The sequence below is a fragment of the Nerophis lumbriciformis genome, linkage group LG34 (assembly GCF_033978685.3).
Source record: "Nerophis lumbriciformis linkage group LG34, RoL_Nlum_v2.1, whole genome shotgun sequence".
NCBI classification, from domain to species: domain Eukaryota; kingdom Metazoa; phylum Chordata; class Actinopteri; order Syngnathiformes; family Syngnathidae; genus Nerophis; species Nerophis lumbriciformis.
Window position 1 is genome coordinate 1,255,211 of NC_084581.2, and position 144,179 is coordinate 1,399,389.

General features: G+C 40.2%; 8 protein-coding genes across 17 annotated transcripts in view; 4 read left to right on the top strand and 4 right to left on the bottom strand.

The window, feature by feature from the left end:
- The first annotated feature begins 2,465 nt into the window (after positions 1–2,465).
- ccn2a (cellular communication network factor 2a) lies at positions 2,466–5,336 on the top strand. The gene is made up of 5 exons (XM_061929494.1): positions 2,466–2,708; positions 2,785–3,001; positions 3,078–3,332; positions 3,428–3,639; positions 4,305–5,336. The coding sequence occupies exons 1-5, from the start codon at positions 2,646–2,648 to the stop codon at positions 4,599–4,601; spliced, it is 1,044 nt and encodes a 347-aa protein (XP_061785478.1). The 5' UTR covers positions 2,466–2,645; the 3' UTR covers positions 4,602–5,336.
- Positions 5,337–17,290: 11,954 nt separating this feature from the next.
- Positions 17,291–49,631, bottom strand: dpf3 (double PHD fingers 3). 2 transcript variants are annotated; one of them, XM_061929121.2, is made up of 12 exons: positions 49,527–49,631; positions 36,402–36,562; positions 31,888–31,995; positions 28,169–28,302; positions 25,618–25,713; positions 25,172–25,244; positions 24,792–24,833; positions 22,398–22,538; positions 22,187–22,315; positions 18,863–18,975; positions 18,643–18,724; positions 17,291–18,558 (listed from the first exon to the last, which is right to left on the bottom strand). In XM_061929121.2, exons 1-12 carry the CDS (start codon positions 49,556–49,558, stop codon positions 18,491–18,493), a joined length of 1,179 nt encoding a protein of 392 aa, XP_061785105.1. In that variant the 5' UTR covers positions 49,559–49,631; the 3' UTR covers positions 17,291–18,490. The 2 variants fall into 2 exon arrangements, with proteins under 2 accessions (XP_061785105.1, XP_061785106.1); XM_061929122.2 differs by lacking the exon at positions 24,792–24,833.
- A 387-nt stretch (positions 49,632–50,018) lies between these two features.
- wdr21 (WD repeat domain 21) lies at positions 50,019–60,516 on the top strand. Of its 3 annotated transcripts, none has more exons than XM_061929817.1 (13): positions 50,019–50,410; positions 51,128–51,228; positions 52,932–53,089; positions 54,780–54,862; positions 54,966–55,047; positions 55,137–55,280; positions 55,389–55,438; positions 55,540–55,619; positions 57,920–58,015; positions 59,381–59,478; positions 59,553–59,735; positions 59,802–59,916; positions 60,136–60,516. In XM_061929817.1, the coding sequence occupies exons 1-13, from the start codon at positions 50,292–50,294 to the stop codon at positions 60,363–60,365; spliced, it is 1,539 nt and encodes a 512-aa protein (XP_061785801.1). In that variant the 5' UTR covers positions 50,019–50,291; the 3' UTR covers positions 60,366–60,516. The 3 variants fall into 3 exon arrangements, with proteins under 3 accessions (XP_061785801.1, XP_061785802.1, XP_061785803.1); XM_061929818.1 differs by having other exon boundaries at positions 57,923–58,015; XM_061929819.1 differs by having other exon boundaries at positions 54,822–54,862.
- Positions 60,517–60,653: 137 nt separating this feature from the next.
- zfyve1 (zinc finger, FYVE domain containing 1) lies at positions 60,654–72,214 on the bottom strand. The gene is made up of 12 exons (XM_061929816.2): positions 70,776–72,214; positions 70,455–70,698; positions 70,006–70,266; positions 69,730–69,944; positions 69,529–69,635; positions 66,850–66,958; positions 66,680–66,777; positions 64,427–64,544; positions 64,166–64,336; positions 62,640–62,820; positions 62,441–62,554; positions 60,654–62,374 (listed from the first exon to the last, which is right to left on the bottom strand). Exons 1-12 carry the CDS (start codon positions 71,265–71,267, stop codon positions 62,139–62,141), a joined length of 2,346 nt encoding a protein of 781 aa, XP_061785800.1. The 5' UTR covers positions 71,268–72,214; the 3' UTR covers positions 60,654–62,138.
- Positions 72,154–73,697, top strand: pigh (phosphatidylinositol glycan anchor biosynthesis, class H). Its single transcript, XM_061929820.1, has 4 exons — positions 72,154–72,851; positions 73,046–73,255; positions 73,331–73,414; positions 73,504–73,697. The coding sequence occupies exons 1-4, from the start codon at positions 72,675–72,677 to the stop codon at positions 73,564–73,566; spliced, it is 534 nt and encodes a 177-aa protein (XP_061785804.1). The 5' UTR covers positions 72,154–72,674; the 3' UTR covers positions 73,567–73,697.
- A 53,023-nt stretch (positions 73,698–126,720) lies between these two features.
- On the bottom strand, positions 126,721–129,816 carry rhov (ras homolog family member V). Its single transcript, XM_061929815.2, has 3 exons — positions 129,441–129,816; positions 129,263–129,321; positions 126,721–128,304 (listed from the first exon to the last, which is right to left on the bottom strand). The coding sequence occupies exons 1-3, from the start codon at positions 129,643–129,645 to the stop codon at positions 127,858–127,860; spliced, it is 711 nt and encodes a 236-aa protein (XP_061785799.1). The 5' UTR covers positions 129,646–129,816; the 3' UTR covers positions 126,721–127,857.
- Positions 129,817–129,843: 27 nt separating this feature from the next.
- Positions 129,844–144,179, top strand: part of vps18 (VPS18 core subunit of CORVET and HOPS complexes) — a 27,700-nt gene continuing 13,364 nt past the window's right edge. The window contains exons 1-3 of the mRNA XM_061929810.1: positions 129,844–130,264; positions 130,338–130,479; positions 130,694–130,785. Of these exons, the coding sequence (XP_061785794.1) occupies positions 130,162–130,264; positions 130,338–130,479; positions 130,694–130,785 (337 nt within the window). The 5' untranslated portion in view covers positions 129,844–130,161. The remainder of the gene's footprint in view (positions 130,265–130,337; positions 130,480–130,693; positions 130,786–144,179) is intronic.
- Positions 137,912–144,179, bottom strand: part of LOC133576519 (uncharacterized) — a 19,018-nt gene continuing 12,750 nt past the window's right edge. Inside the window, exons 1-11 of one of the 7 annotated variants that reach the window (XR_009811646.1) lie at positions 143,312–143,931; positions 143,084–143,224; positions 142,679–142,999; positions 142,379–142,581; positions 142,121–142,280; positions 141,891–141,997; positions 141,708–141,794; positions 141,120–141,185; positions 140,965–141,030; positions 140,736–140,810; positions 137,912–138,025 (exon numbers count right to left, since the gene is read on the bottom strand). Coding sequence is in view for 4 of the 7 variants with exons in the window: in XM_061929811.2 (XP_061785795.1) it covers positions 141,777–141,794; positions 141,891–141,997; positions 142,121–142,280; positions 142,379–142,581; positions 142,679–142,999; positions 143,084–143,224; positions 143,312–143,804 (1,443 nt within the window). In the remaining 3 variants the exon portion in view is untranslated. Of the gene's footprint in view, positions 138,026–140,527; positions 140,876–140,964; positions 141,031–141,119; positions 141,186–141,494; positions 141,795–141,890; positions 141,998–142,120; positions 142,281–142,378; positions 142,582–142,678; positions 143,000–143,083; positions 143,225–143,311; positions 143,935–144,179 lie in introns of those variants that run through there. The other 6 variants (XR_009811645.1, XR_009811647.1, XM_072912237.1 and 3 more) reach the window with 6 other exon arrangements.

The following is a 144,179-nucleotide window of genomic DNA, read 5'->3' on the forward strand; positions in this document are numbered from 1 at the left end:
AAGTGGCGCAGACCGCATTATTTAAATGAGGATTTTTGTGTACATTTGTGTGGCCATCACCATAAAGAGACTGTCATTTATTGCACATTCTAGTTATGCTCCTACCTGCAGCATTGTGTTATGTTTTCAAACATGTAGGAGACATGTACCACTTTTTATGGGCATTTTAGAAGCAGTCATGCAGAGCATCGACATAGACACCACTTTTTTTTTTACCGCTAAAGGTGCATGGGAGGGAGGCTGCACTACCGTACTCAAGACGGAAAAAAATGCATACTTCAAAAAGTTGTTATCATATAGGCTATATAGTAATACTGTATGTGAAAAAAACAATGTCATTAAAAAATATAAAATTACACCAAAACGCATCAATTTAATTTGTTTTAATCAGCCCCTTAAGTACTCTAGCAGCTATGAAATTACAAAAGGATGTTGCTGAATAGACGATACGTCTAGTATATATTTTATTCCAGACTTCCAAAAATGTTGACACACACACATATGTCCATCGTGTGTCTGTGCAGCACAAGCACTCTCTCACAGCCGTGTGCGGAACTGTCAGTTTGCACGTCCTTCTGACATGTGCTAAATAAAACGCAAAATGGTGCTTCCAACGCGGTGATGAATGTAGATCAATTACATTGCGTGTGCCAAATAATTAAATTAGCATTTTGTCCTCCCAATATTGTGGACGTTTTGAGAATAAGCATATAATTTGCATACTAATGAGGACAGAGACGCCAAATGGATTGCACACCTTATTCTGCTCACATAAAAGACGCAATCCACTTTGCACATGTTTAGTAGATCAGATTTGCGTGTGCTATCGGGTTTGCATGTGTTTTAGTACACGCAAACCTTTAGCAAATCAGGACCTAAGTGTGCAGACAAATTTGCATTAACATTTTATTATTTTTATTTGTGATCCAAGTGGGCTGCAGCTTGTTTTTGGCCCATAGCACATTTTAAAAAATCAAATAGAAGAAAAAAAAGAAAAAAAAGAAGTGGTAATGTAACAAATATTATCTAACTAATAATAGGGGTCTACCGATGCAACTTTTTCCACTTCTAATTCAATACCAATATTGAAGCCTTGAGTATTGGCCGATGCTGATATTAATCCGATACGATAGGAGCAGGAATCATGCATGCATTTATTACTTTGTATTGTAAAATGTTAGAAAAGGTTTGATCAAGTAAAATTTGTCAAAAAGAGAACAGTGGTAGGTATACAAAACACTAACCTATTTATTATTAGGCGTCTGGAATGACTTATGCTGTCTTTAAATTGAAGTGGAGTGGTAATTGGGTTTTTTTAAGCAACACCCAGTGGTCACAATAATTCATGAAGTTAAGATCATAACCCATTATGTTGAATGATGCGGACATGTTTGTTGTTGGATATTTTTGATATGTTTCCGCCTTGGAGACTTTGTATGTGTAAGTAATATGCAACTTTAATTATTTGATTCTTGTTTATATTGATGAATGTGATGTTTTAGACTGCAGTATTGTTCAATTAAGGACACTTACTACGTATGTCTGGCTTGTGTGCTATTGTGTGCTTAGCTGTTGTGTATCTGCTAGCTCCTAGTAGCCTATAGCCTACCATGTTTACCTTTTGTAAATGACTTGACTAACATACAAGAAAAGCCTTTTGGAGGACATTTAGATGTTAACTGACTGTCCAGCTTTGCACAAGTAAACACGCTGCAGGACTGCTTGTAATGGATATTATATCACACATTTTATATGCAAGCACATATAATCCGATACTTGTTTGTTGTTGTTGTTGTTGTTATTGTTGATGTCGGGTCGATATCCAGTACCCGAATTGGACTAGGACACCATTAAGTAATGTTTGTATGCTCTGTTGCCTACAATAAAGTTGATAAGTTTTGTCTTTTAATATTTGAATAACAATACAATAGATTTAAATCTAAATTGAAAAGTAATTTAAGTTAGCTTTAAGTAACTTATTAGCTTTAAGTCCTTCCATCCTTTGATTTTTCATTAAGTGGCCCTCATTGGAGGACCTTAAAACCACCAAAAACATTTGTTTTTCTCCTGAAAATATCATACCTTCCTTTTCTTCCCGCTGCTTGTTCATTTAAAAAATGGACGTTTGTATATATATATACTGTATATATATATAGTGTGGTTGTTTGTGAAGTCAGGTTTGAGGAATTTCCCAGTGGGGGGTCTCCAAGCCGACTTCACCTTTCCAGATGAAAGCTGAGAGGGGGGGGTGAGCTTCAGACAGCAGGAATGTGGGCTGTCTGGAGGAGGGGGAGAGGGGTGTCAGGAAGCCAGGAAAGAATGCCAAGCATGTCCATGTTTGTCCAGGGTTGGCTCTCCATTCAGGCCCCCCCACACACACCCTTCTCCTCCCCCTTGATGACGCGTTACCACGAGGGCCGAGGGCCATAAAAGCGGCGCTCCACTGCGAACAGAACTCAGACCGAACCCTCGGACCAACCGAAGCTAAACTTTAGCTTTCACCTAGGAGTCCAGCACCTTAGACGCCAGATCGACTCGATCGCGGACGCTTTCTACTCGCTCTGAGGACAGGAAAACTAATCGCCTCCCAGACGAATTTCAGGAAGAATCTTTCTTTGAAAAAGTTCAAGAAAAAGAAAAATAAGATGTCTGCCGGAATGAAGAAAGTGATTTTGCTGCCTTTTGTGTGCATTGTCTTTGCCTGCATGGTAAGTCTGCGCCTTCTTGGTCGTCTCTGGTCCGCTTGTGTCTGCCCTGCGTCTAAAAGCGTGTTTGTGCGTCCAGGCTGCAGGTCAGGAGTGCAGCGGTCAGTGCTCGTGCCCCGCCGCCCCCCCTCAATGCGCCCCCGGCGTGAGCCTGGTGCCGGACGGCTGCGGCTGCTGCAGAGTGTGCGCCAAGCAGATGGGGGAGCTCTGTACCGAGAGGGACGCCTGTGACCCCCACAAGGGTCTCTACTGCGACTTTGGCTCTCCCATCAACAGACGCATCGGAGTCTGCACAGGTAAGAACATCCAACACACCCCCTTCTTTCAAAGTGGGCTTCATGAGCCGGATGCTGACCTTGTCTTTTGTTCCAGCGAGGGAGGGCGCCACCTGTGTTTTTGGAGGAATGGTGTACAAAAGCGGCGAAAGCTTCCAGAGCAGCTGCAAGTATCAGTGCACTTGCCTGGATGGAGCTGTGGGCTGCGTTCCCCTCTGCTCCATGGACGTGCGCCTGCCCAGTCCTGACTGCCCCATGCCCAGACGGGTCAAGGTGCCTGGGAAGTGCTGCGAGGAGTGGGTGTGCGACGCCACGCAGCACACAAACAGCTTCATGGGCTCCCTTTTGCCTGGTGAGTGACACTCACACACACACACAAACTCACATACACACACACTTACCATGAAATGATCTCCTCTCATCCTCATGTTGTTGTTGTCCTCACAGCTTACCGCCAAGAGGAGACCTATGGCCCAGATCCCTCCATGATGAGGGAGAACTGCCTGGTTCAGACCACCGAATGGAGCGCCTGCTCCAAGACCTGCGGCCTGGGGGTCTCCACCCGGGTCACAAACGATAACCGCGAATGTCGCCTGGAGAAGCAGACCCGCCTGTGCATGGTGCGGCCCTGCGAGTCCCAGCTGGAGCAGAGCATCAGGGTGAGTCCCAAAATTACGACTTTCATTTAATTAAAAAAAATCTATCATTTATATAGAATTTTATAAAAATAAATTACAATTAAATGCTATAAAATTATTGTTCTTTATTTGCTATCACTGCTGAGCCAAATCAAAATAAGTTAAATGAAAAAAAAAAAAAAAGTCATAAAACAAAATGTATATATTCACTCCAAAAATTGCAGTTATTAGAATAGAATTAAATAAACATACTTTTGGTAAAGAAGGAAAACATGCACTAATAAGCAAAATAGTATTATTTTATTTATTTATTTGTTTATTTATAGGGATGTACACATTTGTAAACATTTCTGTAAATGTGCCAGTTATGTTGAAGACCGTTTAAGGAAATGTGATTTGATTGATTGGATTAAATGACTGCCTTTTTTTATAAATGTACTATGGGGAAAAATAAAATTCAATAATATAAAGTAAAATAAGATCATATGAAATATGATAAAAAATATTAAAATTGATGATTAAATAAATTATGATTAAATCAAATTAAAATATCAATAAATTAAATCAAATACATAGGCATCATTAAATGAGATGTTATAGAATAAAAATAAAACCAAATTAAGATAAAATATGGATAACTCAAATATGATATCATTAAATTAAATGATCATCCTTTATTTCAACAGAAAGGGAAAAAGTGTATTCGCACTCCAAGGCTCTCCAAGCCCATGAAGTTCGAGATCTCCGGCTGTACCACCACCAAGTCCTACCGCCCCAAGTTCTGCGGTGTGTGCCTGGACGGCCGCTGCTGCACCCCCCACCGGACCACCACCCTGCCCATGGAGTTCAAGTGCCCCGACGGGCAGGTGATGAAGAAGCACATGATGTTCATCAAGTCGTGCGCCTGCCACTACAACTGCCCCGGCGAGAACGACATCTTCGAGTCTATGTACTACAAGAAGATGATGGGAGACATGGCGTGAGGGCCACCAGGTGGTAGCAACGCGGCACCTTTGTGACTTGAAAACATCTCATCCGTAGCTCGGTATATGAAGCCTGCAACTTTTTGGTGTTCTTTTGACTTTCTTTGTTGGAAAAGTAGTCGGACACGTGTCGTCGTGTGCGGCCGTGCACTTTGAGAGCTCAGACGGAAGCTTGCCTTGCAGCTCAGAGAGATTCCTGCACTATAATGTCCATTTTGCTTTGATTAGCTTTCCAACCGTCCATTTTTTACTTTTAAATTTGACCGCCTCTCGAAATGAGGTGTGTAATACTTCCCCCGCCCATAGAGGGTGTCTGCAGACCACAGCAGGCCACTGTTCCTCCTCTTTGCAAACATGGTTGAATGTGTGTGTGTGTGTCTATCTGACAATGTGTGTCTGTGTGTGTGTGTGTGTGTGTGTATATGAGTTTCCGTCCCAAGGAGGGAAAAACAAGTTAGGACGCACTGAGAAAAAGAAGGAAAAAGAGCCTATTTTGTACATGAATAGAAAGAAAAAGACTGGAAGAAATATTTCATTCCTTTTTTTGTGTAAATGATGTAAATATTTGTACATTGTAAGTTAATTTAAAGCCAAATGTGTTCTGTGCTTTGGAAAATGTATCATTAGTTATTTTTGGACGACAGTATTTTGTACTATTTTATTGAGAAGTGTGACACATTGTTACATGTTTGACTTTGTAGCTGGAAATAAAAATGTTATATTTTTTGATACAAACATGACAGCTCCCTTTATTTGTCTGTTTTGAATCAGTTTAAACACACACAAACTTACACTTTTAGCTGTTCTGTGACATTAAATCATACACCACTGCAAACTGCAATAAAATGAATATAATATTCACAGAATAAACCAGAGCTCTTAAACGATCATGTAGAAAGCTGGCACGCAAACGGCATGCGACGAAACTTGGAGTGATAGTTTAATAACTTATAAACACGCTCTTACCATAGCTAAACTAATTATTTCTTCAATCTCATCCGCCTCAATAAAAACGATCCTAAATATATTTTTTAATATAGTAGCATTGCTGACACAACAAATGACTTCTCCCAGTAGCTCCACCCACTCGACTGGCAAAAATAATCTCTCTATTTAAAAAAAAAAAAACATTAGAGGAACTCGTGTGACTCGTAAATAGGACAAAACAAACATGTTTACTTGACCCACTTCCTGGGAAACTTATAAAAGAGCTGTTTGTAATATTAGGACCATCATTGCTAAATATTATTAACTTATCACTTTCCTTTGGTACTGTTCCCCGAGCATTCAAAACAGTGGTTTGTTCATTTTCTGCCCAAAAGACCTAAACTTGATTCTGACCTCCTGCAAAACTACCAGCCGGTGTCGCACCTCCCCTTTATCTCTAAAATCCTGCCTTTTGCTAAATGAACACTTACCGTCTAACAATCTCGGTGAACCCTTTCAGTTCGGTTTCAGGGCAAATCACTCTACGGAGAGAGCCTTCGCAAAAATGACTAATGATCTATTGCTAACTATGGATTCTGATGCGTCATCCATGTCGCTGCTTCTTGATCTTAGCGCTGCTTTCGATACCGTTGATCATAACATTCTATTAGAACGTATCAAAACACGTATTGGTATGTCAGACTTAGCCTTTTCTTGGTTTAACTCCTATCTTACTGATAGGATGCAGTGCATCTCCCATAACAATCTGACCTCGGAGTATGTTAAGGTAATGTGAGGAGTTCCACAGGGTTCGGTTCTTGGCCCTGCACTCTTCAGCATCTACATGCTGCTAGGTGACATCATACACAAATACGGTGTTAGCTTTCACTTTTATGCTGATGACACCCACTACATGCCCCTAAAGCTGACCAACACGCCATATTGTAGTCATCTGTAGGCGTGTCTAAATGAAATTAAACAATGGATGTCCAGCAACTTTTTGCATCTTAACGCTAAGAAAACGAAAATATTGTTTATCACTTCTGCTAGACACGACACTTATTTAATAATACCACCTTAACATTTGACAACCAAACAATTACACAAAGCGACTCGGTAAAGAATCTGGGTATTATCTTCGACCCAACTCTCTCATTTGAGTCACACATTAAGAGTGTTACTAAAACAGCCTTCTTACATCTCCGTACTAACGCTAAAATTCGTCCCATTTTGTCCACCACCAACGCTGAGGTCATTATTCATGCGTTTGTCTATGCGCTCCATCCTATTTAAGAACTCCTGCCTTTTAGTGATTCCCATAGCCCAGAGTGTTTTCTATTCGGGCTCCAGCTGTACTCTGGAATGCCCTACCGGTAACATTTAGCAGAGGTGTGGACTCGAGTCACATGACTTGGACTCGAGTCAGACTCGAGTCATGAATTTGATGACTTTAGACTCGACTTGACAAAATGTAAAAAGACTTGCAACTTGACTTAGACTTTAACATCAATGACTTGTGACTTCACTTGGACTTGAGCCTTTTGAATTGACATGACTTGACATGACTTGCTACTTTCCCCAAAACCCAAAGATGAAAAAGTTATTCGGGAGCGCTCCGTATTTTTCATTGTGTACTTGTCTATCAGCGTTGCGTGTGTCAGCTGGTGTGCGCTCAGTACAACAGCCAATCAAATTAGATCTACTTTGTTTTCATCACACAGCATTCATCCAATCAAATTGCAGGACAACCAACGAAGAAGACATGTCCAAACCACACGCCAGTGAACAAAAAATGATACCTAAAATAATTTTGTTTGGGTATAAAAATTACGAGGTGGTCAACACAAAACGGTTTGCAGTATGCAACACATGTGGTTCGAAAATGACTGATGGAGAGGCAACAACTTCCAACTTCGTCCGGCATTTGAAGTTGCACAAAGAACGGTAAGTTTTGAAAGTAAGATAACGTTTATTGGCTAAGTAACGTGACTTTTATTTGCTGTGTAGTTAAATCAGTGAGGCTGTAAACTCACTGCTAACGTTATAATGTTATTGCAAACACGGGAATCTGTTGCAGTTCACTACCTTATTCATACTTTTTGTTCAGTGATTTTTTTTAAGCAGGGTTACGTTAGTCAAAATATCACACGTAACGTTAGACGGCGGTCAGCAGCACCGCGTATTTTAGCCACCTAAAAAAAGACAAAAATAGTAAAATAAAGGTCAGTTAAAATGTATACTATATTATGAATATGTGTACCGTTTTAGCTAGCTTTCTGACATACTGTTGGTTGTTTACCTCAGTGGTCCCCAACCACCGGGCCGCGGCCCGGTACTGGTCCGTGGATCGATTGGTATCGGGCCGCACAAGAAATAATTTTTTTTTTTTTTCTTTTTTTAATTAAATCAACATAAAAAACACAAGATACACTTACAAGTAGTGCACCAACCCAAAACAACTCTCTCCCCCCTTTTGTTCTGGGCATTGAACATGAAGACTCTTCCTACACTGTTCCGAGTGGCCATGAGAGTCTTGGCAGTGCCTGCCTCCAGTGCTCCAGTGGAGCGAGTTTTCAGCCATGGTGGCATCATACTACGCCCCCATCGTGCACAAATGACTGACAGACTCTTGGCTAATTTGGTCTTTTGCAAATGCAATGCAGCATAGGGCCCTGACATATAAAAAGTACAACTTTTTTGTTATGTTCACGTATATGTCATGTTTTTTCAATGTTAACACTTTTGTACAAATAAGTACATTTGCACTTTATTTTTCAATGTGTTTGTTCTGTAAAGGAATGAGTTCATGTTTAAAATGACTGGTTAATAGTGCTATTATAAAGTGCAATGTCAGCACAATTTTCTTTCCTGCAATTTAAAATGCACTTGTTTTAATAAATAAATACAGCGTTTGAAAAGCATACACAATCTGTGTTAATATATTAGTCTGTGGTTAAAAGGACTTGAAAGGACTCGAAACTCAAAATCCAGGACTTAGGACTTGACTTGAGACTTTCCAGTCTTGACTTTGGACTTGACTCGGGGCTTGCCTGTCTTGACTCGGGACTTGACTCGGACTTGAGGGCAAAGACTTGAGACTTACTTGTGACTTGCAAAACAATGACTTGGTCCCACCTCTGACATTTAGAGATACTACCTCAGTAGAAGCATTTAAACCCAATTTTAAAACTCATTTATACATACATACACAAATACAGTAGTGCATATCACACTCACATTCACTGTACAAACATACATATACACATACTGTACATATACAAGTACATATGCATAAATACACTTATGCATATAATCACGTTTCATCAAACATATATTAACATTGTTCCCCTAGGGGAAATTGTGTAACACATGGCACACTGACAAAGCTTAACCTATTTTTACTATAACAATCTACAAGGTTCATACATTTCGCATCTCTTTCTTCCCCTCCATTTATCTGCTTTCTTTTGTAATTCAAGTTATCATTACATATATGTATTGTTGCATTAAAAACAATGATATTGTTGATAATAGAGGTAATTATTGTTATTATTCATTATCAATAGGACTATTTCTATTGTTATTTTTATTGCTCCATTTGTAGTGTAATAATGTTCATTGTCATTTCTGTGTTATTAATATTTACTTCACTAACTGCTTCGTTGCTATCACTTTTTGTATCATATTTGTACATATCCTATTTGCTGATGCTGTTCTGCTGTTGTTGTTGTTGTTGTTGTCTCTCTGTCTTATCCTCCTCTTCTCCCCGCAATTTCGCCCGGTGTCTTCCTTTTTCTCTCTTTCTATCCCCTTCTGCTGCGGTCTGGCTGCGCCAAACATTAATATAGAGCCATTAAATAAAGTTAGATACAAATAAGGCAACAAGAGAAGTATCCCATACTTCTCTTTTGTAAAGTAAATCTGTACAGCAAATATGAGCATCTACACGTTTGTACATCAACAATATGATTTGCCTGAGAAGCTGGACAGGACAAAAAAAAAACAACTCATTTATATAATTTAGCCTTTAAATAGACTCCTTTTTAGAACTTTTGACCTGCCGCTTCTCTTTTCTGCTCAGCTCCCCTCTCCTGCATAGAGAGGTTATCAGGTGGCCACAGATCAGTTTCCACGGAGTCGGCGGTACCTGGTCCAAGTCGGGACCCGGGGTGGACTGCTCTTTTATACATCAGTTGGACCATTGCACCTGTCCCCACATCTGCAGTCCCTCCCAAGTTTCTCATTGTTGCCATTGGATTTAGTTTTTTCTTGCCCGGATGTGGGTTCTGATTCGAGGATGTTGTTGTGATTTGTGAAGCCTTTTTAGGCATTTGTGGTTATAAACGTTGATTGATTGATTGATGACATACATCTTTGTAAAAACAGGAGTTTACAGTTTGTACTTAAAGAAGTGTTCAGTCAGTGTATAATTGTGTATTATATATTATATGTAGAAATTGGGAGCCTTAAACAAGTATAGGATGTTATAAAAATACAGGTGTCGCCCTCTGGTCTACTTTTTATTGTATTGTCATAAACGGAAGATATCTTTATGTATTATTACATGTGTAGTGTACATTACGTTTCTGTACACAAATTGGACTGGATCCTAATTTCAGGAATACTGAATAATGTGTATAATGGAATTATTGTCCTTGTGATCCATTTTGTACTCACTTAAATGTAGTTGCACTATGAAAACACTTAGTTTGCTGTTGAATGTCCGGGTACTCCAGCTTCCTCCCATCTCCAAAGACATGCACCTGGGGATAGGTTGATTGGCGACACTAAATTGGCCCTAGTGTGTGAATGTGAGTGCGAATGTTGTCTGTCTATCTGTGTTGGCCCTGTGATGAGATGGCGACTTGTCCAGGGTGTACGCCGCCTTCCGCCCGAATGCAGCGGAGATAGGCTCCAGCACCCCCACGACAAGCGGTAGAAAATGGATGGATGGATGAACCACAAAAGAACAATGCACTCGTCCTTTCTTTATGTTCAGTTCTGCTCTCAAACACTACTAATATGGTAGATAATAAACTTGTTTGCATCACAGAAAGTTTCTCAAACAAATCAAATGTTCAAAAAAACATTTTACAAAGTGATCACTGCAGACACGCATGGCCCGATTGTCCATCCATCCATCCGAGGGGTGCTGGAGCCTATCTCAGCTGCACTCGGGCGGAAGGGTGTATTCCACAAAATGATGATGTTGATATTTTTAATAGCCATTTCCTTTGACACACTTTAACCACTTATTTCGGGACTCTATATAAGCTCTTTCCTATCTCTCTATTTGAATGAGTGGAACACCCAAGAACAATACAGCAATACGGCATTTTCTGCTCAAACTCTACACTCACTCTCACTTGATTTTATGCTATGCTCAAGCTGCTTGACCATCGTGTGAATTAAGCCGCGAAGAAGAAAACAGGTGTGACGTCATATGCAACTCAGCAATTTGTGTTACGACCTTTGTTTCTAGTTTTATGCTTTTATGTAGTACCTTCCGCGGGTTTCTGCTTGATGCTTAATGATATCACTTTACTTCTGTCAGATGGAACTGCAGGGCGCACGCGCAGTTGTCTTTTGTAATTGCCGCTTTAACAAATAGTCGCAGACTCACGAGGACGATGCTGGTGATTTTATTTTATTTTTTATTTTTTTTGGACGTTCTTGGACATTTGCTGAATTTTCTGTGAGTGGTTTTGAACCTCTTTGTACAAGTCCTGCTCCCTAAATTTCTCCTCACTACTACGACTAACACAATATCTCCCGTAAAGGCGCTTCTAGCTTCACTGGCGCCCTGGGCGATACCCTCTGGCCTCTTTCATTTGTTATTCCACCTGGGCGATACCCTCTGGCCTCTTTCATTTGTTATTCCACCTTGCATCTTCGCAATTTGTTATTTTTTCATCCCCTTTGGTATTTTGTACTCTGTGTTTTACCACCTGGCATTGATCACACCTGTTGCCTGCTTAAGAAAATTATAGTGATGTCCTAACATAAACTAATACAATCCTTTGTCATCTTTAATCATAGTAGGAACATATAATAGTAAATACATCAAATTGGTTTAGATGGATGGATGGTTTACTTCTCAGAAAAGCACACATTTGTGAAAGATTACTAAAATAGTTTAGTTGTTTGAGGGGATCCAACACATTGATTCTGAAACTGTACTACTAGTATAGCACCGATGGTACACTGGCGCCATCTAGTGGATACAAGTAAACTACAATGATATAAGAAATAATATACATCAGAATCAGGTATGTTTAACACACAAGGAATTTGACTTGGTAGTCTGTGCTCTCTTTGTTCAATGCAAGAAACAAGAACATATACATACATGTATGAAATAAACGTACTAATGTACATTTATTTACGAAATATTAGCTGGAACGGAATGCAAATCAATTTTTTTTTACTGAAATACAGATTCTGAACATCATAAATAGTGTAATATTTGTGTTGAATACTATATATATATATATATATATATATATATATATATTATTTTTTTTTTTTTTTTTTTTTTTTTTTTAATATTAGTATATTTGAATTAGGGTTGCATCTATGGATTATTTTAGTAATCTATCTATAATTTTGTTTGATTGATCGAATAATTGGATGAAACCTACTTTACAGCCTCAATGTGTATTTTAGGGAAAATAGTTTAAATACATTTTTAAAAAGTCTGCTTGCCCCTAACCTTGATTCTTTTTATCTAATATATGAACATCATTTCAATTAAAACCACACTTTTAACATGTGTGCATTGATATTTTTTATTTTTTAATCTCTGCTGTTTCACTGGCATACAGATCTCATGTGCACTCTATTAGAACTCATGCGGTCCGGAATTTATACATTTTTATTAGTTACACTCATCAAAGAATTTATCAAAGCTACAACATTTAAATCAAAGCTTGTTTTCTTAATTTAATTAAACAATTAATAGTTGCAGCCCTACTGTCAAACAATACATTTTTTAAATCAGATTAATCATTTGACCACTGTCCATTACTTACTTGCATAATTTAAAGGTGTCATATTATGACTTTTTTTCCTACATTTTAAACATTTCCTTGTGTGTTTAAATAACATGTAATTGTGTTTTTGGTCAAAATGTTGCATGGATTATGTTTTCTAAAACTCTTTTTTAACGTCTCTTCAACATGCGCCATTTTGTGGGCGGTCTTATTTACGTGCTTCCACTTTGACTGTGTCTTCTCTGTCAAGTTTTTAGTGCTTCCATATGCAGTCTACTGACAGATATAATTTGGAACTACACGCTACTTAGTATTAGAAATGGCAACATTAAAGGATGCATGTGCATGTACGAGCCAGTCTGCCCCACAACAAGAGGATAGAGAGGAAAAATAACTTATTGACTTCAACATTGGACTACATTGTTGGACTCGCGCAAAGCTCTTCGGGTAAAACTTTACCATATACGGAGATATCCGCTGACATCACATGTTGAAAAACGTCACAAACTGTGCAAAATTCCAAACGGCTCGTTTGGAGGAAATATGAAGAAGCCAATGGAAGGATTGTTTTATAAATTTCAGGTTGGATTTAAAATTTTCAAGACTCAGGCTGATCCCAAATACACACAAACAGCTACCAATCGGTAGGAAAAGTTGTTTTTGCATAATAAGACCCCTTCAAATTGACTTTAAACGACAACTCAATATTTTGTTTATCGTCCACTGCTCTTTGTTATTGTACAAACAGTGTTCTTGCTGGCACCTGCTTAAAAAACGTGTTGTGCTTCTAGATTTTACATTTGTGCTTTCATGATAAGATAATTAATCACTGCAATAAATGCAAATGACCTTGATTGTATCTTAAGTCCCATCTGGGTTTATTTTAAAGCTAAATTTACCCACAAACACAGCAGTCGGAGTCTATATACGTATGCACTGACCTGATTAATGCAATAATGTGTTGTGATTAACCGCTTGTATTAATTGATGCGTTAATTTTGACATTCCTAAATTGAACTGAAACTATACAATACTTAGTTTTTGTTTGCAAAAATCTTTATTAAAACAAAACGAACAAACAGTTGTGTAACAAATAGTACATGCTGCTAGCATCAAATGACACTTTAGTTGCCATGGAGATATGATATAGACACACACACGCGCACACACACACACACACGCACACAAAGCACGATTGTCTGCAGAAAAACAAATGAAGCTGAAATAAGTAACTGCAAGGACACGTGATCAGAAGTATCCAACAGTCTGAAGGAGGAAGGAAGGAAAAAAATGTTGGTTTTACTGACACAAGCAAAAAATGTCACAGATAACTCTGGAATAATTCTGGAGTTTGTCACAGTGAAGTGTAAACATGAGAGGACACATTTTTTTAAACACACACAGCCATTAGACTGTCGATAGAACGTCAACACAACCTTGTTCATATTGCAGGCTTTTATTAATAAAACATCAAAACACACTTCCCACGTCTGAAGCTGACTGATGGATAGTCAGCAGAGCTCTAAGAGTTTATTTTAGGATGTGTAGCGAAGCTTGTGGAAGGAAGGTTTCCCTTCATTAAGTCATGGACTACGTTTACTCTGCAGGCCAAAGTGAACCAAATCAGTTTTTTTCGAAGTCTAATTTTTTTTACATCTGACTGTTTAGTTTGCAAGTAAACTGTGATCCTTGTCAGACTCCAGTATAAACGCGCATAGGCCCCAATGTGGCCCCAATGTGGCCTCAACGTCACTTGCATGTGCATTTAAAGTGAAAACGAAGAAAGTCGACCGGATTATGTAATTGAACAATGAGGTTGCTACGACACAAGAAAAAATGGACGCCACAGATCTGCGTGCTAGTGGGTTTGTGGTGTGGCAGTTGTGCAGTGGAACTAGGCAGATGGTGGAAAACAAGATGAAGAAAGAAGAGAATTGCAAATTCCATTCCCGCACACACAAATGACGTAGCTCGACCAAGGATGACATAAAAGTCGCAAACAGGTCGCATTGCCGTTCAGCTCGCAGTCACAATTGAAAAGATCAGATTCCAAATGGATTCTAACTACCTTCCAATGTAGCCCAAGTCTGATGCGAAAATATCAGCTTTGAAGCACTTTGGATCGTTTAGACTGGCACAAATAATCCTATCTGTGTCACTTGAGGGCAAAAAAATCTGATTTGGTGTCCAGTGTAAACGGAGACATGGATTCATTCATTAATCAGTCCCTCCAGGATTTTGCGATGGCGCCAATTATTAAAAGTTGCGCGGCCAATGCCCGCAAATTCCCTGCACATTTTGGCCAATTAGCGCCATTTTCACCAATCAAATTTGTCTCTGAGCCACGCTCAAACGCACACGTCAACTGTCTAATCAACACTTATGTTTGCTTCTTGTGTGGACAAAACTTGTAACAATATATCAACGATAAAACGACACAATTCTGGTCCTCCCGCCGAGCTCTGACTGACTTCATGTTCCTGTCTACAGTGCTAAGCCTTCTGGGTAATGCAGTACATAAACATTTGCTTCCTAGTTTACATGTATTTGTATATGTAAACGTTTATTTATCCAGGGTAAGACAATTAAGAACAAGTGAGTTTTGACCTAGCAAAGAGGCAGCATTTACATTTTTGAGATGTTGAAGTCTGATAATAATCTCTCTTTGTCTCTAATTTACCAACAACAATTTGTGCTATCGCTCTGAACACAAATTATCTTAATATCCGGGGGTAAATGTGTTGGGACTTCAATGAATGTTTGAGATGCACACTTTTCAAGCGTAAAACATACACAGAGAATGTCTGCAACTTGTGGCCGACAGAGCAGAGTGCGGGCAATAAGGAAGCCTTTGGTGGTATTTCTTCCTGTAATTATAATTATTACTATTATTAGTTATACTGATTTAAAACAGTGCTGTAATTTGACAAAGAGCTCTGACTATGGGCTTTCACTGTCATTTAGTGTCCACTTTTTAGTCTGTCTGGTATATGAGGAAAACATCAATACAGTATTTGTTTCCACATTTTTGTTGAAATCCGGTGCTTTTTGAGGTTAAGTTTACAGGAACACTTAAAACATTGATACCAAATGTATAAAATCCAAAGTTTAAAAAAAAACAAAAAACTTTTGCCATAGCTTTTTCAGAAAGAATTCAGACATTTTAGGCAAACAATCACAAATAAAGCCTGTGAATTCCCGGAGGAACTGATTACTGTTAAAACAATAAAAAGTCACGTTTGCCTAATAGGATTTTTGTTTTAAACAATACCACAACCAGCTTTTTGTCAAGGCTGTGTTGACTTTTGCATTTAGCACAATTTCTCCTAAATGCAAAGTATTTGATGTCTGCTCTGAGTGGTGAGGTAGAAAGATGGCGGGTAGAAACAGAACCCTGAACCCTGAATGGTCTCTTGTCTAAAGTATCCAGACTACAAACTACAACAGAATGTATGTAGGAATGTACTGTAAATGCTCCAATTAACGGCTCTATTAGATTCACTACTAAAGTCGTCATGCGTGTCGTCCACAAAAGCAAATAACCGCCAAGCATCTCTAATTAAGGCAAAAACATTAACAGCTGTGGCTGTAGACAACCTCTTTGTGGTAACTATTTTACAAAGTCCACACGATCCATGCAGCTTTATCTAGTGCTGCAAGTGCTGTCAAATTAGTGTTGTTGAGTGCTACACTTCTGGCTATTATTGTTTACAATCCACTCATCAGCACTATTCATGCTGACTCAGCAGTTTGCTCCTAAGCGCTATTACCGGTACAACATTGGTTGTGTTGCTGTCGTGTCGTACATTACACTTGTTCATACATGAGCATGTGGTCAAAAAGAAATGCAAGTTTCCCCTCTGCTTTCTCACGCACTCCAAATCAATACATTAAAGTTACATACATATCATATAGTTTTTAGGGGTGTCCCAATACAACTTTTTCATTTCCGATACAATACTGATTTTGGAGCCTTGAGTTTTGGCCGATACGATATTAAGTTGATATGACATCCGTACAAATCATAAATAAATGTATTAAAAAGTAAAAGGAAAGGCTTGATCAAGTGAAATTACTCAGAGAATAAAGTTCGGTATGAAAAGCACTAACACTATGACAGACTTATGCTGTCTTTAAATTGAGGCTGAGTGGTAATTTCCTTTTTTTTTGGCGACACCTACTGGCCGTAGTACATAAAGTTAAGCTTATGACGCAGTAAGTTGAAGGGTGCGGACACGTTTGTTACTGGGTACTTTCTAATAGGCTTTTGCCTTGGAGACTTTGTATGTGTAAGCAATATGCAACTATAATGATGTATTACTTGTTTATATTGACAAATGTGCTGGTTTAGACTGCAAATTGTTCAATTAAGGACACGTATTACATATGTCGAGCTAGTGTGCTATTTTGTGCTCAGCTGTTGTGTAGCTGTTAGCTCCGCATAGTCTATAGTAGGGAAGTTCCGATCAGGGTTTTCTGATACCGATCATCCATTACTGATAACAATACTAATGAAATGTATTAACTGTGAATTTGAAAACTATTAGCAGTTTAACAAGATCAACACAATATTAAAACTACTTCCTTATTCTCTTGTACTAGATACAATTGTTTGAGCAAGACAAAGTCAATCATACACAATAAATAGACAAAATCAATACCCATTATCTGTTAATCTTAAAAAATTGTTATAGGAAAATAAAAATATCGATCTAATAATACTAGTATCAATCTAATATTGATATAATGGATCAATTCGCCCTCCTCTTCTATGTGTACTTCAAACTGTGACAATGCTGTTGTTATATTATCCTCTCTCTGTACTCGTATTAATCTACTTACTTTCTGCTGTAACATTGTTCCATTTACAATTCTTCAACTTTACTAAGCAATTATTTATTGGTGTTGTTTAAAGGTAGGTTAGCTGTTAGCTTAGTTATAGCATGCCTGATCCTGGCTTGCTATAGGTGTGTAACATGTTTAGCCTTATCCTAATACTTGAGTATGACACTTAAAGAGGACCTATTATGCAAAACCAACTTTTCTTACCTATTGGTACCTGTTTTTTTGTATTTGGGATCTGCATAAGTACCGAAAATATGAAATCAAACCCTGGCGGCGATATTTATATAACAATCTTGCCTTCCTTCATTCTTCCTCCAAACAAACCGTTTGGAATTTGGCCAATTTGTGACGTTTTACAATTGGTGATGTCAACGGAAAGCTCCATATAAGGTAAAGTTTTACTCAAAGTGCTTTGCGCGAGTCCGCCATTGTAGTCTGACATTTCAGTCAATAAGTTCCTTCTTTTTCTCTATCCTCTTGCGGTGGGGCAGATTGGCTCGTATGTGCACATGTATCCTCCGCTGTTGCCATTTCTAATACAAAGTAGCATATACTTCTCGGCTCCACACTGTGTATGGAGATACACAATTAGCTGTTGGCTTTTCAGCATTTGTGATCGGCATTGAAAAGTATGGCGATCACTTACTTTTTCAAGGAAAGCAGCCGATACTGGTTGGCGACATCCCTAGCCTATAGCCTACCATGTTTACCTTTTGTAAATGACTTGACTAAAATACAAGAAAACACCAACTTTGTGTGCTTATTGGAGGACATTTAGATGTTAACTGGCTGTCCAGCTTTGCACAAGTAAACACACTGCAGGACTGCTTGTATCGGACATTATATCACAAATTTTACATGCAAGAATATGCAGTATCTTCCAAATCTTGTTTTTCTTTTTGTTTCAGACCAATATCCAATACAAATATTGGATCGGGACACCCCTAATTTTTATAATAATATAATATAATGACTTTTCACATTCCTTTCTCTAATTATGATGATTATGATGATGATCCTTTTTTTGTGGTTTAGGTAAATAAACGTCCCGGCTATAATCAGAGCATTTACAGTAACTAGCAGAAATGCGTGAGTGTAGACGACCACAATGTAAGCCCCCGGTTGTTATGCTTCTCCAAAGGATGAGGCCTTGTCCTTCAGCAAGTCCAGACACACGTGGCAACTCCAGCTTCCTGTAGAAGGACACAGAGATGTTCTATTTTCATATAAAGTGTTGAATACTCGGATAAAAAACAAAACAAAAGTGAGTGTCCTACCATCAGGGGGCTGTGTCATGGGCGGCTTCAGGCAGTACATGTGGTAGCCTCTGTCGCAGTCATCACAGAACAGAAGCTGATCCTGCAAAAACACCACACTTAAAACACCTCAATGCGGAAACACAAAAAGGCTTCTTCTTTTTTTTTCTTCTTAAATTTGAATTTACGGCGAGAGCCTAAAGGATCCTTTCAGTCCTAAGTGATAGAGAAAAGTGCATACGTCGTTTTCTGAGGTGCCGCAGAGGCTGCACGACTTGCACTCAATGCACTGCCACTGGTACGTCCTCACGGCGTGCATCATGTTGTCTGTGAACTGCAGACATGTCGGGTGACCTGTAATGTAGAAATGAGGTGACGTGGTAATGATGTGCTATCAGTAACATGCGAACAGTGACATGTGTTCCTACAGCCTGTTTATGAGCACCAAACATGATGTGTTTACTCCACTTTCGAGAGAAGCGGCATTCAAACGCTCGCTTTTCATGAAATATATATATATATATATATATGTATATATATATATATATATATATATATATACATATATATATATATATATATATATACACACACATATATATATATATATATATATATATATATATATATATATATATATATATATATATATATATATATATATATATATATATATATATATATATATATATACACATATATATATATATATATATATATATATATATATATACACATATATATATATATATATATATATATATATATATATATATATATATATATATATATATATATATATATATATATACACACACATATATATATATATATATGTGTATATATATATATATATATATATATGTGTATATATATATATATACACACCGGTATATATATATGTATATATATATATATATATATATATATATATACATATATATATATATATATATATATATATATATATATATATATATATATATATACTCACAAGTTATTACTTGCTTGCATAAATAAAATTTGCTTAAAAAAAAACCCCAATATCCCAATATTTGGATACAAATGCAATTTGGTAGTTAGAATGTCAAAGAGGAATGTTTTTAAATGTTTTTACTGAACTGCAAGTCATTGATTTTCTCAAAACCTGGTGACAGTAAGTATAGTAAGAATTAAGTGCACGTTTTGAAAGTCTCTGCAATAATATATCAAACTAGGTACAGATGTACAGTATATTAATAGACAGACACTGTTCCCCCAACTTTGTCTACCAGGCAACCTAGTGATATTAAATGAACTACTGCTGACATTATGTACATTTCTTCTATGACTAAAGAAGCCAGTCAGCCTCAGCCTCCTAGGCGCAAGCTCCGGCCACCTCACCTTCCCAGTTTGTCAAGCTCCTGCACTCCCTGGCTCTCCAACAATGTCAGCTCCCAGGCTTCCCAAAGTCCATCCATCGTCTGCTTCCGCTGAGGTCACAGAACAGCTTCACCCACTCCCTCGAGATAGCATCTTGAATCCGCTTCATAACGGGGGGCTGGTGTTGGTAGCTGTGCAGCTGCTGACACACAGCTTCTCCAGTACCAGTTCTTTGTCCTGCAAGGTGACCACTTCTTTCAGGGGCGCTACCCACCTCTTTACCAGCGGGGGCGCCGCCAGTTCTTCCTCCTGCCAAGCCGCAACATCTTGAAAGTCTGCCGCAATCTCCAGAGAAGTACAGTGCGGCGTGGATGGACGAGCGGTACCGCAAGGTGTTGATCAAGCTAGAAATGGAAGATCCGCTTCTTGCGATGACACCGCATGAGGCCAAGCTCGCTCCAACCTCAAAGCCCACTCAAGCTAAGGTCGCTCCTGCTTCAATGCCCGATCAAACCAAGCTTGCGTCAGCTTCAAAGTCTGCTCAAGCCAAGCTCACTCCAGCTACAAAGTCTGTCCAAGCCAAACTCACTCCAGCTTCGACGCTCACTCAAGTCAACTTTGCTCCAGCCGAGTTCTCCAAAGCAGCCATGCAAGCTCCAGCCGAGCTCACCCAAGCAGTCCTACGTCAAGCTAAGCTGCCACCTCCTGCACAGCCTACGCCGCCAGTCCTCCGTCCAGCCAGGCTGCTATCTTCTGCACGGACTCCGCCATCATCCTTTTAAGTGGGTCAGATGCCACCATCCTTGTCTCCAGCGGGTCTTCCTACGACGCCCCCATCCTGTTCTCTAATGGGTCTTCCGACGATGCCACCATCCTCGTCTCCAGCGGGTCTTCCGAAGACACCACCATTCTCGTCTCGAGCAGGTGTGCCGACGACACCACTATCCTCGTCTCCAGCGGTTCTTCACCAGCTCCGCTTCCAGCCCAGCAGCCTGCTCGCTTGGCTTGGAAGCGTCCATCAGGTGCTCGCGGCCTGCCTCCTCGTCAGCCAGTCCATTCCCAGCACTTGGACATGGACCACAATGGCTGCTGAGGAAGTATTCTCACCCACGTCTGCCTCCTCGTCGGCCACATATGTGGCCAGTTCATGGACGGCCTTTGCGCCGTCAGCGGCAATGCCATTACACAGCTGCGGAAGTTCTGTTTTGGCCCTCGTTCACCTCTTTGTCGGCCACAAGTGTGGTGGCTTGTTCGCGGATACCCGCCTCGCCAGCTGCAGCGGCATCAACTGACTCGTCTCCGGTGCCTTCGGGGACACTTGGCCTGGCGACCCACTGCCAAGTCCTCCCTTGGAATGTCTGGAATCCGTCCATTAGTGAGCGGGAAGGGGGTCCTCTCATGACCTGATTTCCTTGGTCATGTCTTGTTTTGTGTTCTGTTTTGTCCTCAGCGCCCCTCCCTTTGTTGACTTTTCTTGTTGCAATGGACACTAAATGCACACACCTGTCTTCAGTTTATGATTAGTAGTCCCACCTGCCTCCTTAGTTAATCACTCGCGAGGCGAATTTGGTAGAGTGGCCGTGCCAGCAATCGGAGTGTTGCTGGTTACTGGGGTTCAATCCCCACCTTCTACCATCCTAGTCACGTCCGTTGTGTCCTTGGGCAAGACACTTCACCCCTTGCGCCTGATGGCTGCTGGTTAGCGCCTTGTATGGCAGCTCCCGCCATCAGTGTGTGAATGTGTGTGTGAATGGGTGAATACTGTCAAAGCGCTTTGAGTACCTTAAAGGTAGAAAAGCGCTATACAAGTATAACCCATTTATCATTATTTATTTATATTCCTCAGAGACCCAGCATTAGTTGCTGGATCAATGTTCGCGACACACTCTATCTCAAGGGGCTATCTTGAATAAATGAATTGCTTTAGATACAACTTGTATACACTATATTTCTATAATATTTTGTCTACCCCGCCTCCCGCCCCAATGCAGATGGGATAGGCTCCAGCCCCCCTGCGACCCTGAGAGGGAGAGGCAGTAGACAATGTATGGATGGATGGATGTAAAGTGTTTGATTCGTGAAAGATTTACCATTAGCTAAGATTTCCTGCCTGAATACAGTAGAGGAAGATAGTAGAGGCTCAGTGCTGCCCTCTCGTGACTTGGAGTTTATTATCAGTTAGTGCAGCACTGTGGGGACTCACCAGAACGTCCACAGTCCGAGCAAGACACCAACTCTTCTGCTTGGCCCGTTTTCCTGTTGGAGTCCTGGTCTCCAAGGCAGAAGTCACAGTAGTCGTTGGGAATGATGACACCGTCTGGACCCTTCTGAGCTACACCCATAACACACACACACACACATACCTGTTAGCAGCAATTGTAGTATTTGTTAAGTATTGGAGCGTTGTAGCGTACGTTTGTGGTTCTCAGAAATGCGTGGTGGAGGAGATGGTGCAGGATCACTAACTCTCTCCTCCTCGCCCTCCTCCTCGGCCAGGTGGGTGTGAGTGTAGTGGTAGCTCAAGCCAGGACGATTCTTGTAGCGCTTTCCACAGACTGTACACGTAAAAAACACATATTCAGACTGGGTACAACTTACCTCAAGCAAATATTGGCAGTAGTACTGTAGCACTGCATGAATGGACAACATTGTTACTTGATTTTATGTTTTAAAACTACAAAGAAGTATGAAGACCACATCAAACAGGAAGAAAAATAAGACATGACAAAGTCATACAATTAAAAGAATAAAGTCGTAATTTCATTAGAATAAATGTAATTGTATATTTTTAGTATAAAGTCATAACACAAAACAAAAGAAAAAAGCTGAATTTTATGGAGCTTTAGAAATATGAGAATGACATGAAAACATCCATTACTAAAAAGTAAAAAAGTAATCGTAACAAAAGAAAAACACATAATTACAATTAAACATACAAGTTCTTTTTTGCAGTAATCTCAGAATATAACTTTTTCTTTTACATCTTTTTTTAACATTAACTTCATTGTTGTAAAATGTTCGAAGTCCTCACAAGTTGACTTTTTTTCCTCACAATACAAGTTTATAAACTTTATTCTGGTAATGTAATGACTTCAATGTCATAAATAAATAAAAATGTTTCTCAAAAACGTACTTTAACTTTGTAATATCACGACTTTCAAAACTTTTTACGTGTTTCTAAAATATTTTCTGGAAAAAAACACATTACTTTTTTCTTATAAAACATGTTTTTTTATCAATACAACTTTATTCTGGTATACATTGTATCTGGACAGTATTCACAACGTTTCACTTTTTCCACATTTTGTTATGCTACAGCCTTTTTTCAAAATGGAAAAAATGTATTTTGTCCTAAAACTTCCACACACAATACCCCATAATGTAAAAACTTTTTTTGTTTCCCCCCCCCCCCGCAAATTTATAAAAAATGTAAAACACATGTGCATAAGTATCAAGACCCTCCACTCAATATTTTGTTGATGCATATTTGGCAGGCCAGGCGTCATGTTTGGAGGAAACCAGGCAATGGTCATCACCAAGCCAAATACTATCCCTACAGTGAAGCATGGTGGTGGCAGCATCATGCTGTGGGGATGTTTTTCAGCGGCAGGAACTAGAAGACTAGTCAGGATAGAGGGAAAGGCGAATGCAGCAATGTACAGAGACATCTTGCATAAAAAGCTGCTCCAGACCGTTCTTGAACTCAGACTGGGGAGACGGTTCATCTTTCAGCTGGACATGAACCTTAAGCCCACAGCTAACATTTCAAAGGAATGGCTTCAGGACAACTCTGTAAGTTTCCTTAAGTGGCCCAGCCAGAGCCCACACTTGAATGTGATTGAACATCTCTGGAAAGATTTGAAAATGGCAGTGCACCGACGCTTCCCACCTAACCTGATGGAGCTTGAGAGGTGATGCAAAGATGAATGGGCAGAACTGCCCAAAATTGGTGTGGCAAGCTTGTGGCATCGTATTCAAAAATACTTTAGGCTGCAGTTGCTACCAAAGTTACATCAACAAAGTATTGAGTAAATGATGTGAATACTCATGTAAATGTGATTTTCAAAAAAAACTTTTCAAATTGTCATTACAGGGTATTGTGTGTAGAATTTTGAGGACAAACATGTTTCTATTCAATTTTGGAATAAGGCTGTAACATCACGAAATGTGGAAAAAATAAAGCGCTGTGAATAATTTCCGGATGTATTGTATCTTAACATTTTATTAACATTACAACTTATTTTTCTAAAACACAATTTATGTAACAATAATATTTTAGTCCAATAACTTTACGACTTTTTTCTCGTAAATGTGCTTTTATTTTCTGTTCAATGTGGCCTTATAATTATATGTATTCAAATAAAACAAATACAAACATGTACAGGATGACTGAGTGTCATATACTCATGGAAATAATCTGGAAAGAGGAGTACAATAAGACTCCATTTCAAAATAAAGTAACCCATTGGCTAATAATAATACAAAAGGTTAATAATTTTTAATTGGCGCTGAAGCCATTGTAGAATTTTACATAACACCTTTTATTTCTTCCAGCAGTTCTGCAGCAATGTATTGCCAATTCTTCCAAATGGTCTTTTAATATTTCTACAATGGCTACAAAAGTGTATGGGGAAACATGCACGCGTCAGAGCTATCTAGTTAGCCAGGTAGCACGTCTCAGCATCAAAAGCGCGTTGCTGACATGCGTTTCCATTCAGCGTGTTAACAAGCATGTTAAGTGTTAGAGATCTGCAAAAAGCACGCAGGTCGCTAGATAAAAACATTCACGGTGCCTCGGGTTCCGGTACCTTCTTCAGCCTTTTTTGAGTTATGCTTTTGTTTGTGTCTATCTGGAACAGAGGAGACAAACAGGCAGACAGAAAGAACGGACAAGACATAAAATGAGGATGAGATGTCATGTTTTGTTCATTCATCAGTTCACATCCTTGCTCTGCAGGAGAGTAGCATGCTAATCAGGCCTGAACCGCAAAGTCTTTCTTCATGCTGCTAAATGCTGCTTGTTGGAATGCGAGGGGAGGGGCTACGACTGACAGGTGACAGGAAGTGACTTGAAATGTTATCACAATCACACTCGCTTTTGGAGACTGTGGGCTTTAGGATAAACTAACATGTCCATCACACACACAGGTATTTATTAGATTAGACACGTCCATGTTTTGTCGCTTACTGTCGCAAACATAAGGTTTGTCCTGGTCGTCCGCGCTCGCCGCTTCTGTCTTCTTACGACTGGAACCTCTGTTCTGGAAAGAAAAAAAATGCATCAACTGGTTTCGAAATGGTACAAAAAATATTATGCTATAAAATTCAGTGTTTGCTGCTTATCATTACTATAGTGAGCCATTTATAGTGTTCTTCCGCTTCTAAAATATTGTAAAAACAAAAATATGCTTCTTTTTGACTTGAGCTAAGGTAGTTAGTTACAGTATGTGCTGTTTCTTTACAGAATATACTTTTAATACACCGCCCCCTGGTGGGCTGAAAGGTCAAATACCATAAATGCTTCAATCAAATTCTATAGGTGACAAAGGTAAATTACCGCAAGGTTATTGTTGTTTTAATGAACTCTGCAAGATGGCAGTAGGTGCATTTAAAGTAGCATGAGCAGTAACTCACTTTTCCTCTGTTTCTGTTCTTCCTCTTTGGAGTATCCACTTCAAAGTCTTCATCATTTTGACAGCTGTCGCCATTTTCCTCTGCCTCTAGAACCCGCTACATAGCAAACATGCAAACAAATTATACTTATTATTAGGGCTGCGAATCTTTGGGTGTCCCACGATTCGATTCAATATCGATTCTTGGGGTCACGATTCGATTCAAAATCGATTTTTTTCAATTAAACACGATTCTCGATTCAAAAACGATTTTTTTCCCGATTCAAAACAATTCTCTATTCATTCAATACATAGGATTTCAGCAGGATCTACCCCAGTCTGCTGACATGCAAGCAGAGTAGTAGATTTTTGTAAAAAGCTTTTATAATTGTAAAGGACAATGTTTTATCAACTGATTGCAATAATGTCAATTTCTTTTAACTATTAAATGAACCAAAAATATGACTTATTTTATCTTTGTGACACAGTGTGTTGTCAAGCTTATGAGATGCGATGCAAGTGTAAGCCACTGTGACACTATTGCTCATTTTTATTTTTATTTTTTTTATAAATGTCTAATGATAATGTCAATGAGGGATTTTTAATCACTGCTATGTTGAAATTGTAACTAATATTGATACTGTTGTTGATAATATTCATTTTTGTTTCACTACTTTTGGTTTGTTCTGTGTCGTGTTTGTGTCTCCTCTCAATTGCTCTGTTTATTGCAGTTCTGAGTGTTGCTGAGATAGGCTCCAGCGCCCCCCGCCACCCCAAAGGGAATAAGCGGTAGAAAATGGATGGATGGATGTTATGGTATTGCTTTCTTGGATTGATTAATTAAAAAAAAAAAAATAAATAAATGAACAAAAACAAAAAAATACGATTTTTTTAAAATGAGAATCGATTCTGAATCGCACAACGTGAGAATCGCGATTGGAATTCAAATCGATTTTTTCCCACACCCCTACTTATTATTATTATTATTATAACCACATTGTTACTGGTCGCACAAATCTACGGCCACAGACACATGTACTTCCAAACAAAAGGATCTAAACACCTGTAATACTTGCGTACAAATGTAACTAAAACGTACTAAGTAAACACATTTAGTTCTTTTGTATAAAATAACTAAAAAGTAGGTAAACACCTGTAGTACTTGTGTACAAAAATAACTAAAAGGTAAACACCTGTGGTTGTCGTGAACAAAAAGTAACTAAAAAGTAAGTCAACACCTGTAGTACTTGCATACAAAAGTAACTGAAAAGTAAATCAACACCTGCCGTACTTGCATACAAAAGTAACTACAAATTAAACACATGTAATTATTGCGTACAAAAGTAACTAAAAAGTAAATCAACACCTGTAGTCCTTACCTGCGAAGTAACTAAAAGTAAACACCTGAGTATCTGCGTACAAAAGAAAGTAAACATCTGTTTTACTTGCGTACAAAGTAACTAAAAGTAAACACCTGAGTACTTGCATACAAAAGTAAGTAAACATCTGTTGTACTTGCATACAAAAGTAACTAATAGTAAACACCTGTAGTTCTTGCGTACAAAAGTAACTAAAAAGTAAATCAACATGTACGACAGGTGTTGATTTACTAACTAAAAGTAACCACCTGAGTACTTGCATACACAAGTAAGTAAACATATGTTGTACAAACTGCACTTGCAAACAAAGTAACTAAAAGTAAACACCCTTAGTGGTTGCGTACAAAAGCAACTAAAAAGTACATCAACACCTGTACTACTTGCTTACAAAGGTAAGTAAAACATAAGTAAACCCCTGAAGTACTTGCATACAAATCTAACTAAAAGTAAACACCTGAGTACTTGCATACAAAAGTAAGTAAACATCTGTTGTACTAGAATACACAAATAACTAATAGTAAACACCTGTAGGTCTTGTGTGCAAAAGTAACTAAAAAGTAAATCAACACCTGTCATACTTGCATACAAAGTAACTAAAAGTAACCACCTGAGTACTTACGTACAAAAGTAAGTAAACATCTGTTGTACTTGCATACAAAGTAAGTAAAAGTAAACACCTGTAGTACTTGTGTACAAAAGTAACTCAAAGTAAACACATGTAATTCTTGCGTAAAAAGTAACTAAAAGTAAACACCCGAGTGCTTGTGTACAAAAGTAAGTAAACATATGTTGTACTTGCATACTAAAATACCTAAAAGTAAACACCTGTAGTTGTTGCGCACAAAAGTAACTAAAAAGTAAGTCAACACCTGTAATACTTGCTTACAAAGGTAAGTAAAAAATAAGTAAACCCCTGTAGCACTTAATTACAAAAGTAATTAAAAAGTAAGTAAACCCCTTTAGTACTTGCATACAAAAGTAACTAAAAGTAGACACCTGTAGTTTTTGCGTACAAAAGTAACTAAAAAAGTAAATCAACACCTGTAGTACTTGCATACAAAGTAACTAAAAGTCAACACCTGAGTGCTTGCGTACAAAAGTAAGTAAACATATTTTGTAATTGCATACTAAAATAACTAAAAGTAAACACATGTAGTTGTTGTGCACAAAAGTAACTAAAAAGTAAATCAACACCTGTATTTCCAGCATGGTCTCCTCTTCCTTTGCCAAATTGTTTTTTTTCTCCAGGAGGTTGTCCGCCCTCAGTAGGGCCTCCAAGGCAGTGGCCTCCCCAGGGGGGCCCTCACGCTTGGGGGCCATTTCAGCCTCTGAAGACATGAGATTAAAAATAAATACACATTTTTCTAAATGGCTCATATGTACAGTGCAACAAGTACACCACAAGGCGGCGCTGTTATAAGAAGGAGTGATTTTAAATTTCTCACCCAACAATGCAAAACACCCACTGTAACTCTAAGATGTTTATTTTGTATGACCACCCAAGTTGGTACACGCCTTTATGGTACGAACATGTGTGTGTAAAATTTCAAGAAGATTGTTAGAAAAAGATGGCCGCCATCAAACAAAACATATCTTCCACTTATCAACTAATTGTCCATAAGTCATTGATCATTTGTGTTTTGATTATAAAACAACACACAACACTAAGCATTTTTAACACAATCACACACACTAAATGTTTTTATGCATGTAATGGAGATTTCTGCTCATATTAAAACTATTTGAACCTTGTGCCTACATGCACACTAACCCAGCTCAGGAAGTATTAAATACACAATCCTGAGAGGGGAGCAGTCGCATTCCTCCACTGTGTTGTGATTGATATCTGGGCCACACTGCACAACTTTCTATTCTTCTTCATTGGCATGAAGAACGATATAGTGCAGATGACATGAAGTGTGAGTGTGGAGGGAAGTAAGGGGAATACAACGGCGGCGAAGCTGAAACAAAGACTTGTCTTGGTGGCTTATCAGGTTCCCAAGCCATTCCTTTGCGAGAAGCCTCTCCATAAGACACACACACACGCATACACAAACAGAGCACATGCACACACGCACATCGTATACACACAAGAGCATGCATGCAAAAAAAACAAGCACACACACATCCACTTCATAAGACTCACTTACAGTCTAATGCCTCATGGTCAAATGATTAGAGGCCCAGTTAAGGTGTTTCTGTGTCGTGTGTGTGTGTGTGTGTGTGTGTGTGTGTGTGTGTGTGTGTGTGTGTGTGTGTGTGTGTGTGTGTAATAGTGAGAGGGGGCATTGATTTGGAGGAGAAAATGAACCTGGAGACCTGGCTAACCAGAGCCAGATGGTCAGATAGTGAGCCTGAGCGCCACTCAAAGGGCAGGGTTTGGAATTACACGCACACACACACACACACACACACACACACACACACACACACACACACACACACACACACACACACACACACACACACACAACACCGGTACATATTACTTATTATGACAGGGGTCTCCAAAATTTCACCCAGAGACCATTTGCGACCTGCAGCCTGTTTTTTTTATTGGTTTACAGAATATAATGAAAAGGTTTTACATGCATCAGGGACCTCATATACTAAACGTGCGATCGCGCAAAAACCTTGCTTACGCACTTTTTCAGGGCAAAGTTGAGAAGTATCGAGCACTGCACGTGAACTTGACGTGGAAATGTGCGTAGCCTCACGCCAACTTCATGCTTCACGTACGCACATCTCTACAGGCCGTGGATACTTTGGCAACACACAAAGGCGGTCATTCGGGCTTTTCCAACATTTGATTTCAACAATGTAAAAAAGATCGAGGTAAGGACACAAAGTTAACTTTTTCGCCAATGCATTTAATGCTTCATATTCATATTAATATTTGTCTATTCATTTATATAGGTCAGTGGTTCTTAACCTGGGTTGATGGAACCCTAGGGGTTCGGTGAGTCGGGCTCAGGGGTTCGGTGGAGGTCAAAACACACCCGACTCATCGTGTAAATAAAAACTTCTCCCTATCGGCGTATTACGGATACGGCAACAGCAGAAGTCAGACTGATTTGCAGGTGTGTAATTTGTTGTGAGTTTATGCACTGTGTTGGTTTTGTTGTTTGAACAAGGTGATGTTCATGCACGGTTCATTTTGTGCACCAGTATAAAAACATGGTAACACTTTAGTATGGGGAACATATTCACCATTAATTAGTTGCTTATTAACATGCAAATTAGTAACATATTGACTCTTAACTAGTCATTATTAAGTACTTATTAATGCCTTATTCGGCATGGCCTTAATTATAACCCTAACCCTCTAACCCTGGCCCTAACCCTAACCCTAACCCTAACCAAATAACTCTAAATTAAGTCTTTGTTACTTAGAATATGTTCCCCATATTAAAGTGTTACCAAAAACATATAACTTTGTCTTTAATTTGAATTTTTTTACATTTATTTTTCACTAAAGAAAGGTTCGGTGAAGGCGCATATGAAACTGGTGGGGTTCGGTACCTCCAACAAAGTTAAGAACCACTGATATAGGTGATCATTTTGCCACCTATTGCGGTCACAATGTGTTCCTGTGACTTCAGCACAGCTTCATGGCCAGTCGGCCGGACAGCAGCAGCCGGTGGTTGCGGTACATTTAGGGCACCGGGGACGGTGGAGGAATGTCCCGACTTTGTGTCACAAGAAGTTCTCCGGTGTTATAATAATAAATTGAGTAATCAAACAAGAGTCAAAGTCTTTCATATGCTGGCATGTTTACATTTAAAAGATTACAAACCAAATATTGCATCATTTTCACATGAAACTCTAATCTGTCTGTGACCAGGCTACAGTATGAACACATTTTGTTCACCCTTCTCTTCTAAAGTTTGGTTTGCTTTGGTTTGGTTTGAATCTATTTCGAACATGTATGCAATTACAAGTGATACACCATATAGTTTACATATTTACATTTCTCTTTACAACTTGTTCAAAAAGAAGTAGGAAGAAGCAACGCTTATTTAATCATACACCTTTTCCATTTCATAGCAATTTAGTAGCACAAATTCACTTCTTGTCCTCATTTTGTAACACAATTTACATCAGGCTATAGGCTACTAGGAGCTAGCAGCTACCCAACAGCTAAGCACACAATAGCACACAAGCAAAACAGACAAAATAAGTGTCCTTCATTGAACAAAATAACAGTCTGAAATGATCAGTAACTACTATAAAATCTACTGACATAAATAAGTTAAAACTGTACGCTACTTCACAACAACAGCGGAGCATGCATGTGCCTGTATGAGCCAATCTGCCCCACAACAAGAGAGGATAGAGAAAAAGAAGGAACTTATTGACTACAATGGCGGAAACTTTACCACACGTGGATAATCCGCTGACATCACACTTGGGAAAAACGTCACATTTGGGGAAAGTTCCAAAAGGGCTCTTTTAGAGGAAGTATGAAGGAAGGCAAGATTGTTTTTATAATAATCCCGCCATGCCACCATGGTTTGATTTAAAATGTTCAGGACTTAGGCAGCCCCCAAATACACAAAAACAGGTACCAATAGGAAAGGAAAGTTGGTTTTGCGTAATCGGCATTCTTAAAAAATAAACCATTTACAAAAAGATAAAGAATATGAATACTGACTATCCTTTTGTTTTGGAAAAAGTCTGGATATCCCTGCTGTAAGAGTTCCTAATGACGTTACCATGACAAGAATTTTATGTCCCTACGCTGTGATGAAAACCAGAACACACACTTGACATTATTTAGAAGCAGTATACACAGGAAGTTACATTCTGTGTGATTATGGTCAGTGCAGCTAGCTTGTGTGTGCGTGTGTGTGTGTGTGTGTGTGTGTGTGTGTGTGTGTGTGTGTGTGTGTGTGTGTGTGCATGTTGCCTACCTAGTCTTAGCTCACAAAGGCGAAGCTGTGGGTCGAGGGGTGGGTGGAGTCTCCTCTTCTTTCTCCAGCAACGTGCAGGGTAGGCATACATCTGTCCCGCCGCCTTGCCTGTCCACACACACATAGGAGACAACACAGGCAAACAGGAAGAATTTTAACAACCAATGTCAAGCTTCAGCATTGGAACACACACACACACAAGTATGTGAGTGTTCAGGCTAATGTTGTACATATTTCAGGAAATCCTGCCCGTGCTTTGAGATGCAGTCCCTCCCATACATGAGGTAGACTGATAGCGATGTTTATTTGTGTTCCTGGAGCCAGCATGAATGTAACATAATGTGCGTCAGGTTTGCCACAAAGTGTAGGGTGCGGCCCCTGAACCATCTATTTGTATCTAGCTTTCTCCCGCTCTGTACAGAGAGCAGCCTTGCTGTGCTGTTAGTACGTGTGCAGGCGACACAGGTAGAATGTACATGTTTGAATATGGAGAAATATATACCGGTAAGTGAGTTGTGGAGGAAAATCAGACATTTCCTCTCAAAAACTTTCTAGAGTCTTATAGAACGTCATATAGGAGTGGAAGCTGTTATAGGCATGTGGGGGGTCCCCACATATGCGGTCCCCTCTAAGGTTTCTCATTGTAGCCCATTGGGTTGAGATTTCCTTGCCCTGATGTGGGATCTGAGCCGAGGATGTCGTTGTGGCTTGTGCAGCCCTTTGAGACACTCGTGATTTAGGGCTCTATAAATAAACTTTGATTGATTGATTGATTGATTATAGCTGGAAAAGAGGCGGGGCTAACATATGTTCACTTCCTGTATGTGGAATGACCAAGTGTCTCGAAAGTGTCTCACAATGGGTAACTTTTTTAGTACAGTTGAAGCTAGCAGGTTTAAAATATTTATTTTTTGCTAAAGTCATCTAAAAATCCACAGTCATGACTGGAAATGATATGTGTGACGCCCCCTATGGGTTGTGGTCAAAATGCATTGTAAGACATGCTGGCAGACGTGTTACAAATATTGAATTTTTATTATCATTAGACAAATGAACAATTGCTTATAAAGTTAAAGTTAAATGATTGTCATACACTAGGTGTGGCGAAATTATTCTCTGCATTTGACCCATCACCCATGATCACCCCCTGGGAGGTGAGGGGAGCAGTGAGCAGCAGGGAATCATTTTTGGTGATTTAACCCCCAATTCCAACCCTTGATGCTGAGTGCCAAGCAGGGAGGTAATGGCTCCCATTTTTTTGGAGAATCTTTGGTATGACTCGGCCGGGGTTTGAACTCACGACCTACCGATCTCAGGGCAGACACTCTAACCACTAGGCCACTGAGCAGATTACTAGGCCACTGAGTAGGTTATGGACAATTAGTTGAAAAGTCCACCCGCCCCCGTGTCTCTGCAAAAATGTTTAGCTTTAATGGCGGCCATGTTTTTGGACCAATCTTGCTTAAATTGTACACACACGTGCTTGTCAGTCCCCTAAAAGGTTGTACCTCATTTAGTGGTGACCACAAAGTTACAGTTAGAGCTGAGTGAGAAATTGAATCCCTATAGTGGGGTCAAGCTTTGGAGTTTGATAAATTATACTTTTATAGCGCTTTTCTACCTTCAAGGACAGCGCCAGGTTGTTGTGTTGATGGTGTATTCGTCTGAAAAAATAAGGGGGTCTTGAATGTTTTTCAAGCCAACAAACCCCACACTGATGTAGACGTATATATCTTGTATACAAATGTGTTTTAAATTGAACTGGTCCTAAAGGTACCTTGCTATTGTGCAATACTAAAACATTCAAATATAGTATAGTGCTGCTAATAGCTTTTTGATTGATTGATTGATTGAAACTTTTATTAGTAGATTGCACAGTTCAGTACTTATTCCGTACAATTGACCACTAAATGGTAACACCCAAATAAGTTTTTCAACTTGTTTAAGTTGGGGTCCACGAAAATCAATTCATGGTACAAATATATACTATCATCATAATACAGTCATCACACAAGTTAATCATCAGAGTATATACATTGAATTATTTACATTATTTACAATCCGGGGGGTGGGATGAGGAGGGTTTGGTTGATAACAGCACTTCAGTCATCAACAATTGCATCATCAGAGAAATGGGCATTGAAACAGTGTACAAACCCCGTTTCCATATGAGTTGGGAAATTGTGTTGGACGTAAATATAAACGGAATACAATGATTTGCAAATCATTTTCAACCCATATTCAGTTGAATTTGCTACAAAGACAACATATTTGATGTTCAAACTGATAAACATTTTTTTTTTTTGCAAATAATCATTAACTTTAGAATTTGACGCCAGCAACACGTGACAAAGAAGTTGGGAAATGTGGCAATAAATACTGATAAAGTTGAGGAATGCTCATCAAACACTTATTTGGAACATCCCACAGGTGTGCAGGCTAATTGGGAACAGGTGGGTGCCATGATTGGGTATAAAAACAGCTTCCCAAAAAATGCTCAGTCTTTCACAAGAAAGGATGGGGCGAGGTACACACCTTTGTCCACAACTGCGTGAGCAAATAGTGAAACAGTTTAAGAACAACGTTTCTCAAAGTGCAATTGCAAGAAATTTAGGGATTTCAACATCTACGGTCCATTATATCATCAAAAGGTTCAGAGAATCTGGAGAAATCACTCCACGTAAGCGGCATGGCCGGAAACCAACATTGAATGACCGTGACCTTCGATCCCTCAGACGACACTGTATCAAAAATCGACATCAATCTCTAAAGGATATCACCACATGGGCTCAGGAACACTTCAGAAAACCACTGTCACTAAATACAGTTCGTCGCTACATCTGTAAGTGCAAGTTAAAGCTCTACTATGCAAAGCGAAAGCCATTTATCAACAACATCCAGAAACGTCGCCGGCTTCTCTGGGCCCGAGATCATCTAAGATGGACTGATGCAAAGTGGAAAAGTGTTCTGTGGTCTGACGAGTCCACATTTCAAATTGTTTTTGGAAATATTCGACATCGTGTCATCCGGACCAAAGGGGAAGCGAACCATCCAGACTGTTATCGACGCAAAGTTCAAAAGCCAGCATCTGTGATGGTATGGGGGTGCATTAGTGCCCAAGGCATGGGTAACTTACACATCTGTGAAGGCACCATTAATGCTGAAAGGTACATACAGGTTTTGGAACAACATATGCTGCCATCTAAGGGCCGTCTTTTTCATAGACGCCCCTGCTTATTTCAGCAAGACAATGCCAAGCCACATTTAGCACGTGTTACAACAGCGTGGCTTTGTAAAAAAAGAGTGTGGGTACTTTCCTGGCCCCGCCTGCAGTCCAGACCTGTCACCCATCGAAAATGTGTGGCGCATTATGAAGCGTAAAATACGACAGCGGAGACCCCGGACTGTTGAACGACTGAAGTGCTACATAAAACAAGAATGGGAAAGAATTCCACTTTCAAAGCTTCAACAATTAGTTTCCTCAGTTCCCAATCGTTTATTGAGTGTTGTTAAAAGAAAAGGTGATATAACACAGTGGTGAACATGCCCTTTCCCAACTACTTTGGCACGTGTTGCAGCCATGAAATTCTAAGTGAATTATTATTTGCAAAAAAAAAAAAAAAAGTTTATGAGTTTGAACATCAAATATCCTGTCCTTGCAGTGCATTCAATTGAGTATGGGTTGAAAATGATTTGCAAATCATTGTATTCCGTTTATATTTACATCCAACACAATTTCCCATCTCATATGGAAACGGGGTTTGTAGGTCTGACTTGGTAGGATATGTACAGCGAGCAGAGAACATAGTGAGTTCAGATAGCATAAGAACAAGTATATACATTAGAAATACATTTGATTATTTACATTTGGTTATTTACAATCCGGGGAGGTGGGATGTGGTGGGGGGAGGATGTTAGTCAAGGGTTGACGTTGCCTGGAGGTGTTGTTTTAGTGCGGTTTTGAAGGAGGATAGAGATGCACTTTCTTTTACACCTGTTGGGAGTGCATTCCATATTGATGTGGCATAGAAGGAGAATGAGTTAAGACCTTTGTTAGATCGGAATCTGGGTTTAACGTGGTAGCTAGCTGGCAACGAGCACGTTAATCGCTAGCTGGCAGTTTGCGTTGCTAATCCCTAGTTAACAACTAAAGCGCTAATCACTAGCTATTTTAAAATGCTAACACGGATATAATAATATCAATATTTATTCATGTTTTTATTTTAAACCAGCAAAGTACAGGAAGTATAGTGTACATGTCAATGTCATTTATAAACTACACCACAGTGTGTTGGATCAATTTGAATGTGTAATTAAAGACATCTATATTTTGGGGAACATTTGGGGGAAAATAAATAAATATTTCCAAAAAGTCTAATCCACCAAAAATGTTACAACCCCCTTGATGTAACCCTATGGACCCCGTGCTGAAGACCTCTGGCTTCCACAAACAAAGACAGACATTTAACCACAGAACCAAGATGTGGTTTACAGGTTGGAGTGAGACCTCTCACCTGGCTGCCGCTGGCACTTTTCCATCCAGATGTAGCAGTTGTTCTGGGCCACGCCCGTTTGCGAGTCCAGGAAGGGCATGCGCACGCTGCGCTCGGCACACAGACGGGCGTTATAGCTGCGGCAGTGCTCGATGGCATCCCTGTAGAACTGGTCACCCAGCCTGGAGGGACAGAGGGTGGAAGACATTAGTTGGACACTTTATGTTAGGGTCTCACTTCAATTGGATAGTTGATTTCAACAAGAACAGGATTGGATCCATCGTTACCTGCCAGGTGTGAATTACATTGGTTAAAGTCTGACTTTTTAATGGTGTTCTAACAGTAACGTGTCCCTGGATAAATATTTTCTCAAAACCTCGCTGTTGAGGTTTTCATAACCTTGTGAAGGAAAACAATCTTTCCCCAGGCTTCGCTACACATTTTAAGATTCAGCCTGCTAAATGCCCATCAGCGAGCTACAAACATGGGATTTGTAAGTTTGATAATGTTTTTTTTCTGTATTGAATATGCTAAAACTAGCATAATGTTAAAGAGGAACTGCACTTTTGGGGAATTTTGCCTATTATTCACAATCCTAATGAGAGACTCATATGGGTTTTTTTGCATTCTAATTAGTACTACTTTTCTCGTTCTAGGTGGCTAGCTATGGTGCTAATGGGAGTAATCCATTTAGCCTCTAAATCAGTCTAAAAATGCTTAAAAAAAAGCACTAATTTACATCTTGTGACCCAAGAGCGTCACATCAGTGTGCCAAAAACAAACTAGCATTTCTCCAACAATATGTAACGTTTTCTATTGTTATTTATTTAAACCCGGTTGTATTTTTTTTTTAACTTCTCCGCCTTTTTTTGTAATGTATATTTTTTTCAATGCACTGTATTGTATTCTTGTATTTTAGTCAAGCAATTTACAAAGGGTAAAGGTATAGGATACTAGACGCTAGCAGCTACACAACAGCTAAGCACACAAGCTAGACATACGTAATATGTGTCCTTAATTGAACAATATTGCGGTCTAAAACAGCACATTTGTCACTATAAACAAGTATCAAATAATTGTAGTTGCATATTACTTACACATACAAAGTCTCTGAGTAAGAAGTGTATTGGAAACTAATCAGTAACAAATGTGTCCGCATTATACTGCGTCATGAATCATTGTATCCACAAGGTGTCGCCAAATAACAATTACCACTCCACTTGTGGTGCTACGCAGAGCCTTGCCTAGTCATGCATTTGCTTGTTTTATCCTCTAATACAAGGGCTCTTTTTACATGCACATTGCCTTTCTGTCTCTGCATCCTGGGGTCACATCCACTATGCTAAATCAGACATAACAATAAGTCCATTCCAGACAGGTTATAATAAATAGGTTAGTGTTTTTCATACCTACCAATGTTCTTTATGTTATTTAGTAGTGTACAATGTTAAAAAAAAGATTTGAACAAGAGAAATGAGTCAAACAGAGAACAACGGTAGGTATAAAAACAATACCTTATTTATTATTAACTGTCTGGAATGGACTTAAGCTGTCTTTAAGTTGAAGTGAAATGGTAATTGTTTTGGCGACACCAAGTGATCACAAATATGTACTAAGTTAAAGTCATGACACAGTCAGTTGAATGATGCAACACGTTTGTTACTGGATACTTTCTAATAAACTTCTGCCTTGGATACTTTGTATGTATAAGTAAGAAGCTACTAAAACTATTTGATACTTGTTTGTATTGACTGATGTTATGTTTTATTGTTTAACGATTATTACTTATGTCTAGCTTATGTGCTATTGTGTGCTTAGCTGTTCTGTAGTTGCAAACTCCTAGTAGCCTATAGTCCCGCATGTTTACCTTCTGTAGATGACTTTAGTAAAATAGAATCAATTGTCTGCTTATTGAAGGACATTTAGAACTTTGCCAAATTAAACACACTACAGGACTGATCGTAGTAAAACTAATATTGCAAAGTTTAGTTTAGCCGATACTTGTTTTTTTTATGGTGATATTTAACCGATATGTAATATTAATATCGAAAATGGGCACCCCTAGTGAGTTCAACAGGTCAGTGTTAATATGTGTTACATTTAGAAGATTTTGGACTGTAAATTATATTATGTAGGGGGATCTTATATATATATATATATATATATATATATATATATATATATATATATATATATATATATATATATACACACACATACATATACTATATATACATATAGTATATTTATTTTGTGTATGTGGATGTGTGTGTGTGTGTGTGTGTGTGTGTGTGTGTGTGTGTGTGGTGTGTGTGTGTCTTGTTACTTTACATTTACATCGTCTTCCGCCCCATAGCCTGATTTTTTTAGCCAATTTTTTTTGCCAAATGCGGCCCCCAAGTCAAAAAGTTTGGACACCCCTGCCCGAAGGCATCCAAACATGCCTTAATGGACTATGGTTTGTGTACTGGGAACGAAAATAGGTTTCCCCCAAAATGTTCCCCATCACTATAAAAGCATACAATTGACCAAAATGTCTTTCCCCGATCCACAATTAACATTCATGTGCAAAAAAAGAGGTCTGTCCCCTTTCTTTAGTCCATCGAGAAATGTTTTATACATTTAGCAAACACACGCACACAATGGCTGCAGAATCCATCAGTATGCTGGAAGCTGTGGACTAGAGAGGAATGTGTTTTCTGCCATAAATGTTACATAAGCATCAGAAGACTAAATATGAAGCAAACAAGAGATACATCGTGTAATCTGTGATGTCTAAGTCGTGCTCTTGGTTAGTAAAGCTGCTAGCTCGAGGGTGTTCTCAAGACACACATACGCATACACACACACACTAACTTTTTCCATTTTAATGGAGCCACATAAAGGAAATGCATGTGATGGCACGCACACACACACTTATGTAAGAAGCAGCCTAAGAATTCAATCATTTTTGTCAAGGTTGAATGAAGTATACCTAATGTTTTGTCCGAATGTTGTGTCTTTTTAATGCATCTTTTCCCCCCTTTTCACCTTTCACCTCTCTTTCCCTCCACCCAAAAGCTACACATCTTTGTGAGATCCTTACGTGCTGGTCTCTGTCCAACTTAGCATTCTTTGCATTTCTGTGAAAAACATCTTTTTTTCCCACCCGCTCAGAAATCAACATGTTTGCTCACCATAGAAGGCTTAAATGTAGATAACAGTTATTTTGGATAATGCTGTGGTAATCTGAAATTTCCTTGCTCAGTTCTGTTGTTGTCTGCACACCATGTTCACTCTCTCTCTCGTCCACAGTATGGAGTGCAGCTGGCGCAAGGCAGCAGCACACACCTGACGTAGATTAGAAGCAGCCTATTTAACCTGGCTGCTGACGGCCTGTGAGCGCCGGAACTTTGTCACTGCTTGCAAACCTGTTGATCTTGCCAGAGAACTCACTAGTTCATCGTGTACCATTCATCTAAGGTTTGCCTGTATTTTTCCTAGCCTTGTCTAGCGTTTTTAGTTTGTACTTTGTCCTTATATTAACTTCTTTCATGAAGTATATTTTTCCTAGCCTTGTCTAGCGTTTTTAGTTTGTACTTTGTCCTTATATTAACTTTTTTCATGAAGTATTTTTCCTAGCCTTGTCTAGCGCTTTTAGTTTTGTGTGTTATCTACCATTGGCCACCGACTCTAGGAAACTGGCTCCCAGGTTCATTGGACCATTCCCCATTGTCAAGATCATCAACCGTGTTGCAGTCAAGCTCCGTCTCCCAAGATCTCTCAAATGCCATCCTGTCTTTCACGTGTCTCGCATCAAGCCTGTCGCATCCAGCCCGCTCAGTCCTCCTGAGGTACCGCCTCCTCCACCCAGGCTGGTTGAGGGTCACCCAGCGTTTACAGTAAACACCATCTTGGATGTGAGAAGAAGGGGCAGGGGATTCCAATACCTGGTAGACTGGGAGGGGTACGGCCCGGAGGAGCGGTCATGGATTTCAAGATCGCTTATTATTGACAAAGACTTGATCAAGGAATTTTACATTCGATTCCCAGACAAGCCAGGTAGGCCGCCAGGAGGCGTCCGTTGAAGGGGGGGTACTGTGGTAATCTGAAATTTCCTTGCTCATTTCTGTTGTCTGCACACCATGTTCACTCTCTCTCTCGTCCACAGTATGGAGTGCAGCTGGCGCAAGGCAGCAGCACACACCTGACGTAGATTAGAAGCAGCCTATTTAACCTGGCTGCTGACGGCCTGTGAGCGCCGGAACTTTGTCACTGCTTGCAAACCTGTTGATCTTGCCAGAGAACTCACTAGTTCATCGTGTACCATTCATCTAAGGTTTGCCTGTATTTTTCCTAGCGTTTTTAGTTTGTACTTTGTCCTTATATTAACTTCTTTCATGAAGTATATTTTTCCTAGCGTTTTTAGTTTGTACTTTGTCCTTATATTAACTTTTTTCATGAAGTATTTTTCCTAGCCTTGTCTAGCGCTTTTAGTTTTGTGTGTTATCTACCATCACCTTTGTTTTGCTACTTTGTGCTTCCTCCTAAATAAAAGGAAGAACAATTGTACACAACACGTCTCTGCATCCTTGGGATCCACTCCACCAAATCCTAACAAATGCTGCTTGAAAATATGAAACATTTGTATGTAATAGGGGTGTCCCGAATCTCAATACAACTTTTCTCTTTTGATACAATACCGATATTGGAGCCTTGAGTATTGGCCGATACCGATATTGATCCGATACGATATCAGCAGGAAACACACAAACTTTTATTTTCTAGTGTGGAATATTAGAAAAGGTTTAATCAAGTGAAATTAGTCAAACAGAAAACAATGGTAGTTATGAAAAACACTAATCTATTTATTATTAGCCATCTGAAATTGACTTATGCTGTCTTTAATATGGAGTAGAGTGGTAATTGTTTTTTGGCGACACCGAGTTGTCACAATAATTCATGAAGTAAAGCTCATGACGCAGTAAGTTGAATGATGCGAACATATTTGTCACTGGATACTTTCTAATCGGCTTTTCCCTTGGGGACTTTGTATGTGTAAGTAATATCTACTAAAATGATTTGATACTTGTTTATATCGACAAATGTGATGTTTTAGACTGCAATATTGTTCAAAGGACACATCTATGACATATGTCAAGCTTGTGTGCTATTGTGTGCTTAGCTGTTGTGTAGCTGCTAGGTCCTAGTAGCCTATAGACTTGTAGTATTGATATTTTTAGATACATGAATAAATAAATAATAAATCCCAGCTATATATAACGGCTAGCCAGCCAGCGTGTGGTTGTACATTGTGTGAACATCACTCACTTGTGCCTTAGGAGCTGTGTTAGACATTGTCGAACACAACTCATTAGCAAGTGTTGCTCAACTTAACTCTCAATCAGTGAGGATTTGTGCTTGCCAGTTCGAGTGACGTGTGCACAGCTGGACTGCACAGACTGACCACTGTTACATACTGTATACTGAATGTATCTATAGAAAGTGTATGTACAACTCTTTAATAGATTTAATTTAAAACATTCCTGTCCGCCTGCCTAAAAGTGTTACAGCTGTATAAAATGGTAGTAGTTTTTAAGTAAAAAATGTTTGTAAATATTGCAAAGAACACATAGCATGAACAGGGACATGGAGAGGAAATGGAGTTGGGTTCCCATACAGGCAAAGTTAACACATTAGTAACAAAAAACACTTTGGAATTTTCTTAAATATTGAAACAAAAATCCATCCTATTTTGTTATTGTTGTCTTATGCATTCGAGTGTAAAGTTGTTTAGTTCTGAGCCTCAGGTTCTGACGCCTCCACTTTTTTCTTAAAACATTATGGTTGTGTTAGAAGATGATGACGGAGCCAGGAAAACCCGATGTGAGTAATTATTATGTTTTTCTTGCAGAACTTTGTCACTGTAGTGTTTTGTGAACTGAGGAAGAAACGATGTAACGCATGAAGGACACAAATACAAAGTGTGGAAGCACAGAAAACATCCAACTAAAACAGATGTAATATTAGAGCTCCATCTCCTTATAGGTGTTACTAATAGGAGTGTCCCCTTCTGATATTGATATTGGATATTGGATATGCCTTCCGCCCGAAAGCAGCAGGGAAAGGCTCCGGCCACCCACGCCACCCCAGAAGGGACAAGCAGTAAGAAATGGATTGATGGATAATGTCCGATACAAGCAGTCCTGCAGCATGTTTACTTGTGCAAAGCTGGACCGACAGTTAACATCTAAATGTCCTCAAATAAGCACACAAGGTTGGTCTTTTCTTGTGTTTTAGGCAAGTCATTTACAAAAAGTAAACATGGTAACGTTTTGGCAACTAGGAGCTAGCAGCTACACAACAGCTAAGCACACAATAGCACATAAGCGAGACATATGTCAGAGGTGTGTCCTTATTTGAACAATATTGCAGTCTAATCACATTTGTCAAAATAAACAAGTATCAAATCATTATAGTTGCATATTACTTACACATACAACATGTCCAAGGCAGAAGTGTATTAGAAAGTATCCAGTAACAAACGTGTCTGCATCATACAATTTATGGATTATACTTGTATAGCACTTTTTCCACATTCACACACTGATGGCTGGAACTTACTGCCATCAGACTGTGCAACTCCTCTCTTGGGGGCAGGGGGGTACTAGGATGACAGGGGATGCAAAACAATAACACTGCAATACTTTTTCATAACATGGTCACTACTGCCTACTTTCTATTGTTATATTCTTATTTTTACTGTGATATTTGTATTCTTATTGTTGCTTTTTATTTGTATTCTTATTGTAATATTTTTCCATTTTTTTCCATTACCATTTATACTTTTTAAATTCGCTCTCAATTCTGTACACAGCTGCTGGAATGTTAATTTTCCTGAGGGAACTCTCCTGAAGGAATCAATAAAGTACTATCTATCTATCTATCTATCTATCTATCTATCTTATGAGCTTAACCTAATGAACTATTGTGACAACTAGGTGTCACTAAAAAGTTATTAGTACTCCACTTTAAAGACAACATAAGTCCATTTCAGACAGTTAATAATAAATATGTTAGTGTTTTTCATACCGACCATTGTTCTTTGTTTAATTCATTTCACTTGATCAAACCTTTTGTTGCATTCCACACTACAAAATAATACAAGTGTTTAGTGTATTTCCGAACTATAGAGTGCACCAGTATATAAGCCGCTAGGGGTGTAACGGTACACAAAAATGTCGGTTCGGTACGTACCTCGGTTTAGAGGTCACGGTTCGGTTCATTTTCGGTACAGTAAGAAAACAACAAAATATAAATTTTTGGGTTATTTATTTACCAAATTTGCAAAATCTTCCACCAAAAATATTTTTCTTAGTGGAATATTTGATGTGAAGTAATCGTAACCTTGGATAGGTCAATAATTCATAATAACATTGATTTTGATTCAATATTATGTTTTGAGCAATGACAGTTTGAAATATAAAAAAACAGCTTTGTTTTATTAGTCAACATTGCAACTTTTTCTAAATTACATTTAACCTTTCAGCTTTTTTTATTTCACCTTTGTTATGTTTTTGTTTATTTTAATAGTATTTTTAGAATGTGCTGTGGGCCTTTAAAACATCAGCTGTGGGCCGCAAAAGGCCTCCGGGGCACACTTTTGACACCCCTGCTATAGATAATAAAAGATTAAATCTGATAAATCTATGGATAAAAAGCAGAGCCTGGTGACGCATGCGCGTTTATCATAACTCTCTCGCTCTCTCTGTCTCTGCCCCTCCCTCACAAATTCTGCTGCGCGCACAATTTGTTTTGTTTTTAACCCCTTCTTAACCCTTGAGGCATTTAAGAAACTCCGCCCTGACAGCTCCGCAAAAGAGGACATGTCCGGTGAAAAGAGGACGTATGGTCAGTCTATCGTAGCCCGTTAGCTGCTAGCATGCCGTGTGTTGAGCCTCGGTGTGCATTCTTTACTCAACGTGCGTTACGCTACTTAATATGTTCGTGTGGAAACTCGTTCGGTACACCTCCGAACCGAACCGGAACCCCCGTATTGAAACGGTTCAATACAAATACATGTACCGTTACACCCCTATAAGCCGCACAAATCCATTAATTAACTGTACCGGACTATAAGCCGCAGATATATATGTTTTGAAAATAATTATTTACACAAAAAGATTTTGCAAATGTTTATTTACATACCTTAAACGGGGTCTGTAACACGGAAATAAAACGGCTGATCAAACAAAACGGACGTCATCGTCATGGACCCACTAGTTGCGGAAGCTAGCTCTCCAATCAGCTTAACAGACTTACCGGTAATAACTCCATGGTGACATCTAAGTGAATTTACTGAGGAATTTGTGAAACTGGAACAATACAAAACGTGTTAGCATATTAGCTAATGCTAACGACGCCATCTTCATAACATTTTGATAGCACATACAAATATGCATGAAAACACTCCTACAGACATCACACATGGGACATTTAGTAAGAATTGTTTTAGTTATACTGTAAAACTTGCAAACATTGCTTGGAGTGATGGATGAAGAATCAATTCAAGTAGAAACGCTATGGACGATTAGAAGACGGAACGGCACTTCTACTTCCAGATTAAAGCTTTATACAGCAGGAAACACTTCTAGGCACCTGCAATAAGCAAACACCTTCAAAAGATGGTGCCATAGCACAAACATTAACACACCATTTAAATGTATTTACATTTGTTTAATGAAAACTATTTGCATTATGGCCGTTAGCGAAGAAAAATCCATAAAATAGCCACACCGATTTATAAACCGCAGAGTTCAAAGCTTAGGAAAAAAGTAGCATCTTATAGTCCGGAATTTACAGTACTAGGATTCAGGATTGGCTCAGCCTGAGGCAGCATTACTATATTTGATTAAAGGGGTGCAAAGGCGATTATGTTGGTATTATTTCATGGTTAGAGGGCTTTCATAATGTTAAAAAGTGCATTTAGAAGGTTGTAAACTTGTTTTATTCTCTATGTATGACAACATTCGATTAATAATGAATAACTACTTGGCTGAAATTCATTGACCACGGTCAAGTCTAGAGCCAATTAACAGGATTACTGTATGTGTTTAACATAACCATCCCCATTTCAGAATTGTTATGCCCAAGTAAAGTGTAGTGAAGGGTTAATGCAAACGTACATGTTTTTTTTAAAAGAAGTGGGAGGAGCCAAGACAACAAAAATGATGTTGGGTGGGGGTCGTCTGACATAGTGCGGGGGCACACGTGTTCCTTTTCAACCCGTGTCACCCTCATTTTATGTGCACACACAAAGGGGAAAGGTGGGGCAGGGTGCCGGGGTGGGGGGCACGTGTGGGGGTAGAGAAAGGGCATCACTGGAAGGGGTGGAAGGGAAGGAGGCTGGGGGGGAATTAATACCTGATTCTGATGCTGCTGATGTTGTTTTTATTATTCTGCAGGAGAGACAATCATGTCTCACACACACAAAGGCCAAGGTTGTGTGTGCTCTGTGAGCGTATGCGATACATGCACATACACACAACCCCCCTAAAAACTAAACCCCTCCATCACTGAAACATGCAACATGGGGGGAGGGGCGCACAGCTACATGACACATGCAACAAACACACATTCATAAAAATACACAATCCTCCTGACCCCCTTCTTCACTCCCTCCCTGCAGCACACTGCATAAAAACACACTACAATGACAATTTCCATTACATCAAATGCACTATTTTACTGCTTAAGTGTTTTTGTTTTACCGCTAAAAACGTATTGTCAATGTTTATTGTAACACATGTACCTCAAAAGGTTGAGTTTATCCAAAATCAACACAAAGCAGCTTTATTTTTTCAGCCAGAAAAAATCATGCTTTTTGTTGAATAACATCCTCATGTTGTGCTACATAAGATACAGTTTGACATATTTTGATGCTTTTCTTTGATCGTGAGCAAGTTCATGTAACAAATACACAATTGATCTGATTACAATTTTAACCAAAACCATTCAAAAGATGCATTTCAAATGTCTTGAACGCTGGAAAAATAACATTTGCTGCCTGTTTCTGCTTCCTAAAAGTACACTTTACCATAAAATATAATCATTCAAATCCGTCAAACCTGTCATATCTTTTAAATCTTTGTGATACTCTTTATCCCAACTCGGGATGTAACTATATGAACATTTCATATCACAGTAATTGTGACCAAAGTGATCACGGTTATCATTATTATCACAATATTGTTGAATGCGCTCAACATGCACTTACACACACTGACATTTGTTTTTACCAAGTTTTATTTTTAAAACGTTAATGTGTCTTCTTTTTGTGTTAGCATTTAAGATAGGTAGCGAATAGCTGGCTAACTGCTTCTCACTTTTTACAATGATTAAAATTGGAAATGGTAATACTAACCGTTGGAAATTCTACTGCAGTTTATCATTATATTGGTAATTGTGCCATCCCTAAACCCAGCTCTACTTTAAGTTTATTTAAAAATACATTCAATTAAAGTGACTGTTTGCAACTTTTATGCAGCTGCCACAAGGGCACTAACTTTCCAAAGTGTTGTTAGCATTATATCAAGACCTCTTTCGGCTTTTAGCACATAAACCACGCACATTTTTAACACACACACACGCTAGTTTTGTTTGTTGTCATCTAATGTTAGTTATTTATCAAAGTTCAGCTACTAATCCATCCATATATTTTCTACCTCTTGTCCCACTCGCGGTCCCTCTCACGCACCGCGGTCGCGGGGGTGGAGCCTGTCCCAGCTGCATTCGGGCGGAAGGCGAGGTACACCCTGGACAAGTCGCCACCTCATCACAGGGCCAACACAGATAGACAGACAACATTCACACTCACATTCACACACTAGGGCCAATTTTAGTGTTGCCAATCAACCTATCCCCAGGTGCATGTCTTTGGAGGTGGGAGGAAGCCGGAGTACCCGGAGGGAACCCACGCAGTCACAAGGAGAACATGCAAACTCCACACAGAAAATCCCAGAGCCCTGGGATTGAACCCAGTACCATCCCTGTCCCCTGTGTTGCCCTCAGCTATTAATATTAGCTATAATTGAACATTTATTATATTATAACAAAAAACATGACAAATTGCTAGTTGTTTTTCTTGGACTGCTTTTGTGTATGTGCGTTCCCTCTCTGCGTGCACATGTGTGACAAGCATGAACGCCAAACTAATTCCTTAGGCTGACAGGCTATTTTATTCCATATAATTATTAACTGTGTCATTTATCACTCAATTTCAATTTAAAGACAGCACATGTCCATTCCAGACCGTTATTAATACATAGGTGAGTGTTTTTCATATCAACCATTGTTCTTTGTTTGACTACATTTACTTGATCAGACCTTTTCTTACATTCCACACTATAATAATAACAATCAAAGTACGTATGATTCCTGCTGATATTGTATCGGAATAATATCGGTATCGACCAATATTTAATTCAAAGCTTCAATAAGTAGACATTTAAAAAAAAAAAAAAAAATATATATATATATATATATATATATATATATATATATATATATATATATATATATATATATATATATATATATATATGTTCTGTTCAACCACTAATGGTAGCATAAGCTAACTGGTTGCATTCTTGTTATATTTTTGGTTAAAAAATGGTAACTTTGAGCTAGTTACAAAAGCCCCTTTAAAATGCACACTTAACTAGCGTCATTGGGTTTTTGCTCAGTCCTGTTACCCTGTTAGCACAAATGTAATGTGGCTATATTTCATTTATTTGCTACATCTATGCTAAAAAGTCACTCCCATTACTCAAATGAGTCGTCTTCATTTTAGGAATGCTGTACAGAATTGAAATAAAGTTGCCTAAGATGGGCCAAGACACATTTTGAGTAGTTGTGTTTTGTCAAATTTAGCGTTAATAAAAGACATACATGTAGTTGTCAGATGTAGTTATTTGTTTATATTGACAGCATCACAACAAGAAAACGGCAGCAATTCAATTAAATCGAATTCTATGATTAAGTTTGTGAGGAAGTGCCTAAAAAACATCATTATTATAATGTAAGAAGTGTACTACTGCTGTAAAAGGAGTAAATACAACTTTGTCAGGTCATAGGGCAGGCAGTATTAGATGTTGGTGAAAGTCTGGATAAATGTGTGCATGCAGAGTTTTTCTCTGCATTTTATAAAACATTTTTCATAACGTATCGTATCAGCGAGCAATGCCTGAATCTAAATAACAAAACTAGAGCCTGTGGATGAGGTGTGTGATTTTAATCCAGGCGAAGATTATTTTCGGCTCTCTTAGACTTTCTTCTGACAACAGACGGGCCCTGCAGGGTACAGGGCTGCTCACTAAACTGCTGTTTGGACATGCATGACAACAAAAACAAAGTACAGTACAGTGCAGTTGCCACACTGTGCAGCCTAAGCGGTTTTGCAGGAATTCAAACAGCTTAAAGTGTGCAGCTCTGCATGCTTTACAATGCCTCCAAATCATTTTCACTGAGTAATTCAGGAGCGTGACTTAGCTCATCAGTGCCAGTAAAAAAAAAAGTAATAGAGTGCACAGCTGCTTAATAAAAATTAAACCATATTTTGGCACAAAAAAAACAAACATTAAAATGCATATGTGCTTGTGTTCAAACGGTTAGCATAGTTATTAAATAAATATTATGATGGACACAAGCAATGTTATGTTAGGTACTTAATAAGGTCAATTAAAGGCTGTACTTTTTTGCAAGACACAATCTCATTGACCGTATTATTACGAACTTCGGTTTAAGAGGACAAAGCAAAGTGAAAACAAACACAATATAGCAAATGTTGGTTTTAAATTGAGCATTCGCTGTGCAGAAAGACTAAGTATTAATGACTGCAAAGTAATTGTTTTGCAGCAACCAAGTGACTCACTTTCAGTAAAAGTGCACGTGAGAGACATTTTCCTACACCATCTGTGTTTCTTTCTTTGCGTGTTCCACTATATTGCAGCAAAGGGAAGATGATACCTGCAGATCACGCACGCAGATTGTACACTTGGAATAATAACAAAGGCTAACAAATCTGTTGTCGGTTTCTCTGATTTTCAGCCCAGGCCCTCCTCCGGCAATCACACGTAAACATAGTAGTAATAATAAACGCTTACTTACGATTTCAAGGGATTCTGAATTACAGTCGCCATTTTCCAGCGGGACTGTAACGTAATATTCCAAATCTCGGTGTAGTTTGGGAGCTGAATGAGGGGAAAAAAAGCACCAATGCGGTCCTGCACACTGCAGCCAATGCAACCGCAGCATCAATGCACTGGGCGTGGCTTCTGGGAATGCTGTCAACACTTCAAGCATATATATTATTATTTATATATTATATTACATTGTTTAAAAAAATGTAAAAAAAATACTCTTTTTTTTTTTTTACAGTTTTTGTTGTGTGATGAAGATATAAACAACAGTGTTTCACGATGTTTCTTTTTGTGATCGATTTAATTGATGCAATCGTCACATAATAATAAAATACAATCACGATAAAATGTATTTTTGTATATGCATGGGGCAATAGTATTAAACTAAAAGTCGACCTCGAAAAAAACAGCCAATGAGAATGCATTACGTCATTTACTACGGGGAACGATTGACCAATCACTATCATTTGAAGGCGGGACAACATGGCGGACTCTAACTGCCAGGAAGCTCGTTTTTATCCTAAATCTATGCCATTTACTTCTACATAACTACAGTAATGGCATTTTTTTTAGCTCTGACGTGAACCTCATTGTTAAATATATGAGCGCCCCTTTTAAAATCTTAGTTTGAAGTTTTTGTGCAGCCCAACTTTAGCAGTCTGAAGTTAGGGTGAATGGGCGACCACAACAACCCCAACAACGTGGCTTCCGTTTAGAAAGGACGCAAGCTGTGATGAAAAGGTGGAACTGGAGAGAAAGAGAAGGTCGGGGCCCGCGAAGAGGACAAGGAGCCAGTCGGAACCGTGGACGGTACCAAGGAAAGCGGCCAAGACCTTCATGGGACGACCGATGGTGCGTTTACGGACCTGTTTCTGTGCAGTGGTTCTCAAACTGTTCACCAAGTACCACCTTAGAAAAAACATAGCTCTCCAAGTACCACCATAATGACCAACATTCAAATACAGTAGCGTAGTAGGCCTAAGCATTCACTCAAAACAAGGCAGCGGTTTTAGTATATTTAATATTTTTGGCCACTAACAGTTTGAACAGTAACATTGTGTTTGGATATAGGAAAATAACACATTTTATGTTAATCAATTGATTATTTGGTGTACCGCAAAGATCACAGTTTGAGAATCACTGTGCTGGAACATTTCACACATGTTGATCTGTGGAGCACTGACAGCAAGTTATGTAAATATCAATTGTAAAAGTTTGGCATCTATTCATAACAATGGGTATGGTAGAAAAAACTTAGCTCTCTAAGTACCACCATAATGACCAACATTCAAATACAGTAGCGTAGTAGGCCTAAGCATTCATTCAAAACAAGGCAGCGGTTTTAGTATATTTAATATTTTTGGCCACTGTAACACAGTTTGAACAGTAACATTGTGTTTGGATATAGGAAAATAACACATTTTATGTTAATCAATTGATTATTTGGTGTACCACAAAGATCACGGTTTGAGAATCACTGTGTTAGAACATTGCACACATGTTGATCTGTGGAGCACTGACAGCAAGTTATGTAAATATCAATTGTAAAAGTTTGACTTCTATTCACAGGAATGGGTGTGGTGATGGAGGTCGATCTTTCAGAAGCACTCAGACTAGATCTGACGACCAATCTAGCTCGTCTTCCTCGTCAAGCAGCAGTGCAGCACCTGGTTAGTGAATTAAAGTCAATCTTACTTGTGTAACTACCTACATCTCACTTCGGTGTATTATCAATCAATCAATCAATCAAAGTTTATTGATTGATAGCGCAAGATCTGTGGTCACCTAACAACCTCTCCACATAGGAGAGGAGGCAGAGCAGAAAAGAGACGGCAGATTAACTGGTCTAAAAGGGGGGTCTACTTTAAGGCTAGCGTATACAAATGAGTTTTTAGATCGGACTTAAATGCTTCTGGTGAGGTAGCATCTCTAACTGTTACCACTAGAGCATTACAGAGTACTGGAGCCCGGATAGAAACGCTCTATAGCCCGCAGACTTTTTTTGGGGCTCTGGGAATCACTAATAAGCCGGAGTTCTTTGAACACAGATTTCATGCCGGGACATATGGTACAATACAATCAGCAAGATAGGATGGGGCTAGACCGTTTAGTATTTTATACGTAAGTAGTAAAACCTTAAAGTCGCATCTTAAGTGCACAGGAAGCCAGGACAGGTGAGCCAGTGTAGGCGTAAAATGATCAAACTTTCTTGTTCTTGTCAAAAGTCTAGCAGCTGCATTTTGTACCAACTGTAATCTTTTAATGCTAGACATAGTGAGGCCCGAATTAAACATAATTTAAAAAAGAATCCTATCCTCACTTATGGTCATGAGCTTTGGGTTATAACTGAAAGGACAGGATCACGGGGGGACAGCGTGGCGAAGTTGGTAGAGTGGCCGTGCCAGCGATCGGAGGGTTGCTAGTGACTGGGGTTCAATCCCCACCTTCTACCATCCTAGTCACGTCCGTTGTGTCCTTGGGCAAGACACTTCACCCCTTGCTCCTGATGGCTGCTGGTTAGCGCCTTGCATGGCAGCTCCCGCCATTAGTGTGTGAATGTGTGTGTGAATGGGTGAATGTGGAAATACTGTCAAAGCGCTTTGAGTACCTTGAAGGTAGAAAAGCGCTATACAAGTATAACCCATTTATCATTTATTTATTTACAAGCGACCAAAGTGAGTTTCCTCCGTCGGATGGCAGGGCTCTCCTTTAGAGATGATAGGGTGAGAAGCTCTGTCATTCGGGAGGAGCTCAGTGTAAAGTTGCTGCTTCTCCACATCCAGAGGAGCCAGATGAGGTGTTTGGGCATCTGATCAGGATGCCCCCAGATGCCTACCTGGGGTGGTGTTTAGGGCACGTCCGACCAGTAGGAGGCCTCGGGGTAGACCCAGGACACGTTGGAGAGACTATGTCTCTCAGCCTACCTGGGAACACCTCGGGATCCACCGGGAGGAGCTGGACAAAATGGCTGGGGAGAGGGGAGTCTGGGCTTCTCTGCTTAGGCTACTGCCCCACAGATACACATTCACATACACAAACATATTTACCACTCTGATGTGCACAATTGAATATCTTAGTTGCTCAGACAGCAATCTATTTATACAAGTTTTGATTGGGGTACGACGTAAAAATGTCTTTTATTCATGTTAACATTTAGGGATTAGCGCACCAGTTGTCTAGTAGCTATCAGTTAGCAATTAGTGGCTCTAACTTTGTTCTCCATGAAATGAGCAGTATCACAAGTCCATGAGTTTTTGGAATTGTGGTTATCAATCACAGTTTCATAATATTTTTAATTTGAAATGTTAATCCTAATCATTAGGAGTTTTACCGTGGTTTATTGTTAATGCCAGTAATCGTTACATCCCAACAGAACTACCAGGTTTCTACTTTGACCCGGAGAAGAACCGATACTTCCGCTTGTTGCCGGGACACAACAACTGCAACCCTTTGACCCGCGAGCATCTCCAGGAGAAGGAGCGAGAGAAGGAGAGAAACAGGATGCTGGTGGAGGATGCCAAGAGCAGAAAAGTACTAATTTGACCTACGTAGACCGACATTCATCAGTCTCTCCAGGATATTGCAGGCTTTTTTTGCGATTGTTGCGCTCTAAAATGCTTGAATTCGTGGCAGCTTTCTCACAAAGCAAAAGTTCTCATGTTTTGAGGCTTTTTTTTCCTCAATAACATTGACAACTTGTGATTTTGTGAGGACTAGGGTGGGTGATGTCGGTACACTGTTGATTAGGTAGACAATAAGGTTGTCAAAAGTACTACTTCAACAGAAAGTCAATACCAATATCACATTTTTTTCAGCATCGCCATTATTGAATACTGTACACTTTTCTGCGGCGTATGAGCACTGAGTCAGCGCCGGAGAAGAGCACCTTTTGTCTTTAGAACAATTATGTATTTATACGTGAAAGTCTGTCACAAATGCAGATTTGCCACTTTTGGTTCGCGCTCGCTCATAAACAAATTGTTATAGAAGAGTGTCATTGTAGCATAACTCTAAGTGTGGCGTAACTTGGCCTTTACAACACATCTCATACGCGCCTAGTTTGCCAGAGAATAAGATGTAGCAGAAAGGATCTGTGATGCACTTTAGCCCCTAGAGGCATATATTAAAAATTAAGGAGAAGTGTTTCTTGTGTCATGCATTTATTCACTAATCAGATAGAAGTGGTCACAAAAGTGTTCTCTGCGTGAGTGAGAGCGGAGGCCTGCCACCACAAGCCCAGGGAGTGTGCATCACCACAGTAGCCAGAAAACCTCCAAAAACGTGAAGCCAACCTTTCTCACTTCCATAAGTGCTAAGAAAACAGCTTAGAGACACTCTTATGTCATTTGGCAACACTTTGAACACCGCTGCTTTACTTTTTTCACCAGGAAGGTTAAGTTTGGTCTGGGGGACATTTGCGGAATGCAGCTCTTTTTTTATTGCACACTGTAGAAATAAACAACAATAATGTTAAAATAGAGCAAACATGCATAATGTGATGAAAAAATGCTGAAATGTTGACACTAATAGGGAATAAAAACAAAGATGTATCTTTAAATAAATAGTTTAGCATTTTTTATTAGCCTATTTAATTACAAATAACATGTCACACTACTACCATATTGACAGAATAATAAAAACAAATATTGGTTTATATACTGTACTTGAAGAATCCACATCACTGCTGTTCTTTTTAAAATGTAAAATAGTTGACTATTGTTATTTATGATCATATTTATTTAACACAGTATTAATTGTTTTGATTTAATGGGAGTTTCTAGAACACTACATTTAAAAAAAAACTAAAAAAAACGCATTGTTACTTCCTGGCAGCTGGTTGTTCAATTTAAAATATGCAAGAAAATGTTGAAGCAAAGTGGTCTCAATTACTTGACAATTTTAAACACTTTTCAACAAAGTAGTAAATATAAAAGTACATAGCTTCAATTTGTTTGTTTTATCGTGGTATCGAGTAGGTATCTAGAATCGTGGAAATTCATAGATATCGTATCGACTACTGAAATTCTGGTATGGTGGCCTATTAGACAGTTGATGTGCGCATGTAAGTGCTGCTCTGGGACAAAGGAGATTGGCGAAAACGACAATAATGAATCCAAATTTGCGGGGAAGTTGCGGAACTTGCGTGAGTTGGCACCATGGCAAAATCCTGGAGGGTCTGACTCAAATGTGAGCAAATCAAATGAGTGTTATCTCTTCATAGAAAGCCCCCAGAGCAGGACTGAACACGTTGTTGCTGCTGCAGGAACAACGTCTTGGCCTTCTATCTGACATGTCCTACTGCAGGTACTGAAGACAAATGTGTTCCTAATGAAGTGTCCCACAAATCATTAACTACCCATGATGAGCATTGTCCAAGTGTGTTACTGTGGCTCCTGTGCATTTGCAGGCGGGTCCATGAGGGGAAGATAAGCGCCATGAGACGCCACAGACTGCAGACGCAGACCTCGGACAACTTCCGGCACATCATGGTCAGTGACTGCGCCAAAGCAAATTTTTCAGACTGTAAGTGCAGTTAAGTACCGATTTTGAAGTATTGTTGGACTTGTTGCTTCCTCAGGCAGACTCTGCCTGCAAGCAAGTGTTGACAGTCAACGACATGTCTCACGGCGGCTGCAGCTACGGCTTTCTGAGCTTCAGCAGCAGCAGACGTGGGTCTTTGAGGGTGGAAACGTGTGACAACCTTTATGTGACCAATCAAAAGGCATTTTGCAATCCAATCATGCACAATCTATTGAAATGAAAAATCAACTTGTAGATTTACATTAGATGTCATCGTAGTTGTTGTAAATTCATCTTTATTCTGTTCCAGGTGAATTGCCTCTGCTGGGCCTCTGTCAACTACCCAAACTCTCACGTGTTGTATCCTTCAGATGTTGTGTAACTTGTGTACTTTTTGATTTTCATCTTTCTTGCTTCCTACAAGCAGTTTGTTTATAGTGTGCCCCTTGACCTACTGTCAGGCTGTGTCTGGTGGGGGCGGCGGACACACCCGGCTGTGTTACTTTACTCCCGGCTTCACTCTTCAGCAACTTCAGCCCAGGTTACATCACTTTTTTCATCCCCATATTTTCTCTCACATAAACACTATATTGCCAAAAGTATATGGCCACCTGCCTTGACTCATATGAACTTGAAGTGCCATCCCATTCCTAACCCATAGGGTTCAATATGATGTCGGTCCACCTTTTGCAGCTATTACAGCTTCACCTCTTCTGGGAAGGCTGTCCACAAGGTTGCGGAGTGTGTTTATGACCATTCGAGAAGGCCTGGCTCTCAGTCTCCATTCTAATTCATCCCAAAGGTTTTTTATCGGGTTCAGGTCAGGACCCTGTGTAGGCCAGTCAAGTTCATCCACACCAGACTCTGTCATCCATGTCTTTATGGACCTTGCTTTGTGCACTGGTGCACAGTCATGTTGGAAGAGGAAGGGGCCCGCTCCAAACTGTTCCTACAAGGTTGGGAGCATGGAATTGTCCAAAATGTATCCTTGGGCATTCAAAGTTCCTTTCACTGGAACTAAGGGGCTAAGCCCAACTCCTGAAAAACAACCCCACACCATAATTCCTTCTCCACCAAATTTCACACTCGGCACAATGCAGTCCGAAATGTACCGTTCTCCTGGCAACCTTCAAACCCAGACTCGTCCATCAGATTGCCAGATAGAAAGGCGTGATTTATCACTCCAGAGAACGCGTCTCCACTGCTCTAGAGTCCAGTGGCGACATGCTTAACACCACTGCATCCGACGCTTTGAATTGGACTTGGTGATGTATGGCTTAGATGCAGGTGCTCGGCCATGAAGCTCTCTGCATACTGTATGTGGGCTAATTGGAAGGTCACATGAAGTTTGGAGCTCTGTAGCAACTGACTGTGTAGAAAGTCTTTGCGCTTCAGCATCCGCTGACCCCTCTCTGTCAGTTTACGTGGCCTACCACTTCCTGGCTGAGTTGCTGTTGTTCCCGAACTCTTCCATTTTCTTATAATAAAGCCGAGAGTTTACTTTGGAATATTTAGGAGCGAGGACATTTCACGACTGGATTTGTTGCACAGGTGGCATCCTATGACAGTTCCACGCTGGAAATCACTGAGCTCCTGAGAGCATCCCATTCTTTCACCAATGTTTGTAGAAACAGTCTCCATGCCTAAGTGCTTAATTTTATACATCTGTGGCCAGGCCAAGTGATTAGTACACCTGATTCTGATCATTTGGATGGGTGACTAAATAGTTTTGGCAATGTAGTGTATGTTGTAACAACTGCACTCTAAATTGTTTTCTTTTTCTTTCTATTTTTTTGCTGTGTTCAGCAACACAAGAACATCAGAATATCAGAAATTGCTGTCAGTAGGATGTAGTGCCAAAAGTGATCATAATATGCTGGGATGTCCTGATACGTTTCCCCTTCCTATATGATACTGATATTGAAACTTCAAATTAAATATTGGTCAATACCGATATTATCCCGATACGATATCAGCAGGACTCATATATACTTTTATTATTTTGTAGTGTGGAATGTTAGAAAAGGTCTCATCAAGTAAATTTAGTCAAACAAAGAATAATGGTTGGTATAAGGACACTAACCTATGTATTAATAAAGGTCTGGAATGGACATTTGCTGTCTTTAATTGGGGACGACACATAATGGTCACAATGATTCATGAAGTTAAGCTCATGACGCAGTAAATTTAATGATGCGGACACGTTTGTGACTAGATACTTTCTAATATGCTTTTACCTTGGAGACTTTGTATGTATAAGTAATATGCAACTATAATTATTTGATACTCGTTTATATTGACAAATGTGCTGTTTTAGACTACATTATTGTTCAGTTATGTGCTTGGATGTTTTATAACATCTACCTCCTAGTAGCCTATTGCCTGCCGCAATACAAGAAAAGACCAACCTTGTGTGCTTATTGGGGGACATTTAGATGTTAACACGCTGCAGGACTGCTTGAATCAGAGATTATATCACACATTTTACATGCAAACACATATAATCCCATACTAGATGTTTTTTTTGATGAGATAGGTTGATTGGCAACACTAAATTGGCCCTAGTGTGTGAATGTGAGTGTGAATGTTGTCTGTCTATCTGTGTTGGCCCTGCGATGAGGTGGCGACTTGTCCAGGGTGTACCCCGCCTTCCGCCCGATTGTAGCTGAGATAGGCTCCAGCGCCCCCGTGACCCCGAAGGGAATAAGCGGTAGGAAATGGATGGATGGATGGATATTGGACTAATAAATTATATTAATATCGGCTCAGGACACCCCTGATAATTTGTCTTGGCTCCTATTATAGCGCAGGTGTCCTTGAAAAACTGTCCCTTTTCATCAGCAGATCAACCAGGGATGCTGTGCAGCTTTAAGATGTCTACAGCCTGGTCTTGTGCTTGGTGTTTACATCCGCAGTTTGACAAGATGTTCAGTGCAGGTCAGTGTAATCTGTTATTAGAGGTTTCATATTCTACAACAATGTAAAATATCTAAGCGTCAGAGGTGCAGCAATAGCGTATTGAAAGTGTCTTATCCAAATTCTGACCTTAATGCTGGAATTTAGACAGTTTAAAAGTGCCTGTCATAAGCCCTACTGACAACACGCTGATTTGTGTGTCTGTAGCTTTAATGCTAATTAGATATGTCAACTGTAGTTGCTGCCTCCTCATTTTGTTTTATTCTAGCTGATCTTTCTTTTTTTAACATGGTAAGTGAATAAGTTTACTTTTGTAGTTAATTCCCATTTTTTCTGCACAATACCTCAGATACTCAGTGGCCTAGTGGTTAGAGTGTCCGCCCTGAAATCGGTAGGTTGTGAGTTCAAACCCTGCCCGAGTCATACCAAAGACTATGAAAATGGGACCCATTACCTTCCTGCTTGGCACTCAACATCAAGGGTTGGAATTGGGGGTTAAATCACCACAAATGATTCCTGGGCGCGGCCACCGCTGCTGCCCACTGCTCCCCTCACCTCCCTGGGGGTGATCAAGGGGATGGGTCAAATTTCACCACACCTAGTGTGTGTGACAATCATTGGTACTTTAACTTTGTGATTTACACAAGGTTTCATATCAACATTATCAATACAAGATTGTATACTGTGGTTAGAATAAACGATTAAATTGAGAGTAGGATAACTAATTATGTGTTAATATTTGAGTGGGCTCTGAGCCCCTCTGTACTGGAAAAGTTTGTCCCCAAGGTCAAAAGAACCCCTGTCATATAAAACAACGTACCTTGAGGAGTGCGACAGAAACACAAATACATTAAGCACTACCATAGCTGTGTGGCTGCATTTGAAGCGGATGTTTTTTTCATGATGTCGTTTTAGAGCCCCTCTCAGAAGTGGCTCACACATGTGAAGAAGATAATGGATTTTTCTCACGTTTGGTGCTCATAAACTGGCTCTAAAAGAGGAGTGTCCGAAATGCGGCACAGGGGCCATTTGCGGCTCGCAGCAAATCGTTTAATGGCTGCCGGCACATTCTAAAATTATTACGAAAAAACGGAATTTAGAAAAACATAGAAAGTGGAATAAAAGAGGAAACCGGTGTAGTGTTGAAATAAAACATTGTTGACAAGCCCATTTTTACTTAGAAAATAATTTATATATTTTACTGGTTTTAAAAGAAAAAAAAATCAAAATGGCCCCCGCATCCTTTGATTTTTCAGTTTGCGGCTCTCCGTGAAAAAAGTTTAGACACCCCTGCTTGAGAGACATGTTACTGTATTATTAAAAAGTACATTTTGCATAATAGTTAACTTTTAAAAGTGTCCGTGTGTGTTCACATATTTCACACAGGTCTGTCTCATAAGGTGATCGTGCAACATGCCGTCACGGGACAAAAACAAACACTCAGCGTTGGAAGCGACGTCCTGGCTCAGCAATTTTGTGCTCAAGTGAGTCAAGAGCATTTATTAGGTTGTTATTCGAACTGTCTCGTGACATGCAACTCTTTACTGACTTTGTCCAGACTCCCGTGCTGTTTAACGGCTGCCGATCAGGCGAGATTTTCGGGACAGACCTGCGACAGCTTGGCGGACGCAACGACCACAGAGACGCAAAGACCACCAGCTTCCAGCAGGAGTCGGCTATCACGTGTGTGCGTGTGTTGCAGGATGAGAACTACCTGGTGGCTGCAGACATGTCGGGCCAGGTCAGAAATCATGACTCTTAAGACGGGACCATGAGAGACTCTGAGCTGATTTAGCAATGTGTGCAGATCAAGTTGTGGGACGTTCGAGTCACAAAGCCAGTGCAGGAGTACAGGGGCCACTACAACGAGCACACCCGCCTTCCCGTCCACATCAGCGAGCCAGAGGGGCTTCTTTTGGCAGGTAGGAGAATCAATCAATCAATCAATGTTTATTTACCCGGTATATAGCCCTAAATCACAAGTGTCTCAAAGGGCTGCACAAGCCACAACGACATCCGCGGTACAGAGCCCACATAAGGGCAGGGAAAAACTCACAACCCCAATGGGACGTCGATGTAACTAGAACTAATCTATCTGAGAAGTGCCAAATTGTTTTTCATGAGGCCTCTTCTTGTCTCAGTGGGCCAAGACTGCCACACCAGGTTGTGGAGCCTGAGGGATGGCCAGCTGCTGAGGACAATCCCATCGCCCCACCCGGCTGCGAACGACGGCATCCCCAGCGTCGTCTACTCTTCCAACATCGGCGGTCGCAGGGGGCTCCCCGGCCTGCTGATGGCCGTCAAGCAGGACGTCTTCTACTTTTCTTACAGTGCAGACTATCATGAAAGTGGAGAGATGCTGGACATTTAGAAGACAGGACACTTCATTAGGTACACTAGCTTTATAGAAAAAAAAAATGCAACGTTTTGATAATTCCATCTTCATATTGTGGTTCATACTGAAAGCTAATCCTAGCTACATCTCTATCTACTTGAAAGTGTTAATAAAAAACATAAGAGTTTGCAGTTTATTCCATGACTGACTTAAAGCACATTGCAACTGGCTCAGCAACAAAAGCATCTTGTCCTAAAATCTAAACCCAAAAAATATCAAACTACCGGTACTCCTTGAGATTGTGTCTTTAGCAGATATACTTTATCAATAACAATAAAAAGTATTGATTTTGTTAGCATCTTTTAAGAATTAAGTTCTCAGCTCTCATCATGCCTTGATTGAGCTTCAAAATGAGCTAAAAAACTAAACGCAAAACAGGTTTTGAGGTTCCAGCCTCAAAGATGGCTTCAAGTTATATTGCTAATGTCACACTGCAGAAAGTAAAAAAAGACATTTTGTAAATAAAACAAGTGAAACAGTCTTTCCAAAGCTCTTCTATTATTAGCCACCTTTTTTGAATGCACTAACTACAAAGGCTTGTAGCGTTATTGTAGTTTTATATGTAATCATGTGTGTATATATATAAAAATATATACATTATGTATATATAAATATATACATTGTATATATATATATACATATGTATATTTATTTATATATATTTTTATATATAAATATGTATATGTATGTCGGAATGCATCTATGTGAAGTACAACAATGTTCTGATTGTTAGCTAAAAAAATAGAAGTAAAAAAAAAAAGGCATGGAAGCAAAAGCTCATGGAGAAAAAAGGTTAAAATTAAAATGTTTCTTTCCAAATACATGTGCAAAAGTCTGAAGACATCATTATTGTTGCAATGCTATACTATAGCATTGCAACAATAATGATGTCTTCAGACTATAGTATAGTCACTGTAGTGTGCAATGTTGTGTCTCTACTCCTGTTTGTGTTGATAGGTGATCCGACCTCTTGTCCCAAAGTCAATTGGCTGCAGGGGACCCTCCTCCCAACAATAACACTAAGTAGGGATTGTCCACAACTTGGTTATATCGCTTGTTCTCTCCTTTTCATAGACCTTGTTCACACCGCAGGTAAAATTTTTTGTCATATGTGACCTGTATCTAATTTTTTCATGTCTATGTGAACAGTGCAATTCCAAATGTTGTCAAATCTGACCCAGGCAGTTATGTTTCTGATGCAACTGCAGTCTGAACGATCAAGTCGTGTTCATCCACCCTAGCAACGAACGTTGTACATAATTATTTGGCAAAATACTAAAAGAAATAGTATGATGACCACAAAATGGGTGAAAATATGTTTTAGAACTCATGCCAACATCACTCCATTGCTCCTACACATGCTCCTCGAAACACATATTGAAGAAAATGCCCACAAACTGCAAGAGGCAAAATTAATCTCTTAGGCAAAAAAAATTTAGTTAAAAAAATTTGCAGAAAATCCTTGAAATTGCCACAAATGTGCCAGGAGTGAAACGTACTGGAATTGAAGAAATGTTTACTTCAGTGAACACACTGCATTGTGTGTGATGTCATTGCATGTGTGTCACTTCAGGGACACATTTTGTTGACATTACAAATCACTTTATGACTACATAATAAGATGGCATTTAACAAAACATCCAAATTAAGAGTTTACCCTGCAGTGTGAACGTAGCCTTTAGTCACCAACTGGTTGACTGCAAGTACAAACTGGAAATGCCACCAAAATGTCCTGTTTTGATGCTCCTGCTAGAGTTCTCCAGTCTTCTGACTGCAAACGCTGCACACCCTCACGGGGTGATCCCACCCCCTGGAGGGTACGGTGCGCCGCTCCTGCGAGCAGTCCTCGCACACGCCTTGACCGCAGGCGCGGCAGTGGTGGATGGAGAGGCGAGAGGCGGAGAACTCCCTCTGGCAGCTGCAGCAGGAGTGAATGTCCTGATCTGGGACCCAGTAGGCGGGGCGTGCGGCGTCCTTCACCAAGCCTGACAAGACAGCAGCGGAGGTTAATAACACGCTGGTTTCAGGTCAGTTTTCTGGATAATTCTCACCAAGAGGTATGTCAATGGCACCGACCACAGCACCTAGGGTGTTCTGAACCACCTCCCCGACCTTCCTTGCAATCAGAGTGCCACCTTCCTCCTCCAATGCCGCATCCAGAAGCTCTAAAACAGGTGGACATTAATCACTGATCGTATTAAAGAACGATTCTTTTATATGGGTACCGTTCCTGAGGCTTCATTTGCATACCAGTCGAGATCCCCCTGTTATGGAAACATGCGTCACAGACACGGACGGGTGCGAGCCCCCAGCCTCTCTCTGGGACCGGTCGGGTTTTGGAGGAGCAGGCGTCACAGAAACCTTCACCGCAGGCCCGGCAGTGGTGTTTAGTGTCGTTGGGTTGGAACTCCACCGCACATTTTTGGCATTGCTGCGCATTAAACGAAACAAGTCAACGTTAGCAATGTCCCGAACAATAGGGGGCAGCATACATAAATGAATTATACTTGTATAGCGCTTTTCTACTTAATACTTAGTACTTAAAGCGCTTTGACACTATTTCCACATTCACACAGTGATGGCGGAAGCTGCCATGCAAGGCCCTAATCTAGTAACAGCATTTCATGAGTAATATCCATAAATTAACATTGTTAAAAAATGACAGTAGAATAAGCACACATCTTATTGAGGAGTCATAGTGTAAAAACCTGGAATTTACACTTTATATGTGGTATTGGAGTTGTCCGACGTTTTGTGTGGCCATAAACGCATCAGTGGCTAAGTGCAATCAGTGCATGTGTTGGTGTAAGAAAGAGAGAGCGCGGCTGCTGTTAATATGATATGACAAAGAGTTGGTTTCGGCCTGGTTTGTACGGCAGACGATGACCAGTTTTGCTTAATAAAGTTATCGATGGAATTCCTGTCCTCCTTAAAGCGTCTCGACAGACGTTACAATAATTGAACAGTGTTGACGAACAATCTGTTGTCACCTGTCACTGATAGTTGCATTGTAAAATCATACTGAATAAATTGTTATGTGTTTATTTTGAATACAGTTCAAATGGAATTCGATTTTGTACGGTGCATAGTTTTGCTGTGCACAGAGGACGCGTGAGCAGTGCGCAATTGGGGAGGTACGCACCTTAGAGGGAATGTTGGTCCTAAAGGTTAGCTAAGCCAGCAAGTCAGCCCGACTGCAGAATTGTTACAAGAAGCTGCAGCCATCCCCCGCAGCATGCAGCAACAAACGTCTGAAGGACGAACATTTATCCATAAAAATCTTGAGAAGATGCTGATACTGTTTGACGTGTTTCAGTTAATCCTGTTTAATCCTGACTTCACAAACTGGACGATCGAGAATTGCCCTTGGTAAACAGACATACTTATCGCTTGCAGTCAACTCTGACCTCTCTGGTCTGTCACTCAAGGGTGTCAGTGTGCAACATAACCAACAAGAATAATTCCTATTGTGACAGAAGCAGCTGGTAGGCGATACCTACAAGAGTCTGCTTCCCATGATAAGATCTGAATTACATTAGTACAGTACTACTTTAGTAATGTATTGTATTGTTTTCATTTCTTATCTAAAAGTGAGTTTTTCCTTCTAAAAGGCATGTTACATGTTAAAATTGTGCTGTTTTGGGAGGCAGAAGCAATGAGCAAAGTTGATATGTGATAGAAGTGTTTTGAGTTAAGAGCTCAGTCGCTGAACCAATTGAGCTTGTAAGTTGAGGTACTAATGTATGTTTATCTATTGTGCGTTTTCGTCACAGTACCACGATGAGAGAGTTGGGTGTCCAGTAGGTGGGAGCGATCTGGTCGGTCAGCCAAGAGGTGACTGCTTTGGCCGGCTTGACACTGAGCTCTGACACCGACTGGGAAATGTATTTGACTCCGTCCAGCAGCCTCTGGGCGGCGTTGTGGTTGTCTTTTAGAAAGCTGTCAGACTGAAACAAGAGCAGTTAGATCAATATTCCAACAGGACACATGATCATTAGCATTGTGGGGGTAATTCAAAGCATCCGCAACTAACTCACCCCTGGCCAGTTGTGCTGGATCTCGGTTCGTACGACCGTTTCGACCGGGTCCTGGTTTCCGTACCAGTACTGCCTGCTTCGGTAAATCACTGCACAGTTGGGACACTCGATGACATAGCTGGAACAAACAACATTGACTCATAGTATTTTATGTAACCACCCAAACCTTTAAATTGAGCTAATTAGAGATGTCCAGTTACACATTTTTCACATCCAATGCGATACCAATATTGCAACCTTGACTATTGGCTGATACTGATATCAATCAAATATCAGCATCGCAACATGCTGGATCCTGGCACTGCTGATAGAAGTTCTTGAGCAGTGTCTGGAATGGACTCTACTATCAAGTTGTTATATTTTGTTTTTTACACGTCTAAGTAAATAATAAATGATAAATGGGTTGTACTTGTATAGCGCTTTTCTACCTTCAAGGTACTCAAAGCGCTTTGACACTACTTGCACATTTACCCATTCACACACACATTCACACACTGATGGAGGGAGCTGCCATGCAAGGCGCTAACCAGCACCCATCAGGAGCAAGGGTGAAGTGTCTTGCTCAGGACACAACGGACATGACGAGGTTGGTACTAAGTGGGGATTGAACCAGGGACCCTCGGGTCGCGCACGGCCACTCTTCCACTCACTCTTTGCAAGTACGCATTTGTTTCAGTTTGTCCTAGGTGTGTTGCCGTAGTGATGAAGTACCGTAGTCTTTGCCATTAAGTTGAATGTGCCAGTCTTGTCTTTTGTTGAGTCCTAATAAGTATTTAACAGATACTGTAAATATTGTACTTACTACACACCAGCTGTTTGATTGTGACATGCATCTTAGTTGTAGTTTTGAAAGCCAAAATTGGAAGTGTTAAATTCACCATGTAAAATCCCTAATGTTAATTATTAGAATTGACTTACCGCATTTGTTATAATGCATTTTTTTATGTTGGAAAGTCCCACAGAAGTTATTTTGTATGTCATGTATATTATACTGACATACTTTATTTTTGTATGTTCAGTTTTACAGTCTTTTGAAGTAAAGACTACATGCTTTCTGTCTGCTAAGCTCGCAAGAAAAGGTGTTCGCAGGAGCAGAACAGACTGCTTGTATGAGAGTGTTTATATCGGACATTTTAGATGCAGACCTATATAATCCTGTTTTTGCTGATATCGGACAGATATTTATACTGGATAGGGACAACCCTAGAGCCAATACAGTAAGCAGTAGCCTTTTCGCTTTCGGGGCAAGTGCAGAAGTGCCCCACACGACTCAACAGATGATGGTGTTTTATTTTCTTGTTGTGGTATTTATAACTGCTGACATGGCCGAGTGTACTGAATTTCACCATGGCCTATGACACCAGCATGCCAATTAATGCTGAAGTAAAAATAGTTTGTTGTGTATTTGTATATGTAACGGGGACCTATCATGCAAAACCAACTTTTCTTACCTATTGGTACATGTTTTTGTGCATTTGGTTTCTGCGCAAGTCCCAACATTTTGAAATCAAAATAATTTTGTCTTCCTTTTATACTTCCTCCAAACAAGCTGTTTTTCCCCATTTGTGACGTCAGCGGACATCTCCATGTATGGTTAAGTTTAAGTTTTACCGCCATAGTAGTCCGATGCTGCAGTCAATAAACTCCTTATTTTTCTCTATCCTCTTGTTGTGGAGCAGACTGGCTCGTACAAGCACATGCATCCTCCGCTTTTGCCTTTTCTAATACAAAGTAACGTTTTTTTATAATTTATATCAATCTGTCAGTAGACATCATATGGACGCACTAAAAACTACTACCGGTACATGGCTGACGGGGAGAAGACGCAGTCAAAGTTGAGCCTCATAAATAAGACCGCCCACAAAACGACGCATTCTGAAGAGACGGTCAGTAAGTATCTTGAAGATGGTCTGTAATGCATAATCTATGCAAAATTTTGACCAAAGAACCACCATTACATGTTATGTACAACACAAAGAAGTTGTTTTAAATGTAGCAAAATACAGAGCAGGGACTCAGTTGCGACAGTTAATAAGACAAGCTTGACTCATAATCTTTATATTGTGGAAAATAACGACCCTAATCAGCCTGTTTTACTTTGCCTGACGATTTTCTGGCTATATCTCCCTGTCCTTTCTATGCTTTGTAGGACAGTAAGTTGCCAAGGAAACATCATAGTGAGCCAGACTGGAGTGTGTCATTTTTGGAAGTTACCTCTAAGTGCATGTTTGTCATACAGACTTCCTGACTCACCCAGACCAGGCGTAGATGGCCAGGCCAAACCACGGCGAGTCAGATGAAGCGGTCGTTTTGGGAAGCACTATCACCTCCTTGCCTCTCTCGTAGCAGGCCTGCAATGTTTGGTTAAGGTGTTCATATCCTCATCAAACGGTTTAACATGAACAACTTAAACATGCACTTACCTTGCATGTGTAGATGCGGTTGTCATACTGTGCTGAGTAGCGGCAGCGATGCTTGGCCTCGTGTTCGAGTCTCTCCTTGAGGTGATTCATGCTTCTCTTACAGCCTGAACTAAAATGGATTAAAAAAAAAGATACTATCAATAAATGCAGGCAACATTTGGAGATCCGCTATTCCTGAAATATGAAAAGTCATTACTGTATATATATATCAGTGGATTCTGGATTTTTTTTTTTTGTGCCTAAAATGCCTGAATTCACGGCAACTTTTTCAGAAAGTTGTGGCAAAAGTAGCACATTTTAAGGATTTAATCAACTTTATTTGATTAATTTATAATCAATCTTTTAATTGTTTATTGTAATCGTAACATCAAAAAGCACAGGATTTCAACAAAAATCTGAAAATAAATACTGTATTGATGTTTTACTCATTTTTACCACAAAGACTAAAAAGTAGACACTAGATGGCAGTAGAAGCACATATTCAGAGGTCATTGTCAAATGATTGTACTGTTTTAATTGTAACTTTTAATAGTGATAATTAAATATAATTACAGAAAGAAACAACACCAAAGTAGATAGATTGCGTTCATCATGTTTTCTTAAATCGATGGGTGCAAGATTCTCAAAGACACCGAACACAAAAAACTTTGTCTGCACACAGTAATCTTGCACCTAACACCACCAAAGGCTTCCTTATTTTCTGTTGTCTGCTCTATCATCCACAAGTTGCAGACAATCTCCGTGTATGTTTTACACTTAAAAAGTGGAACGTTTATTTATGTTCCGATACATTTACCCCCGCATATTAAGAGCATTTGTGAACTGTTGAAAGTGATTGCTCTAATTTTTGTTGGTACAAAAATGTTTCACTTTTTGTTTCATTGCAGCCATGTGCTAAAATCAAAAAAGTATTTATTTCTCATTAATGTACACTCACCACCTCATCTTGACAGAAAAATAATGTAATGTAGAAATTTTTTGCAAATTTATTAAAAATAAAAAACTCAAATTACAGACCCTTTGCTCAATACTTTGTTGATGCACCTTTGGCAGCAATTACAGCCTCAAGTTTTTTTTATACAATGCCACAAGCTTGGCACACCTATCTTTGGGCAGTTTCACCCATTCCTCTTTGCAGCACCTCTCAAGCTCCATCAGATTGGATGGGAAGCGTTGCTTTTCATCCAGGTTGTCTCTGTATATTGCTGCATTTATCTTTCTCTCTATTCTGACTAGACTCCCAGTTTCTGCCGCTGAAAAACATCCTCGCAGCATGATGCTGCCACCACCATGCTGCACTGTAGGGATGGTATTGGCCTGGTGATGAGCAGTAACTGGTTTCCTCCAAACACGATGCCTGGCATTCACGCCAAAGAGTTCAAGCTTTGTCTCATCAGACCAGAGAATTTTGTTTCTCATAATCTGATGGAGCTTGAGAGGTGCTACAAAAAGGAATGGGCAAAGAGGAATGAACGAAACTGCCCAAAGACAGGTGTGCCAAGCATGTGATATCATATTCAAAAAGACTCTAGGCTTTTTTTTAGCAAATGCCTGCAATGAAACAAAGAGTGAAAAATTTAAAGGGTTTTGAATACTTTCCGTACCCACTGTAAATGTTATCACACTTCAACATGCTGCCTCTTTGCTAGGTCAGCATTACAGATGAAAACATGGTCTTAATGTTTTACGCAGGGTTAATAAATGTTAAATATATAGATACATGTAAACTAGTAAGTAAATATTTATATACTACATTACCCAGAAGGCTTAGCGCTGTAAACAGAACTAGGAAGTAAGTCTGAACTACTCGAAAGGATTACAGTTGTGCCGTTTGAGCAATACAAAATTGATATTTTGTTACATGTTTTTCCTGTTTCGTCTACACAAGAAACAAACATAGGGGACGGCGTGGCGAAGTTGGTAGAGTGGCTGTGCCAGCAATCGGAGGGTTGCTGGTTACTGGGGTTCAATACCCACCTTCTACCATCCTAGTCACGTCCGTTGTGTCCTTGGGCAAGACACTTCACCCCTTGCTTCTGATGGCTGCTGGTTAGCGCCTTGCATGGCAGCTCCCGCCATCAGTGTGTGATGTGTGTGTGAATGGGTGAATGTGGAAATACTGTCAAAGCGCTTTGAGTACCTTGAAGGTAGAAAAGTGCTATACAAGTATAACTCATTTATCATTTATAAGTTTTGATTAGACAGTTGACATGCGTTTGACCACCGCTCAGAGACAAATTTAATTGGCAAAAATTACGCTGATTGGCCGAAATGTTACCCACACAGTATATAACAAGTATACAGCGCAAAACAGCAAAGACATAACCAATGTCATGATAGCACTAAGGAACAAACTGCTCAGTCAGCATTATAAGGCTTGATGACTTGACGCTAAATAACAATACAACACAAAGTGCAACATTTTCAAAAGCATGTAGAGCTCGATAAATATGCCAGTTACTGACTGCTCTTGGTACTTCAAATGTACCGTAGCTACTGCAATCTTATAGTTATTCTTTTTAAGAACTACATCAGGAGTTTGCCTTCAGCCACAGCCAGTATTGACTTTGTTAGAGATTGTTTGCTTTGAAGACCATGCACACATTGCCTATAGGAGACTGCAGTTAAAGGATGCTTTAGTCAAAACTCTTGAGGTAGTAAAATAGTACGCATACGTACCCACAACTAAGGCAGATGCAGGAGCAGGTGAAGTACTCATCGGGGAAGAAGGAGTTACTGGTCATGTGTTCATCTGGGATGTCGCCACTGAAACGCTCACTCAGCGCCTGGAAGGAATGGGAAAGAGGGGACATTGGTAGACTCGACATTGATGACAACTTGGCAAAGATCCTTGGTGGAGGGAGTCAAACGCGAGCAGACCTGCAGAGCCTTGAAAATTACGCCGGCAGACCGTGGCGAGCGGGTGGCATTGTTGTCCAGCTGTTGCTCCAAGCCTCGCCGTAGCCCACTGAAGTCCGTGGGAGGATTGTAGGTTCGTGTCCCGCGGTACTGCACGGAGCTGAAAGCTTCGGGAAACAGTCCCAGCTTCCTGAAACGCTCCTGCAGGAGACGGTCTACCGATTCGGACGGCTTGTCTACAAATGAAAACATCTTTTAAAAAGCTTCAATGGAAAGACACCACCTTGGTGTTTGTACCTGATCCTAATAGCTTGGTGTGGACCGTCTCATGGAAGATGATGACGGCAGGGCCCAGGGTGGACAGAGGGACATCCAGACCGCAGCGCGTGGTGGTCGCTTTTAGCTCCCGGGAGAAATGCTTCAGGTAGGCCTCCGAGGCGTCACCGAGGAACTTGAAGAGATCGTCGTGGAGACGGTCAGCATGGGTCCTATAAATTATGATGTCCGAGACAGCGAGGACTTTGAGGAGGAGGCGTGTTCGCTGACCTTGGCTAGATCCTAAGTGGAAAAGGGAAAGGGTAGAGAATGTGAATGTTTAAAATATATATAAATATATATTTTAGCTTTAATGACAAAATCATGTCTTTACTTGGCAATATTTTCTTACTCTTTCTTGCAGAGGTGCTCCAAATCTGTCAGACTGTGAGGGCATTCTTTGTATACACTCTTAAAGTAACTGTGCTTACCAGCCCCAAGCAGTCCTTCCGTGTCAATGACCACCACTCGGTGAAAAGGGTCCATGGCCGCCCACACGCCCACAGTGCAGGACTCCTGTGTGGGCGAAGTTTTGAACACTTCCTTCCCATGAAAAAAGGTGTAGTTCATTGTGTGGGACTTCCCCTCTCCGGTGTTCCCAAAGATGGAGACCACCTTGAGGAGCTCATCGGCCCCACATCCCAGTCTGCTCACAAACTCCTCGTCGTCCTTCACCTGCGTGCGGAATCCTCACAAGAGTAACCCAGCCCCCAGCCATCCATCCAAGAGATTTTTCATTTCAAGGTACTTACCTGCATCTCCTCTTTCTCGTCCACTAACAGAAAGCTGTACACCTTGTCCAACTGGTCTCTCAGGATCTCCATCTCAGACTCCCCGGATATCACGCTGTTCTCTTGAGGGGGTTTTGCCGGAGGATACGGCGTGACAGGGTGCTTTTTCTTGTTTACTCCGCTGTGTGTTCGCTTCTGGCAGTCCAAACACAGGTTGATTTTGCATCCCTGGCAACGCACCGCGGCTCGCAGCCGTCCAGCCGTGACAGAACCGCCACTGCCGTCCCCTTTACACGAGTCACAGAAGGGAACATGGCCCGGGGAGATCCGGACTCGGTCGTGGTTCCTCATGCGGTCCTGGCGATGGAGCTCCAGCTCACAGCGGGCGCACTGCAAGCTGCTGCATTCGTCGCATTCAAACGCGGCTTCATCGGAGCCCCCACAAGTGTAACTCTCCTGGCAGACTAGTACGGTGTTCATCCCTTTATCTACAGCTGGACCTTGACCACTCATGGCCCACTTTTAGAGGTGCTGATAATGGAAAACTAGATGGGTTATTACTACAAAATATTATTTTAAAAGATGGCCAGTGCGACTGTACCTAAAGTTGCACTACAACCACGACCTTTGGCCTTTGTCAGTTACTAATGTTGATCCTCTTTCATAGACTTTAATCAAAGTCTCTGCATTGTGTATTATTTATTTGTTCTGGATATTTATTGGCCAAATGTCACTTTCACTGGGTAGAATAAACACTCAAACTTAGCTAGTGTTGCAGTAATAACATACTTTTAACACCACCACTACTGTATATAATATGAACCCCTTAGAAAACAATTACACAATACTATCAAAAAGCAGTGCAGGCTTAAATTGTTGTTTTGTTGTGACAAAACACTAATGAAGCTAACAATATATATCCAGCATCTTCTGCTTTGTTTACACTGTAATAAAAAGGTTGCTAAATGCTACCTGCTTTGTCCACTGCTATTTGTATACTCCATTACATTAAGCAGTTATTAATAATCAGCACTAGTACTGTAAAAAAACAACCTTCACCATTTACATCAACTGACCTCGCAGTTGTTGTTAGCAGTCCGGCGGACGACGACTGACTCTGTTAACTATAAACCGCTGCCTCGTCACGGTCTAAAACTAGCCTCAACATCTAATAATAACATCACAAACAGCGACCGGCGCCACGTACTAACCTGACAGTGAGGAAGTTAGCTTGCTGCCGGGTTATTTATTCCGTATCAGACCCCCAGGAAGTGATGTTGTTGTTGCCTTTAAATCAGCTGATCGGCCTGTTATTATCCAGGGGTCAAAAGCCATTGATGGCGCAGGGAATTCTGGGAATTGTAGGACATTGCCCACTTTGTTAGCTCGGCGCTTGACAAAAAAAACCTTTGTGTTATTGTAGCTCGATTTTGATATCTTATAACAACACTGTTTTTCGACAACAAGCGACATGTGTGCCGCATTTAAACTCCTTCCCAAAATGCTTGGTGGCCGCCGGCTATCTGAGAGTTTGCTTCTTTTAATACCCGGCGTACACCGACGTTTGGAGACAAGTTTTCCCTTTTACTAACCCTCGCTTTAATGTTACCGGGATGCCCCGGTGAAAATATCTAGTCTATCAGCTGCTCGGTTAGCTTTTAGCACCGTGACTTCTGTATTTGTCATAATCTGTGACATATTTACCCGTGTCGCGCTATTTAGGTCGTAGCGAATATTTAATTACTGTCGCATCAAACCGGTTATTGACATTCCTCGCTTTTAAAGCATTGTGGATAAGTTATTAATTGTATACAGGTGACCTTGGATGTATAGAAGTAGCCTAATATTAGCCACCTAGCATTAATGCTAGCTTGCTTCGTCAGTTAACTTTTATTATTCTAATTTTCACTTCTGTGGAAGATGGGGGATGAAGCCTACTCGGACATTAGTGGCAAAACAATATCTCTGGAGTGTCAAAATCACTCTAGCTTTTGCAGGGAGTTCACTGTCAGCTCCCCTAAAATGTCCATCGGTAAGGTGATGGTGTACACCTGCTGTGTGTGGCTGGCTGCATATACTGTGTTCTTCTTCACTCAAGTGAGTAGGACTTGCTATCATCAGCAATCTTGCATTGATTTGTCAAATATTGCCTCCACTAAGCAAAACTGTTTGCAAACTTTTACCCCTCTGACTGCTAACTCATATATGGCAAAGAACATAAAAATCATTTCATTGCCATGTTGAGTTTTAGTAATTCAATTTGTGCTGTGTTGTCTTTCTTTTTGATGCAGAACACCGCCGTGCTGTCCAGTGCCATCCTGGTCACCCTGGTTGGAATGATGCTCCACATCCACTTTGTGAAGGTGGATCATGAGTCGGTGCTCATCATCGGCACTGTGGGCATCCAGGTGTCCTCCAGCTACGCCTCTGGGCGAGAAACGAGCACTTTCATCGAAATGAGCCAAGTCAAGGACATCGCCATCAACGAAGCTATTTACTTGGTGATAAAGCAGTATTGTGTTTCTGCTGGTTGTGCTTCATATACACACGAGCTGAAGAGATGTTTGTCATTGCAGCATCAAATCATCTATTACCTCTGCATACTTCTGAAGGACCCTTCAGCTCCTGATGGAGTGTCACGTATCGTTCCCTTGTTTCAGGTGAAAATAGATCTATACTTTCTTCTCATACACCTGCAGTTATCACATATCTTAAAATAACAATACTCTGTAATATGTTTGTCTTGCAGAGCTCAAAGCCAAGGCTGAAGTGTTTGACTAAAGTTTACAAAAGCTGTCAGGAGATTCTCTAAGTGCTGACAACAGTCAAGGCCAGGTCATGATTTTATACATTTGCTTATTTTATAGAGGATTTTCTCTTGTTTTTTCCCCTTTTCCAAAGTGCATGAATACATTCACACAATAATAAAGGGTCTGTTTGCAATTTGCTCGAAGTCACACATTTCAAACCAAAAACTATATAAAGGAAACCACATGCTAGCTTTTGTTATTCAAGAAATGGTTTAACACACACACACAAACACGTATAGACATTTACAGTACAGGCCAAAAGTTTGGACACACCTTCTCATTCAATGCGTTTTCTTTATTTTCATGACTATTTACATTGTAGATTGTCACTGAAGGCATCAAAACTATGAACTATGAACACATGTAGAGTTATGTACTTAACAAAAAAAGGTGAAATAACTGAAGACATGTTTTTATATTCTAGTTTCTTCAAAATAGCCACCATTTGCTCTGATTACTGCTTTGCACACTTTTAGCATTCTCTCGATGAGCTTCAAGAGGTAGTCACCTGAAATGGTTTTCACTTCACAGGTGTGCTTGAAGCTCATCAAGAGAATGCCAAGAGTGCAAAGCAGTAATCAGAGCAAAGGGTGGCTATTTTGAAGAAACTACAATATAAAACATGTTTTCAGTTATTTCATCTTTTTTTGTTAAGTACATAACTCATTGGCGTTCATGCTTGTTACTCACCACTGTCTTGTACATGCAGGAAGTGCGAGCACACATTACGCACAGGCATAGTTATGTTATTACGTGCTGAAAGCCATAAGAGAGCGGGATATAATGCTTGCAAAACTTTAGAAAGTTTGTGCTCTCTAGACATCTGCATAAAAGTTGCAAACAGCCATCTGCAAGAGCTGTGTTATAATTTGGCCTTTGTAAAGATAATAATGTAGCATGTGCGCAATAATAGTGTCATTTATTGTTATGATGTAATGCAATTGTTTAATAGTTGCTTTAGACTGTAAAGAAAAGTTAAACATGACAAGTTTGCCTATATTGTCATTTATTGTTATAATTTAATTTAAATGTTTGACATGACAAGTTTGCCTATATTGTCATTTATTGTTATAAAATAATTTAATTGTTTAACATGACAAGTTTGCCTATTTTGATTGTAATACACTAACATTACAAATGTAATGCCAAACAATATTAATTGCCTTTATACATTAGTGTAAATATACTTGATATATTGTTTTGTATTTTCCAAATATTTTCCCACAATTGCATATTAAAATGTGAAAGAGAATGAATGTCGGGTCACTTTTATTCATTCACTCATAGAAAGGTTGAAACTGTAGTTCAATGATCTCTCCTGCAGGAGGAAGCACCACACTAACATTTAACGGGCAACGAGTCAAAGCGGTTGCTGCTTATTTGTTCTGTACTTATCAGAACTCTAAATAGGATCCATTCTGTTTTACTAATATATCTGTGTTGGCCCTGAGATGAGGTGGCGACTTGTCGAGGGTGTACCCTGCCTTCTGCCCGAGTGCATCTGGGATAGGCTCCAGCACCCCCACGCGACCCCGAGAGGGACAAGCGATAGAAAACGGATGGATGGATAAGAAGCAACATTTAAAATGTGTAAAATATCTAATTATGTAAAACTGCTTTCCATGAGCCCCCTAGGCACTACTTACCATAATGATTGCATTTAACGGCCACAAATATGAATTAACTATGTGCCAAAGACCCTCTCCAAGTGTTTTTACTGGTTTTCTTCCCTGTTGTGTTTTCCGTCCACTCCCACGCCATCTGCGGCCCCCTGAGTCGCACAAGTGTTTGAAACCGACGCTCCCGAAGACTCTAAAACAAGCACAAGGGTGTGATTTTCACGGCGAGAAGCATTACGGCCCCTGACAGGATAATAACCCTCCCCCTTCCCTCTGCTACCACCTCAGAGGTGCGAAACAGCCGGGAACAACACTGAAGTGGGGCTGCACCTCAGGGCTTCCACATGGACCCTGAGTGTGAATGATACTTAATGTCCACGTGAGGCCGTCTTTAGGCAGAGGTGTGGACCAATAATTACGCTCATTTAACTCCTATTAAGTTCTACTTTCGACCTTATCTTCACCGCCCATGAAACTTCTTTCCATTTTCAATTCTCTTCTGTATCACCTGCTTCCCACTGCTGCTGAATCTTGCCTGCAAGTCATGGATGTGTGACGTCTGCTCGGGTCTGAGAAGCGTGTTGATTATTGGGTAGGGATTTTTAGTGGTAGTGGTGGTCCTCCTAACACTTGGAAGACCCGCATTAATAGGGCTGTCCAGATGCAATTTTTTCACTTCTGATACAATACTGATATAAGACCTTGAATTATGGCCGATACTGGTCTGATACGATACCAGCAGGAATCATACATACTTCTATTATTTTGTGGTGTGAAATATTAGGAAGCATTTGATCAAGTGAAATAAGTCAAACACAGAATAATAGTAGGTAGGAAAAACACTGACCTATTGTTTGGAATGGATATATGCTGTCTTTAAGTGGAAGTGGAGTGGTTTTTGAAGACACCTCGGGACCACAAGAATTTAAATTAACCTCATGACATAGTAAGTGGAATGATGCGGACACCTTTGTTACTGGATGCTTTCTAATACGCTTCTGCCTTGGAGTCTTTGAATGTGTAAGTAATATGCGCCTATAATTATTTAATACTTTTTTATATTGACAAATGCGCTGTTTTAATATTGTTCAATTAAGGGCACTTTTTATGTATGTCTAGCTTGTGTGCTATTACTTGGATTTAATGGCGTCACGTCCACCACCAGCTCATTATTAACTGGTGGTGGTGGAGCAGTGGCTGTTCTCAATGGGTACTAGGCGCCTTTTAGCTTTTCTCAAAGCAAAATGCCCTGCAAGATTTTACCAAAGATAACGACAAAAGTGGCAAGCACTTGAGTACAAGGGAGCAAAGTCAAGGCACGAGTTTGCAGTGACCACCCCGTTAAAGGTTTGTTTGATATATTTTTAATATACTTTACTTGTTTAGCATTTCCCATTGAAGTATTATCCTAACATTGTTTGTATTTTAATTTTTAAGAAACCAGAAAGCCAAAGTCAATGATACTTTATCAGGAAAGGTACTTCTACATCTCCCCTCTTGTTTATTTTGTACACAAATGTGTCAGAGTACATATGACAACAGAACAAAAATTAAATATTTAGTAATTGTTATATTTGTTAAATGGATATCACGGGTGTCAAGCTGTCAGGTGCTAGTTTGTTGGACGTGTTCTTGCAAAAAGCTAAGTTAAATTATGAAATGCAACCTTACCCGAGCAAAAAATTATCCATATTTATCCCGGAGAGTCTTGATACCAATTTCCTTGACCCAGCCACACACAAATAAGTTGTAGACCATGCTTTTCCAAGTTCTCATCTGTTTTGTCGTGTAGAGTGACATCAGAGAACAAGATAGGGTGATAAGTCTGAGAACTCCACCAACGGGTCACACTTGATATCACAAGACAAATCTTGTTTGGGGAAAGTAAATAGATCTATTCTATTGCAAAGTTAGATTGTGTGCTCGTATCTTATTTTTGCTGGAAGATCTAAACCCCTTGCAAAGTTTGCGCGCAGGTTGCTGCACAACAGCCACCTAGGCTTGGTTGACCACCACTTTTTTGCCCTTTTGGGAAGAAGTCCAAGACAGAATAAAAGCAATTGTGTGCTTAGCTGTTGGGTAGCTGCCAGCTCCCAGTAGCCTATAGCCTACCATGTTTACCTTTTGTAAATGACTTGAAACTTTTTCCACTAAGGGCTGCACACTGAAAAATCTAAGTATGTGTTGGCAATTTTGATATTGTTCACTTACAAAACCAATACAATAAAATGTTTTGAGAAAACAATTGCCTGCATGTCAGCTTTGTGTTATTAGTGTCTATATCAATCAATCAATCAATCAATGTTTATTTATATAGCCCTAAATCACAAGTGTCTCAAAGGGCTGCACAAGCCACAACGACATCCTCGGTACAAAGCCCACATACGGGCAAGGAAAAACTCACCCCAGTGGGACGTCGATGTGAATGACTATGAGAAACCTTGGAGAGGACCGCATATGTGGGTAACCCCCCCCCCTCTAGGGGAGACCGAAAGCAATGGATGTCGAGTGGGTCTGACATAATATTGTGAGAGTCCAGTCCATAGTGGATCCAACATAATAGTAGTAAGAGTCCAGTCCATAGTGGGGCCAGCAGGACACCATCCCGAGCGGAGACGGGTCAGCAGCGCAGAGATGTTCCCAGCCGATGCACAGGCGAGCGGTCCACCCCGGGTCCCGACTCTGGACAGCCAGCACTTCATCCATGGCCACCGGACCTGTGCCCCCCCCCTCAAGGAAAAGGGGAGCAGAGGAGAAAAGAAAAGAAACGGCAGATCAACTGGTCTAACAGGGGGGCTATTTAAAGGCTAGAGTATACAAATGAGTTTTAAGATGGGACTTAAATGCTTCTACTGAGGTAGCATCTCTAATTGTTACCGGGAGGGCATTCCATAGTACTGGAGCCCGAATAGAAAACGCTCTATAGCCCGCAGACTTTTTTTGGGCTCTGGGAATCACTAATAAGCCGGAGTTCTTTGAACGCAGATTTCTTGCCGGGACATATGGTACAATGCAATCGACAAGATAGGACGGAGCTAGACCGTGTAGTATTTTATACGTAAGTAGTAAAACCTTAAAGTCACTTCTTAAGTGCACAGGAAGCCAGTGCAGGTGAGCCAGTATAGGCGTAATATGATCAAACTTTCTTGTTCTTGTCAAAAGTCTAGCAGCCGCATTTTGTACCAACTGTAATTTTTTAATGCTAGACATAGGGAGACCCGAAAATAATACGTTACAGTAGTCGAGACGAGACGTAACGAACGCATGAATAATGATCTCAGCGTCGCTAGTGGATAAAATAGAACGAATTTTAGCGATATTACGGAGATGAAAGAAGGCCGTTTTAGTAACACTCTTAATGTGTGATTCAAACGAGAGAGTTGGGTCGAAGATAATACCCAGATTCTTTACTGATTCGCCTTGTGTAATTGTTTGGTTGTCAAATGTTAAGGTGGTATTATTAAATAAATGTCGGTGTTTAGCAGGACCGATAATCAGCATTTCCGTTTTCTTGGCGTTGAGTTGCAAGAAGTTAGCGGACATCCATTGTTTAATTTCATTAAGACACGCCTCCAGCTGACTACAATCCGGCGTGTTGGTCAGCTTTAGGGGCATGTAGAGTTGGGTGTCATCAGCATAACAATGAAAGCTAACACCGTATTTGCGTATGATGTCGCCTAGCGGCAGCATGTAAATACTAAAGAGTGCAGGGCCAAGAACCGAACCCTGAGGAACTCCGCACGTTACCTTAACATAATCCGAGGTCACATTATTATGGGAGACGCATTGCATCCTGTCAGTAAGATAAGAGTTAAACCACGACAAAGCTAAGTCTGACATACCAATACGTGTTTTGATACGCTCTAATAAAATATTATGATCGACGGTATCGAAAGCAGCGCTAAGATCAAGAAGCAGCAACATAGATGACGCATCAGAATCCATCGTTAGCAGTAGATCATTAGTCATTTTTGCGAGGGCTGTCTCCGTAGAGTGATTTGCCCTGAAACCGGATTGAAAAGGTTCACAGAGATTGTTAGACACTAAGTGTTCATTTAGCTGCTGTGCGACAATTTTTTCGAGGATTTTCGAAATAAAGGGAAGGTGGGACACCGGTCGGTAGTTTACCATGAGGTCAGGATCAAGGTTAGGTCTTTTGAGCAGAGGATGAATAACCGCTTTCTTGAATGCTAGGGGAACAGTGCCAGAGGAAAGTGATAAGTTTATAATATTTAGCACTGATGGACCTAATAATACAAAAAGCTCCTTGATAAGTTTCCCAGGAAGTGGGTCAAGTAAACATGTTGTTTGTTTTATCCCACTTACACGCTGTAATAGTTCCTCTAATGTTATTTCATCAAAAAGAGAGAGACTATTTTGTATTGCAGTATCCGTCGTAGATACAGTTGTATCTGTGTTCATAGAACCCAGTTGTAGCTGGGATGCGTTGTTTTTAATCTCCTTTCTAATGAGTTCAATTTTCTTATTAAAGAAATTCATAAAGTCATCTGCCGAGTGGGTGGAGCTATTGGGAGGAGTCCCTTGTTGGGTTAGCGATGCTACTGTACTAAACAAAAATTTAGGGTCGTTTTTGTTGAGGCGGATGAGATTTGAGTAATATTTAGCTTTAGCTAAGGTAAGCATGCGTTTATACGATATTAAACTATCACTCCATGCTTGATAGAAAACCTCAAGCTTGGTCGCGCGCCATTTGCGTTCCAACTTTCTACATGATAATTTATGAGCTCTGGTTTCCTCTGTAAACCATGGGGTGCGCCTTTTAGGGGCCCTTTTTTGTTTTAGCGGTGCTATACTATCAATGGTTTTGCGCAGGGCATTGTCAAAGTTGTTAGTGAGGTTATCAATAGAGCCGACATAATTTGGGAATGGTGCCATTACCGAAGGCAGTAGGTCAGCAAGAGTCATCGTTGTGGCGGCATTAATGTTGGGGCTGCTATAGCAGTTATTATTATTATTAGTTTGTTGACAATGAGTCAGAACTTCGAATTTTATAAGGTAATGATCGGACATTACTTTAGTATACGGGAGTACCATAACTTTGGAGGTGGTGACACCCCTGACCAGCACTAGATCTATCGTATTGCCGTTGCGATGCGTAGGTTCATTTATTATTTGTGTAAGACCACAGCTATCAATTATAGTCTGGAGCGCCACGCACTGAGGGTCCGATGGGGTATTCATATGGATATTAAAGTCCCCCATTATGATTATATTGTCTGCGTGCGTCACTAGATCAGCAACGAACTCTGAGAATTCATTAATAAAGTCCGAGTAGGGCCCTGGGGGGCGGTAGATAACAGCCATATCGAGAGGCAGCGGTGCGACAGACCTCATAGTAAGCACCTCAAACGATTTGTATTTATTATTTAGGTTAGGGGTAAGGTTAAAGTTTTCATTGTATATTAGTGCGACCCCCCCACCCCTTTTAAGGGGACGGGCAATATGCGCATTCGTATAGTTAGGAGGAGATGCCTCATTTAGCGCAAAAAATTCGTCTGGTTTGAGCCAGGTTTCGCTAAGACCAATGACGTTAAGATTGTTGTCTCTAATGACCTCATTAACTAATAACGTTTTGGGAGACAATGAACTTATGTTTAAAAAGCCCATATTATAAGTATTGGGCTGTTTTGACGAGTTTTTGTTTAAATTATCCGTAGTAGAAATATTAATAATGTTGCGTTTATTATACGTAGTGCACTTTAAATAGTTTCGACCATATCTAGGAATTGATACGACGGGAATTTTCAGATTGTTTGCTTGATGCTGCGATCGACTGAACGCATCATGATTTGCCACCTCAGTAGAATGCATATCTACCCCGGACACATTCACAACAGAAAACACATTATGTGAGTTGTGTGTTATTCTAAGAAAATTGCTATGCGTACAGGAATTATCCAGCCTGGCGCTGGCTAGTTCTAGCTTAACTGACTCCTCACCCGGACTAGCAGGCTCTGTAATTGCCTGTGACCGGGCTTGCTCTAGTGTAGTTAGTCAAATGTGACTTAAACAGTAGTCTATATTCTTAGACAGGATGATGGCGCCTTCCTGGTTAGGGTGAAGGCCGTCCCTCATCAGCAAGCCTGGTTTGCCCCAGAAAGAGGGCCAATTATCAATAAACGTTAGTCCCTGTTGTCTACAGAAGCTAGCCAGCCACTTGTTAAGCGAGACTAATCTGCTATATCTCTCATCATTGCCTCTCGCAGGCAGGGGGCCAGAGACAATTACTCGATGCCTGGACATCTTTCTAGCGAGATCACAAGTCCTGGCTATGTTTCTCTTTGTAATCTCTGACTGTCTCATTCTAGTGTCATTGGAGCCAACGTGTACAACTATATTCGCATAACTAGTGGTGCGATTAGCCTGTCGTACGTGTTTACTAGGCCTGTTGCGAGTTAGCTCCCTAAGATTAGCCTCTATGTCAGGTGCTCGGGCCCCCGGGATGCACTTAATTGTGGCTGGTTTGCTAAGCTTTATGTTTCGGGTGATGGAGTCCCCTATGACTAAGGTGTGGTGCCCGGTAGACTGGGGTGTAGGACTAGCTAAAGAGCTAAATCTATTATGCGTCTCAACCGGTACACCGTAGCTTGTAGGCCGCTTAGGACTGCTACAGGCTGGGCTAGTTAGCTCGCTACAGCTAACGCTAGCAGATGTGTCCGCAACATCTAAAGTTACGAGATTACTCTGCTCTAACTGGCGGACACGGCCCTCTAGCAGAGCCAGCCTCTCCGTGAGTAAGGTGCAAGACGCGCAGGAAGCCATACTCACGGTGTTTTCTGTCACCGAGTGAAGTTCCTGCTGTCTTCCGAGAAGTCCTGGTCACGGTGTGCAGGAGTAGACTCCTTCTGACCGGCGCCCGGCGACGCCTTTCTCCGCGCTAGCTTCGTTAGCTTAGCAGCTAGCTGCTAGCTAGCTGCGGGAGGGGTGGAGAGACAGAGATCGGGTGATTTGCAAGTTAAATAGTACTACTAAATATGTTGAGAAAGTAATAAAGAAAGCTGCAGAACAATTTAAAAGCACACAAATAGAACGATACTTAGCTTTTTCGAAACAGCGAGCAGTCAGCGAGCAGTCACGCACGGTGAACCGGAACCGGAAGATATTTCAACCTTTTCGTTACATTACTCATTTATTAAACTTTTTTTTTTGTCAATTGGCCATTGAAAAATAGCAGAAGCAACAGTTTGGACACCCCTGTTTTAAAACTAATAGAGTTCTTACCTCATTATCCAGTAACAAGTGGTTACGGCTACTGAGAGAGGTTGTCTACCAAAATCCGTAGTGTTCTTAGTCTGACATAAGAGCAACAACAACAGAAAGTTGCAATTAATGATTTGTAATTCATTATTTCAAAATCAATAGCAATGATAGCTGAAGCTTCTGTTGTTGTTTTTACATTTTACTGGCAACAGCAGTTGGCTTCTTTTTACGCTTGCTAGCATTTTATTGTCATCTCTTATCATTTTTATTGGTTTGGCTTTGACCCCGGTACATTTGAAAAGTAGGAATGAATTATAAATGTAATGTTTTCATTGCTACAGCAATAAAAAAAACAACAATGTTTTATGACCTTCTAAATACATGTTGTAACATTATGAGAACCCTCTAGACATGAACTAACACCCACATAGTCACCTTTACACTTGTTTAATCAAATACTAGAATGCCGCCTGAGACTGAGCCAATCAGATGCCACGATACTGAACAGCGTGTTTTGATTGGTTTGGTCTCATTTAGTGACCAATGTTGTTGTATTGATATTTATTTGCAAAACATGCTTAATTTAGGCCAAAAGTATGAAGGATGTGCTTTAAAAAATGTAAAAATCTGAGATTAACTGAAGCAGCAAACTTGGAAGTGTGATGTGACGATGGACAATGTACTTTAAACATGAATGTTCACTTAAAGGTTTTATGAAGAGATCATGTCTACTCCATTATTTGCACGTACAAAAGGTTAAAGCATTAACATGCAGTCGTCTTCACACGATGCCTTGCAGCCGCGTTGCGTTAATCCATGTTGCTACAGGAAGTAATGAGTCATGGCTTTTTGTTACAAATGTGTTTGTTCTTCATGGTGCGTGCAGGATGACAGCTGGAACTTGGCTTCAGTTTGGATTTGAATCTGAAAGCAGATAAATTTGTGACACAAAGCATGCTGGGATACCTGATACCAGAGTTTGGCCCATCCAAATGACACACACACTCACACTGGCTAATAGGTTCAGTCTAGTTCGTTGGGAGACGTCATAGAAGCCATTCTTTACACAACTGCTGCTGTGTTGCAGGCTTTATGGCCATGATGGACAGAAAGTAGTTGTTTAAGATAGTGTGTGATGTGTCACCGCTTAATTAGGTACGCCTGTTGAGGTCAATCCATCCATTTTTCTACCGCGTGTCCCTCTCGGGATCGCCTGGGGGTGCTGGAGCCTATCTCAACTGCATTCGGGCGGAAGACGGGGTACACCCTGGACAAGTCGCCACCTCATCACAGGCCCAACACAGATAGACAGACAACATTCACACACTAAGGCCAATTTGGTGTTGCCAATCAACCTATCCCCAGGTGCACGTCTTTGGAGGAAGCCGGAGTACCCGGACGGAACCCATGCAGTCACGGGGAGAACATACAAACTCCACCCAGGACTTTCAAATTGTGAGACACATGCACTAACCCCCTCTGCCACCGTGCTGCCCTGTTGAGGTCCAATACCAGAAATTCTCATGCTCAGCAACTTCTTATGTTTTGTGTTCCCTCAGTGATCCTTTATTTACTCAACTGTAGAAAACCAGCAAAGTGTCTTTCAATGTGTACAAAGGGTGGAACGAGACACGCTCTCATGTCTTAATTTGTGTCAGTGTGTCCTTTATCCTGGCTTCCTGACAACAAAGCAGTAAAAGGTGGAGCTAGTCATAGCCTATTTAATTGTGTAAATCACACACTATTCTAATTCTTATTGTTCCGTCCTGTTTGTCATTCGCTTTCTCCCCCTACTACCATTGCACTCTGAAACGCTTCAACTCATTCATGACCAGAGGTGGGTAGTAACGCGCTACATTTACTCCGTTACATCTACTTGAGTAACTTTTGGGATAAATTGTACTTCTAAGAGTAGTTTTAATGCAACATACTTTTACTTTTACTTAAGTATATTTATAGAGAAGGAACGCTACTTTTACTCCGCTACTTTTATCTACATTCAGCTCGCTACTCGCTACTAATTTTTATCGATCTGTTAATGCACGCTTTGTTTGTTTTGGTTTGTCAGACAGACCTTCAAAGTGCCTGCCTTACTGGTGACGTTTTACTTCGTTCCACCAATCAGATGCAGTCACTGGTGACGTTGGACCAATCAAACAGAGCCAGGCGGTCACATGACCTGACTTAAACAAGTTGAAACTTATTGGGGTGTTACCATTTAGTGGTCAATTGTACGGAATATGTACTGTACTGTGCAATCTACTAATAAAAGTTTCAGTCAATCAATCAAAAGTGTGAAGGAAAAAAGATATTTTTTTATTTCAACCGTACATCCCGTCAAAAGCCTAAAGACTGACCGCACATGAGGACGTTCCTGTCTTCACAATAAAAGTGCCGCTCCATCGCGCTTGCGCTTTCAAAACAAGAGTCTCCGAAAGCCAGCGCAAACAAGCTAGCAAGCTACGGAGTTTGCAGCCAATATATTTCTTGTAAAGTGTATAAAAACGAATATGGAAGCTGGACAAATAAGATGCCAAAAACCCACCACTTTCATGTGGTATTAGACAGAAAGGAGGAACTTTTCTTCTCCTCCATTTGAAAACGTGGACGTTATCAGCACTACTGTCTGATTACAATCAACGCAAGTCATCGGAATCAGGTAATACACCAACTTATATTCTTGTCTTCATGAAAGAAAGGAATCTATATGTTAAACATGCATGTATATTCATTAAAACACCTTTAACATCAAAATAAATAAATATAAATTATATACTGTATATATCAATGTATATGTGTATATATATATATATATATATATATATATATATATGTGTATATATATATATATATATATATATGATATGAGTGTGTATGTTACTCATCAGTTACTCAGTACTTGAGTAGTTTTTTCACAACATACTTTTTACTTTTACTCAAGTAAATATTTGGGTGACTACTCCTTACTTTTACTTGAGTAATAAATCTCTAAAGTAACAGTACTCTTACTTGAGTACAATTTCTGGCTACTCTACCCACCTCTGTTCATGACACACGTGCTAGCTTTTTTTTTCCCAAAAAAATTCTAACATTTCATGGAATTCCACATTTTCCAAGACATTTTTCACAATCAATATAAATGGACAATTTCCTACATTTCTCAACTACTTCAAACATTCCACCATTGACACATTCCACTCATCCTGGACCATACTTGCCAACCTTGAGACCTCCGAATTTGGGAGATTGGGGGGGGGGCTTTGAGGTGGGCGGGGCCGGGGTTAAGGGGGGAGGAGTATATTTATAGCTAGAATTCACTGAAAGTCAAGTATTTTATATATATATATATATATATATATATATATATATATATATATATATATATATATATATATATATATATATATATATATATATATATATATAAATACTTGACTTTCAGTGAATTCTAGCTATATATATATATATATATACATATTTATTTTATTATATATATAAATATTTAAAAAATACTTGAATTTCAGTGTTCATTTATTTACACACATATACACACACATAAAAGTCTGATCTACAAAATGTGCAGGCATCGTACCCCTTCCCCTTCGAGCTGTCCTGGATGAACTGAAATTATTTTTTCCAATCATTTTGGAACTTGCAAGCGTACTTCTTCTGACTCGTCATCGCCATGTCTCTTCTTCGTTCTTCTGCTTCGTCTCTGTTATGTTTTTGGACATTACTACTTGTCGTAGTTTTAAAGCAATGCATGATGGGAATCCGGATGCTGCGTACGTCCATCCATCCATCCATTTTCTACCGCTTATTCCCTTTGGGGTCGCGGGGGGCGCTGGAGCCTATCTCAGCTACAATCGGGCGGTAGGCGGGGTACACCCTGGACAAGTCGCCACCTCATCGTACGTGTCAGTGTATTAACGTGCCGGCTGGAATAAACACACGCTGAGAAATAGCTCCGTGCCTGCCTACTTTATGGGTTATAGATAAACCTATGGATAACAGAGACATATAGTAGTCTCCTTTTCAGGTGAGAGAGGACGCTAAAGGCAGTGCCTTTAAGGCACGCCCCCAATATAGTTGTCCGGGTGGAAATCGGGAGAAATTCGGGAGAATGGTTGCCCCGGGAGATTTTCGGGAGGGGCACTGAAATTCGGGAGTCTCCCGGGAAAATCGGGAGGGTTGGCAAGTATGTCCTGGACATTCAAACTAACAATTTCCAATTCTCACTTTTCAATACGACTCGTTCCACACTTTTCTCTTTCAATTACATCGCCCACATTTCTCGACCGATTTCAACCATTCCACAAGCAACACATTCCACTTATTCATTTTTTTTAATGTCCGAAGAAATCCCAGTTTTCTCCATTTTCCACAACACTTTTCTATATTAAAATAAAAACTTACTACTCCCACATTTCTCAACCGATTGAAACCATTCCTAAATCTAAATGCTGCTTGATACTGTTAGTCAATTTCTGCTAAGCAAATATTTTGATATTTGATGGATGTTGACTGTTAGCATGTTAACTGTTAGCATTTTAGCTGGCAGTGTGTTTACATGCTAGCTTTTTAGCTAATATTTGCTGGTATATACACCTCAGAGTCAAATATTTGGATACTTGACGGATGTTGACTGTTAGCATGTTAACTGTTAGCGTTATCGCAAGCTAGCTTTTTAGCTAATTGTTGCTATTGTTACTTGGCGGATGTTAACTTTTAGCATGCTAGCTTTTTAGCAGATTTTTGCTGGTATACACCTTAGAGTCACAAATTTGGTTGCTTGACACGTGCTGTTAGCATGTTAACTGGTAGCGGGCTAGCATGCTACTGTTAGAATTTTAGCTTGTTAGTCAATTTTGCAGGTATAAAGATCCTAAAGACAAATATTCTATTTTATGCATGCAAACTGTTAGCATACAAACCGTTAGCATGCTTTCTTTTTAGCTAATTTTGCATGTATATGCCTCAGTCAAATGTGTTGTTGCGCTTAGCAAGTGAATGTTAGCATGTTCAAATACTAGCTTGTTTTGCTCATGATGCAGGTGTACACCAAAGAGTTGACAAAATGCCCAACAAAACCAATTCAATGTTTATTGGAACACTGCTTATTAAATCACGGCATAACATAATTATTTTTCCCACCAACATTGAATTGGAAATCTCATGTAAAAATATACAACATAAAGTAGCAAGAAACACATCAATAATGAATAAAGCAAAATATGTTCTAGACCAAAAATCACTACCTATTCTCTACTGCTCACTCGTGTTACCATATCTGAGTTATTGTGTAGAAATATGGAGAAACAACTACAAATGTGAACTTCATTCACTAACTGTGTTACAAAAAAGATCAATTAAATTAAAATAATACATAATGTTAGATATAGAGAACATATTTATTTATTGAATCACAATTATTGAAATTCAAAGATTTGGTGCATTTGCAAACAAACAAAAGAGGAGAAAAATAACCTTAGAGGAAAATCTAATTTAAAACATTTGTATGCTCGTACAACACTTAAAACCTTTAGTATATCAGTTTGTGGAATTCAATTATGGAACGGATTAACCAAAGAAATCAAACACAGCGCCGATATGATTCAGTTTAAGAGACTGTTCAAAAAATTGTTTCTTAATGAGACAAAAGCTGTGTCCCAATTCAGGGTCTGCATCCTTCGCAGGACCGGCCTACACAGCCTCAGAAGGCTGGACCTTCCGAGCCACCTCCTAAGGATGCGTCACTCGTTGTTAAATGGCACAGTCTAGCCTGTGGAGGATACTTACATTTGAAAGTGTATTCGCTGCAGCTGCTTGTATTTGCCGCCATCGTCAAAAAGATCCTAGATGAACAAAGGCGCGCAAAGCATCTTGGGATATGGGAGGCCACGATGGATAGTCGCGGTGCATCCTCCGAATACAGGGAAAAGGAGGGCGCATTCGTCGGCTGCATTTGGAGGAGACTTCGAATTTGAATGAATTGGGACAGCCTTCGCGCAGCGTTGTGACGTAAGCGGCCTTCAAAGGATGCAGACCCTGAATTGGGACACAGCTAATGATTATTTATGTATTTATTATTTGTTTACTTACGATTGTATACTATTTATTTATTATTTAGTTGTTCACTGTTCTGTTACAGAGAGCAAGGAAATTGGATAAAATTGCTATGGTATGAAAAGGGGTAGGATTAAATAAGCTGTGCTTCTTCCTACTCCTTTTCGGATGTGCTGTAATGAAACAACTGGAATTGTGTGATGCATTACATTTTATCGTATGCATGTTCCAAATTAACTGAAACTGAACTGAACTGAACATTTCCAGGAATTTCTATTACCAGGAACTAATACTTTGTAGTCCGTGAGGTTTATGTTTCAACTGCACCTCAAAGTTCCTAACAATGAATTAAAATCAGGTCACTCAAAAGTTTTTCCTCGGTTAAATTGGTGGATTTTTTTTTTTACTTCCAGGTACATGAGAAACATCTGCAATGTGATTGGACGCTTTGAGGCAATGCCATGACATCATTGCTATTCTGTCCACTCTGCAACTTCTCAACTTCTTGACACAGAATTCTCTATTTACAAACTGTAGTTTAAATATTTGCCAATATGTTGAATAATGCTGTAGCGATAAACCAAGAGGAAGTGTAATAACATTATTTGTTGGCAACAAACTTGTCTTTTACCTTTCCTTTACCTTTACCTTTACAGCCAGCGAGAGGAGAGAGGCCGCACCCTCGCTGTGTCACCTGCCAGACGTCAGGTAAGCCAAAGGAAGTTCCCGTCAGACCAGCTGGCGGCAGATAAGGCGTAGACCAGCCGGTCGTGCTGGTCGGTCTGGAGACAAGAAGCAAGCAGCTTGCACTGCTCTTTCTCGTCTAAGGGTGTCCATTTGTGGCCCTTTTAATTCTTTTCTATTCTTAAAATACAAGAAAACAACAGCAAAAATAAAATAAGAATATTGGGAGAATTTAGTCCATATTAGAGGCAAAAGTTGTAATTTTACAGGAAAACATTTTTAGTTTTAGAGGAATAAATTCATAATATGAGGGAAAAAATTAAATATGACAGATACAAGGTTGTAGTTGTATTTTTACGAGAACAATGTTGACAAAACGATAGATTAAGTTGGGAGAATATTTCAAGCAAAAGCACATTATTAAGAAAACAGTTTGAATGTTTGGAAAATGGAAAAAAAGAGCACAATAGGGCAATTCAAGATCACAGTTCACACTGTTTTTTCACCTACAGAGTCGGCCCTCATTTATGGCTGGTTCCAAATCCTAACCCTGTGAACTAGGAATTCTTTATAAATCTAATATTTTCATAAATGGAGCTTTAAAACAACTGTTTTTTTTAAAGACCAGTTTTAAATAGTATGAAAGCCCCTTTGACATGAAATAACACCCATGTAGTCACCTTTACACTCAATATAGTAGACATAACAGTCGAAAATGAGAAGTATTCTACTGTGATATAGACATAACCTGTAAAAAATAAATAAAAAATGGTTCAATTATGATGTGCTGCGCAATACAGTACATTAGAATTGTTCATTCAAATTCATTTATCCAGTTTTAATCAATTGCCAATCTGAAGTTGTCTTTATTTTTAAGTTATCGTGCCGTGATTTTACCAGTCCGGCCCACTTGCATACTTGCCAACCTTGAGACCTCCGATTATGGGAGGTGGGGGGAGGGGTGGGCGTGGTCGGGGGGCGTGGTTGGGTGGGGGCGTGGTTAGGGGCGTGGTTAAGAGGGGAGGAGTATATTTACAGCTAGAATTCACCAAGTCAAGTATTTCATATATATATACATATATATATATATATATATATATATATATATATATATATATATATATATATATATATATATATATCTAAGAAATACTTGACTTTCAGTGAACTCTAGCTATATATATATATATATATATTTATTTTATTATATATATATGTATATATAAATAAAATAAATACTTGAATTTCAGTGTTCATTTATTTACACATATACACACACATAACACTCATCTACTCATTGTTGAGTTAAGGGTTGAATTGTCCATCCTTGTTCTATTCTCTGTCACTATTTTTCTAACCATGCTGAACACCCTCTCTGATGATGCATTGATGTGTGGCACGCACAAAAGTGCTTTCATCAAATACATTAGAGTCTGGAATCTTCCATCTCTCCCTAGCATGGCTCAAAACCGGTCAATCTTTGCTTCCTGAGGAAGATCTTCAGTGCCAAGCACTTGGTAGTCCACTACTTCTTCCCGGAGGCTATCCAGGTCCAATCGCAGCTGCGGCTTGGAACTTACAAGCTGTTATGAGAGTAGCGTATGTGTGTGTGTGGCCCTTTAATAGGTGAGCATGTGAGGTGAGTGACGTCAGTGAGTGTGTGGGCGAGAGAAGAGAGGGAGCGGTAGCGTGAGTGCGGGCGGGGACTAGTTTGTTTTGTGTTGGATTGGCTGTGTGCAAGCAATCAATAAAGCAAGATTTGCAACTAATCGCCGGACTCAGGCAGGAAAGATGCAACAAAGCGTATTTCTTCATCTTACTCGTCGTCGGCGTTGCCATGGCTGTATCTTCCTCGTTCTTCTGCTTCGTCTCCTTGTTGTGTGCGCAGTTGTGCACTGCACTCTCTAAAAGCCATATATGTTATTGATATTATAGATGGCAGTATTGTCCTGTTTAAGAGTGTCACAACATTGCTGTTTACAGCAGACGAACTGCTTTATGGTAGACAAAAACATGACTGCTGTTGTTGTGTGTTGTTACCGCGCTGGGAGGAGGTTAATGAAACTGCCTAACAATAAACCCACATAAGAAACCAAGAACTCGCCCTTGATCATTCTACAGTTATAATGTGTTTGGGCAGGCACACTGTTTATATCGTGGGAAAGCGGACTCAGGTCCGCATGGAGCTGGAGGGGGCGTGGCCTCCAGCTCCGCCTGAATTTCAAGTCAAGTCAAGTCAAGTCAACTTTATTTATATAGCACGTTTTCAACAACTTTTAAATTGAACCAAAGTGCTTTACAGGTTAAAAAGCATAGAGCAAAAAAACTAAACAAAACAGAAAAAAACAAACAAAGAACATAAACAATGAATGTGCTGAACAAGATAGTGCAAATGCAATACGGTAAAAGAGGTCGAATAAAAAGTAAAAATTTGCAGAATAAAAATAATAATAATAAAAGTGCGACAAATTGAAAAATAAAACTAAAGCGAAGGGGTGGGAGGGGGGGACTAGAAAATGGTGCCCAAGTGGGCGGACTCAGCTCAGGACAAAGGCCAGCGAGAAGAGATCGGTCTTAAGGAGGGTTTTGAAGACCCCCAGGCTCTGGGCTGACCTAATGTGGAGAGGAAGGCTGTTCCAGAGCTTAGGAACAGCCTTCCCCTCCACATTAAGGGGAAAACGTTTGGACATTCCTGCTGAGTCTAGTTGTTCATGCATTCTGATGACCTCCTTCACCTGCTCTTTCACGGTTGTGTAAAGAAACACAACATATACTCTACCCTTCACCTTCTGTGAGCAGAAATTGAATGATGTCACAGAGCTCATCCTCGCCTGCGCAGACACAGACGTGCACATGCAGTATGAATGTGGTGATGCCTGCTGGCTCTGTCATCAGCTGATTCTTCAGTATGACGATGGAGACATTGTGTCATAATAGCAGCGTCACCGAAAAGGTATGTGCTACATTAGCACTCACCATGCTAACACACAATTAACTGCAGACCAGGACACGACTCAGAGAAAGAGTGATTACTTTTCACACATAATCCAACGCACCATCACACTCCAGTAAAAAACTATTTAATGAATGTGACACACACCCTTTTTATGTGGACAGCTCTGCTTATATTCATCAGATGGACAAAAGTATTAGGACTAGAGTACTGTAATTGAAAGAATGCCATCCATCCATCTTCTTCCGCTTATCCGAGGTCGGGTCACGGGGGCAGCAGCCTAAGCAGGGAAGCCCAAACTTCCCTCTCCCCAGCCACTTCGTCAATTTTTAAAGGTGTGTCATCACTTTGTGTATTGTGGTGGATTTCCAGTAAGTGTTTGACGTTAAGAGTTTTAATTTCAACATTACAGTACACTAGTCACTAATGGGCGTAATTATCATGTTTACGCAAATGCAGTCAACCACTTTTGACATTTCTTATGCATCAATTGTACTTATTTCCTAAAACTTTTGACGCCTTTCGTAACATCGATGAAACATATTTGCGGTGTACATGCATGTACTGCACATCTCGTTCTAAAAGTGCTGCCAACACGGGAGAGCTACGGTTCATTGAGGGTAATCATTAGGAGTGTCCAATTCATTATTGATATCAGATTTTGCTCCAAATGTAAGAAAACAAGTATAGGATGATATCAGCTTGCATGTAAAATGTGTGATATAATATCCGATACAAGCAGACCTGGAGTGTGTATACTTGTGCAAAGCTAACATCTAAAGTTAACATCTAAATGTCCTCCAATAAGCACACACGGTTGATCTTTTCTGTCATGATCCGTTGCCCGGATCATGTTTTGTTTAGTTATGGACTACCTTAGTTCTATTTCAGCACCCCAAGGTTTGTGTGTTCTTGGTTACCATGGGTGCTGATTATTTTCACCTGCCTCTGATTAGTGTTTGGGACGCTCACCTGCTCCCGGGCACTAATCAGAGAGCTATTTATTCCTGCTTTTCGCCACACTCAGTCTGGCTGTCTTGTTTGTGCTATGCAACAAGTTACGTGGGTATACTATTTGATTCCTGAGTCAATGCTAAGTCTTCCTGTTAGCTATTTCCTTACCTTCTGGTGCAATCAGCACACTTTTCTTGTGTTTGTTTGCATTTTCCTGTATTTTTGGATTTTGACTGATTTATGGTAAATAAATCATTGACTTACCTGCACATTGCCTCCGGAGTTCTGTCTGCATCCTGGTAAAACGATCCGCGCAATGACATGCGACCCCAACATGACATTTTCTTGTATTTTAGTCAAGTCATTACAAAGAGGAGGCAGCACGGTGATATAAGGGTTCGATCCCCGGATTCGGGGTCTTTCTGTGTGGAGTTTGCATGTTCTCCCCGTGACTGCGTGGATTCTCTTCGGGTACTCCGGCTTCCTCCAAAGACATGCACCTGGGGATAGGCTGATTGGCAACACTAAATTGGCCCTAAAGTGTGATTGTTGTCTGTCTATTTGTGTTGGCCCTGCGATGAAGTGGCGACTTGTACAGGGTACAGCCGCGTTAGGCGGTAGACAATGGATGGATGGGCATTTACAAAAGGTAATCATGGTAGGCTATAGGCTACTAGGACCTAGCAACTACACAACAGCTAAGCGCACAATAGCACACAAGCTAAACATACTGTACATATTAAGTGTCCTTTATTGAACAATATTGCAGAATAGGACAGCACATTTGTCACTATAAACAAGTATCAATTGTAATTAGAGATGTCCGATAATGGCTTTTTTGCCAATATCCGATATTCCGATATTGTCCAACTCTTAATTACCGATTCCGATATCAACCGATACCGATGTATACAGTCGTGGAATTAACACATTATTATGCCTAATTTTGTTGTGATGCCCCGCTGGATGCATTAAACAATGTAACAAGGTTTTCCAAAATAAATCAACTTAAGTTATGGAAAAAAATGCCAACATGGCACTGCCATATTTATTATTGAAGTCACAAAGTGCATTATTTTTTTTAACATGCCTCAAAACAGCAGCTTGGAATTTGGGACATGCTCTCCCTGAGAGAGCATGAGGAAATTGAGGTGGGGCGGGGGGGTGGGGGGGGTGGGGTAGCAGGGGGTGTATATTGTAGTGTCCCGGAAGAGTTAGTGCTGCAAGGGGTTCTGGGTATTTGTTCTGTTGTGTTCATATTGTGTTACGGTGCGGATGTTCTCCCGAAATGTGTTTGTCATTCTTGTTTGGTGTGGGTTCACAGTGTGGCGCATATTTGTAACAGTGTTAAAGTTGTTTATAGGGCCACCCTCAGTGTGACCTGTATGGCTGTTGACCAAGTATGCATTGCATTAGCTTATGTGTGTGAAAAACCGTAGATTTTATGTGACTGGGCCGGCACGCAAAGTTGGTGCCTTCAAGGTTTATTGGCGCTCTGTACTCCTCCTTACTTCCGTGTACACAGCGGCGTTTTAAAAAGACATACATTTTACTTTTTGAAACTGATACCGATAATTTCCGATATTACATTTTAAAGCATTTATCGGCCCATAATATCGGCAGTCCGATATTATCGGACATCTCTAATTGTAATTATAGTAGCATATTACTTACACTTACAAAGTCCTCAGATTCACCTTTATTGTCATTGTACTGTAACCTGACTCTCACCAGATCCTTGTAGTTCGCTGAACTCCACACAAGGATCTGGGCTCGAAGGCATTGCAAACTCATAGCAAAAAATAATGAACCAATCAGGATCGCCAGGCGGGATTTCATAGATGTGACATAGCGCCGAAGCGACTGTTTGATTCAAACAACAGTGGCGGCACGCAGCGAGGAGTCGTGTGCTGACATTGATTCTGCTATTGCAAATATTAATTCTTTAAAAGATGAACAGAGAACTTTTCGCTCTGTCGTTATCCAATATGTCGGCTGTTCTGTTTTGGATTTCCTAGTGTCGCTCTCATCAGCGTCACGGGTTGATTTGGATGTGAGTGGTTGAAGTAGCAACTCATTCAAGATTTTATTTATTTATTTTTTCATTCAAGATAACGGACAAGTGGTTTATCCAATCACATACAATTTTTTTTACAAGGCCCCGCCTTCTGAAATACATCTCTCATTGAGAAGTCCCAGATCCTTGTGTGGAGCTCAGCGAACTACAAGGATCTGGCGAGCGTCCGGTTAATTGTACTGGGGGTTACAACAACATTTAGGGGGTGTTACTCCCACAGCCACTGTGTACAGCACAGACAAAAACAAAATAAACACAAAGACAAAACATGAAAGTGCCACTAAAACAGAGACAAATGTTATAAAAAAGTGCTATGAAGAAATGAATACTGAAAGTGTGAGGAGTATTAAACTGGATGGTAATGCAATAAATACAAAATATAAATACTGAAGGTGCAATGGATGTAGGTAAAAAGTGTGCAATAAAAGGTGCAAGAGTTCAGGAGGTAGTTTGCTTTATAGTTTGTGGATCGGGGGGCAGATGTAAGGGGTAAAGTTATCGCAGTCTATTTGCTGGTGTGGGTGTCTCTGTGGGTGTTTGCAGCCCGAATGGCCCAGGGGAAGAAGCTGTTTGTCAGCCTACTGGTGCAGGATTTTATTGACCTGTAACGTCTTCTAGGTCATCAGGTCAAACAGGGTGTGAGGGGTCTTCTGTGATGGCCGTGGGATGAGATGTGTCCCAGAGTGGGCTGAGGGCAGCCGATGGTTTTTGGGGAGGTTTTTATGACCCTCTGCACGAGCCTTCTGTCCTCAACTGTGAAGCCTGGGCACCACACTACGAGACTATAAGGGAGAAGTATCCAGTAAGAACAGTGTCCGCATCATAAATGTACTGCATCATGAGTTTAACTTCATGATTCATTGTGACCACTAGGTGTCACAAAAACCCTCCAAAAATGACCACCCCACTTCAACTTAAAGACAGCATACATCCATTACAGAATCTAAATAGATTACTGTTTTTCCTACCTGCCATTGTTCTCTGTCTGACTAAAATCACTTCATAAAACATTTTCTAACATACCACACTACTAAATAATGAAAGTCTTTATTATTTGTTCTGATATAGTATCGGATTATTGTAATATCAGTATCGGCCAACGCTCCAATACTGGTATTGTATCGGAAGTGGAACAAAAATCTCACCAAACATGACTTCCAACATGTACTGACATTGTGAAGCAATTGCATCTATCTTTTCACAGGTTAATACTGTAGAAAGTACGGCGTGGCGAAGTTGGTAGAGTGGCCGTGCCAGCAATTGGAGGGTTGCTGGTTACTGGGGTTCAATCCCCACCTTCTAGTCACATCCGTTGTGTCCTTCGGCAAGACACTTCACCCTTGCTCCTGATGGCTGCTGGTTAGCGCCTTGCATGGCAGCTCCCGCCATCAGTGTGTGAATGGGTGAATGTGGAAATACTGTCAAAGCACTTTGAGTACCTTGAAGGTAGAAAAGCACTATACAAGTATAACCCAATTATCATTATCATTTATATACTTTAGAGTCATTGTACAGCTTTAGTAACATATTTACTATGAACTGAAAAGAAGTCATCACAGCCAATTATTGCCTAAATATCTGGCAATACAAGTGATCAAACAATTATAGTAGCATACTACTTACACGTACAAAGTCTTCAAGGCAGAAGCCTATTAGAAAGTATCCAATAACAAATGTGTCCGCATCATTCAACTTACCACATAATAAGTTTAACTTGATCAATTATTGTAGCCACTAGGTGTTGCCAAAAACAATTACCACTCAATTTCAACTTAAATACAGCATAACCCTCCTGTATTTTCACTGGATGTGTATCGGATTGCTGAGGGCACTGCCACAAAACTTCTCCGCCGTCCGCCAATCCCCAATGCAGTTCTGATATGCATTGTTTTGGCATCGCAAATGCAGTGATATAGCACTTACACTTACGTCATCATCAGTGTGTTTATGCAGTTAAAGCAGGGGTGTCAAACTCATTTCAGCTCAGGGGCCGCATGGAGGAAAATCTTTTCCCATGTGGGCCGTAATGGTAAAATCATGGCATGATAACTTAAAAATAAAGACAACTCCAGGTTGTTTCTTTGTTTTACTTTGGCCAAAAATTAGAACAAGCACATTATGAATACGTACAAATCACAAAAAATCCTCTGGACAAAACGCTTCAAGTTTGTTGAAAATTCTGAGGAAATTGGTGCAGCTTCAAAAATAGACTGTGACTGTATTTATATTATTCACATGTGAATAATGCTGTATAATAGACTGTATTTATATTATTCACATGTAAAGAAATACCTAAGTGTTTATTGTTTATTGTGAGCGAACTGTGGTGCTGAATTTCCCCCAGGGATCAATAAAGTACTTTCTATTCTATTCTATCCTATTCTATTCTATTCTAAAACACAACGAGCTTAGACTTTGTCTCAGTGTATCTACAAAGCCAGGATTAAACTTTAAGTCACAGTCTTTCTGGGATTGAACAAAAAACACAACATGTAGACTCTTCTAGGGATCAAATCAAATTTTGATTCCCGAGTGCGGCCACCGCTGCTGCTCACTGCTCCCCTCACCTCCCAGGGGGTGGGAACAAGGGGATGGGTCAAATGCAAAGGACACATTTCACCACACCTAGTGTCTGTGTGACTATCAGTGGTACTTTCACTTTTAACTTGTAATACCTCCTTTGTCATGTCCACGCATCAATCCAGTGCTAACTCAACAAACCGTGTTCAGTTTTCTCGTTTTTGACAAAGACAATATGGGGGAGTATATGGACCTCAAAATATGACACTGACGGGGCAAATTATTGTTTAACTAGGCTACAGATAGATCCACCCTTCTTCAGAAGTCATTCTTTGGTATTTGGAAACTATATAACAGCCAATATGCACGAGAAATGCATGCTAGTTTATATGGTGCCGCGCGGCAGTTGAGCATGGCGCGCATTTGACACAACGCTAAAACCGTAAAATGGTCTGAAATTAATCATGTAGGGTAGAAATTGTTACACAAAAACATGCTTCGTATTTCACTCTTTCTATCTACTTACATGTGATCAACCGTATTGCCTGATTTATCGGGATTCTGGAATTTGCAGCGTTGTCGAGCTTCGTCGTCCTTTGTCTCACGGAAGATTCTACGCGCATGCGTAGAAGCTTCCGTGACTCAGCCTTGACTCACTGAGTCAAGGCTGAGTCAAGGCTGCACGCATGCGCGTCAGATTGTTCGAAAAACGCGGAACGTTAGGGAAACGTTACTACATAATGTATATAAAGTAAATTTGCGGAAAAAAAACACTTCGAAAAGCCTAACGGTCGCTGTTTCCATTGCAGGCAAATATTTTGTGTGTCAGATAGGTTTTGATATGTTCTGAGAATGTTCTTAGAATGTTCTCATCTTGCATAACCAAACGAGAACCATACAGTAACGTTACGCTAATGTTAGGTGTTACCTGGGAGGGTGCTGTCACGCCAAATTTCTTCCCCCTACAAAAATCTCCCCCCACCCCATTTACTTCCGGGGTCATTTTCTCTTACGTCATTTCCTCTTACTTACGTCATTTCCTCTTACGTCATTGACAGCGATCGATAGAATCCAAATCTCCTGAAAATGGTGGTGTCGCTGAATGACATTTGTCTTTATCTTTCCCAGGGGACTTATGTCAAACACCAGCAGGCTTCGAAAAATTCCAGGCGGAGTGTTAGGGAAAATTTCAGGCGGAGTGTTAGGGCCGCTGCTGGGAACTTCTGTCTTCGTGGGAACGTGCAAAAAATATTAAGTTAATTTGTCCCATTAATACAGACGTTTTGTTAAAGCTATATTATAAAGAATTAAATTAAATTAAAAAAAACAAGTATCCTTCCAGCGACGGGCAGTCAAAGCCGAAGTGTTATCGATCGCAGTCAATGACTAAAACGGAAATGACGTAAGTAAGAGGAAATGACCCCGGAAGTAAATGGGGGGGGGGAAGGTTTTTGTTGGGGGAAGAAATTTGGCGTGACAGTGCCAAATAACGATGTGTTCGAAGCAGAACACATAAAAACGTCAGGTTTTAAGTTTCATTTGGCTCAAAGGAGAGGAGCCGCAGCCACGCTTTACTTTGTACCTCTTGCTAGTCCTAACAGAATTGCTATTGTGACATCCAGTGGACACATTTAGAACAGCAGTTTCATTCATTCCAAAAAAAGGCAAGTTATTTTAATACTTGGCAAACTCATCACGCGGGCCGGATAAAACCTGTTCGCGGGCCATAGGTTTGACACCCCGGAGTTAAACTGTCAACCTTGGGAGAGGTATTGATACTCTCACACACACACACACACACACACACACACACACACACACACACACACACACACACACACACACACACACACACACACACGTGACTGTGACACAAACAGGCTGAGCAGGGTGAGTTATTGTGTGTTGTGAGCAGCAACATTGGGTACAAACTAAACGAGAGCAAGTTACGACACAACGAGGTTTACTCAGACACCACAGAGGTTTTAAGCCCAATGCCGCAGCTGTTGACGCGGGTGTCGCTAACATGTGGAGCCTCTGACCGTAGGCATGGGACAAAACATCCATATTGTATTGTATGGTCATATATCATATTATGTCATATTGTATCATAGTGTCGTCTGAGTTACTTTGCAACTTCAGGGCAATTGTGTGCAAATGACCCCCCCCCCCCCACACACACACACACACACACACACACTCCCACCCTTTCCTGCTGATGTCACTGTGAGAACGCCACACCCCTTTAACTCCCAGACGTGACCGACACGCCCAAATCAACACTCTCCTCACACTCATTACCAAGTCACCGTTAGCCTCGGAAACAGCACTTTGTGGTCACACAAAACCCAATAAGTCATGGTGACTTTCAAAATCAATAGATGCCTTGCTTTGATGTGAGCTGCTGTCCTTGCATGTCTGATGATGATGATGGGTTAAAGGGGAACATTATCACAATTTCAGAAGGGTTAAAACCATTAAAAATCAGTTCCCAGTGGCTTATTTTATTTTTCGAAGTTTTTTTCAAAATTTTACTGATCACGCAATATCCCTAAAAAAAGCTTCAAAGTGCCTGATTTTAACCATCGTTATATACACCCGTCCATTTTCCTGTGACGTCACACAGTGATGCCAATACAAACAAGCATGGCGCATAGAACAGCAAGGTATAGCGACATTAGCTCGGATTCAGACTCGGATTTCAGCGGCTTAAGCGATTCAACAGATTAGGCATGTATTGAAACGGATGGTTGTAGTGTGGAGGCAGGTAGCGAAAATGAAATTGAAGAAGAAACTGAAGCTATTGAGCCATATCGGTTTGAACCGTATGCAAGTAAAACCGACGAAAACAACACGACAGCCAGCGATACGGGAGAAAGCGAGGACGAATTCGGCGATCGCCTTCTAACCAACGATTGGTATGTGTTTGTTTGGCATTAAAGGAAACTAACAACTATGAACTAGGTTTACAGCATATGAAATACATTTGGCAACAACATGCACGTTGAGAGTGCAGACAGCCCAGTTTTCATCAATTAATATATTCTGTAGACATACCCTCATCCGCTCTCTTTTCCTGAAAGCTGATCTGTGCAGTCCAGTTGGAAATGCATCTACTTTGAGTGTCGCAGGATATCCACACATTCTTGCCATCTCTGTCGTAGCATAGCTTTCGTCGGTAAAGTGTGCGGAACAAACGTCCAATTTCTTGCCACTTTCGCATCTTTGGGCCACTGGTGCAACTTGAATCCGTCCCTGTTGGTGTTGTTACACCCTCCGACAACACACCGACGAGGCATGATGTCTCCAAGGTACGGAAAACAGTCGAAAAAACGGAAAATAACAGAGCTGATTTGACTTGGTGTTTGAGAAAATGGCGGATTGCTTCCCGATGTGACGTCATTTTGTGACGTCATCGCTCCGAGAGCGAATAATAGAAAGGCGTTTAATTCGCCAAAATTCACCCATTTAGAGTTCGGAAATCGGTTAAAAAAATATATGGTCTTTTTTCTGCAACATCAAGGTATATGTTGACGCTTACATAGGTCTGGTGATAATGTTCCCCTTTAAAGCTGGATGCTGACCAGCAATGTGTACTGGTGCGACCTTTGACCTCAGCTGCCTGACTTGGCTGTGTTTCAATACCAGTAGAAATTAGAAAACGAAAGGCACCAATGCACGGAGTGAAAAGGAGACTTTAACTCCTGATCCTTGATTGTACTTGTCAGATATTCTTCAAAATCAATAGGGTTCTTGCTTTGACAAAGAAAAAATATAGAAACACTAAATAAATACGATGAATTATAGATTAATAAAGTAGTAGAAAGTAAAATAGTTCATTCAAAAAGGAGATTTGGCTTTGATTTGAACTCTGAATGATCTTGTCAAACATTCAAAATCAATAGGGTTCACACTGAAAAGTAACAAAAACACCTCCTCTGAATGTTTGACATTTGAAAGCAACTATTTGACTTCACCTACACCAGGGGTCGGCAACCCAAAATGCCGCAAAAAATTAAAAGCCATATTACATACAGATAGTGTGTCATGAGATATAAATTGAATTAAGAGGACTTAAAGGAAACTAAATGACCTCAAATATACCTACAAATGAGGCATAATGATGCAATATGTACATATAGCTAGCCTAAATAGCATGTTAGCATCGATTAGCTTACAGTCATGCAGTGACCAAATATGTCTGATTAGCACTCCAACAAGTCAAAAACATCAACAAAACTCACCTTTCATGCACAACCTTAAAAGTTTGGTGGACAAAATGAGACAGAAAAAGAAGTGGCATAAAACACGTCCTCGAAAGTCGGAGAAAGTTATACATGTAAACAAACTACGGTGAGTTCAATTAAGGACCGCCAAAATTAGTAGGACAAAACGGCGCTCGCCAAATACTCGAATCAGTGAAGCATGTTTAATATAAACAGTGTGCTTTATAACAATTAGGGAGGTTTGTGTCATGTTTGTCCTCCTACAGAAACCATATTAAAACAAAAAATAGACTTTTTTCCCCTCATCTTTTTCCATTTTTCATACATTTCTGAAAAAGCTCCAGAGAGCCACTAGGGCGGCGCTAAAGAGCCGCATGCGGCTCTAGAGCCGCGGGTTGCCGACCCCTGACCTACACTGATTGGCTAGCAACACAGTAGGTTCAAAATCAATAGTGACGCAGAAAGTTAATCCCTGGATGTTTAAAGATGATCTGTGATTCCTGACTTTAATCAACAACTAAAAAATCAATAGGAGTCTGACTTCAATGGAGAAAATCCAAGATCTATTGGTTGAATGCTACAGAGCCAGTGAAGTAGTCGATGAATCCATGAGAGGAGCTTTTGTTGACATTGAGCTACCTTGATTGTCCCACGTTGTTGCATATCATTTAAAAACAACTAGGTTCTTGCCTTGATGGAACCACTGTATCATAAAAAAAAAAAGATTCAAACTACCTTTATTATCCATCCATTTTCTACCGCTTATTCCCTTTGGGGTCGCGGGGGGCGCTGGAGCCTATCTCAGCTACAATCGGGCGGAAGGCGGGGTACACCCTGGACAAGTCGCCACCTCATCGCAGGGCCAACACAGATAGACAGACAACATTCACACTCACATCCACACACTAGGGCCAATTTAGTGTTGCCAATCAACTTATCCCCAGGTGCATGTCTTTGGAGGTGGGAGGAAGCCGGAGTACCCGGAGGGAACCCACGCAGTCACGGGGAGAACATGCAAACTCCACACAGAAAAATCCCGAGCCTGGGATTGAACCCAAGACTACTCAGGACCTTCGTATTGTGAGGCAGATGCACTAACCCCTCTGCCACCGTGAAGCCTTTATTATACTGTGTTTAATTGCATTCAAAAGTAATAAAGTTCTTGCACACACTTTAGAGCAGGGGTGTCAAACGTACGGCCCGCGGGATGAGTTTGCTAAGTATAAAAATGAGCCGAAATTTTTGAATGAAACACACTGCTGTTCTAAATGTGTCCACTAGATGTCACAATATAAATTCTTTGCATCTTTGTAGATGATGCTACATATGTAAAAAAAATAAATAAACCACATGATGTTAGTACACCAGTCGAGGAAAATGAGCAAACTACATAAATAACATCCTGTAATTTGATTTTGATATTATTTTTTTTATCTTGATGGATTGAAAATGAACACCAATGAGTTTACTAACAAACATTATCACATAATTTATTCAGAAAGTATAAATAATGAAAAATAAAGATAGAATACTATTAACCGCAACATGTAAGTGTAAAAAAACCCAACAACATTATGATTTGTACATTTTCAGAATGTGCTTGTTCTATTTTTAAACAAAGAAAACAATCTGAAGTTGTCTTTATTTTTAAGTTATCGTGCCGTGATTTTACCAGTCCGACCCACTTGGGAGTAGATTTTTCTCCATGTGGCCCCCCATCTAAAATGAGTTTGACACCCCTGCTTTAGAGCAACACTCCACTATTGTTGGCTGTTGTACCTGAAGACGAGACGCTCGTTTGCTTTTTAAATACACAACCTTTTGTGTATCTTACACGGGTTGATTATTCACATCTTTACCAGCAGGATCCTGCTTTGAATTTTGGCAAGGCTTCTTTTGCTTTTTTCATTCAGAACGAGCCGTTGAGGGATTTTCACAACAGTCTTACAACAATGCCAACGGAAGGTGTTGTAAACACCAGGGACTAATTTCTGTATTCTTTCATCTGCACTCCTTTGACTGGGATCTGCAAGACAATGACTGAAGTTTCCTGCTAGCGTCGCTCAAGCTTTTGTCTGCTTTTGCAGAGTTTTGTCATGAGCACTCAGTGTGTCGTGTCGTCGAGTAAACATTTTCATACTCAAACAATGTTTGAGCTATTAACAGACTGAAAGCAAAATGGTGGTGCATCGTATTTTTATTTGAGTATGTTACGTGTTACTTCCTTGCTCATATCAGCTAGTATATTTCTAATTTGGGGCAGTACTAACAGCAAAAACAGAAAAATAATTCCTCTAACAAAAGTGAAAACATGGTAAAGTTCCAAATTTATGTTTGGTCATTTGTTAGCCAGCAGGCTACTTGGTGTGGTTATGAATCGTTGGGAAGATTTTAACATTTGGATTCTGGTGAAAAAAGGACGTTTAACTATTGCGAGTCAAAAGTCAAAAAGACAAAATAAGTTCCTCTGACAATGTACTGCCATATTTGTTTTCCCTGTTGGTTAGCCAGCATGCTACTTCTTGGTTCATAAATTGGTATATGCCCTGTAATGAGGTGGCGACTTGTCCAGGGTGTACCCAGCCTACCGCCCGAATGCAGCTGAGATAGGCTACAGCGACCCCCCGCGACCCCGAAAGGAACAAGCGGTAGAAAAAGGATGGATGGTTTAATTTTCAGAAAAGTAATTCCTCTTGACAAAAGTGAAAATCTTGTGAAGTGCCATAGTTATGTTTTTTTTTTGTCTTGTTGTTTGTTAGCTTGCAGGCTACTTTGTGATTTATGATATAATGAATAGTTTGAGAGAGCTCTACCATTTGTATTCTGGTGATAGAAGGATGCTTAACTATTGTGAGTCAGAAGTCAAAAAGGCCGTTTCATTTGTACAAACCCCGTTTCCATATGAGTTGGGAAATTGTGTTATATGTAAATATAAACAGAATACAATGATTTGCAAATCCTTTTCAACCCATATTCAATTGAATGCACTACAAAGACAACATATTTGATGTTCAAACTCATAAACTTTTTTTTTTTTTTGCTAATAATAATAAACTTAGAATTTCATGGCTGCAACATGTGCCAAAGTAGTTGGGAAAGGGCATGTTCACCACTGTTACATGGCCTTTCCTTTTAACAACACTCAGTAAACGTTTGGGAACTGAGGGATCGAAGGTCACGGGCTTAGCTGCTTACGTGCAGTGATTTCTCCAGATTCTCTGAACCCTTTGATGATATTACGGACCGTAGATGGTGAAATCCCTAAATTCCTTGCAATAGCTGGTTGAGAAAGGTTTTTCTTACACTGTTCAACAATTTGCTCACACATTTGTTGACAAAGTGGTGACCCTCGCCCCATCCTTGTTTGTGAATGACTGAGCATTTCATGGAATCTACTTTTATACCCAATCATGGCACCCACCTGTTCCCAATTTGCCTGTTCACCTGTGGCATGTTCCAAATAAGTGTTTGATGAGCATTCCTCAACTTTATCAGTATTTATTGCCACCTTTCCCAACTTCTTTGTCACGTGGTGCTGGCATCAAATTCTAAAGTTAATGATTATTTGCAAAAAAAAATTTTTTTTATCAGTTTGAACATCAAATATGTTGTCTTTGTAGCATATTCAACTGAATATGGGTTGAAAATGATTTGCAAATCATTGTATTCCGTTTATATTTACATCTAACACAATTTCCCAACTCATATAGAAACAGGGTTTGTACTTGGAAGTCGAAAATTTCAACGGCAACGCCCCATGAGGTCGGATGTCCTACGTGGAAAGTCGAAAAAGTCCTCACCACCTTCGAGTTGGCTTCAAAGATGGCTGCTCTGAGCGTAAACAATAATGGAAGCTTCTGTAATATCCTTTATTAGCACTTCTGACTATTTTTTGTTGCATTAAATCAGCAGCGTATGTTGTATTGTTGGATATGGTTATGTTGCTGTTAGAGTGGTATGGTATACCACGGTATTAATGAATTAAAAACGGTACTGTAGGTGGGTTGCAATCATGTGACCTAGAGGCATATCCAGGCACTTCCAGGTTTCAGGTGATGGTCTAAGCCTCATTAGGCTGCTGTTTATTTACCTGAATCCATGCAGATTTAATCTTATTTTGAATGGTTTAGAGGTAAATATAAAAGTGACTATGAAAAAATATTTCAAATGGGATGGAGTGGATTTTTACACTCTTAAGATCTTTTTATTTTAATTTTTATTGAAACCATTAACCATTACCAAGAGGTTACTGCATACTTGCCAACCCTCCCGAATTTTCCGGTAGACTCACGAATTTTAGTGCCTCTCCCGAAAATCTCCCGGGACAACCAATCTCCCGAATTTCTCCCGATTTCCAGCCGGACTTAAGGCACACCACCTCCAGGTCCGTGCGCTTGGCCAACCAAAAAGTAGCCTCAGAACACTATATAGTGTTCTGTGGTTACTTTTTGGTTGGCCAACGGTTTACATTGTATTGCGCACCCTGACGGCAAGTGTGGGAGTCGGTTCTGAAGTATGACGTAAAGAGACGTAACTTCGTCACCTCGCCAGGTTATTGACTCGAACCTAAAATATTACACTGCCCATACCTACGCTCCTTCAAAGGCTGTCCTACTGGCTGCAAAGCATTGCACTTTCAAATACAACAATAAGTAGAGAGGAGTGTTATGTGTGTACATGTGTAAATAAATGAACACTGAAATTCAAGTATTTATTTTATTTATATGTATATATGTAATAAAATACATATATATATATATATATATATATATATAGCTAGAATTCACTGAAAATCAAGTGTTTATTTTATTTATATATATATACCTGTGTGTATATAAGAATTATACAGGCTTCCGCCCGATTGTAGCTGAGATAGGCTCCAGCGACCCCAAAGGGAATAAGTGGTAGGAAATGGATGGATGGATACAAGAATTACTTGAATTTCAGTTAATTCTAGCTATAAATATACTCCTCCCCCCTTAACCCCGCCCCCCGGCCCCGCCCACCTCAACCCCCCAAATCTCCCGAATTTGGAGGTCTCAAAGTTGGCAAGTATGGGTTACTGCTACCTCACTTCATTTGACAATCACGGTATTCAGAGAAGAAAAGATTGGAGGCACATAATGTCTTTACATCTGAGGGCTCCACAAATTAAACATTAATCTGTGACAGACAAAGTTGAACTTATTCATGCATTTCCGAGTAACATATTTGATTGACACAACGAGTGCCGTGCTGCTGTGATCGTGACGCTAATGAGAAAAAGGATAAGTTAGTTTGCAGTTGATTTCCTGCAACAAAAATTAGTCTGTCATCTACAATTCATGTCTGCAGTTGTTTTTATGATGTGAAGTTCATATTTTGTCTCATTATTTAACTGTTGTTCAGCAATGTTTGCTTGCAAGATTCAGTTGATGTTGTTGAGCATACGAGAGATTTATTAATGTAGTTTATTAAGGATATTTTGTTGATGCTAAAAATATCACCAAAGACGTCATACTGTGATCATCCATGTCGAATAAAGCACTTGACTTTCCTGCACAACAACAACTAAGCTTTTAGTTTCTGTTATAACAAAAATACGGTGGATTGAACCAACAATCACAATATTTATTACTAGAACTTAATATGACATTAGTTTATTTGCACAACCAAGTCTTCTTAGTTATATTTAGGCATAGCGACCACAAAAGAATACAAACTAATGCGATCTATTGTAATTTATTTCTGTTTAACTTTGCTATCAAACACTATTGATACAGTAGAGAATAAACATGATTACATCACAGAAAATTTCTCATGATAGTTTTCTTTGACTGAGCAATGTACCACAAATATACGTAGATACAGTTGAAAACACTAGTCAATAAATAATATTCTTAATGGGCTCCTCCTCAAGGCTAAATGCACTCTGCAGCTGCAACCTCGATCAGGTGCAGTCATCGACATGTGGCTATTTACTTCCTGATGCATGCAGATTGAAGATAAAGCTTGTAACAGACAACAGGATGATGACAGCTGAATGGCTAAGGTGTACGAGCCAAGTTACACGCTCCAAGGAAGAAAACAATCAACATGTGTATTACTCATCACAGGTGACTCGGATTAGAACAAAAAAAACAGCATTTTGCCTCAGGTGAAATCAGCTTGGGACAGTTCTCACGAACTCAACACCGAAACTGGCAGTTTATAGAAGATGAATAACGGACTTACATGAGAAAGTCATCTGCAAATGAAAATGTTGTGTGTTTTTTAAACCTTTACCAGGGAGATTATGTTCAATAACAATGTGGACGTTGGCTTGAAAAACAAATGAATTATGCATAATGGATAACTGGGTGGATATTAATTGACTCTACACCACAAAGACTAAAATTATGACACACTTGAAAATACTATTCTCAATCAGCACCTTTTATCCAGATCCTCACAAAAAATATTGTTCGCCTCTGTCACCTCTCTACCTACTGTAGCTTCATAGTCCTTTTTGATTGAATCCTGCAAACGCACCAATCAAAGTACCTTGCATAATAGAAAAGTGTTATTCATTAGGTGGAGGGATGTTTTAATGCCTCTTTTTAAGCAGAAATACAACTAAAAACAGCCAACTTTATAAGGCTCGGTACGATTTTTGTTAACTTTTTAAATATCTTTATTTAATATTTTGTATAATGTAAAATATATGTAATTTGGTTATTGATACATTAAAAATAAATTTAAATAAAAACATAATTTAATTTATTTTTAATATATTACATTTACTTTAAAGTTTCAACCTATTTTTTGGGGGAAAAAGTAATTTTTTTTTATACTTGAAATATAAGACCATTTTTGGACATTTAGAAAATAAATGTGTCTTATTAAATCCATCCATCCATTTTCTACTACTTGTCCCTTTTGGGGTCGCGGGGGGTGCTGGAGCCTATCTCAGCTGCATTCGGGCGGAAGGCGAGGTACACCCTGGACAAGTTGCTACCTCATCGCAGTCTTATTAAATCATAAATTCTTAATGAAACAAATCAAGCATACAAAGAAGATGGATTAGTTGGTTAGGTTAGGTTTTGGTAGATCTATTCAACATCTATATCGACAATAAACAAACTTATTTTTTTAATCAAAACATTATTTTCAAATGAGTACAAGAGGTAGAAAATGGATGTCTGGATGGATACTTTCTCTTCCCATAAGCACACCTTGGACCAACAAGGCCTTGCGTCGGACTGCAAAGCCAGGCGGACCAGTTGGTGTGCCTGATTCCCACACCGCGCTTGCCAAAATGTTGCAACTTTGGAGTGAAACTGGCAGGTTGCCAGATGAAGACTTGGTTGACGACTCCTATGACACAATCGCCAACCTCCGGAAAATCCTGGGAGAAGAAGCAGAAGCAGCACAAAATAGATGACGAACATGTGGAACTAAGAGGTGAGCAGATAACCTGGGACCAAAAACTGGTCCAACGTAGTAGTCGTCATGCTTGCACAACACATCTTTCAAACCATGGCACTCTCTCCCCTTTTGACGTGAAGCGAAGCATCTGTGTTTTGTCTGAACTAAACAGTGTAAAACGGTTTGAGTGGGAAAAAGCTTCATAAATTCAAGTGCATTTGTGACGAGGAGTCTGACAGCTAACCTTGGCCCTACCAGGTCCATCACAGCGCTGACCTTTATGTAACCCTCCCTCCAAAAAAACCAACATCCCTCACCTCTTTCACATGGGGCTTGTCATTAGCAGCTTTTTTTTTACAGACATTCCATTTGGAGAACAGTTGTCCAGTGTTTGTGATCTATGCGCTTACCAAATATGGTTCCTTGTCCCATAAAGTTTGGGGTTGTCTCTGTTGTGGTTTTATCTTAGCAAAATGAATTTTTAACAAATGTACACAAAGTATTGGAAACCAATACCAAACTAGTCATAACATAGCAAAAATAGTCCACAGTAAATGCAGTTGACTTGTCTTTTGTACCTTGGCCTTCTGTGAGGACTTAACAGACTTAGTCAGTCCATTCAGGATTTTGTGGCCTTTTTTGTGATAGTTGCCATCGAAAATGCCTGAATTTGAATTCATGCCATCTTTTTCAGAAAGTTGCGGCAAAAGCTGTCATGTTTTGAGGCTTATTTCTTTTCAATGAAATTTTTTTTTTTTTATTTGTTATTAATGTTTTAAGTGTCCCGTGTAACCCTACCCTAAAAAAAGCACAGGATTTCAATACAAATTGGAAAAAAAAAAATCTCTACTGATGTTTTGCTCATTTTATGCCACAAAGACTTAAAAGTAGACACTAGATGGTAGTAAAAGCACATACTCAGAGCTATGTGCTGTTTTAATTAATTATAACTAATAATAGTCCATCCATCCATTTTCTATCGCTTGTCCCTTTCGGGGTCGCGGGGGGTCGCTGGGGTCTATCTTAGCTGCATTCGAGCGGAAGGCGGGGTACACCCTGGACAAGTCGCCACCTCATCACAGGGCCAACACAGATAGACAGACAACATTCACACTCACATTCACACACTCGGGCCAATTTAGTGTTGCCAATCAACCTATCCCAGGTGCATGTCTTTGGAGGTGGGAGGAAGCCGGAGTACCCGGAGGTGTCAGGTTCAAATACAGGACATCTGTTACACAAGACAAAAGGCAAGGAATCAAACAGAGACAGAATTCAATTTGGACTCAATTGAGGAGAGACGGCTTCAACCTGTAACCTCTTACAGTGTCTTAGCACGCTCTGACGAAGAAGGTTCTCGTCTCCTCTTTTAATTCAGATGTTCCATGTTCACGCACCAACATATGTCACAATAGGAATGGGGAGGTATGTAAAACAGTCATTGTTTTTGGTCGCTTTGAAGTCCAAGAAGAGGACTTCTCGGGCTTGGCTCTTCCTGGATCCAGCTGGGGCAGGTGTTGGAGGACAATGGACAACCCCTCCCGTCTCCTGTCCACAGTGACTTCAAGAGGGCAGCGTGTCGTAAATAGCGTTGACCAAATAGTTGGAAGAGAGTTTGTGAATTACTTCAAAGAGAGTTCGTTTAACACTTCAAAGAGAGTTCCTCCAGGAGTTGAGCACATCCTGCCATCTGTCCGTGCTGAACTCACAGTGGCGTTTCACGAGACTTCATCCTTTTGTTAGGCCTCGAAATACAGCATTCATAATACAACATTTGAAATACAGCATTCATAATACAACATTTCTTTTGTGATAACTTACAAACAATTATTCCAACATTTCCCCCCTGTTTATCGCAAAAACCTCCCATAATCTCCTTATCCCTAATAACTTCTTCTTGCAATTTTCAGTTAATGGTTCATTTTCCTTACGACAAAGTTATGTTTCCACTCAGAGTTCAACATCAATTTTTCTCATTGTTACTCGGGTCTGGAAACGGATCAGGAACACCATCCAGGTAGGTATCCCCATCATCAGATTCATCTTCCTTATCGTCCGCCAGGAAGTGCATCTGAACAGCTTTATCATCTGCTGGGCTAATCGCTGTGGTAATCAGACGGTTAAGCAGAGAACGCAGACAGGGAATACAACAACATCCACACAACGTCAGTATTGCTACAAACACGGCCATAGATACTAGAATTGATGATACCAAAGACTTGTATTTGCCGAAACCGTCCATCCACCCATCCCACATAGATGTATCTATGCCTGAGTGCTCTTTCATTTTACCGTTGAGGGTGCGAAGGCCTTCCAGTGCTTTGGTCAGGCTACCTTCTGCATCGGTGTTGTTTGGTATGAACGTGCAACACTGTTCACCAAATATTGCGCACACACCCCCTCTTTCCGCTAACAACATGTCCAGCGCCATACGGTTTTGAAAGGCCATAAGGGAGGTGGCGGCGAGTTGATCAGCGACTGCTTCAAGTTCGGCCTGTGTCCAATTTCCCAATCTCTGTACGTTGTAGTGGACATAGTTTATTCTGTCAACATTCTTGTTAATCGTACACCACCAGTAGACGGATGATTCAAATTCAGCTGCAACTTGATTTACCAATTTATAGTCGTCAGATACACCTCTTGGACACCCATCAATATAAGTTGGATCTACAACACTTTGCCAGTTTACATCATGTCTAATTATTTTCCAATGTTCAGATATCAAACTGTTCAGGCGTGTTAACAATTCTTGTACAAATATTGATACTTTTACTATGTGTATGCAGTTATCTGATGATACGTTTCCTAACTGTTGTACAGAGCCTTGCATGTTAATGCAGGTATAATTAGCTTTTTTTCACATATTTATCAAATATTGGTTTCTGTTTTGTCTCTTTAGCTACAGGGTCAATTTTGTTTTGCTCATTACTTCAATTCAACTTTTTTTTGACTCATCTTGAGTAATTGTCTGGGCTTATACATACAACACAATCAGTTTTTGTAGCCTTTCCCACTTGCTCCGCCATAAGGAACAAATTAATTACCAAAACAGGAACCAATTATTAACAAACTTTGACACACCATCAAATGGTATGCTTACAACTTTGTGACAGTGGAATTTGTAGTGTGCTAGTTAACATGTCCCTTTGATAACACAAATACAATTCCAAATACTTTTTTTTTTTTTTTTCATTATATGACCTTTCTACAATGTAAATACAATCCCAAATACTTTTTCCCATTATATGACCTTTTTACTATGTGCTAAGTGTATTTAGCTTGGTCTTTCCACTATCTTTCAAATGGTGTTAGTCCTGTTGTACTTGTAATGTTAATGTACATTTTTACTAAATATTTGCATAATGCTTTTGCTACTGTCAGCACATCTGCTTTTCCTTTAGGAAATATTTCTAACTACTTTGAAAATGCATCTACTATGACCAGACAATAATGTTTTCCTTCACTCTTATTTAGTTAATTGCATAGATGTTTTATACAATTTTTTTTTATAAGAATTAAACTATAGGAAGTATAGTACTTCTGTATAAGGGCATTCATATCCCTCCTGTTGAGCCATGAGTTCAACCTTGGCTCAATATTGCTGCTCACTTATACCGATTTTTCTTTGTAAGATTGGTTTATTGTCTGGACATACATAGATGTCTTTTTTGTTCAACATCATCCTCATAATTTCTTTGTATTCCTTTCATTGCTTGTCTCAATATATTGGTCAACTTGTTTTTGTAGTTCTTACAGCGTTTTTCAGCATTCTCTGTTCTTGATTTGATAAACGCCTTACAAAGTCTATTTTTCTTTTTACATGCATTTTTCAAACTGTTTATCATCCAAGGTGCATTATTTTGCCTTTGTTTGGATCTGCATGGAACCTCAGGACAATGCTTGTTATACATATTACTTTATGCATTTTTTAAGTAATGTTTTAAACTCACTTAACTGTCTATATGCTACTTAATCTATACTTTTAAACTCTGAATTTACATTCTTCCCATAATCTAACTTAAGAATGTTATACTACACTTCAAAGTTAAACCTACTTTAAATTTACATGTAATAAATTCACTTTCACACCTCCCCCACTGCGCCACGCACACACACACACACACACACACACACACAAGGTGGTGTGTGAGGGCGTGAGTGCACTTCTTAGGGCAAAGGTCAGCAACACTTGAGCTTCTCTCCTTTTTTTTTTTTCTTCCCTCAGCTAATAAACATGTAACCCACTTTATCATTTTATCATACTATACATCTCAACTCTTATTATAGTTATTAATCTAGGTTTTTATTTGTTCCATTATTTAATTATACATATATATATTTGTATATATAAAAGCGCTCTTTATATATCCAAACATACATGTATATCTTCAGTCTACCTTTTCTTCATCTCTTATTTCAATACCCCCATTATCTCTCTCTCGCATTAGTTTATTTCATTTTGCATTAATTCTTATTATTGATTTTTCCCTATTTCTTCATTTATTTTTACTTTTCTCTCACTTCAGCACTTTGAGATTTTTCTCCTATTTGCTTTTTCTTTTAACCTATTTTTATTTTTATTTGAACCTCCAGGGTTTTTACACAATTTGTACCTGGAAAGATACACACTTAAACACACACTAACAAACAAACAAACAAACACATTTGCAGCGATCTTACCACCAATGGCATACGCTGACAACATGACTAATTGGTGTTGTCTTTTAACAGTCATGCTGAGTTACTTTGATTTTTTTTTTCCCAGGACAAGAATTTCTTGCAAAATGTCCTTCTCTGCTTCAACGCCAACATGCAGTAGGGTCTAACCGCTGACGTTGTGGTTGTTGTCTTCTATTTTGGTTTAAATAGATTGTAATAGACCATATTAGATCTGCGTTTCTTTGTGTCCCTCTTTCCATTTTGAGAATTTGGAGTAATCCGTCGCCCCCTCAGAGCCGAAACTTATAAGGATTACTTTTGTCTTTGTTGTAAGATAGTGGTTTAATTTATTATTGTGGTACACGTCGCTTCTACTGGAGATGGTTCCCCAGTGGAGGTGTCTTGCCTAGAGCATCCACAATAACCCACTATTTACTTCTCACAACTTTCATATGGAGTGATAGCCTAATGGCGATTACTACCACACACTCTCACATTCACACCTTTCAGTATATTGATCTACGGAAATTTCAATGTATATTACATGCGGACTCCGTCGCCCTCCAGGTTATTGTTTTTTCACGGACAAAATTCAGTTTTTTATTCTGAATAGACCATTTTAGGTCTGTTGGACTCCGACGTCCCCAGGATAATGGTTCACGGATATTTCAAATTATTGTGGGCTCCGACACCCCCTAGTATGTTTGTTTATGGATATTACGGATTCCAGTTTTCGCGGTTCCGTTTACCTGCAGTCTTTTGGCCTCTTCAGTTTTTATCTTAATTCAGTTTTTATTTAAAATTTTAATACTCACGGACGTTGGACTCCGACGTCCCTCTAATTTGGCCTTTTTACCTGTTAGAACCTAGGATTTACAGGGTTTGTTTTACCTGTTAGAGCCTAGAATTTACAGGGTTTGTCTATGCGTCGTAACCCTCAGTCACACGCTTTCTCTCAGTCGTTTCTTTCTTCGTCAATTTAAAACGTACTCACTGCTCTCTGCCTTCCTTCCTGTTGTCCTCGGATTTTCCGTCAGTCTTTCAATTCCAGCCCGAAATGAAGAAAAAGCAGTTCCTCAATCAGGATTTGGTTGCCATGGTCCTCTGGTTTCACTCACTCATGCTGGAATCGTCAGACGTGTTGGAATCCGGCTCGAAGGACCAATTAGATGTCAGGTTCAAATACAGGACATCTGTTACACAAGACAAAAGGCAAGGAATCTAACAGAGACAGAATTCAATTTGGACTCAATTGAGGAGAGACGGCTTCAACCTGTAACCTCTTACAGTGTCTTAGCACGCTCTGACGAAGAAGGTTCTCGTCTCCTCTTTTAATTCAGATGTTCCATGTTCACGCACCAACATATGTCACAATAGGAATGGGGAGGTATGTAAAACAGTCATTGTTTTTGGTCGCTTTGAAGTCCAAGAAGAGGACTTCTCGGGCTTGGCTCTTCCTGGATCCAGCTGGGGCAGGTGTTGGAGGACAATGGACAACCCCTCCCGTCTCCTGTCCACAGTGACTTCAAGAGGGCAGCGTGTCGTAAATAGCGTTGACCAAATAGTTGGAAGAGAGTTAGTGAATTACTTCAAAGAGAGTTCGTTTAACACTTCAAAGAGAGTTCCTCCAGGAGTTGAGCACATCCTGCCATCTGTCCGTGCTGAACTCACAGTGGCGTTTCACGAGACTTCATCCTTTTGTTAGGCCTCGAAATACAGCATTCATAATACAACATTTGAAATACAGCATTCATAATACAACATTTCTTTTGTGATAACTTACAAACAATTATTCCAACAGGAGGGAACCCACACAGTCACGGGGAGAACATGCAAACTCCACACAGAGTAATAATTATAATTACAGAAAGAAACACCACCAAAGGCCTCCTTATTGTCCACTGTCTGCTGTATCATCCACAAGTTGCAGACATTTTTTGTTCATTTTATGCTTGAAAAGTGTATGTCCAACTTAAAACATTCATTTATGTTCCTACACATTCACCCCTGCACGTAAAGAGCATTTTTAAACTGTTGAGAGCGATCTAAAGCACTAATTTTTGTTTGTAAATGAGAGACAATGAGAGATTATCATCACACGTCAACATCTCTAACATGTAAATACTGCTTCTTTGTTAGGTCAGAATTATAAATGAAAATATGTTCTTGTCTTAACCTGGAAAAATAAAAGTTAAATAAATCTATAAATACATGTAAATGTTTATGTGGGGTGGGCGTGGCCTGCGGACCTGCAACGAAGCGGGGTGTGTCAGGATCGGCTTCGAGATTAGTGACAGGTGCGTAGATGACACAGCTGTGAGTATTTGTCTGATCACCTGTCGCTCTGTTAAAGGCAGCGGTCGGGAAAGAGAGGAGGTTGTTGATGATGTAGAACAAGTACGAGCACGAGCATGAGAGAGAGCGAGGACTGACACATAACGCAATGACTGAAAAGGAACACAAAGAACATTTATTGAAAAATAAATCACTGTTCAAGAACATGAATGCAGCTGTCATGTCCTTGGGGGGTGATCCCACGAACTCGGAAGCAAGAGGTTTCCACAGTTTATATACTATATCACCCAGAAGGCTTAGTGCTTTAAACAGGAACAGGAAGTAGGTCTGAGCTGCAGGAGGACAACAATTGTGCTGTGCTGGTATTAAAGAGTAAATACATTGTTAAACATTGATGTTCCTGCTTTGTCTACACCAGAAACAAACATACGTTTTGATCAGACAGTTGACGTGCGCGTTTGTGCAGCGCTCAGAGACATATTTGATTGGCCAAAATATGCGGGGAATATGCGGGCAATTGAATGAAGTTGTGAGGCCAGACATCATTTGGGAGGGTTGGTTGAATTTGTGTCAGTTGGGGGGACTGCTCAAACCACCTATTAATATCAATTATTAAAATATTCACTATGATTCCTGCTGATATTGTATTGGGTTAATATTGGTATCGGCCAACACTCAAGGTTCTAATATCGATATCGTATCGGAAGTGGAAAAGTTGTACTAGGACACCCCAAATAAATGCTGTACATTACTAATACCCATCCATCCATCCATCTTCTTCCGCTTATCTGAGGTCGGGTCGCGGGGGCAGCAGCCTAAGCAGGGAAGCCCAGACTTCCCTCTCCCCAGCCACTTCGTCCAGCTCCTCCCGGGGGATCCCGAGGCGTTCCCAGGCCAGCCGGGAGACATAGTCTTCCCAACGTGTCCTGGGTCTTCCTCGTGGCCTCCTACCGGTCGGACATGCCCTAAACACCTCCTTAGGGAGGCGCTCGGGTGGCATCCTGACCAGATGCCCGAACCACCTCATCTGGCTCCTCTCGATGTGGAGGAGCAGCGGCTTTACTTTGAGCTCCCCCCGGATGACAGAGCTTCTCACCCTATCTCTAAGGGAGAGCCCTGCCACCCGGCGGAGGAAACTCATTTCGGCCGCTTGTACCCGTGATCCTGTCCTTTCGGTCATAACCCAAAGCTCATGACCATAGGTGAGGATGGGAACGTAGATCGACCGGTAAATTGAGAGCTTTGCCTTCCGGCTCAGCTCCTTCTTCACCACAACGGATCGATACAGCGTCCGCATTACTGAAGACGCCGCACCGATCCGCCTGTCGATCTCACAATCCACTCTTCCCTCACTCGTGAACAAGACTCCGAGGTATTTGAACTCCTCCACTTGGGGAAAGATCTCCTCCCCAACCCGGAGATGGCACTCCACCCTTTTCCGGGCGAGAACCATGGACTCGGACTTGGAGGTGCTGATTCTCATCCCAGTCGCTTCACACTCAGCTGCGAACCGATCCAGTGAGAGCTGAAGATCCTGGCCAGATGAAGCCATCAGGACCAAATCATCTGCAAAAAGCAGAGACCTAATCCTGCAGCCACCAAACCGGATCCCCTCAACGCCTTGACTGCGCCTAGAAATTCTGTCCATAAAAGTTATGAACAGAATCGGTGACAAAGGGCAGCCTTGGCGGAGTCCAACCCTCACCGGAAACGTGTCCGACTAACTGCCGGCAATGCGAACCAAGCTCTGACACTGATCATACAGGGAGCGGACCGCCACAATCAGACAGTCCGAAACCCCATACTCTCTGAGCACTCCCCACAGGACTTCCCGAGGGACACGGTCGAATGCCTTCTCCAAGTCCACAAAGCACATGTAGACTGGTTGGGCAAACTCCCATGCACCCTCAAGGACCCTGCCGAGAGTATAGAGCTGGTCCACAGTTCCACGACCAGGACGAAAACCACACTGTTCCTCCTGAATCCAAGGTTCGACTATCCGGCGTAGCCTCCTCTCCAGTACACCTGAATAGACCTTACCGGGAAGGCTGAGGAGTGTGATCCCACGATAGTTAGAACACACCCTCCGGTTCCCCTTTTTAAAGAGAGGAACCACCACCCCGGTCTGCCAATCCAGAGGTACTGCCCCCGATGTCCACGCGATGCTGCAGAGTCTTGTCAACCAAGACAGCCCTACAGCATCCAGAGCCTTAAGGAACTCCGGGCGGATCTCATCCACCCCCGGGGCCTTGCCACCGAGGAGCTTTTTAACTACCTCAGCAACCTCAGCCCCAGAAATAGGAGAGCCCACCACAGATTCCCCAGGCACTGCTTCCTCATAGGAAGACGTGTTGGTGGGATTGAGGAGGTCTTCGAAGTATTCCCTCCACCGATCCACAACTTCCGCAGTCGAGGTCAGCAGAACACCATCCGCACCATACACGGTGTTGGTAGTGCACTGCTTCCCCTTCCTGAGGCGGCGGATGGTGGTCCAGAATCGCTTCGAAGCCGTCCGGAAGTCGTTTTCCATGGCTTCCCCGAACTCCTCCCATGTCCGAGTTTTTGCCTCCGCGACCGCTGAAGCCGCACACCGCTTGGCCTGACGGTACCTGTCCGCTGCCTCAGGAGTCCCATGAGCCAAAAGAACCCGATAGGACTCCTTCTTCAGCTTGACGGCATCCCTCACCGCCGGTGTCCACCAACGGGTTCTAGGATTACCGCCACGACAGGCACCAACTACCTTGCGGCCACAGCTCCAATCAGCCGCCTCGACAATAGAGGTGCGGAACATGGTCCACTCGGACTCAATGTCCAGCACCTCCCTCGTGACATGTTCAAAGTTCTTCCGGAGGTGGGAATTGAAACTCTCTCTGACAGGAGACTCTGCCAGACGTTCCCAGCAAACCCTCACAATGCGTTTGGGCCCGCCAGGACTGTCCGGCATCCTCCCCCACCATCGCAGCCAACTCACCACCAGGTGGTGATCGGTAGAAAGCTCCGCCCCTCTCTTCACCCGAGTGTCCAAAACATGAGGCCGCAAATCCGATGACACAACTACAAAGTCGATCATAGAACTGCGGCCTAGGGTGTCCTGGTGCCAAGTGCACATATGGATGTAGTAGTTATAAAATTGCTGTAAATGTGAACATGCAGACAGTAAACAGGAAGAAAGAAAAACAAAGCTTTAATTAATTATAGTATCTGGTAAAAGTAAGAAAAAAAGGGAGAAAGAACATCATAACTAATTACCTTACAAAGTTTAAAAAAGGGTATGAAGGAAAAGAAACTGTGATAAGGTGATCTGCCATCTATTACTGTTGCCTGGTGCAGAAGAGTCTAAAAAGACAAATGCAAAAAATAGTAATCTGTGTTAAAAACATTCTAATGTTTGTTTGGAAAATACTTCCTGGCTTTATGTTGTTTTTCTTTAGTACCTGCGTTTTAAAAATGCTTATTTGTTGTTTTAGTCACTGATCGGGTTTCAACTACTTTTGCCTGGCTTACCCATTAGAGGGAGACACGTTCTTTCATTCGTCCATTACAGACTGGACCTGAATGAGTGAACATCGTGTCCGTGTTTCTGTTCAATATTCCCCCCTCTACAGGTAAAGAAATGTGGTTATTCAACACTTTGAAATGTATTTTTTGCTCTCTGACTGTAAGGTACTTACCTAGATGCTTTAAAGCTGCCTGCGTGTGAATGACCGCGTGTGACTGCGTGCGTGTGTGCGTGCATGTGCGCGTGTGTGTTGAGATTAGTTTGATGCAGAGATGTATTTTTTTATGTTGTGTAGTCTTTTTTTTTCATGAGAGTAGATTTTGAGATGAAAGATTTTGCTCTGCTGTTGTTATTTTGTAGAGGAAAATGTTAAAAGTCAATGCTTTACTAGTTATATTTGGTGATGATAATTATGCATTTCTATTTGTGTTTACACTAAAGGAGTGTCAGTTCTGATCTGATTAGCTATTGATAAAAATATGATAAAAATATTACATATTTGTACAGATTAAAGTTCCAGCACAATGCTTTATTTTTCTACTTCTTTCATGTTTTAAATAGAGAAATGTAATGCTTAAAAAAAGAGTAATGTTTAAAAAGGTGCAATGTTTAAAAAGTATTGTTTAAAAGTGTATGTTTTTGGAAAATTGCCATTACAGACTGGACCTGAATGAGTGAACATCGTGTCCGTGTTTCTGTTCAATATCCCCCCCTCTACAGGGGTGTAACATGGACACCCTTATGCTTGAACATGGTGTTCGTTATGGACTACTAATTACTAATTACTAATACATTACTTCATAAAACTATTGTATTTGTTTTTAGTACATCATAGTATATTGTTTTTCAAACAATGTTTTTTTTTTATCTAAAAGTGTGTTTTTCTTTTTAAAAGGTGTGTTACATGTTCAATTGTGATGATTTGAGATAAAGTCGTTTGAGTTGAGGTTGAGATACTTGTGTGTTTGGGCAGTTGCAAGATCCTACTTTTTCCTTTTGTTTAACCAGAAATTGATCATTTTGTGGCACATTTGCATTCAATGGAAGCCTACAAAAAGTCTCAAATGAAGTGGTCCCCAACACAAAACAAAATCAACCAGCAAACAGATGTAAGGAAATGGATTGACTGATAAAAAAACCAAATTCAGACCACATGCATGGCTAACACAAAAAAGGGCTTCATCCAGACTGGAATGTTCCACAAAGTAATACTTTTTTTATTCAAGAAATTGTGACAAAATCTGTACAAAAACATTTGTAACTTAAATGTTTGCACAACACTTTTATCGCTTTTATAAAAGCACAAATAAATATTACATATCAGCAGTGATGGGCAAGCTGCTTGGAAGCTACAGGGGAAGCTATCCCCAGAGAATTGTAGCAAGCTACACTACAAGCTACATGGCAAAAGTAGTGTATAAATATATATATATAAATATATAACTTAATGTACAACTTTCCACCAAACAAGAGAAACAATTCTCAGTTTGATTGTTTATAAAAAACAAACACTTGAAACACTAGAAACATGCCCTTTGTCTGGCTTTCTAACATTTCTTTTAAATTGTGTACCATGTACAAAAGGAGAGAAAAAACACACATTAATAATGATGAATAAACACCATAATATGTACTCTAATGGAGACTTTTCAGCACAGGATAAATTATTGTTTTAACAGAAACCACAGTGGCAAAATGACAATAACTTGGCCAAAAAAACAAACTATTTGTCTCACAAAAGAGACTTTAGGGGGGAACTGAACTTTTTTTTTTAAATTTTGCCTATTGTTCACAATCATTATGAAAGACATGACGATGGATGGATTTTTAAAAAATGCATTCTAACTTGTAAATAATCGTAAATAAAAGTCAGCTGACAGGGGAGCCATTGGGAGGTCCTCGATTTTGCCCATAAAACCCAAGAAAATAACCATCCAAAAAGCGCCAAAAATACTCCATTTACATTTTGTGACTTGAATATTAACCAAGTATTAGTGATATTGTCATTGTAAGCGCTAACGCAGACAAACTATTTATAGCGGAGCCGTGATCACTAGCATGTGTCCCTATGTTTACATCATTGAGTGGTCAGCTGTTTCCTCGCTTCCCTGCTCCTTGAAAGTTTATTATAGATCATAAATCATGAATCTCACCTGGATAGAAGAAGGCTGAGACAAATTCTAACAAGTTGGTACACCTTGACAGCCAATTTAGACCTGGTAATGGCGAGAATGACTTGAAAAGACGCTTGGCTCCACCTCCCTTTTCTTCGCGAGGATTATGAGTCGTTCTTCATCTAAACAGGAATATAACTAGATTCTATCAGTCAGCATCTTAATGACAGCAGACCTTGTACAGTAAGTGATGTTTTATTATGTTTGTCTGCTCTCATTAAGTGTGCAGTGAGTAATCAGTGATGTTGGAAGAAAAAGCAAGCGTTGTGATGTGTTTTTTAAATGAATGCACCGCCTATGCTTAAAATTATCAAATTATGTAAATATTACACCTTATTATACATGTGACTATTACTATATTACATATATACTTACATCATGTATATACAATCTTAATGGATCTGTTTAGATGTTTTTAAGAGCATTATAGGCAGAATAGAGTGTCTCCCTTAGGCTCCATTGTAAGCAGACTTTTGATCACATTTATTTAATATTTATAATACTTTTAAAAAATACGTCCGTCATCACGTCTTTTATAATGATTGTGAACGGTAGGCAAAATTCCAAAATAAGTGCACTTCCCCTGTAACAAACTCCATCTTTACATGTACAGAAATCAATAAAACTGAACATACACTAAACATATTTTTCTGACTGTGGAACAGAGTCAAACAAAATAAAATGATTCCCCAACTTCTACATTTTAAGTTCTTATATTGGTAATAATGTTAATGTAACTGAGAGTGTACATATGGAACTAAATGGCCCAATAAGGGTCCATTACTATTAACTGTCATTTAGCAGGGGACACCCTACAACTCCCTCTGGGGGTCCCCACACCCATTTTTTGACACTGAATTTATGCAACTGAATTTTTAACGTCCAGAAATCCTATAATGCTATTCATTTTCTCTACCTACAGTGAATGAAAAACAGCATATATCTATAATCTTGAGATAAAAACAATGACTTGCGTGTTGTTTGGGAACATTTGAGAATAGTTATGTGCAATAACACTTTGAACTCAACTCACCTTAATGTGTGTTCTTGAATGTGTGCTCTATGTCTTCCATGTCGAGAGCAGTTTCGATTTAGGCTTACAAGGTAAACAACTAAAATTAATATTTTGGGCATTGTTTTATCCAAACGCATACATTTGTCCAAATGTGGCCAAGTAGACGCATTGTGGGTTTCCAAGACGTTGTATGCATCGCTAAAAGCAAAATCTAAGGAATAGAATCCTTCTGCCATCTTCCACTATTTTTTTTTAAATTGCCCACTTGAATATTCCCTCTTCTCTTCTCCGACTCCCTCGTCGTCATTTGGGATGTGCGTGTATGTTGGGATTTCCCTTCCTGGTTCGATGACCCGCCCTATCTTGCCTCTGATTGGCTTGTTCGTAATGTTTTGCCCTAATCTTAACCAATCGTGACTCATCATATTAAACCAACCAATCATCTTGGATTTTTCCCATATATTTTGTCCCCTGCCTACAGAGTTGCACTAGTCCATTTCTCCCTTTCTTTTCTCTTTCTCTTCTCCTACTCTCTTCTTTTGCTGCTTGTAGCTAAGCTACCCGCTACATGGGTCTAAAAATAGCTAAGCTACGGAAATTGCGACTTGTTTAAAAAGTAGCAAAGTTACTGCCAAGCTACTGGGAAATGTAGTTAAGTTACGTAGCTTCGCTACAAGTAACAAGTTACTGCTTAAAACTGCGTTTCAGATGGTAGAGCGGCCGACCAGAAACTTGAGGGTTCTTAGTTCGAATCCCGCTTCCGCCATCCTAATTATTGCCGTTGTGTCCATGGGTAAGACACTTCACTCACCTTGCTCCCGGTGCCACCCCCACTGGTATAAATGTAACTTAAATGTAAATAATGAGTAAAGTGAGTTAAGAGAGAAAAAGCCCTATATAAATATAGTTCACTTCACAAAGAAACATTTGCTTGGTAAAGTTCAGTGTGGGTTCACTGGATGAGAGCAGCGCTTCTCTTTGACCTTTCACCTGTCTTCACGCTCTTACTGCGCTCGTTCAAAGACGGGAGCTGACTCTATGATGGATGCTTGGCTCTAATGGCTACCAGATCGCTGATGTAATCTTCTTGGTTTTCCTACCTTCAGGACAGATGTCAGGTCCAAGGGTTTCATTATTGCCTCGTCTTTGCTTTGTTTGTTGGGGGCAGCTAGTTTCCATGGTAACAGCAATGTTGAGCCTGGAAAAAGTTCAGTGTAGGAATGCACTACATATGTATATAAACAATATGCTAGTGCTGTCAAATGATTACATTTTTCAATCAGATTAATCACACTTTTGGATTGTGATTAATTGCAGCAAATTATATGCACGCATAATTTAAATTATCTTTAAAAAAGACCCTTATATTTGGACAGAAATGCAATTTTATTGTTAGAATGCCATACAGGATTTTTTTTACTTGAATGCACGTCAGTTATTTGTTCAAAACCTGGTAACAATTTTATATAAAGTCCCATTCGGGTTTATTTTGAAGTATAATTTACCAGCAAGCACATCAGTCGGGGTCACCTCACTCATCTTTGCACTGACGTATGCATGAACCTGATCACTGACTTTATAGGAGCTTGTGCGCTCAAAATAAATTGCACGATTAATCTGGGTTTATACACAATTAATGCAATAATGTTTTGTAATTAATCACATGTGTTAACATGTTAACTTTGACAGCCCTAAATATACACAATTATAGTGTATGTGCTTGTTGTATTTTTATGTATTTATTTATGCAAAAAAATTATATTATACATATTATATTTACATTGCCAACTACTGACCTGGGATGCATGTTAAATTATGTTTACTTTACATTACATTGCATTTTAGTCAAAGTATGGGAACCCATTCATCCATCCATTTTCTACCGCTTGTCCCTTTCGAGGTCGCGGGCGGTGCTGGAGCCTATCTCAGCTGCATTGGGACGGAAGGCTGGGTACACCCAGGACAAGTCACCAACTCATCACAGGGCCAACACAGATAGATAGACAACATTCACCATTCAAAAGAATTGCAATCAAGAAAAATTAGCCTCAAAAGTCAAACAATCATCATGCAAGATTCAGCAGCAAAGATTTGCTTTTTCTATAGGCTTTTGGTGAGTTCTTTTTTTAGCGGGGTGATGATAACCATAGAACGGGAAATGGAACTGGCTAAGCAACAAAAAAGGCTCCTGTAAAACTACACTCGGTGGCAGTGTTGCTCGTCAAACACCTTCCTGTTCCCTTTCCATTACACGCCTTCAACCGGTGATTGTTTTTGCTATACTTTATTCTTATTTTGGAGTAATTCACTGACTTTTTTTTACGAATCTGTTAAAGGTTTTTTTTTTCTCTATAGTAATCTTGGGAAAAGAGAAACAGGGAAAGGTCTTGTTTTAAGCGGAATAATGAATACTTTATTTGCTCTATTAAAGATTTGTTTTACAGTGGTGAACATATTTGTACACTTGCAAGACAGTTTAAGATTTACATTTAAATACTCATTAAAACATTACCTGTACAGCTAATAAACGTTTGCAGATTGTTGTCACTTCAGGAAAGGCTCTGACTACAATATAAGTAGGGCTGTCAAATGATAAATATTTTTTAAATAAGATTAATCACAATTTGGAATTCGGGTGAATGAATCATCATTTACCACATAATTGAAATTCGCTTAAGAGAAGACCAGAAAATTTGTACACAAATGCAATTTCACTGTCAGAGTGTCACCCATGGACGTTTTCAAACGTTTAACTTGAATGCATGTCACTTATTTGCACAAAACTTGCCAACAGCTGTATCTAAAGTTCTCACAGGCTGGATTTTGGAGTGAAATTTGCCAGCGAGCACACCAGTCGGAGTCTTCTTACTCATTTTTTCACTGACATATGCATTGATCTGATCACTGACCGTCTAACGGTTAAGGTAAAAGAGCTTGTACGGTGATAATAAATTGCATAAATGAGTTATACTTGTATAGTGCTTTTCTACCTTCAAGGTACTCAAAGCGCTTTGACACTATTTCCACATTCACACACTGGCGGCGGGAGCTGCCATGCAAGGCCCTAACCACGACCCATCAGGAGCAAGTGGAGTGTCTTCCTCAAGGACACAATGGACGTGACGAGGTTGGTAGAAGGTGGGGATCAAACCAGGAACCATCAGGTTGCTGGCACGGCGACTCTCTCAACTGCGACATACCGTCTCTGCTGCATGATTGATCTAAGTATTAACATGATTAATGCAATACTTTTGTAATTAATTTTGACAGCTCTAAATACAAGCAATAAAAAATTAGTAGTTTTCCTTTATTTTACACTTATTTTCACACTTGACAGTTACTTGAAACATTGTCTTGACAGTTTTTAGGGTTATTAGTTTGAATGAACTGACTTTTTATTATTTTAAATGGGTCTTCTGTGGACAATTCAGCCTCATGTCAGCGACTCCCACACTTTGTTTCTGTGGATTATCAATCAGTTTCGTAAACTCATTTTCTTAATTTTTTTAAAATTCACACAATCCCACACAAAAAGCAATCCCAGTGTGAAAGCTTGACCCTCCCCTCCCAGAGGCCCGACTGGAGGCCATGGGTTAATTATCATATGCTTGAACTGGAGAGGGTTGGGGGAAGATGCCTGTTGGGGTGTCGGGGATCATCCCAGCTCCCTGCAGGGTGCAGGACTCGCCGCCTTAGTTCCTGGGGTCCAAAACAAGAAGAAGAAAAGTCCCCCTAGAATGTAAAGTAGCTTCTTCTATCACAGAACTGTGAATTGTACGGTCTAAAAATATACATCACACAGAGGAGGTAATTTGCACTTCATTTATTTGCGTCAATCACTCTGACATGTAAAGAAAACACACGGACTCCACAATAACAGACAAGTGATGTTTGAAAACAAACATGGTCCATTCCGCTTCCACGAGAAGCATAATCAAGTTTTGCTCAATTATACACATATCGATAAAAATATTACTTTTTTTTTGCACAGATACCCCACAATCTTTGCATTGAGACCGTGTCCCACCATACCCAGCAGATGACGCTGTCCTCAAAAAAGCTTGCAACTTCATTGGAGCCACATTGAATTTATAGTGCTGTTTTTGCAGTCATTTTTGTAGCGTGGGGTCTGCCTGAGTTAGTTTATGCAGTCTTTATCTGTCCTTTCACATCTTTGTGGGGCCGTAGAGCCTTAAACACAGAAGTTTGACGCTGCTCTTTGGTTGTCTGAGATTTAGTGGTTTAGTCCATCTGGCTTGGTGCGGGCAGTAGACTCCATAAGGAGGACCAGATTTCTCAATATCCTGTCATCTCATCCAGTTGTACTTGGAGACACCGGGGCACTTCCCTCCAGTGCATCCTAAATCTACCCTGAATCTCCCAACCTGAAGGATACGATTCATCTTCTTCTTAGAACCATAGTTGCCTGTAGATTCTGGTTTTGATGTTAAAAGACAAACTGGACACTCAAAACAAAGTCTATTAAATGCTACATACTGGACGTTCATGGTTAATGATTGCCAGGAAGTTCAAAACGAAAACAAAATGTTATTTTTCTCCTTGTACGACAAAAGCTACACACACACACACACGTGCCTTTCGTAACAATACAAAAAGTCCCTGTGAGTTAATTACCGCGAGGCACTAGAACCAGTCGGTAAGAATGTGAAACCTTGCACAGCAACCAGAAATTATAAATAGGCGAAACCAAGGAGAGTGCTCTGAACGCTTAGTGTAATGAAACCTAAGTTCAAAGCCCTGTGTTTTGCCACACAGCTGTCAACAAAGCTGTCCTGATATGGTACAAGCCTGGCAACAAACTATGCGTAAATCAGAAGCTCCAGAGCATTCTCCCCATTCTGTCAAGTCTTCTCCGTTTGAGAGAAACTTCCACAAGCTGTGAATAAATTAAAAAGGTTTGGTCCACAGCCCGGAGAATCGACGCTCAAACAAAGCAGAAGAACTTTTTCCAACTGCACCTGGAAAAGGTTTTAGTCCGCCTGTCCGACGACTGCCTCTTTTTGGCCTGCCGGCCCTTGTTCTTTATGGCGGCAAAGATGGCCGCATCGAACGCCTCCTTCAGGTTCTTCTGCGTGAGCGACGAGCATTCAATGTAGTCGGCAGCCCGGATCTTTTCCGCCATGTTCTGCGCCCGAGCGCTGGGCACAGGCTTGACGTTGGAGCGGTCCAGGTTGATGAGGATGTTGACGTCCAGAAGGAGGTCCGACTGCGTGCCGACGAGGATAATGGGCGAGGTGGGGTTGTAGGCGCGGATCTCTGGGACCCATTTCTTGGTGATGTTGTGGAAAGAGGTGGGGTTGACCATGCTGAAGCACAGGAGGAAGACGTCTGTGTGGGAGTAGGACAGCGACCTGAACTCGTCAAACTCTTCCTAAATGGAAAGAGTCATGAGTCAACTTTAGGATGAGTCAATCAACACATCAAGCACCCAAATTAAAGTTAAAGTTAAAGTACCAATGATTGTCACACACACACAAGGTGTGGCACAATGTGTCCTCTGCATTTGACCCATCCCCTTGTTCACCCCCTGGGAGGTGAGGGGAGCAGTGGGCAGCAGCGGTGCCGCGCCCGGGAAATCATTTTAGGTGATTTAACCCCCAATTCCAACCCTTGATGCTGAGTGCCAAGCAGGGAGGTATTGGGTCCCATTTTTATAGTCTTTGGTATGACTCGGCCGGGGTTTGAACTCACAACCTACCGATCTCAGGGCGGACACTCTAGCCACTAGGCCACCTAGCCTATGCATTTATTGTGCAAAACTCTTTGGCCGTGTTAGTTTGTTTTTTTTCCTGTTTGTGGTCTTAAATCTGCTCCATATATCAAAACAACACCCTTTGTTGTGAATGAGTGCTTTATAAATACAGTTGACTGACAGGAGAGCTCATTGTTAGTGACACAATGAGGGACATTGTTCCAAAAAGCAGCATGGAAGCACAAGATTGTCGAGATAGAAAGGGAAATTTATGGAAAAAAGACTTTAGTAGTATAATTACTTACATTCCTATGGAACGGGTAATTGTTTAATAATAATTGTATGTAATTGAAATTACAATATTACAAGAAAAAGTCATTATTTTTTCTAAATCATTTGTAATTTTACAGGAAAAAAGTTGTAATATTATACGAAGAAAGATGCAATTTTGTGATAAAACATACATTTGTCAAGAACAAAAGTAATGATTATACAGTATATGATTAGAATACATGAAAATGCCGTAAAATATTTAATGAAAATAAAATGTGTAATTTGTAAAAAAAAAATAAAAGAGTTGTGAAAGAGTTCCAATAATGATAATAAATGGGCTAAAATACATTTCTGTCGGTCCTACCTGTCCTGCTGTGTCCACAAGCTGAACTCGGACTGGGATCCCATCAACTTGGACCTGACCTGTTGGGAACCGGTCGTGACTTAGATTAATAAATCAAATATGAGTTAATAATTAAACATTGTATATTAGTGTAAGTTGATCGTATTATACAAACAAACGTTTAACAAATGTCTCTTACCAGAAAAGACGTCGAAGCCAGTCTGCCGGTAGTCCACCGGGTAGCCGTTGGAAGTGTAGCTGACGATCATGCTGGTCTTGCCCACGGCTCCGTCCCCGACCAGCATGCAGCTGATGACGCCGGGTTCCAGCTCGTCCTCCCGGGTTAGCCCGCAAGCTGAGGGGACGCGGGACTCGTGGTAGAAGTACTCCATATGCGGTGGCATGTCGGGCCGTACAAGGAGCGTTTGATGGCGGACTCAGTCAACCCCTACGGTCGGTACCATCCGGTTTGTTGCATTTACTCTGTCACAGGAGGGATGCGTTCTTCTTTTTATTGAACTTTCCACTCAGACAGGTTGTTTGTTTGCATAGCCACGCCCACTGGACAGCGGCCCTGCTCGCTTCATTAACAGCGGCATCTGGTGTCAGAAAAGAGCATTACATCAACTATGATCACATGACCCCCCCTTGTCACCTGACTCATCATCCACAGAATCCACACTGCTACTCGGAAGTTAACCTTTATTGGATGTTTACAATGTAATACTTTAATTCTATACAGATTGTCCATGTTTAAAATATACTAAATGTGCACTTTGGTTAGATTAAGCGGGTCGGTAAGTCCTTTTAGTGAATGCGCTGCTAGCTAGGCGGCTGGCTAGCTAGGAAGCTAGCTGCTCGTTCATGTCGTTTTAGCCTTTTTGCTTTTGGGATAAAGGGACGCCAGTTCGATTTTAAGTATGGCTTCAATCCTGGACGAGTACGAGGATTCACAAAACACCAGGCAAAGTGCGCAGCAGCACAGCCGCCTCTCGTCTGCTAACATCGGTATAACACACTCAGGTAAGCAGCAGTTTCTCCATAGAAGAATATTTGTGAGGATTCTAAGGAACACGTTGTGCTGCTCGTCCATCAGGCTTTGTCAATGTAAGACTAGAGGAGGAAAAGCCTATTTTCAACAAGCAGAGGATCGATTTTACTCCACCCGAGAAGATAAATCACCTGGCAGTCTGCAACAATCAGCTATGCATGAGCCTGGGAAAAGATACCCTGCTGAGGTAAATAACACAATCATAAACAAGCCACTCACTGGAATGGTCAGCTAGTAGGCAACTTTGTGATGGGCTTAAGATGGCAGATCAATGGCAAGCATATGATTAGTAGTCCTTGTCGACAGGGTTAATGTTTATTGGAGCTTTTCAAAGAGGTTGTTGTTGGAGATAAAAAACAAACAAACAAAAAAACAGACATAAATGTCTGCCTCTTTTCCAGGATTGATTTGGCTAAACCAGATCAACCCAATCAGATTGAACTGGGAAGGAAAGATGACAGCAAAGTACACAAGCTGTTCCTGGATCCCACAGGTAAGAAAAAGACCCAAGCAGAGGTCTTCAATATAAGGCCTGCGGAGATACGCATACTTTTTATGTGCATGTTTATTCGCCTGTCGCTTTAACGAGGACAAGCCGCACCTATTTCTGCTGGGCCAATCGGCCCCGTTTACACTAAGGATAAGGTTATCCAGGGTAAATCACACCTAACCTTATCCGTGTCCACACACAACAATGCAACCGTTTAAGAGCCCCGCCCCTCTCTGTCCGCCGGCGCAACGCGACCTAGTACGCATGCGCGGAAAATGCACACATCATAGTCATCTCCAGTGTTGCTTTGTGTGCAAGTTCTTAAATTTAACTTACAGTATCTGAACAATATCCAGTGTTGTGGTATTTCAATTAACTGGAATCCAGTGTGCTGTGGGGCCCTATCTAATCAAATCTTTATTAGACACGTAAACAATGTGATAAAGAACATTTTACATCAATCAAACTAGGGATCTAGATATCTGGTCAGGACACTCCTCACTCTTTTGCCTTCACCTTCATTGTCCATTCCTTTTTGGAGACTTTATATACTCTGGACCTAGACGTTGAGTCCGCGACATACATGGCGGACAATAACTGATACAGTCTGCTTTGCCAGTCCAAATGCATTTGCTGTTTTCCATAGTTTTCCCTCGACGGCCAGGTAATACAAAGCACACCCTACCTTTTTTATCATATCCACGGGAGCTCACATTCTCGTTGACTCTCCTTCGACAGATGGACAAAGTTTTTCGCTAAGTAGAATCACAGCTGACCCGTACATTGGAAAGTTCTCTTGCCGTCTGAAAAGTGTTGTATCCCAAATAACTGCAATCGCTTTCTCTTAAGGTATTCATGTAGGGACGGCGTGGCGCAGTGGAAGAATGGCCGTGCGCGACCCGAGGGTCCCTGGTTCAATCCCCACCTAGTACCAACCTCGTCATGTCCGTTGTGTCCTGAGCAAGACACTTCACCCTTGCTCCTGATGGGTGCTGGTTAGCGCCTTGCATGGCAGCTCCCTCCATCAGTGTGTGAATGTGTGTGTGAATGGGTAAATGTGGAAGTAGTGTCAAAGCGCTTTGAGTACCTTGAAGGTAGAAAAGCGCTATACAAGTACAACCCATTTATCATTTATGTGTGTGAGTTTCACTAGCGTCTGTACATGTAGAAGAAGGAGAAACACGGGCATGTCTGGATGACTCGCCTTCATACTTCCAGTGGTTAGCTCCGAGTCACAAAACCGCTTTATTATGAAGCTGGCTGTGGCGTATTCTTTCTGACGTCACTTCCTGTGTGGGGCGTGGTCATTTTGGCATCACTTCCTCTCCGGACTCAATTTGTAAACGATCAATGAGTCCATACAAAGCTAAGTGCTGGAGATTCAAGAAAAACACGGCGCACTTAGCCGTGTAAAACTTTGTCCGAGAAGGGGGACCTTAGACGCAGGTTTAGGTGGCTGAAACGGGGCTTAGGCTAAATAATTATTCGTTTAAGGGGTTAAACGACTTAGTGTAGACATGGCCTTGGCTCTGTCAGTTTCCTTGTGAAAAATGTTTTGTTTTGTAACAGAATTTAAAAAAAAAAAACAAGCAGAAGAGAGATAAGCTTTTTCTCCATCTCAAAAACCACAGGTTAACAATGTATGGCTTTAATTTAAAACTTAGTTTTATTGAAGCTATACGGAAAATGTTTAAGCACTAAAGTTGGGGGAAAAAACCTTGCGTTCACAATTGTCATATTTGGTCTGATTAAAACGGATTTAAGTTCATTGGGTCTGCAAATATGATGCGCTAGTCAACAGCACTGGACCACATAGGCGGGTCGAGACCACCTGATGGATAGTTCTGCTCTGCTTGCCATTGGGGCAACGTGGCTCAGATGGTAGAGTGGTCATCAAGAAACTTGAGGTTCCTGTTACGAATCCAGCTTGACCAGCATCCTCGTCACTGCTGTTGTGTCATCAAGCAAATCACTTTCACACAGCTTAATTTTTTTAAATGTTTGAATAACTATGACTTTATTGTCGTAATTCTGTGTCTTTGTTCCAATACTGTATTTATTTTGAGTGTGGCCCAGTATTCTTTTGTAGTTTATTTACATAAAGTGTGATGGGAAAATGTATATCTTAAAGGTATAACAAGTCATCTTATAAATTCTTCATACTATTTTTATTCCTGTATGTTGGGCTGTGCCATTAAATGATTGTGATTAATATCAGTTCGATCATGGTGATCAGCTGTTGGCATATATTACCCCGATCAAACATGGGGGAAATGTTTGTTATAGAGATACTGTAGTAGTAAAGAGTAGAGAAGCAACGATGCTCGGTATAATCCTCGATTAGCCAAATGTATTTGTAAAGTTACGCAGCAATATTTTCTTCGGGAGTCGGGACAAATTGTTGGCATTACCCTGCTAAAATGTACAGTTATAATAATTAAATGTACAGTTATAATAATTATATATAATACCGTATTTTTCGGAGTATAAGTCGCTCCGGAGTATAAGTCGCACCGGCCGAAAATGCATAATGAAGGAAAAAAACATATTTAAGTCGCACTGGAGTATAAGTTGCATTTTTTGGGGAAATTTATTTGATAAAACCCAACACCAAGAATAGACATTTGAAAGGCAATTTAAAATAAATAAAGAATAGTGAACAACAGGCTGAATAAGTGTACGTTATGACGCATAAATAACCAACTGAGAACGTGCCTGGTATGTTACCGTAACATATTATGGTAAGAGTCATTCAAATAACTATAACATATTGAACATGCTATACGTTTACCAAACAATCTGTCACTCCTAATCGCTATATCCAATGAAATCTTATACGTCTACTCTCTTACGTGAATGAGCTTAATAATATTATTTGATATTATACGGTAATGTGTTAATAATTTCACACATACGTCGCTCCTGAGTATAAGTCGCACCCCCGGCCAAACTATGAAAAAAACTGCGACTTATAGTCCGAAAAATACGGTAATATACTATATATTATATATCGCATAGGCCTACTTTGATTGCAAGCCAAGGCCAACAGCAAAGTTACCGCCACATTTCGTTCAGCGTAACATGTTGCATCCAACCTTACGCACTGCATTCTCTTCCATGTACGCACATCACCATCTTTCAGTGCAGAGTGCAATTCTATGAGCAAACCCACGTTACACAAAAACTACGTTATGCATAAATCATATAGCCTACTACCATGTCAATACACAAAGTAGAAAATCATTACATGTAATGCAATATATTGTGCCAAGCAAATACCACCCCATATGTGCCTGATGCACATACAGTACCAGAAACCGCAATTAGCCGTGCTAATGTTGGAACGCATTTCCTCAGCGTATCAGCATATTGAGAACGAAATAAGGCACTGACACTACCCATATCCACATAGGTTTTATTTGTCGAAAAGATATGTTGCCCTGTCAGTTGGATGACATATCGACATACAGGCTAACGGGCATATATTTCCCCCGTTAGCCTGTATGTCGATGTCTCATTGACCATGCTAAGCATTTGTTGCACGAACATACTAGCTTTGTTAGACAAGGTAGTAGACTGTATTGGACAATATAGTTTACATACGAAATGTCAATTTCCATTTATTACAAGTACTACGAAAACGTAAATGCCTGACTTACATATCAAGGAGGAAATTAGCAAGTTTGGCATCAGATAAAAAAATGTTCTCTGCCTTCAATCGTCTCCATCTTTCAAAGGCATCCCCGATACAAATCATCGTTTTGTTCCCGGCTTTGTAATGATTAAGTTGAGAATCGTAATAACGTCTGCCTTTTAGATTTATTAAGGTTTGACATGTTCAGTAACTTTACCAGTGACAGTAGCTTGACGAAGAGGGCGGTGCGTAACTGGCAACCTGGATGTGACACACTTACTGACTTTTTAACTGGTCAAACAGTGGATGACGGGGCATTGAAATGAAAACCATAACAATATTTCGGGGCTGTAAATCTAATTTTGGAAATGAGCATATCCTGGCTGAACTACCGTTATCAGTTATAAAGTTGTTCGAAAAGAACATGATTTATTAATGCCTTTTGACATATCAGGGCCATTTAATGATGACTTGGGATGAAATTATTACATATGACACCTTTTAAATAAAATAGTGAACATACTAGACAACTTGTCTTTTAGTAGTAAGTAAGCAAACAAAGGCTCCTAATTTGTCTGCTGACGTATGCAGTAACATATTGTGCCATTTCTCATTCTATTTTGTCAAAATTATGAGGGACAAGCTGTAAAAAATTATTATTAATCCACTTGTTCGTTTACTGTTAATATCTGGTTATTTTCCGTTTCAGCATGTTTTATCTACACTTCTGTTAAAGTGTAATAATCACGTATTATTTTGTTGTTTGGATGCTTTACATTAGTTTTGGATGATACCACAAATGTAGGTATCGATCCGTAACCAAGTAGTTACAGGATCATACATTGGTCATATTCAAAGACTTCATGTGTCCAGGGATGTATTTCTAAATTTTTAAACATAATATGAATTTTTTAAAAAAAAGGAAAAAGTATTTTGTGACGATAAAAAATATCGATGTAATCATAGTAGTATCGACTAGATACACTATTGTACTTGGTATCATTACAGTGGATGTTTGGTGGAGATCCACCCATGGCATTTGTTTACATTCAGGGGTGCTAGCTTGCTGTTAGCGGTTAGCTATCGTATTCTCCTACAGTGTGTAGTGAAGCATATTTAGCTATTCGTTGTCCTGCAGCGATGATATTTGTAAGAAACTTACTTTTTTCGTTGCCATGGAGACGAGGATTAGTGATTTAGAAGTAGCTAAAACACTGCCGACTGCGGATGGACTTTAGCGGCTAGCTCGTTAGCCAAGTCTTAAAGCACCTCTTCCTGAAGGCATTTCAGTGTTATAACTTCACCTTCATCTTTAGTTTTTAGGCCAAAATGCAACCATTCACCCTTTTCTGTCTACATACTGTGTCTGATTGTAAGTACTCCGTGATCGTGCGCTGCCGAACATGCTCCTCTGCTCGTAAAACCCAATTTCATGACGTGACGATGCGCCGTCTCACCCGTTAAGAAAGAAAAGAAAATGGGAAACTCTTAATTTTAATTTTTTGATTCATTAGTACCATGATAGTATACCAGTAACGGTATACCGTACAACCATAGTTTGTGTACGTGTGCGTGTGTGAATATGTTTTTGTCTGTGTGCGCGCGGCCGTCCCTGTCCACCGTCGCGAAAGTCAGGCTCGTCACAATGTTAATAACGCTATCAGCGTTGTGCGTCTTCCCTGTTACACAGCTGGAAGTGCAGACCAGAAGAATGAAATAAATAAATATAGCTAACACTAACAGAAGTTGAAACACAACATTTAGAAGGAGCAGCAACTTAAGGGACAGACTTGAGTCCCACTGACTGCTGCAGCTCACCAGTAATCCTGCCCTGAATGCGGACTCGCTGGCAGGCACAGAATGTTTTTACGACTGAACTACTGTATTGGTCCCGACTGGGAGAATAATCACACCTACTAATTTAATCGGGGGAAAAAAAGACATTTTTATATCAAAATATTTTTGAATCAAACTTTTTGTTTATGTGTTTGCTCTGATTAAACTCCTCTGATGTAACGAATACTAAAAAAAACTCTGCAGACGAGTTTTGTTCAAATCATTATTGAGTTTATGCAAACAAAAAACCATTTTGTTCCTGCAGTAATCAATAAACTTATTTTATTTGTTGGTACACATTATTTTACCGTATCCCAAATTCAAACGTCACTTCACTGTACTTTCATAAATATAAGCTACAGTATTTCAGTTTAAAAAAAACTCTCCACAATCTGGATCACCGCTTTCCGTTGGACAAACTACTGGTGAAAAGCACTGATGTATACAAGTAATCAAAGAATACAAACAATTAAAAGTGTTGTTTAGTAAACGTTAAATTGAAATACAAGTCTAGAGTATTGAGTACACCACTGATTATGTTCTTTACTGCAGAATGAACTTTGTGATGACGAGCTAAAAAACAAAAAAACCTTGAGAGGAAAGAAAGTTGTTCTCTTTACCCCACAAAACATACCGAAAAATAAGCAAAACTGTAGTAAATATAGATATGAACCAAATAACAGTTGTCAGCTGTTAGCATATATTACCTCCATCAAACATGGCAGCGCTCAAATTTTACCCTCGTCATTTGCCGTAATGCCCCCAAAAATTTACCAACATTTGCGGCAAGAACATGCGGTGACCGCCCTTGACTTTTTACTTGTTAATGGACAAGGGGTGTAACAGTAAACGGTATAATGATAATTTGCGATAATTCCAGACGGTTAGTAATACCGTTTAGTTTTTTAATGACCGAAAACCATCATTTATTAATGCATTTTCGGCAACACGAAGTGGGTGTACCCCGCCTACCGCCCGAATGCAGCTGAGATAGGCTCCAGCACCCCCCGCGGCCCCAAAAGGGACAAGCGGTAGGAAATGGATGGATGGACTTTGCTGCGGGGATTTCCCCTCGGAGTAAACGGAATCAAGCGCTTGGTTTATCATAATTTTCCCTCGCTTCCCGTCGTGCGTTTAAGAGCGCACTGCTGTGTTAAGATGGTGACAGGTGTGGACAATATTGGAGACAGTAGCACTTGTCCCCACACTAAAAGTATACAGCGCGCTATGTGTAACGTTATGTGAACGTTAGGAGAACGTAGTGGCATTGTTATGGGAACGTTAGTTTGTAACGTTCAAAGAACGTGAGGTTGTGGAGTTCTTGCTTGGTTAGCAGAACGTTAGCCAAGAACGTTTGGCAAGAACGTTTAGGGAACTGTTTAGGAACATGCTATTTTCGTCTGTTTTTGCTCTATATTGTCAGGACTAACACTCAAACACAAAATTCAACAATAATTCTTTATTAGTGATAATTATAATACAATAGAAATGGAATGCAGTGGTATTTACGTCTGTTTTTGTGCTATATTGTCAGGACTATAACAAACAGAAAATTCAACAATAATTCTTTATTAGTGATAATTATAATACAATAGAAATGGAATGCAGTGGTATTTACGTCTGTTTTTGTGCTATCTTGTCAGGACTGACACTCAAACAGAAAATTCAACAATAATTCTTTATTAGTGATAATTATAATACAATAGAAATGGAATGCTGTGGTCTTGGTCGTGCGCGTCAGTGTACTCCTGCCCCTTCTTGTTGGTTCTCTTCCTGGAAGTAAATAATTATAGATATTCACAAATACAACAAAGACAGCACTGGAATGTAGATGAATTGAATTCCAGAGGTGGGTAGAGTAGCCAGAAATTGTACTCAAGTAAGAGTACTGTTACTTTAGAGATTTATTACTCAAGTAAAAGTAAGGAGTAGTCACCCAAATATTTACTTGAGTAAAAGTAAAAAGTATGTTGTGAAAAAACTACTCAAGTACTGAGTAACTGATGAGTAACATACACACACATATCATATATATATATATATTAGAGATGCGCGGATAGGCAATTTATCTCATCCGCAACCGCGTCAGAAAGTCGTCATCCATCCGCCATCCACCCGATGTAACGTTTGATCTGAACTGCATCCGCCCGCCATCCGCCCGCCATCCGCCCGTTGTTATATATCTAATATTAATTAAAAAAAAAAAAAAGGGTGAAAACTACGCGAATTGCACCTTGTGCAGACAAGATTTTTCGATCGGACACGGAGGAATTAGCGATGTAAAAGACCACGTTGGGACAAAAAAAACACAAGTCTAATGCCGTTGCTAGCGATACAAGTGGAAAACTTTCAACGTTTTTCGTCGCCCAAACAGATTCTTTGGATGTGATAAATGCCGAAGTTTTATTTACGGAGGCAATAATTGAGCATGGACTTCCAATCGCACTGGCTGATCACATGGGACAGTTAATAATGTAATGCAACCTTTAAAAATCATTACGCGGTGATCGCGATCCCAAAAATAAACTTTTCTTGCATGATAATGTCCAGAAAATTTCGCTTTATATTACTATAGAGTCCTTTTAACGAATGAGTTTGATGGTTTATCACAAACCTTAAATGAAATTCCATGGCCACCGTCCTGCTCTCTATATCAACCAGGGTGAGCCCCACCCCTTTCGTGAGCGCACTGAGCGCGGAGTGACCCCTTTTACGCGCCCCCGGCAACAGGGGTGGCAAGCAGGTAAGCTGCGCGGGCGGAGCGCGCGGAGTGACCCATGTTACGAGCCCCCGGCCACGGGGGTGGCGGGCAGGTAAACTGCTTACCTGCTGCGCGTGACGCCGGCCGCGGCGAAAGCGGACGAGGCGGGGTGTCGGTGCGGTGGGCGCGGTAGTGACCCTGGACGTGCGTCGGGCCCTTCTCGCGGATCGCCTCAGCTACGGCTCCCGGTGGGGCCCTCTCGGGGGAAGGGGCCTCGGTCCCGGACCCCGGCGAGGCGTCCCTTCTCCGCTCCGTAAAAGTGTCCATCTCTTTTCTTTTTTTTTCTTCTGTTGTGGCATATGCAGCAGGTGCCTGCTCGTTTTTCGTATGTGGGTAACAACATTTAACTATGTATATATATTTCCCAATTGGTTTAACTGCCACCCGCAAAAAAAAAAAAAAAAAAAAAAAAATCTAATTAATCCGCCCGACCCGACCCGCGAGCCGATAAAATCTTATTTTTTTTTATTTCATCCGCCCGATCCGCGGATAATCCGCGGACTCCGCGGTTGTGTCCGCAAACCGCGCATCTCTAATATATATATATATATATATATATATATATATATATATATATATATATATATATATATATATATATATATATATATATATATATATATATATATATATATATATATATATACACACACACACACACACACATTTATATATATATATATATATATATATATATATATATATATATATACAGTATATAATTTATATTTATTTATTTTGCCGTTTTTGTTTACATGTTAAAGGTGTTTTAATGAATATACATGCATGTTTAACACATATAGATTCCTTTCTTTCATGAAGACAAGAATATAAGTTGGTGTATTACCTGATTCTGATGACTTGCATTGATTGTAATCAGACAGTAGTGCTGATAGCGTCCACGTTTTCAAATGGAGGAGAAAAAAGTTCCTCCTTTCTGTCTAATACTACATGAAAGTGGTTGATTTTTGGCATCTTATTTGTCCAGCTTCCGTATTCGTTTTTATACACTTTACAAGAAATACATTGGCGGCAAACTCCGTAGCTTGCTAGCTTGTTTGCGCTGGCTTTCGGAGACTCTTGTTTTGAAAGCGCAGGCGCGATGGAGCGGCACTTTTATTGTGAAGACAGGAACTGTGCAGTCAGTCTTTAGGCTTTTGACGGGATGTACGGTTGAAATAAAATGGTCTTTTTTCCTTCACACTTTTGATTGATTGATTGAAACTTTTATTAGTAGATTGCACAGTACAGTATATATTCCGTACAATTGACCACTAAATGGTAACACCCCAATAATTTTTTCAACTTGTTTAAGTCAGGTCATGTGACCGTCTGGCTCTGTTTGATTGGTCCAACGTCACCAGTGACTGCATCTGATTGGTGGAACGGAGTGAACGTCACCAGTGACTGTATTTGTTGAAACGCAGGCACTATGAAGGTCTGTCTGACAGACCAAAACAAACAAAGCGTGCATTAACAGATCGATAAAAAATAGTAGCGAGTAGCGAGCTGTATGTAGATAAAAGTAGCGGAGTAAAAGTAGCGTTTCTTCTCTATAAATATACTCAAGTAAAAGTAAAAGTATGTTGCATTAAAACTACTCTTAGAAGTACAATTTATCCCAAAAGTTACTCAAGTAGATGTAACGGAGTAAATGTAGCGCGTTACTACCCACCTCTGTTGAATTCAATTAAAACATGGCATAATTTACTCCTTGTTTACCTGCTCAATGCTCACTGGTCTCACTGGCGTTTGCTTGGTTCTTTTCCCTTTCCCTGTTTTCTTCTTCTTCACTTCCTGCAAGTATTTATACTGTCCATTCCCTTTGTACACCTCCCTTTGCCCTTCTTCGCCGTCGCTTCCTGCAAGTGTTTATAATTGCAAATTCAACACAGAACTGGGATCTTCATGAATTGATTTAAAACATTGGCATAATTACTTTATCATTTACCTGGTCACTCATCTCACTGTCCATTCCCTTTGTACACCTCCCTTTGCCCTTCTTCGCCGTCGCTTCCTGCAAGTGTTTATAATTGCAAATTCAACACAGAACTGGGATCTTCATGAATTGATTTAAAACATTGGCATAATTACTTTATCATTTACCTGGTCACTCATATCACTGTCCTATTCCTTTGTACACCTCCCTTTGCCCTTCTTCGCCGTCGCTTCCTGCAAGTGTTTCAATCAATCAATCAAGCAATGTTTATTTATATAGCCCTAAATCACAAGTGTCTCAAAGGGCTGCACAAGCCACAATGACATCCTCGGTACATAGCCCACATAAGGGCAAGGGAAAACTCACCCCAGTGGGACGTCAATGTGAATGACTATGAGAAACCTTGGAGAGGACCGCATATGTGGGTAACCCCCCCCCCCCCCCCCCCCCCCCCCCCCCTAGGGGAGACCGAATGCAATGGATGTCGAGTGGGTCTGACATTATAGTAAGAGTCCAGTCCATAGCTTCTCTAATTGTTACCGGGAGGGCATTCCATAGTACTGGAGCCTGAATAGAAAACGCTCTATAGCCCGCAGACTTTTTTTGGGCTCTGGGTACAGTATTACAAATGAACGCAGATTTCTTGCCGGGACATATGTACAATACAATCGAGTGTTTATAATTGCAAATTCAACACAGAACTGGGATCTTCATGAATTGATTTAAAACATTGGCATAATTACTTTATCATTTACCTGGTCACTCATCTCACTGTCCATTTCCTTTGTACACCTCCCTTTGCCCTTCTTCGCCGTCACTTCCTCTTAATTCCTCCTCTTCTCCTGCAAGTAGTTATAATTGCAAATTCAAAAGACATGCAGTGGAACTTCATTAAAATGGAATTCAAAATTGGGATATCTTATCATAATTCTCCGTACCTCAAACTTTGAACCTCCCTTTCGAAAAGTGGCCAGTTTCAGGACCTCTCCAAGCTCACAATCTACTTCAGCTGTGGTCGTCTGTTTGTGAATACCCCTGCATGCCTCTGGAATCACCAGCACAATTTAGAATTCCCTTTAGAATAAATACCGTAATAATAACAGCTAGATCGACCTTGTGAGCATACATGCAACATGTTCAAAGATGCAAACCTATTATTAACACTTACTTATTATTATTCTGTAAAAGGGCAAGTCCTCAAATGCCACTTTGCCTGTCTTTCCACGGAGACCAAGCTGCTCCAGGACTTTGTTTGTGGCAATTTTCCTCAGCATTGTCCTCACCGTGTCTGCCAAATTCTGCCCACCAAGAGCAGTAAGAGCTTTCACCTATACAAATAAATAAACAACAATATTGTACTTGATTAGAACATGTTTTTTGATAACTAAACAAAATAATTTTGCAATGGGGAATTAAAACTAATTACCAGCTGCTTTCTGAGCAGAAGATCAGTGTCGAGCTGTTCACTGAAGGTCTTAAGCTGCTCAAGAGTCTCGAAAGGCTTCTCAATGAGATCTTGAACATCCACAGCTTCTGGCCCCACAGACTGTGCTGCCAGCCCTCTCAGCATGCGCATAATTTCTCCCTGGTTCTCAACTAGTTTTTGAACTTTCATGTTTAACTGGAAAACTGCAAAGACAACAAAAGTCAAAGAGGTAATTCGTATTACTGCCCGTTGTAACAGCCTGTTTAACACCACCTATCAACAGTTAAATAGCCAACTAACGTTCACTTTCAAGGGCATTCCTGCTGCTTCTTGGAGTGGTCTGGTACTGACTCGTACTGGTTGGAGTGGTTTGGTACTGGCTTGGGCTGGATGCATGATTCCTGTCTGGACTGAGCCTGTAAGTGCTGCTTCTCGCTGGGCTGTGAGGTCGGCCTGGATGCCTTGGAGTGGTGTAGTATTGGCTGGTACTGGCTGAAGTGGTCTGGTACTCGCTGGAGTTTGGAAAGTTCAATGGTGGGAGCACTGGCAGTGGGGGTGCCTGGATGAGGATCTGTAATTTCTCTTTTCTGCACTTCTTTTTTGGCCGAATTTCCTCTTCGCCTAAACCAACGAAGACAATAACATTTATGCACCACTAAGTAGTGTTTGAGTATTGTAAGTAAACAGTTTTGAAAAGTGACTAACCGTCAGCATCAAACACATCTTCCTCATCGTTTCTATAACGTTCAGGGGTGATGTGGCTCCATTTGGTTGACATTTCTTCTTCCTCTGGGCTCGAAAACATTTCAGCTTGTTTTTCATATTGAAGGGCCTTGTCAAAGTCTTCTGCAAAATGTCAAAGTATGCTGATGACTCAAGATGAATTATGTTGTTTAAGATATACATGATATGACTTTGACAATATTCCCTTACCAGTCAATGTTTTCCTGAAAACCCGAATTGGCAGCCTATCCCAGACTTCTTTGTCAGGAATCTCAGCTCTCCGGATTCTGGAGTGGGTAGGATTTGGCTTTGGCCAATAGCAGAAGCTATTCTGAAGATAAAATAATCCAGACCTCAAAATATCTTCAAAGCAGTCACTATCACTCTCATTTTCTGAATCAGATGACAAGGTGACATGATGGTCGATTAGTCTCCAATCAGAATCATTTTCATCAGGCTCATCACTATCAGGGCCACTGTAGGTGGCATTGTCAGCACCCGCGGCAGTGCAGGAAGCAGTCTCCGCAGCATCCATGTACTGAAGGGTTGTCACTGTTTCTGGAGTTGTAAAGATTGTCGTGTCATTCTCTTGCTCGCTATCATCACTCTCTAATTCTAAAGTTGACTGTCGGCATTGCTTCTTCAAATGCCTAGTTGTGGCAGCCCATCTACGCTTATAAGCCCTCTGTTGAAACTTCTTCATTGTGTTGTTTATTCTATAAAAACAAACAAACAAGGAAAATGGGTTGCCCTATTATCGCCCACATTTTTACTATATTTTGCTAAAAACATCAAAATTAATTGTATTTTTATTTGTATTTTTTTGTGACTCCTTATTACATCCAGCCATAGAATTATACATTAAAATAAACATATTTGAAATAATTGATTTTAAATTATCATAATTATTCATTTAAAATGACCATATTTAATTATTAAAATAATAGCTTGTTTATCAACAACTTTAGCATTTTATTCATTAAATTTTGAAACTCTCAGAAGCCAAGTTATGTTATATTCCTTAATATTTATTTATGCAAGTTTGAAGTGTCAATTATCTAAACAGTTTTGTTTGCAT

Bases quoted from the DNA above. Each gene is read 5' to 3' on its own strand.
- ccn2a (XM_061929494.1), top strand. From the start codon at position 2,646: ATGTCTGCCGGAATGAAGAAAGTGATTTTGCTGCCTTTTGTGTGCATT. The intron at 2,709-2,784 runs GTAAGTCTGCGC...TTGTGCGTCCAG, and splicing joins GCATTGTCTTTGCCTGCATG to GCTGCAGGTCAGGAGTGCAG. The intron at 3,002-3,077 runs GTAAGAACATCC...CTTTTGTTCCAG, and splicing joins ACGCATCGGAGTCTGCACAG to CGAGGGAGGGCGCCACCTGT.
- dpf3 (XM_061929121.2), bottom strand. From the start codon at position 49,558: ATGGCGACTGTAATTCAGAATCCCTTGAAATC. The intron at 31,996-36,401 runs GTGAGAGGTCTC...GTGTGTGGACAG, and splicing joins AAAGTGCCAGCGGCAGCCAG to GCAAGGCGGCGGGACAGATG. The intron at 25,245-25,617 runs GTGAGTTACTGC...TTTTCTTTCCAG, and splicing joins AGAACAGAAACAGAGGAAAA to AACAGAGGTTCCAGTCGTAA.
- wdr21 (XM_061929817.1), top strand. From the start codon at position 50,292: ATGAAAAGGTGGAACTGGAGAGAAAGAGAAGGTCGGGGCCCGCGAAGA. The intron at 53,090-54,779 runs GTACTAATTTGA...ATCTCTTCATAG, and splicing joins AGGATGCCAAGAGCAGAAAA to AAAGCCCCCAGAGCAGGACT. The intron at 55,620-57,919 runs GTTACATCACTT...CCTTTTCATCAG, and splicing joins CTTCAGCAACTTCAGCCCAG to CAGATCAACCAGGGATGCTG.
- zfyve1 (XM_061929816.2), bottom strand. From the start codon at position 71,267: ATGAGTGGTCAAGGTCCAGCTGTAGATAAAGGGATGAACACCGTACTA. The intron at 64,337-64,426 runs GTGAGTTAGTTG...CTCTTGTTTCAG, and splicing joins TCCAGCACAACTGGCCAGGG to TCTGACAGCTTTCTAAAAGA. The intron at 62,821-64,165 runs GTACTGTGACGA...TTTAATGCGCAG, and splicing joins CACCCAACTCTCTCATCGTG to CAATGCCAAAAATGTGCGGT.
- pigh (XM_061929820.1), top strand. From the start codon at position 72,675: ATGGGGGATGAAGCCTACTCGGACATTAGTGGCAAAACAATATCTCTG. The intron at 72,852-73,045 runs GTGAGTAGGACT...TTTTTGATGCAG, and splicing joins CTGTGTTCTTCTTCACTCAA to AACACCGCCGTGCTGTCCAG. The intron at 73,415-73,503 runs GTGAAAATAGAT...TTTGTCTTGCAG, and splicing joins GTATCGTTCCCTTGTTTCAG to AGCTCAAAGCCAAGGCTGAA.
- rhov (XM_061929815.2), bottom strand. From the start codon at position 129,645: ATGCCACCGCATATGGAGTACTTCTACCACGAGTCCCGCGTCCCCTCA. The intron at 129,322-129,440 runs GTAAGAGACATT...GGTTCCCAACAG, and splicing joins TGGCTTCGACGTCTTTTCTG to GTCAGGTCCAAGTTGATGGG. The intron at 128,305-129,262 runs GTAGGACCGACA...CTTTCCATTTAG, and splicing joins TTGTGGACACAGCAGGACAG to GAAGAGTTTGACGAGTTCAG.